The sequence below is a fragment of the Onychomys torridus genome, chromosome 2 (genome assembly GCF_903995425.1).
Source record: "Onychomys torridus chromosome 2, mOncTor1.1, whole genome shotgun sequence".
NCBI classification, from domain to species: Eukaryota; Metazoa; Chordata; class Mammalia; order Rodentia; family Cricetidae; genus Onychomys; species Onychomys torridus.
Window position 1 is genome coordinate 64,632,501 of NC_050444.1, and position 121,896 is coordinate 64,754,396.

At 46.0% G+C, this 121,896-nt stretch overlaps 4 protein-coding genes across 8 annotated transcripts in view; 3 read left to right on the forward strand and 1 right to left on the reverse strand.

Annotated features, from left to right (window-relative positions):
- The window catches only part of Glipr2 (GLI pathogenesis related 2), a 19,921-nt gene extending 7,509 nt beyond the window's left edge, over positions 1–12,412 (forward strand). The window contains exons 2-5 of the mRNA XM_036178843.1: positions 2,994–3,102; positions 3,446–3,549; positions 5,285–5,362; positions 11,812–12,412. Coding sequence (XP_036034736.1) covers positions 2,994–3,102; positions 3,446–3,549; positions 5,285–5,362; positions 11,812–11,972 — 452 coding nt within the window. The 3' untranslated portion in view covers positions 11,973–12,412. The remainder of the gene's footprint in view (positions 1–2,993; positions 3,103–3,445; positions 3,550–5,284; positions 5,363–11,811) is intronic.
- Positions 12,413–17,371: 4,959 nt separating this feature from the next.
- Positions 17,372–19,355, forward strand: Ccin (calicin). The gene has a single exon (XM_036177196.1). It carries the CDS (start codon positions 17,481–17,483, stop codon positions 19,245–19,247), a length of 1,767 nt encoding a protein of 588 aa, XP_036033089.1. The 5' UTR covers positions 17,372–17,480; the 3' UTR covers positions 19,248–19,355.
- A 33,273-nt stretch (positions 19,356–52,628) lies between these two features.
- Positions 52,629–72,963, forward strand: Clta (clathrin light chain A). 4 transcript variants are annotated; one of them, XM_036178706.1, is made up of 7 exons: positions 52,629–52,992; positions 58,355–58,392; positions 59,746–59,863; positions 66,102–66,213; positions 70,394–70,447; positions 71,615–71,650; positions 72,584–72,963. In XM_036178706.1, exons 1-7 carry the CDS (start codon positions 52,776–52,778, stop codon positions 72,753–72,755), a joined length of 747 nt encoding a protein of 248 aa, XP_036034599.1. In that variant the 5' UTR covers positions 52,629–52,775; the 3' UTR covers positions 72,756–72,963. The 4 variants fall into 4 exon arrangements, with proteins under 4 accessions (XP_036034599.1, XP_036034600.1, XP_036034602.1 ...); XM_036178707.1 differs by lacking the exon at positions 71,615–71,650; XM_036178709.1 differs by lacking the exon at positions 70,394–70,447.
- Positions 72,964–76,676: 3,713 nt separating this feature from the next.
- Gne (glucosamine (UDP-N-acetyl)-2-epimerase/N-acetylmannosamine kinase) lies at positions 76,677–108,715 on the reverse strand. Of its 2 annotated transcripts, none has more exons than XM_036178745.1 (12): positions 108,385–108,715; positions 102,652–102,857; positions 98,817–99,268; positions 94,357–94,509; positions 91,392–91,604; positions 87,639–87,726; positions 86,385–86,595; positions 83,820–83,949; positions 83,182–83,403; positions 81,386–81,568; positions 78,303–78,419; positions 76,677–77,213 (listed from the first exon to the last, which is right to left on the reverse strand). In XM_036178745.1, the coding sequence occupies exons 2-12, from the start codon at positions 102,813–102,815 to the stop codon at positions 76,978–76,980; spliced, it is 2,169 nt and encodes a 722-aa protein (XP_036034638.1). In that variant the 5' UTR covers positions 102,816–102,857; positions 108,385–108,715; the 3' UTR covers positions 76,677–76,977. The 2 variants fall into 2 exon arrangements, with proteins under 2 accessions (XP_036034638.1, XP_036034639.1); XM_036178746.1 differs by having other exon boundaries at positions 108,411–108,549.
- Positions 108,716–121,896: the final 13,181 nt, after the last annotated feature.

Below are 121,896 nucleotides of genomic sequence, written 5' to 3' on the forward strand. Positions count from 1 at the left end.
TCAAGTGTCTCCCACAGTGTCCCACCAGACCTTCCTTGGCCTGAGACATGGGAACTGGGAGTTTAGGTTGGCCCTGGCTGTGCCTATCATGCAGATGGGGATCATTCTCAATGTGACCATGCAGTTCATACAAACCCCTGTTTTATTACCCTGTCCATTTACCAAAGGGCGGGAAATCCCTGGAAGTCATAGGCCATGGTGTTCCTCACCTCCCCTACCCATGCCTGAAGGGATCTTACAAGGAATGGAGACTAACTTGCTTGCATGCCCCAGTGGTAGATAGCTTGCTGCCTTCTTGTGGGGGAGGGAGCTCTGCCCAATCTCCAGAAAGCTTTTGTAACAGTCCCGGCAGAAGTACATAGTTCTAAAAGAGGTGCAGACTTCAGATACCAAACTACTGGGACAACGGACCCAAGGAATGTCCCCAGGAGTCTCGAGCCCGCCGGGGGAAGGAAAAGGCTGCACCCCCAGTGGCAGCCAGGGCGAGGGACTTGCCATGGGCTGGCAGCTGGAAAAAGGGCTTGCCGCATGGGGCCAACTGTCAGCACAATGGCTTCCTGATTCACAGCTTGGCCGCCTTTTAAAGCCAGACCTTGGGTCAGGACTCCCAAGATGGACGTGGCGGTCCCCGGATCTTTTGTTCTCATTGTGACCACATTGCCGCCTTTCACTGCTTTCCACTGCCATTTGTCTTGGAGTAGACAGGACAAGGATGACTACTGAGGTGGACCCTCACTTGTGAGGGCTGCCAGAGTTCAGGCGTGTTCCCTTAAAGCGCCAGGAACATTTTGACTGGGAGAAAGGACCTTCTTGTTCCAGGCTGAAATCTGTCTGTCACCCTGCTCTTTCTCTCTGCCAGCTCCAGCTTTGTCCTGTAGGACCCAGAATTCCCCAGAACACTCCCACCCTCACCGCAGTCTTCCAGTCTGATCTCCAGCATAAAGAGCCCATGTGAGCAAGGCAGGGTGGAGCACTCATGGCCTAGGAGCCTATGGTCCTGATCACCACATTATCCTGCTGGCTCCTTAGCTCACTAAACAGACTTGTGACTTGTGTCCAGGAGTTGTTCTTGTTCCTGGTACCTCCTGTCCCCCATGGTTTTTGAAAGACTGTGATTTGATGTGCCCAGTTGCACATTAGCACGCCAAACCGGAAATCTACCCCGAGATGCTCCGTTGGTAATGTGCCTCCTACTGTCAAGTGTGGTCTCACAGCTGCGGGGCAGCTCCGGGGTTTTTCACCTTGCAAACTCTACACTTGAACACCACCTGTTTCCCTCCCACCTCAGGAGACCTGAAATCTGCCTTTCGTATCACAAGGGTGTGGACCTTCTCTGGCAGGCCACCAGGACATGAGGATTTCTGGTTGTAGCTCCCCGCTCTGCCTCAGGCTGAGTCATTATTACCATGTTTACCTCAGTTCACATCTCTGTTACCCCAAACATCACAAATGGGTTCAGAGCCCTTCCAACCCTGTCTCACCGTATGGTCCTGAGACTGGATCTCCTACTCAGCCTCGTTGGACCCTACAGCCCCCAAGGGCAGTTTACTTCCTCTATAATTTGTCAGAAAGTTCTAGGACATGATGGTCACCAAGCATGAGCTGTATGTGTTTTTTCCTCCCTCCTGCCTGTAGTTAGCCCTGAGCACTTCCTCCATGGCTGTGGTTACACACTTCCGACCACCACCAAGAGACCTGGCAGATGGACCGGTCTGATGTTCACTCATAGCCCTCCCAGGACCCCACATCTACAGAGAGGGGCGGCTTCCTAGATTCCTAAGGCGTGTGGTTTTATCCTGCCCCTTGCTCCAGGCCCCTCTGGCACCACTACTATCCTCTGCTTGAGAGACCATCACCCTTCCTTGTGTAAGCTATTTTTTTATAGGATTTGTCATCATGTAAGACAGTGCTCAGGGAGCAGATACATAGATTAGAATTGCACTGACTTGATGGTCAGTGCTTGGGTGGGTGGATGTGGTTGCACAACAAATGATGAATTGGTGGATGGGTAAGTGCTGGAAATGGAGAAATGGGTAGATGCATGACGCTGGATGTGGATGAAAAGCACATGGACGTTTGGTGAATGGTGGTTGGTTGGAGGGGACTGATGGATGGTTTGGGATAAGCGTTGGATGGATGAAAGATGCCAGAAGGATGGGGTTGTTAAGCTCTGAAGCAGGGTGGGTTTTGTCTTGATCTTCCTGCTCTTCATCCCCTATTTCCCTAACCCCAGCCCTCGCCACAGCCTTGCCCAGCTGATCACATCCTCCTTTGCTGTTACCACGGAGTCCTTTTCTATACTCTCCTCCCACCCCAGCCCTCAAAAATGCTGCTTTATTTGGTCCTCTCTCTTTATCTGGCTGCATTGCTCTCTCTCTCTCTCTCTCTCTCTCTCTCTCTCTCTCTCTCTCTCTCTCTCTCTCTCTCGGTGTGTGTGTGTGTGTGTGTGTGTGTGTGTGTGTGTGTGTGTGTGTGTTTCTCTCTCCTCCCTCTCCCCCACTTTGTTTTCACTGATTTGATATGGTGCCATCCACCCTAGCTAAGCTATTCTTCCCTGAGCTCCCAACTCCAGCCCTTCCTAGATTCCATTGGTCTAGTCTAAGGTATCCAGTCTCCTTCACCTTCAGACATTTTCCTTTAGAAATGTCTGACCAGCTCTATACCTTCCTCAGCACTACTCAGCATCTCTCAGAAACACTCTCTGAATCACTGTATTCCCCCACTTCTGCTCGATAGTCTGCCATTGCCTTAGATAAAGCTTCAAATCCCCACCGTGGCCCAGAAGACCCTACATCATCTGCAGAGCTCTGACCTGCAGAGACATGAAAGGTGATAGTGGTGATGGAGACAGGGTGGCCATTGGTGTGGAACGGGGCCATGGGACCAGGATGGAGAAGAGGTTGGCAGTCTCTGTGTGTCCTGAAGCTTGCCAGTACACCTCTGGTGGGTCTTGCCTTTGCACTGAGCTGTTCTCCATTCCTCTGTCATTCTAGCTTCCAAACAGTTTAATAACGAAGTCCTGAAGGCTCACAATGAGTACCGCGCTCAGCACGGTGTCCCCCCACTGAAGCTTTGCAAGAAGCTCAACCAGGAAGCTCAGCAGTGAGTCTCCAGCACTGACCGGGCTCTTGCCCTTCATGGAGCAGCTTCTGCAGTCTTGGAGGGGTCCTGGGTGGTTAAAGGGGTGTGGTTGGGGTTCAGATACAGTCAGACCTACCAACTACTCTGCTGCCGGCCCAGGCAGGTTCCCTTTGCTTCCGAGCTTCAGTGTGCTCATCTGAAAATGGGATTGTCGGGAGGCCCAGGCACGGGAATGATGTTTCCGCCATCCCTCTGGTGAACCCAGACAAAGAAGGCGGCTCAGCCATCTAGATCAAAGCTCAGATGCAGGGTTGGGGTGGAGGGTCCCTAAGTTGAGCCTGCTCTGAGGAGACATGTTATGCAGGTATTCAGAGGCCCTGGCCAGCACAAGAATCCTCAAGCACAGCCCAGAGTCCAGTCGTGGCCAGTGTGGGGAGAACCTTGCATGGGCATCCTACGACCAGACAGGTAGGACACGCCCGGCTCCTCTCCTCTCTGCCCAGCTGGACCTAGGATGAGGTCTGCAGACTGCTTTTGACACTACGCCCTTTGCAGCTCAGTGATGGTGTGGCCACAGGCCCAGAAAGGGAGAGGAACCCCCTGAATTCTCAGCATCTGCTCCTGGGCTGACCTCAGTGGCTGGCCCAGAGCCAGGAAGCTGGGAGCCTGGAACAGATGAGTCAGATATAGACAGCTCCGGGTGCAGAAGTCCAACTCAGAGGCGTGGGCGCCAGAGACTGCAGGCAGCATCAGTTGAATTTCAGCCTGGTTCTGTGGGCACTGGAGCATCCCCGCTTTTTCTAAATTATTATTATTATTATTATTATTATTATTATTATTATTATTACTATTACTATTATTATTATTATTATTTTACACTGTAGGTGTATTGCTTTTACCATTGGATAGAAGAAAAGAATTGAGCATCTTCAAAAAAAAAAGAGAGAGAGAGAAAGAAAGAAGAAGAAAAAGATGATTTTTCTGCCCAGGGCCCAGGAGGAAATGACCCCACCCCACTGGCTCCTTTAGCTCTGAAGTGGCTTTTTAGGGAAATAGTGGGAGTTGTCACAATCCCTAGAGCTTTCCCCAAACCCCAGGAGAGAATGACTCTTTCCTCCCCAGTCTCACATTCCCCAGAGCTCCCAAGGGGCTCCCCCAGGCTGCCCGCTTTCCCTAGTACACCCACACACACCATCCAACCCCTCCCCAAGAGCTATGTACCTGGAAAGCAGCTGATGGTGGGGTCTCTGAGCCCCTACCTCAGCCTGCAGATGCTGGGCCCAGGCTCTGGCCTCTCCTGGCTGGGAGAGGGAGTCTTGATCGGGTACTAAGGCTGCTGGCCTGGCCTGGTCTTGTGTTGGCTACCTGGGCACCATGATCAAATCCCTACTCTCTCTGGCCCTAGTTTTCCCATATTCCTACACAAAGAGGTTTGGGTTGATGTCTCCTGGTTACACACCAGAGTCTTTGGAGAGCTTTTACATTTTTCCAACCCCTGGGTCTCCAGAGAAACCGATACAGCTGAAGAAGGACCTGGGCCTCAGCTTCCTTTAAATGGTCCCCAGGCATGGCTGATATGTACTCCAGGACCCAGCAGGAATAGTGGGGACTTGGTGGAAAGGAAGAGTCGCAGCTCCTCTTAGGACTTACTTCTAAATTGTAACAAGGTCCTAAGGTGACTCATCTTGACTCTGAGATCAACAGACCTCGGGGAAATGCTTCCTCACACCACTGCTGACTGGATGCTCAAGATGAGGGCCTTTCTGGTGGCAGTGACCTTTGGCCTACTGGACTAACCACCTTTATTCAGGCCTGTGTTAGAAACAGACCCCGGGTGGGATGAGGACAGCCTCCCAGAAATTCAGGCCATTGCTGGAAGGCCCTCGGGATGCACTGTGTTCAACCTTTTTATTGTAGATGCCCAGAGCAGAAAAGGCCTGTCCCAGAACGCCACAGCGGTTCAGTGGTAGGATGTAGGCTACCTCATCTGGGGACCGTTGCTTGGCCCCAGGCCAGTGCTCATCCCAGTGAAGGGTCTGTCTTCATCCTGAGTCCCCAGGAGCCTGCAGGGAGTAACTCAATGTTTTACTTCATCAGTGTCTAATGAGACATAGGGTGTGGAATGTGGTTTGGGGTCTGTGGGTAAAGATGTAGGGAGTGTGTAGACTTCATGGCTGAGTTTACACGTGCCTTTTCTGTGCAGGAAAGGAAGTGGCTGATCGGTGGTACAGTGAAATCAAGAACTATAACTTCCAGCAGCCTGGCTTCACCTCGGGGACCGGTGAGTGGCAGTTGGGGCCTTGGCTGAACGCTGCCCGCCATCTTCAGAAGGTTGACTCTTTCTCTCCTGCATTGGCTCAGCCATACCACTCTGGTTTAAGTGCCCAGAAACCAAGGCTTCCTTTCCCCAGCACCTGCCCACCTCATGCCAGACCTGTACTCTTTCTTCATCTGAGGGTACCCGGGATGCTGATCCTGCCCTCCCCCACCACACCCACAGACAGGTCAAAGTTCAGTGTGTTCCTGCAGTGTGTTCACCTTACTGCAGTGTGTTCTCACTGCAGTGTGCTCTCCTCACTGCAGTGTGTTCTCCTTGCTGTATTGTTCTCCTCACTACAGTGTGTTCTCCTCACTGCAGTGTGTTCTCACTACAGTGTGCTCTCCTCACTGCAGTGTGCTCTCCTCACTGCAGTGTTCTCCTTGCTGTATTGTTCTCCTCACTACAGTGTGTTCTCACTGCAGTGTGTTCTCACTACAGTGTGCTCTCCTCACTGCAATGTGCTCTCCTCACTGCAGTGTGCTCTCCTCACTGCAATGTGCTCTCCTCACTGCAGTGTGCTCTCCTCACTGCAGTGTGTTCTCCTTACTGTATTGTTCTCCTCACTACAGTGTGTTCTCTGGAGCCTGGATTTTAGCTGGGTGCTTCTTTCTTGAACTGGCATCTGAGCATGTCTGACAGACCAGTCATCCTGCCTCTGGAGTTTCTTCTGCCTCAGCTGCTCTCTCCACACTGCTGTGGCTCCCTAGAGGCAGTCAGGAAAGGGCCAGGCCTGTCTTCCCTTCCCCCTCCTTCACACCTCCCTCCTCTTCCTGCCCATTCTCCACACCTCAGGGTACTGGGGGATTCCCCTCCCTCTTGCATTCTAGGCTGTGGCACAGGTGAGTCTAAGAGTCAGAAAAGCTCAGGCTCTTCCTAGCTCTGCCATTTGTTGTGTGAATTGGAGTCACTTCCTTTTTCCCTGCCCAAGGACATGTGTTGCCTCCCAGGCACTGCTGGGAGTTGGTGACACAGAAGTGGAGGAGACCCCTCTCCTTATAGACCTTCTGTAGGGTGAACAGTAAACTTAAGTGTGTATGTATAAGTGTGTGTGTGAAGATGTGTTTGTGTGTGTGTGTGCATGTGCGCGCAAGATGCATGTTTCTGTGAAAAGGGTAATGTCTTAATGTCTTCCTCTGTTGCTCTGCCTTGTTTTTTGTTTGTTTGTTTGTTTGTTTGTTTGTTTTTAGAGCTGAGGATGGAACCCAGGGCCTTGTGCTTGCTAGGCAAGCCTCTACCACTGAGCTAAATACCCACCCCACCCCACCCCACCCCGCCTTGTTTTTTGAGATAGGGTTTTTCACCCAGTCTGGAGCTCAGCAACTTAACTGGACTGGCCAGCCAGTGAGATCCCTCCCCACCCTGGCGCTGGGGTTACTGTGCTTCCAGGCAAGCTTTCTGCACCAGTGCTGAGGATGAGCTGTTTCTCCATCTCATTAAAGTGTGGGCCGCTTGTCTGGGCTCTGAGGTTCTTCTGCCCCATTTGCTGGCCTCACCATCCCCCCCTTGTCTTCCCTAAGAAGTGACTCAGACCCCTCCTGAGCCCGGGACAGGGTAGGAAGGAATATGTCTGACTCAAAGCACCAGAGAAAGGGAAGGGGTTCCCTCCCGACCCCAACCTCTACCCTACCATCCTGTCTATGTTAAGGTAGAGCCACTTGGGGCCCTCCATCCCCTGGCGAGTTCCTTCAGAAGCAGGAAGTGACGACATGTTTTCACTGTTTCCTGTGGCTTACTGCTCACCCTGTCCAGGAAGGATTCTTGTAACTCTTAAGTGCAGACTTGGGACATTTCTTGTTCCGTTAGCCCCATCCCCACCCCATCCCACCCCACCCTACCCCGCTAGTGTTGCCAGGCTGAGGAGCAGAAAGCAGCTGCCAGAGATTCAGATGACAATGACCTGGCCACTGAATGAGGAGGAGGGCTCAGTGATTAAGGATGTGTGGGCAGAACCTTGTCGCCTTTTATTACAGATGGTGTCCAGAGACTTTCATTTCATAGCTCTTTCCCCAAGGATGAGGCGCTTGAGCAAGCAGACGCGTGCCGGATCTTGGAGCTGCGCGTGGCACTGCTTGATGTTTATCAAGTGATTGTACCCACAGCCACACTGGCCTCCAAGGCAGCTGAGAGCAGGACCTTGTTCTGCCCATTTAGCAAAGGGGAAGACTGAGACCTACAAAGAGGAAGGCTTTTCTCAGGTCTTCTGTTCTTACCGGGCGCCTGTCCCACGGCCTCTACACCAAGAGAGGGTGCCTGTACAAGGCTGGGGACAAATGACGGATGGACGCTGGGGCCTTAGGCAGGAACTTGTTGTGGAACTGAGGCTTCCAGAACCTTGAGGACTCTCAGGCCCATCCTGCTCGAATCTCTCAGTTCCTAGCTTTTTGCTGCATTGTGTCTTGGGGTTCCCTGACCTGAGTTCCTATAGGTGAAAGGTCTGTGAAATACCTGCTATCTGCTTGGACTGACAGTCCCTCCCCCAGCCAGCTTTTCACAATAAAGCCTACCCTCTGGTCCCTGCTTTGTGCTGCATGAGAAAAACATTCCTTAGTGATTTTGTTCTGTCCTGTTTGAGTGAGTAGATTTATTTATTCTAAATGAGGACTAGCCTGACATGGCGAGGTTATGAAAGTGATGTAAGCTTCTGGTTTCTTGTGTATTAGCCTAAAGTGATCCTGAGTGTGTGTGTGTGTGTGTGTGTGTGTGTGTGTGTGTGTGTGGTGTGTGTGTGGTGTGTGTGGTGTGTGTGTGTGTGTGTGTGTGTGTGTGGTGTGTGTGTGTGTGTGTGTGTGTGTGTGTGTGTGTGGTGTGTGTGTGTGTGGTGTGTGGTGTGTGTGTGTGTGTGTGTCCTCTTTTGTACTGCCAGAGGTGGTTTTATACCAGTAAAGAAATTGTCTTGTCCTTTCTTATTTTCATATGTTATTTCTTTGCAAGGATATACTGTAATGGATTCAGTATGGTTTTCAAAGGCATATTCTGGGAAGTTTCAGTCCTCAGCCAGAAAGAGGATGTGATCCCTTTAAGGGGTGGAGACAAAGAAGAAAAGAAAAAGGAACTGTTGGAAGTTAGTGTTAGAAACCCCAGTGCATCTGATGTTGCTAAGGAAGTTGTGTCCTTACCTCATCTCTAAGTACCATAACAGGATTATCTGTGCAAACGGAAACCTCCACAGAGAAGATTGCTCAGTTTCCTCCCTTAAGAAGAAACTGCCTTGGGCATCTCGCCACTGATGCACACTTTCTGTCCAGCCAGTTGCTTGGCAACCAGTGGATGATGGAAGTTTCCTTCTTCTCTGGGAAAAACAGAGAGAAAGATAGTCAATGGCCAAAGCCTGTGGTCACTTTAGAGAAGGCTGTGGGAGAAAGGGCTTGAGCCCTGGCCAAGAGGCAGCCAGAGAAGCAGGACTGCCTGGCAAGGTTGCCCAGTGCCTGGAGCTGTGATCCACAACAGAACAACCAAGGGGACCAGGCTGTTCAGAGCTGAAAACCAGAGTTATAGAGCTGAGGTCAATACAAGGTTAAAGATAAGTAAAGATTTAGATTCATAACTGGGCAGTTTTTCTTTTGTTTAAAAAAACCAAATCTTTGAGATAGGATTTCTTTGTTTGGCTGAAGGAAGCTTGAATCTGTCACCTATTCCAAGTTGATTCAGAGTTCATGATCTTCCTGCCTCTGTCTCGTAAGTGCTGGAGTTTCAAATTTTTTAAATGATGGGCCTGTAGGTGGCTTAGGGTCATTTGCCACCAAGATGACCACCTGAGTTTTGGTGGGAGAGAACTGCCTCCTGAAGATGTTCTCTCCGAGGCATGCTTGTGACCCCCCACACACACATATACACACTCACACTCACTCACAGACAGATGGAATTTTTGTTTTGCTTGGTTTTTGCTTTTGTTTCTCAAGAGTTTCTCTGTCTGACCCTGGCTGTCCTAGAACTCTCTCTGTAGACCAGGCTGGCCTCTAGCTCAGAGTCACCTGCCTCTGCCTGCTGAGTGCTGGGATTAAAGGTGTGTGCCATCAGGCCTGGTGACAAATGTAATTTTAAATTAAAAAAAAAATTAAGTATGAATCAGGCACAGTGACAGGAAGAGAGCCCCAGTCTTTGACTTCAAAGCCAGTGAGGGCCAAAGAGTAAGTAAGAATGGAAATCAGTGGGTAGGAACATAGCTCAGATGGTAGAGGGCTTGTCTTGAGTACTTGAGGCCCTGGGCTCAATCCCCAGCACCACAGAAGCTGGGTGTGGTGTTAGGAGGGCCTGTGTAACACATAGGAGGGCCTGGGTTTGATCCCCAGCACTGCATAAAAACTGGCCTGCTGGCATTGCCGTAAAAGGAGAGGTGAGGCTGGACAATCAGAAGTTCAAGGTCATTCTTGCTTACTTATTGAATATGAGGCTTCCTAAGATACAGAGACCCTGTCTTAAAAAAAAAAAAAAAAAATCATTGAAGTTGCTAGCAGTATCCCCTCTAAGCCTGCCTGCTTTCCTAACTCTAAGAGCATAATGTTTCCTTCCTCTCCATCTCTTTCTTAAATACCAGCCATATTCAATGAATTGTGACTCCCATGGAGAGCCGTGCCCATACTCGGGTATGTGCGTCTTCCTTTCTGTGACTTTCTCTTTGAGAAACCCATGCTCCTGAGGGTGCCTTGATTTCTTCTAGGCACCTCCTTTTTCCACTTAACCTTCGTGTTTAAGCCTAACTTAAAACATCTTCAATAAACTCCCACTCTGTAAAAACAATAACAACAACAACAACAACAACAACAATTTGTTCTTGGCCAAGTGAGGGCCAGAGGTGAAGGAGCCAGTAGGAACGAGAAGGGAAAAGACAGGGTGTGGTCAGGGTGGGAAGAGAGATGTTTGGTAAACAAGGGTGATTATGTAAGTCTTATTTAAACAAGTGACAGTTAGTCAGAGACCTAAGGGACAAGCAACTGTCAGTCAGTAGAAGAGCTTCCAAGGGCTGGGAGTCTATAGTGGTAGAGTGCTTACTGGCATGTACAGTCTTGGGTTCAATTCCCAGTATTGGAAAAAAGAAAATCCACATGTAGGCTGGTTGGAGCAAGGGTTCATTCCCTCGTGGGTTCTCATTGGGAAGCAGCTTGCTGAGCTCGGGAATAGAAGGAAGCCACCAAGCCAAGTATGAGCTTTCATTCCAGGTGCAACTGGGAGCAGAAGGTTTTGACTCGAGGAAGTTAGATAAGATTTATGTCTCAGAATGATCTAATTCATTATCTTTCCCATTCATTCACAGTGCATTTCCCATTCTCACAGCGACAAATGAATTAGAGAGGGCGGAAGTGGAGCCAAGAACAGTCAGGAGATCATTCCAAGAGAGAAACTATTAATGAAACCAAGGTTTGGGAAGAATATAGTTGAGCTAGATTTTAGAGTTGACTTCCTTGGGAATTAGTGGTAGGTTGTTGTGAGGAAGAGGATGTGAAGAGAGGAGAGGATACAGGTTCATCCCTCGGGTACCTGCACAAAGATGTTGTGGAAACAGATGGGAGGTCGGCAGAGGAATAAGTCCACGGGCCCAAGAGTGAGATTTGGATAGATTGCATCTGTGAGTCATCCAAGTGGAAGTGTGTGGTGATCGTGTCTGGAACAGAGAGCGGAGAAGCGAACTGAAGAAATCCATCTGGGAGCCAGGGAAAGACAAAGCTGCCTGAAGGACAGAGTGGAGAAAGGAAAGAGCTCCTGGGTTGAGGATGAAGAGCTACAAGACCAAGATGGAGATGGGAGGGATGCTAAGAGGCTAGGGTCATGGAACTCAGTGAGGGAGAAGGCGTTGAAAAGAAGGAACATTGACTGTAGGAATGTTCCTGAGAAGTCACGTAAGGCCCAGATCAAAACAAAACAAGAATCAGAAAATAACAGAGAGAGATGTTTAAGGAGTTCAGTTTGGGGACTGGAGAGATGGCTCAGTGGATAAAAGCATTTGTTGCTATTGCAGAGGACCTGAGTTCAGTTCCTAACACTCACATGGTGGTTCACAACCACTCATAACCCCAATTCCAGGGGGCCTGACAGCCTCTTCCGACCTCCTAGGGAACCATACATATGCAGGCAAAATATTCATACACATAAAATAAAATTTAAAAATCTGAAAATACAGAGCTCATTTTGGGGGCACGGTTGAGGGTTGGTGCCAGTAAGCTGATGTCACAGGTGCTGGACCACTGTGCTTTACCGTGATCTCAGAAAGAACGTGAGAGTGTTGAGGTGGCCGAGGTCTGTGTGACCGATGGGCAGGACCTGCCGCCATGTGCTTTGTTTCTTCTTCATGATTGACATCTGCAAATATCTTATTGCCTGAGCCTGACCAGAGCATGCAGGACTCTGAGGGTCCCTTAAAGCATCCTTTTCAGCGTTGGGCTGGCTCATCACTGCTCCTCCCTTGTCTCCCACAGGACACTTCACGGCCATGGTATGGAAGAATACAAAGAAGATAGGCGTGGGGAAGGCATCAGCAAGTGATGGGTCCTCCTTTGTGGTGGCCAGATACTTCCCAGCAGGGAATGTCGTCAACCAGGGCTTCTTCGAAGAAAATGTCCCACCTCCAAAGAAGTAACTCTCCAAATGTATCGAGAAGGCGGAGACACACATATGAAGTGCCTAGAGAACAACCAAGAGCCAGCCGAGTGTCTGTCCCTGTGGGCGTGGGTATTCTTGAGCATCTCTTGTGTACACACTCTAGGCAGCTGCGTGAGCTCATTCCGGTTAAAGGATGGGCATCTGAAGCATTTATCCAGGGGGTTACCCAGACCACAATTACTTCGATTTGAGTATGATCAATTATGACATCTTTTGGCTGTTATTTTTTAAGCAGACTTATTTTGTATCTTTCTTACTTCTAATATCCATCCTCGGACTTTGTGTATTCTGAATATTTGCCATGCTGAGAAGTGAGGTCATTTTACATGAACTTCCTGCGTTTGTAATCTCCTTTTGGTGGATATTGAAGAGTATTAAACCTTCCTTTAAATGTGACATAAAGCAACTTGTGTTAGAGACACGTGACCAGCTCCATTTCATAGTCAGTGAGATTTTTTGTTCTCAGTTGGAAGACATATCATCCCACATCCTCTAGGATTCCCTAATGGAATTGCCAAAGAGCAAATGGAGAAGGAAAGAGGAAAAAAAAAAAAAACAACTAACTTCCTTGCAGTTCTTATCCTTTAAAGAGCAAATACCACACCACTAACTAGCACCTTTCACACCTCACACATTTTTCTTTAAGTTTCAGTGCTCACAGCTCTACATCTGGCTTGGGGGGGGGGGGGGGGGGTGGGGCTAGGGCTGGAATGTAGCCCTGCCCCCCACTCTCATCGCACTGGACCCTCACACTGCCTGTGCTTTTGGCCAAGGCCTTGCACTATGAAGTCAGTGATGTAGGGGTGAGGATGAGCTCACTTGGGGGCCCTGGAGGAAACCCCACAGCCTCTGCCCTTCCCCAACCCAGCAGGCAGTGACCACCCAGGCTTGTCCCTGGCAGCTGGAGCCACTGCTGAGCCCGTCAGTACTCCTCCTGGAATGTGTGTCTATCCCAGACGCTCCGGAGGAATCCCAAACAGGGAGCTTAAGAACGCTAATTTGATTCTGTGTTTTGCCTCAGACTATACAGAGTTCCCTCTGAACAGCTGTTTAACCAGGTCCACTCAGGAGGGACCGAGCCAGAGGTCCAGTTGAGTGTCCTTGGAATGATGGTATCTCCTTCGGCCAACATAAGGGCTCAAGGAAGGGTTGTTGACCTAAGGACAGAGCGAGGCTGGCAGGTCTTCGTTTCACTGTGAACAGTATCACACTGTGCCACTTGGTTCATTCAGGGAGATCGCCTAACGAGACAATAAAATCCTGTCCTTTTGTGTAGTCTCTGCCTCTAAAGCCTTTAGTCTACCGCTGAGATAATCCAGGACTCTGAACCATCTTGAACCACTCCACCTCCCCAGCCCCTCCCCAGCCCCTCCCCAGCCCCTCCCCAGGGGACTGCGCTGCTGAAATAGCCTTTTTGGAAGCATGTGACCTACTAGCTCACAGATGAATGGACTACCTGATCTGAAGGCAGACAGAACCTAGGCAGGCCAGGGACAAGGAATTTGAGCCTAGACACATGGAGAGAATTTACTAGTGGAACTGAAACACACAAGGGTGGTGTAAGTTTAAAATAGAACCCCAGAAAACCTAAGCTATTTGTAGTCCAGTTATTAATGGCAAAGACAGGTGAGCCTAGTCTGGAGGCACAAGCCTGGAATCCTAGCTACTCAGAAAGCAGAAGCAGTGAGGTCAGAAGTTCAAGGCCAGCCTGGACAATTTAGTGAGACTCCGTCTTAAAAAGAAAAAGGAGGGCTTGCACGCCTGAGGCTCTAGCGCCAAGCCACGTGGCTTCAGAGACACATGTGAGAAGGGTAGATGCTGAGGCGCTGACCTTCCTACTTGTAATTCTGTATATCTTTGAAAATGCCTTGATTAAGGATTTGCAGTATGATGATATCAACCTATAAAGATTAGAATATTAGGGCCTCCTCCCCAGGAAATCCCCAAATACGGAAAATTCTGAGCAGGGTGGAAGAGAGGGTGAGTGGAATGCAGAGATTTGAAAGGAGCCCTTTTCTGGCCACACTAAGCAAATAGCCATTGATTTCCTGGTGACTCCTAGGAACACCAACATACATATGACCAGGTGGCGGAAGGTGGCCCAAAGCCAGTCTCTAAGCTGGAGTCTGTTTCCACAGTTGGTTGGGACTAAGGAAAAGGCTGCTTTCCAGGACTGGAGAAGAGCCAAGCTGAGCAGATGGACACAGGCACACCCATTTTCTATTTGGACAGTCTCACGGAGTAGCCCTGACTCAGGCTTAGCTATGTAGACTAGGCTGGCCTCAAACTGATAATTCTACCCCCGCTCAGTCGTGGGAGTGTACACTGTTATGCCCAGATCAAGGGGACCCCCCAGAAGACCACCACAGAGACTGAATCCCATATGTAAAGGCAAAGAGCCTTTATTACCTTCAAACAATTGTCTGTGAGTTCCAAGACAGCCTGGTCTACCAGGACAAGTACCAGGACAGCCCAGGCTTCATAAAGAGACCCTGTATCTTAGGGTTTTTATTACTGTGATAAAACACCATGATCAAAAGCAGCTTATGGAGGGAAGGGTTTATTGCATCTTACACTTTCAGGTAACAGTCCATCACTGAGGGAAGTCAGGGCAGAAACCTGGAGGCAGAAACTGAAGCTGAGTCCATGGAGGAATGCTGCTTACTGCTTTGCTCAGCCTGTTTTTTTATACCATCCAAGACCCCCTGCCCAAGGATGGCACCAACCACAGTGAGCTAGGCCCTCCCACATCAATCATTAATCAAGGCAATACCCCCCAGACTTGCATACAGGCCAATCTAATGGAGATATTTTCTCAATTAAGATCCCCTCTTCACAGATGCATCCAGGTCAACTAAAACACCCTGTCTCAAAGCAAAACTCTGTGTGTGTGTGTGTGTGTGTGTGTGTGTGTGTGTGTGTGTGTGTGAAAGAACAACTTGTGGAGTCGCTTGTGTCCTTCCACCTTTAAGTGGGTTCCAGGAATTGAATCTGGGTGGTCAGGCTTGTTGGGCAAGCATTTTACCTGCAAAGCCACCTCAATATTACCCCCTTACACATACTTCTATTCTTTTTTTTTTTTTTTATCTCAAATACTCCAGGCTGGCCTAGAACTCAAGACTATAAAGCTAAGGGTGACCTTGAACTCCCAATCCTTCTGTTTTCATCTCTGAAGTGCTTGGGTTTCATAGGCATGTGCCACCAGACCTAGTTTATGTGGTTCTGGGGATCAAATCCAGGGTTTTGTGCATGGTAGGCAAGCACTCTACCCACTGAGCTATAGCCCCGGTCCAGTTAAATGAACTTCTTTTTCCTTTTTTAATTTTTAACTTTGATACAGCCTATTGTGTTGCCCAGACTTGCCCGAACTTACTATCCTTTCTCAGTCTCCTGAGGGCTGAGATACATGTGGACCCCACAGCCCACTTTTTGTTTTGTTTTACGGTCTCTGTGTTATCTAGGCTGACCTAAACTCCTGAGCTCAAAGATTCTCCTGCCTCTCCCTCCCGACTAACTTGAGTTGAGCAAGGCTATACTCTCCAGGCCTCAGACATCGGATCCGTCAGGTCCCCCTGGACGGCCTTGATCTCTGGCTGGAGGCACGCCGTGAGTGTACTCCTTCCTGTCCTGGAGCTGGGGGTCTGATGACCTTCTGCGTCTGGTAAATGTCCCAGCAAGTGGGGTCTGGCAGCCAGGATGCCGCTGGGAGTCGAGCATCCTTATCAGCATCATGACGCTTCCTCTGAGCAAGTGGCCACTACTTCTCAGGTGCTGAGAGCTGGAGAGGCATGCAGAGCTGAAAAACTCTCCCAGAGACAGACTGGACTGTGGGGAACTGAGCTGAGCCACACAGGGAGTGCTCTGGAATGGGGCTGGAACCTAAGTATTCCTCCAAATGGGGAGACAGAAGTCCTCAGCCTTTCTCTGGTAGCACATCTAAAGAGACTAACTGTCCCGGAAATTAGGCATCAAGATGTGTAACTTCAATATTAAAGAGTAATTGTTTTAAAAACAAATTTCAAATTACCGAGCCACCAAATAGAAAAGGCCCGGTTTTGAATATGAGAGAAGGGCTGGAGAGTGGTCGGTGAAGCTGACAGTCTCCCTGGGAAGGGCACTCAGGAGGACCTGACCGAGCTAGACCCTCCTGGCCAGTACAAGGGCCCAAATGCTCTTCTTTAGCAGTCATGCACCCCGCTCTGGGCTCTGTCCACATCTGGAAAGTGAGAACAGATGTGGGTCTGCCAGACTGTGCGCCCTGGGTCCAGACGTGTGCGTTTCCGGGTCGCTCCCACACTAAGGAGTCCCAGGCGCGACAGAGCCGGCGGAAAGGGGCCCCCAGCGGCGGGTTTCCTCTCGCTAAACGGTTGGGGCGGTTGAGCGGGACGAGCGCTCCCAGCCGGGGGTGACCTGCACCCCCACCGTGCGGCCGCAGCAGGCTCCTGCAAGCTGCCCAGGGCTTCGGGGGTGCCCACAGCCTCCCACCAGCGCCCCTTAGTGGCGGTAATATTGACTAAGAAACAACAGCTGGCATTTACTTGAACTTTTGCCGCAAGCTAAGCATTGTGCCTACTGCTGCCCAGTTATTTATTCCCATCCCATAGGAAAGAATTCTGAGACCCGAGCGAACTTGTCCAAGTAACACTGGATGGAGAAAAGCGGCCAGGCACTGTCCCAGCATTTTACTAGATACTCGGAAATCTGGAGCAGGCCGTTCGCAAGCCCTCCCATCTTGCTGGAGCTGGCCGTCCTCTCCGTTTCTGCTCTAGTGTCTCCCACCTCTCCATTTTGAATGAAAATGGTGTCCTGACTACAAAGGTCAGGAGCCAAGGGTTTGTCTTCTCAGATGCCCAGGGACCTTGGCAGAGAAAGGGCCTTTGGGTCTAAGAATCAGAACATGGAAACTGGGTGGTTCTGGCGTCCTGGAAGGGAGAAGGGGGAGGGGGTAATGCCCTACACACCACTGGAGTTCTAGGCCTGCTCTGCTTCCAACTGCCTCTCTGACACCGGGAAGGCCTTTCTTATCGGAACTTCAACCTCCCTGGTAAAATGAAAGGCTTCTAGATTATCTCCTCTCCCATTACCGCCACTACACACAGCTCCCTCCTGCCCCACCCAAACCAGCGCTGGCATTCCTAATGAAGCCTTGAACTGAGACTTGAAAGCCCCAGGTGGACACCGTGGTCCCTTCCCCAGCTTCCTCTGGAGCTCGGGCCTGAAGGAGGTCCTTATGACCTCAGCAGGTGGGAGTCAGCTGAGCAGAGAAAGGCTCCAAGTCTCCAACAAAGGCCCGGGGGTGGGGAGGGGGCTGCATTATGATGACCTCATCCATTCTATGACATCAGCCTCTCTCCCACCCCCCAACCCCCACTCCTCTCTGGTCAGCTGCTCTGCAAACAACCATCAGTCCGAATCCCAAAGGCCTGAAAAAGTCTGTCCTCCAGGCCCTGCTACTGATCTCTGTCTCAGCCAACGAGGAAGCACCATGAAACTGGAATTCACAGAGAAAAACTACAACAGCTTTGTGCTGCAAAACTTGAACAAACAGAGGAAGCGCAAAGAGTACTGGGACATGGCCCTGACTGTGGACCACCACGTCTTCTTCGCACATCGCAACGTGCTGGCTGCCGTCTCTCCACTGGTAAAAAGTCTCATCTCCAGCAACGACATGAAGACCACCGATGAGCTCTTCATCACCATTGACCCCAACTACCTGAGCGCCTGCACGGTGGACCAGCTCCTGGACTACTTCTACAGCGGCAAAGTGGTGATCTCAGAGCAGAATGTGGAGGAGTTGCTGCGGGGCGCTCAGTATTTCAACACCCCACGCCTCCGGATTCACTGCAATGACTTCCTTATTAAGTCCATTCGACGTGCCAACTGCTTGCGCTACCTCTTCTTGGCTGAGCTGTTCGAGCTCAAAGAAGTATCAGACTTGGCCTACTCCGGCATTCGTGACAACTTCCACTTCTGGGCCAGTCCCGAGGGCTCTATGCACTTCATGCGCTGTCCCCCTGTCATCTTTGGCCGCCTGCTCCGTGATGAAAACCTTCATGTGCTCAACGAGGACCAGGCTCTCAGTGCCCTCATCAATTGGGTGTACTTCCGGCAGGAGGAACGGGAAAAATACTTCAAGAAGTTCTTCAATTACATCAATCTCAATGCCGTCTCCAACAAGACGCTGATGTTTGCCAGCAACAAGCTGACGAGTTTGGAGAACAACTCCGCCCACGTGACCTTGATCGAGAGTGTCCTAATGGACCGCAAGCAGGAGCGTCCCTGCAGCCTGCTGAGCTACCAGCGGAAGGGGGCCCTGCTTGATTCAGTGGTCATCCTTGGTGGCCAGAAGGCCCATGGCAAGTTCAACGATGGAGTGTTTGCTTATATCATCCAGGAGAACCTGTGGCTGAAGCTCTCAGAGATGCCCTACCGCGCAGCCGCCCTGAGTGCAACAGCTGCTGGCCGTTACATCTATATCTCCGGTGGCACCACTGAACAGATTTCAGGACTAAAGACGGCATGGCGGTATGACATGGATGACAACTCCTGGACCAAGCTACCCGACCTACCCATTGGGCTTGTCTTCCACACCATGGTGACCTGCGGGGGAACAGTGTACTCAGTGGGTGGGAGTATTGCCCCACGCCGGTATGTCTCCAACATCTACCGCTATGATGAACGAAAGGAGGCCTGGTGCCTGGCAGGGAAGATGAGCATCCCTATGGATGGCACAGCGGTTATCACCAAGGGTGACCGGAACCTGTACATTGTCACTGGGCGATGCCTGGTGAAGGGCTACATCTCCCGGGTCGGTGTAGTGGACTGCTTTGACACCACCACAGGGGAAGTGGTCCAGTGTATCACTTTCCCCATTGAATTCAACCACCGGCCCCTGCTCTCGTTCCATCAGGACAACATCCTCCGTGTGCACAGCCACCGGCAGAGCGTGGAAATCAACTTACAGAAGATCAAGGCCAACAAGTCAACATCCTCAGTGCCTCTGTTGCCTAACAGTTGTCCCTTGGACGTGTCTCATGCTATCTGCTCCATTGGAGACAACAAGGTATTTGTATGTGGGGGTGTCACCACAGCCAGCGATGTCCAGACAAAGGACTACACCATCAATCCTAACGCTTACTTGCTGGACCAAAAGATAGGTGAATGGAAGATCCTCGCCCCCCCACCTGAGGCCCTGGACTGTCCTGCCTGCTGTTTAGCCAAACTACCTTGCAAGATTCTTCAAAGAATTTAAACAACTTTTTAAGTGGGAGAATAAGTAAATGCATTATTATTCACAATTTAATGACACAGAGCAAGAGAGGAAATGTGGCCTTTGAGTTCCATTTAGTGTTAGTCAATGCTTGGGTCTGAAAGCAGAGCTTCTGGGCTGGGGATGCTCCCAGTGAGTAGACGTTCCGGGTTAGCTGGCGTGGAGTCTCTGGTGGGTGGGGTGGCAACATCTCTCAGGTACTGGTCCCTTAGCGGGTAGAATTTTTGAGTTACTCCAAACTGAGACAGAAAAAAGAGCCCTCAGGGTATGTTGGGAGGGGGGAAATTGAGGTTCCTTCAAGACCCTGGGCTAGGGGATGTCCAACCCGCCCCGGTCTCTACCCCTGTAGTTACCTCTAGTGGTCTACTAGCCTGACAAGAAAGTGTCTGCTCAGAGTTGTGAGGCAGGGGCTCTTCCAGAATATTTTTGCTTCAGGTCTTCCAGGGAGGCAGGAAAGGGCCTGTCCCAGGTCTGGGGAGGAAGGTGGTGTGTGGGCAAAGCTCGGGGACAAGGGACAAGCAGGGTAGACAGTTTGTGTACTGGGGGTGGTTGGGTGTCTAATTTGTGGGGAAGTTGAGGATTGTTTACAGCCTCTTCTAATAGGAAAGTTTCACTGAGGACCCTCCCCAGGATTGTGGGGTTTGAATCGGGAGGTGGAGGAACCAGCAGTAAAGGGAGAAGAGAGAAATCCTTACCTAGAGCGTGATGAAGCCTGTGGGTGCTGTGAGGGAGGTGGTGCGGTTGGAGTACCAGTCCAAGCACCCACTAGGTCATTCTGGGTCAGTTAATTTATCTCTCTGTCTTAATTTCCTTTTCTGTAACAGAGAGATAGTGAGCCAGCCTACCTGTGTAAGGTGGAATTTTAGTGAATTTGCTCGTGTGGAATGCTCAGCAGTTAAGAGCCAGGCTGCGCTTGAAGACCACCAATCTAAAATATCTCCATTTAACCTTGAAAACATACCTAACATGACTACAAGTTCGGTTGTTATAGGTGACTAACTACTAACCTGTGTTTCTTACTTATCCTAAGCAGTGTCTAATAGTAGCTCTCGGGGACTGGAACATCATTACTTTTTTTAATGAGTTGCATGGGTATACTATCTTAACCAAGAGTAGAAGCATATATACAAAAATATGTTGTTAACATATTATGTTACAAAAATAATCTTAAATTTGTACCAATATACAAAAATCCATACCAATGTAAAATATTTGAAACTAGTAGTTTCTTTTTAGTTTAAAAGCAGATTCAATAATCTACTCCTTTATCTTATCATTCCTATATACCCCCTTTTTTCCTTTTCATCCCTTGTCCCTCCTTACCCCCGATACAATACAGGAGATACAGGATAGGAAAAATAAAAAGAAAGAAAGAGATCCCTTAATCTAACCATCTTTGCTTAGTTTCCTCCTTGACCATGATCAATAACAACTTGCCACCAACCCCTCTAAATTACTACAAATGCCAATAATCCACTGAATGACCAAAACCACGCATCTTGCCTCTCAGGAATGTGGGCATCGTGTTCTTAAAATTGTTTCCTGTTGTCTGGGGGGCGGGGGTGATGGCATCTTTAGAGGACCCTGAGAAAATTGGAATTACAGGCAAGTCCTGGGAGAGCTGGTATATCACTTGTTGTCTCTGTGTGACAGGAAAAGGCAGGGCTTAACTGAAGTCTTGGCTGGAGAAGTGCATGAGGCTGATCATCTCAGCTAGCAGCTTTGAAGTTGTTCTGGATGCAGATTTCTGAGGAAATGGCAACAGAGACATTCTGTGAGGCTGGATCCCCTGGGATACTAGTCTCCATCGGTGTCTGGTCTCTCTCTCTTTCTCTCTCTCTCTCTTTTTCTGAACACACACTAACTTTAAAGGTAACATGTATATCTGCATTAACACAGGTACTCAATGTGTGGTGTGCACAAGTCAGTTAAAGATGGTTTTTTGTTTTATGTTTGAGCAGGTAAAAAGGCATCTGTTAATATTATAGGTCCATTTGGATTATATAACCAAACTGTAGTATAAATCTCCATCCATGCCATGTAAAAGGGTGACATGCAATCATAAGCCATGAGGACTCTGTAGCCAACAAAATTTATGTCTCATCCAGTCTCAGAGTTATTCCTATGTAGAGAGATCAGCATATATGTCACCTCTCTTGTAGTTTTTTTTGGTTTCTTCCTTTCCGTCTGCAGCTAAGATTTTCAGGAGGTCTCCCCAGGTCAAATCTGATCTTTATTAATTTTGAAGGAATTTATAGCTTTTCGTTTCCTGTAGAGACAAAGCTCTCCCCCAATGTAACACATTTCTTGACTTCTATTCTGAAGTTAAGACATCCTTAAAATACATAGGCTAGTTTGATTATTCAGCTGTTTTCCCACAATCTGATATCTCTCAGCAGCGGTTATTTTTTTGCTCATTAGCATTTAAAAAATTTAAAGTTAATAAAACATTATGTAATCTATCTCTGGGGGTCTCTGTTACCCCTTTCTGTTTATTAAACATTTCTTTTTTAAAAAAATGCTCATTGGTGTTTTGCCTGCCAGAACCCCTGGAACTGGAGTTACAGACAGGTGTGAGCTGTCATGTGGGTGCTGGGAATTGAACCCTGCTCCTCTGGAAGAGCAGACAGTGCTGTCAAACATTGAGCCATCTCTCCAGCTCCTAAGCATTTCTTTTAAAGTAGAATTGGATCTTTCTACACCTGCTTGTCCTGTAGGATTATGTGGTATTCCTGTAATATGCTTTATGTTGTAATATGCAAAAAACAGTTTCATTTTACTAGAGACATATGCTGGAACATTGTCATCTTAATTTGTACAGGTATCCCCATAGTAGCCATAACTTCTAATAAATGTATAATCACAGAATCAGTCTTTTCAGAGCTTAAAGCAGTTGCCCATTGAAATCCTGAATATGTTTTTACAGTATGGTGCACATACATTAATTTTCCAAACTCTGCAAAATAAAACACATCCATTTGCCAAATTGCCTTTTTTAAGATACCTTTTGAGTTACTTCCTGCAGGTAATGGAGTTTGGTTATACAAAGAACAAGTAGGGTATTTCCTTATAACTATCTTGGCTTGTTGCCAAGTGATCTTTCTTTAAACCTTTGCTGTTAACATGGTGTTTTTTGTCAAATTCTGAGACTTTTAGCACATTTCCTTTTAATAGCTGATCAAGTTCATTCATATAATGGCAAATTATATTTTAAGAAAACTTTATTAATTACTTCTAATGGCTGTTGTACAAAGTATTGACAGAGGTAGTACTGTTTAACAATCCTTGTGGCAAGACCCTCCAATGGTACCTTTCAACAGGTTGAGAATTATTATATGTAGGCATCGTGAAAGCAAATTTTTCTCTATCTTGTTCATGCAAAGGAATTGTGAAAAAGCAATCTTTTAAATCAATTACTATAATAGGCCATGCCTTAGGAAATAAAGAAGTTAAGGGGATTCCAGGTTGTAAGGAACCCATAGGCTTAATGACTGTATTGATTGCTCTCAGATCTGTTACCATCTTCCATTTCTCATATTTCTTCTTAATGACAAACATATGGGAATTCTAAGGACTGGTGGACTCCTATATGTTGAGCCTCCAGCTGCTCTTGGACTAGCTGTTCCAGAGCCTGTAACTTTTCTTTTGTAATAGGCCATTGTCCTACCCAAACAGGCTTGTCAGTTAACCACTTTAGTGGTAGGGCAGCTGATGTTCTATCAGCAGTGGAAGAGCCAACCTCTGCTGTGTCCTGCTTATGGACAAACCGGACAGTCTGTGACTGTCATCAATAACATCTTATAATTTCCTTATTGGGAACATCTCTTCTTTACAGCCTGTCTCTGGAGTTGGAAGAATGCTAATCTGTCTTTCCCACTCTTGTATGATCTTTCTTATAGATCTATGGCTATATTAGCCACATGTAGTTTTAATTCTCCTATTTGACCTTCTGGTCCTATACATTTAATCTATTTTATACTTTGTTTTACCTGAGACAATGAACCGATTCCTAGGAACTAAATATTTGCCTCCTGAAGACGCCAATCTAGAGGTCAGGATTTTGGTGAAATTATTGTTACATCTGCTCCTGTGTCTATCAAAGCTTCGACTTCAATATCATTTAAAAATACTTTTGGAGTATGTGCGCTCTGGTTCTCTACTAATCTTTCTTCCGACAGAGAAGGAGAGAGAGAGACAGAGAGAGAGAGGAGAGACAGAGAGAGAGAGAGAGGAGAGAGAGAGAGAGACAGAGAGAGAGAGGAGAGACAGAGAGAGAGGAGAGGAGAGAGAGACAGAGAGAGAGAGGAGACAGAGAGAGAGAGACACAGAGAGAGAGAGAGGAGAGAGAGAGAGAGAGAGAGAGAGAGAGAGAGAGGAGAGAGAATTGAGAATGCTGGGGAAATGTGCTATCATACCTGTCCTCCAGCATCCTGACCTTTAGCTGTGAGAACAAGCTCCCATCCTTTCATGTCTAACTGCATATTACATATCTTCTAAAAGACATCTAGGCTGGTGATGCAAGACTGTCAACCCCGCACTCGGGAGGCTGAGCAGGGAGGATTGCTGGAGGTCAGAGGTGTACTAGGGTGTACTTGTAGGGTGTATTAGGCCAGCCAGTGCTGCATAGCAAGACCTTGTCTCAATACCTAACAACAACAAGAAGTTTATATTTATTTTGCAAAAATTCTTTGAACAAGGCATCTTTGAGGGCCTGCAAGATGGCTCAGAGGGTAAAGGTACTTGCTGCCAAGCCTGACACCTTGGGTTTGATCCCCAAAACCCAGTAGAAGGAGGGAATTGACTCCCACAAGTTGTCCTTTGACCTCCACATATGCATGGTGAAGTATAATTTAAAAAATTCTGGGCTGGAGAGATGGCATAGAGGTTAAGAACACTGACAGCCCTTCCAGAGGTCCTGAGTTCAATCCCAGCAACCACATGGTGGCTCACAACCATCTGTAATGAGATCTGGTGCCCTCTTGTGACCTGTAGTCATACATGCTGTAAACAAAATAAATAAATCTTAAAAAAAAAAAATCTTTGAAAAAAGTGGCAGTATATTGACTGAGTTAGGATACCTATGCAGACTCTGAAGACACATTTTAAACTTTCTTTTGTAGTAGTGCTGGAGACCCTATGCACAGCCTGACACATGCTAATAACTGTGCTGCCACTGACTGATACCACCAGTCCTCAGCAACATAGTTGGAGCTGGATGTGGTAGCACACACCTTTAATCCCAGCACTTGAGAGGCAGAAGCTGGCAGATCTCTGGGTTCAAGGCCAACTTGGTCCATAAAGTGAGTTCCAAGACAGCCAGGGCTACACAGAGAAACCCTGTCTCAAAAACACAAAGATTCTGTACTTAGGAAATCATTGCTCTATATTCCTTTCTTCTCCACCTTGAGATAACATCTATTCTTCTGTCTCTATGAATTTGTAAATTCTATATATTTCATGTAATACAATTCTATAGTATTTGTCCCTTTGTAAGTGTAAAAATATTTTATGAGCCGGGCAGTGGTGGCGCACGCCTTTAATCCCAGCACTTGGGAGGCAGAGCCAGTTGGATCTCTGTGAGTTTGAGGCCAGCCTGGGCTACCAAGTGAGTTCCAGGAAAGACTCAAAGCTACACAGAGAAACCCTGTCTCAAAAAACTAAAAAAAAAAAAATTATGTACAACTGCAGGAGAAATAATACACAGATATCTTGAACATAAAAACAGGTTATAATTCAAAAGTTCAGGGTTATTTGAAACTGGAAAATATCTTCTTTGTAGAAAATAGTATAAATGATAAAATTTCCCAATAAGCCCTTTTAAGCCAAATGATAGCTGGATTACACATATAAATATTGATTAGATTCTGGGATGCAGAAGAGACCTATCTTCATCTGTTCAGAGAGCTATGTTTTTAAGTTGTGTAAGTGAGATTCCTATTCATCTTCCCCTTCACTGTTTGATTTATGGCAGATATTTTTCTATAGGCTAATCCATAATCTAAAGAGATTTTAGCCTCCCCTCCTGAATGTACAGCCAACATTTTCTTTCATCAGCTTGATACAGTACAAATTCTTAGTACTGTATAGTACTAATAGTAAAACATTTCTCTAAAGCTTGCCCAGTGAGTGGACAAAACCAAAACTTGTTATAAGCCACAGTCATCCTAGGGTCCCCCCTGCTATGTAGCCTCCCTGGTTCTGTGGGTTGCATTCTAATTGTTCTTTGCTTTATATCTAGAATCCACTTATGAGTGAGTACATACCATGTTTGTCCTTCTGGGTCTGGGTTACCTCACTCAGGATGATATTTTCTAGTTCCATCATTTGCCTGCAAATTTCATGCTGTCATTATTTTTCTCTGCTGAGTAGTACTCCATTGTGTATATGTATCACTTTTTTTTTTTTTTTTTTTTGAGAAAGCATCTCTTTGTATCCCTGATTAGCCCAGACATCACTTGAGGTGACCGTTCTGTCAACTGTTCCCAAGGGCTGGGAGTGCAAGTGTCTGCCACCATGCCCATCTTGTTTGATTCCTCTTTGTTGCTTGAAGAAGTCATCCTATACCTTAAAGTCCCGTAGTGTTCCTTTCTAGTCTCTCTGGAAAACCTGGTTGGTAGCCCTTCATACTGAGGTCTGAAACCTGCAAGAGATTGATTTTGTGTGTGTGTGGTATAAAGTGGGTTTGTTGTTGTTGTTGTTTTTACCAAATAGACACTTGCCCTGGCACTCTTCTGCAGGGATGTGTTTCTATTTACATGCTCTCTCATCCCACCTCTTGTGCTATTAGTTAGCATAGTTCACCCTAAACACAGCATTGTCAGATCCAGCACAGTTTAGAATCAGGCTGTCTGTATCTACAAAGACATATTGAGATTTTGTTAGTACTTTGTTGATATTATAGATCCAGTTAGGGAAAACTGATTATATTTACAATATCAAGATGGATTCTCCTTTTGAGAGATGGAGAATGTGTTGCTATTTAGTCTAGGCTGGATTAGAAACTCAGGATGCTCCTGCCTCAGGCTCCTGGGTTATCAGATGGACATTGCATGTTATCACATACTTCCCATCTTCTGAAGTGAGCACATATTTTCTCTCTTACCTATTAATAGGACACGTTATTGTTACTAATTTGTTGATGTAAAATTTTCCTTTCATTCCTTGGATAAATCTTGGTTGGGACAAATTATATATCATTCCAAATTACATGGATGATTTTAATAATTATTGAGTTATTTCATTTAATTATAGGGATTATTTTTCTGTGTGTGTACTTGTATTCACTCTCTTCAAATACTTGTTTTTAATTATGTGTATGTGGGTTTGTCTTTCTCTGTGTGAAGCTGTATGCCTTAAAGTACAGGTGCCAGCGGGGCGGCTCAGCCTTCAACCCAGCACTCGAGAGGCAGAGGCAGGTGGGTCTCTGAGTTCAAGGCCAAGGCCAGCCTGGTCCACAGAGGGAGTTCTAGGACAGCCAGGGCCACACAGAGAAACCTTGTCTCAAAAAATCATACACACACACACACACACACACACACACACACACACACACACGTGTGCAGGTGCCTACAGGCAGCTTACAGTTTCAGAGGTTTAGTCCATTATCATCATGGTGAGACATGGCAGCATGCAGACAGACATGGTGCTGGAGAAGGAGCTGAGAGTTCTACATCGCAATCAGAAGTCAGCAGGAGGAGTCTGTGTCCACACTGGGTGTAGCTTGAGCATAAGAGTCCTCAAAGCCCACTCCCACACTGGCTCCAACAAGGCCATGCCTCCTAATAATGCCACTCCCTATGAGCTTATGGGGGCCAGTTACATTCAAACCACCACAGGTGATCTTCATGAGGCCCTTGCAAATGGAGATCTATTACTATTTATATTTCTTAAATAGCTATAGGCCTGCTCCGATAGCCTATCTTATCTCTGTGAGTCTGGGTAGTTTTCGATAATCAAAGAATTTTTCCACTTGACTCAGTCTGTCAAATCCATGCATGTGGAGTTGTTCATGTGTTCTCTTTTTTCAGGGAATTTTATTTCTGTACTGATAATTTATATTGTCTTTATCTTTTCTGTTTCTTCCCTTCTTTCTGGGTTAGTCTGGCTAGAGAGTTTTTGGTTTTGTTTTGTTTTGTTTTGTTTTTAAAGAGCCAGCTTTTGATTCACTGATGTCTCTAGTTTTGCTGTTGCTGGGTGTTTTGGAGCCAGGACGACCCTGAACTCCTGGCCTTGCTGCTCCCACCTCTCAAGTGCTGGTATCACAGGCATGCGTCTCCACACCTCGCTTCTCCAGCTTTATCTGTTTTGATTGATTTGTGCTCCTCTTCATTTTCCTTTGGCTTTGTGCTCACATTGCTCCCCCTTTCCAGTTTAAACTGGAATCTTATTCAAGTTATTTCCCCTTAATATTACCATTTACATACTGCAAGTTTCCCTCTAAGAACTTCACCTTCATCTCACAAATGTTTTATGCTGTGTTTTCATTCACCCAGATCAAAATGTGCTGTTTTTCAGGTGTTTTGAATTTCCCAAATATCTTTGCCCCCTGGCTCATTTATAGTCCAGTGTGGCCTTGAACTCACAGAGATCTACCTACCTCTGCTTCCTGGGTTCTGGGACAAAGGTGTGCACCACCATACCTGGCCTTTGTTCGTTTGTGTGTGTGTGTGTGTGTGTGTGTGTGTGTGTGTGTGTGTTGTTGTTGTTGTTGTTGTTGTTGTTTTGTATATTTTTCAGATAAAAAACATTTTATTTATATGTGTGTATGAATGTATGAAGGTGCCCACAGAGGCCCTGGATCCCCTGAAGCTGGAATTACAAGTAGTTATGAGCCAGACTCTCCTCTGAAGAGCAGCAAGGACTTAAGGACTAGGCCATCTCTCCAGGCCCCAAGATTGATTCTTTGCAGTTAGATCTTCATACTTTACAGACTCCAAGTTTGTCTTCTCCATGAACTCTGTGTTGGTTTTGTAGCTTCATTTCAGAGAAGAGACCAGGAGTGTACTATGTCATATAGCTCTGCCCAGGCCTTTTCCAGTAATACAGTATGTTTGTAGCTTTGTTTCTTATCAAGATTACATATAATTATGGCCTTTTAAAGAAAAATTCAAAGTATTTGTGAAGTCTGACGTTTTCACTTATTTTTGCACATGTGAGGTTTTAAAGTCATTGTATTGCATTTACTGCTCAGAAAATGTCAATTATATGTCGCCATATTGTTTCCTTGTTTTTAGAGACAGGGTCTCATAATGTACTCCAGATTGTCCTTGGATGAGTAGAAACTCTCCTGCCTCAGCCTTCCAATGTTGGGATTATGGGTGTGAGCCACTACATCTAGCCCAAATTTTAAATGTTATTATCATGAAAGTTTCTGTACCTTATTATCATTACAATGCCTTTAAATTTTCATTACAGTTTTTAATTCTGTGGTGTGTGTTGTGTGCTTGTATGAGTGCATGCATTCGTGTGTGTGTGTGTGTGTGTGTGTGTGTGTGTGTGTGTGTGTGTGCGCGCGCACATGCTGTGAGAGTCAGAGTGTTAGGATTCTGCCCCCACTCCAGCTGCATGATCGCACATGCACAGTTCAGGAGCTAAGCAAGGGGTCTTGTGTCTTACATCAATTCGCGCTGGTGATTACATGCGTGTGGCATGGTCATGAAATCTGCACATGCGTGGCGCAGCTCTGTAAGCCCACCTGTGCCTTAAAAAGCCAGACACAGACTCCTCCTCTTCCTCTGCTCTGTTCTCCCTGCCCCCACTATCTCTATCTCTCTTTCCCTCTCTCTGCTCCCTGCATGTGCTTCTTTCCCAGGCCCGGGTCTTTTGTACCCCCCACCTCCCATAAAGCTCTGATACTGTGTTTTGCTGCGGCCTCATGACCTCTCTGCAATGGTAACCAGCACTGCTTGTCATTTTTAACACTGGTGCTGTGTCAAGACAGGCTCTTCCAGAGCTCTGTGTCTGGGGCTGTGCGACCGGAATCCTGAACTGCAGGGTATTGGACCTGCGACTGCCCGCCCCACTCTTTCATTTACCCAACCACAGGACCACTCTGCACAACACACCCGCTGACCAGATTGGTGAGTTTCCCCTTTCTAATCACCCGTCAAGCCTGAGATGTATTCCTCATGCTGGACCCCAGGGGGATCCTTGGCTGCATACCATGACACTCTTTCTTGATGAAGTATTGAATGATGTCTGGACTCCCAGGGAGTCCTCTGGTATGTACGCCTAGCCCTTACCCCTTCTGTGATGGGTAATTTGTGCTGTTAATGCTGGTGCACAGACTGCGGATCCTCAAGGACACTTGAGATAGGAGCCTGGGACCTTGTTTGTTATTTTTATTTTTATTGTTTTATTTTTCTTGGCTGCATTCATGGGACATGGAGGCTTCCTCCTCATGATTCCATTCCTCCTCTGACAAATGCCTTAAATATCCCCAGATACCAGTAAATTTGGCCGTGTAGTGACTGCTTGAAACCCAATATTTCATGGGAATTATCTAACTTCTGCCAGCGAATGGATAAATGAAGAGTTACCTTATCCCCCACGCTTTTATCTAAGCTCTAAACCTCCCTTTATGATTCTCTCTCTCCTGCCCACTTGCATTCCTGAACCCAAGGAGTCTCTGACTCCAGAGAACCTTATCTGTTCTCTGGTTCCAGATGGGCCACTAAGCACAGACAGGTCTGGAAGCAGGCTAGGATGGTGCAAATAAGTTATGATCAGGACCCACATGGGGATCACAATAATCTGGATGGCTCTTTAGCCAGAGACCAGTTTACAGCCAGCCTTCTGTCAGGTCCTCCTGTCCTCAAGCCAGCAAATTATATTTAAAAAAAAAAAAAAATCAAGACACGGAATAAAATCCATCTCTTGTCTCCCAAAGCTCCCTGACCTTAGGGCTAAAACTGAAGCATCTGGAAAGCAAGGCTCCTGACCCCACAGGTGGAAGTTTTAGCAGTGGCATTTAAAGTGTACCGTGGGAGAGATGAAAAAAACCAAAAAAAGAAACTGTCAAATGTTGGCACATGCTATCCAACTAGCTCCTGGAAAGCTGCCAGGTCCCTGTTTTAAGTGCAGGAAAGAAGTCCATTGAGCTCAGGCTTGCAACACCACCCCACAGGGAGAGGTGGGGTGCAGGGACACGACCCACAGGGCCTTGCCTGAAATACTGCCAGAAGGGCCACTGGTCAGCTGACTGCCTCAGTGCACCTAGTGTCATGGGGACATCAGATCAGGACCACCCTCTGGCTGACTTCCTAGGCTTGGCCTTCAGCGATGACAGAAGTTTCCCAGCCCAGCCTCTCCCATCTCATACAGGGAACCCAAGGTAGTAATAATAATATCTGGGCACCAGAGCCACTTACTCAAAGGAAAAAGATAATAATAATCCTTTTTTTTCTAAGCTTTTCTCTGTCTCACCAGCATCCTGTCAGACACAAAAGCAGCCAGAGTGCCAAACCAAGAAAGATGAACAGCTCCAAGGCAGCAGACAGCCTACCATCACAGGATGCCTGTCTACCTCAGAAGCCCTCTTCCCTACCAACCCCCAAGAGTCAACTGACACCCACCAAGTCAGCTGGAAGAGTTTTTCTGGGAGGAATGATGCCCCTATTCCTGCTCACCTGCTTTTTTATAATAAGCAAAAAGTCTGCAATGTTAGGATTCTACACCCCCCCCCTCCTCCAATTGCATGATCACATATGTGCAGTTCAGGAGCTAAGCAAGGGGTCTTGCATCTTACGTTATCAGTGTGAGCTGGTGATTATGTGCGTGTCGCATGGTCATGAAATCTGCACATGCATGGCATAGCTCTGTAAGCCCACCTGTGCCTTTAAAAGCTGGACACAGACTCCTCTTCCTCTGCTCTGTTCTCTCCTACCCTCTTTTCCTCTCTCTGCTCCCTGCATGTGCTTCTCCCCCAGGCCTAGGTCTTTTGCGCCCCCCTCCTCCTAATAAAAGCTCTGATACTGGTTTTTGTTGTGGCTTGTGCCTCAGGACCTTTCTGCATGGTAACTAGCACTGCTTACATTTTTAACACAGAGAGGATCACTTTCAGGACTCAGCTTTCTCCTTCTACCATATGGGACCCAGGAATCAAAGTTAAGTTGTCAGGCTTGGCAAGCGCCTTAACCTGCTGAGTTTAAGGTTAAAACCTTCAGTGATGGCCAGACCTGGTGGCACACACAGGCCTGTACTCCCAGCATGTGGGAGGTGCAGGCAGGAGCAGGGAGTAAAAGGTCATTCCTGGCTCTATATTGAGTTCCAGGCAGGCCTAGCCTACAGAGTGAGATCCTGTAGACTATAGTTCCCCAGGCCTAGAAGGGTTTGAAGAAGCCACTGTCAAAGGCTGTGATCTTCTGGAGGTGTTGGGAATATCTTAGCATGATTATAATTGCCCATCATTGATGGATACAGAACTCTGAATATATGAATGAATATGGTGGGGTATGTAAAGTCTATCTCAATCAAGCTGTTTAAAAACTGATCATGGCTTCTGTCCTGGCCATTCTCACTTGCATCGCTCACTCTGAGGATGCCGAGTTCTGGGCTGTGAGCAGCCTTTTGGAGCGGACCCTATCACTCAGAACAGAAGGCTTACACTGACAACCCAATTAGTGACCTTGATGTGAATTTTCATGCCTCAGAAGCTTTTCAAGGGCAGCAGCCCTGGTTAACAGCTTGACTACAGCCTCGGGAGCATTCCCAAGCCAGAGCTGCCCAGCTGTGCTTGTCCAGATGCTGGCCTGAAAGACCACGTGAGATGATGTTTGTTATGAAGGTGCTGGATTTTGAGATAGTCACTACACAGCAACAGACAATACAAGTTACCCATCCCTCTAAGACAGAAATTTCTATGTAATATTTAATAGTTTAATAATTTCTATATAACATTTAATAGTTCCTTGTTATTACTTTTCTGGTATATTATGCACCTCTGGTGAAATGTACACTGAAAGTGTAATGAAAGTCAATACAGGGCAAAAAAAAAAAAATGTTTGTTTTGTGGTGCTGGGATCAAATCTGGGACCTTACAATGCTAGCTACTTCCGGTCCCCAACATGGAATTTTTAACAATTAGAGCCTTATAATCATAAATGTTTCTAGAGAGATATCAGTAGAACATGGTAGTCAACACTGGCAATCCCAGCACTCAGAAAGTAGAGGCAGGAAAATGGCCTTGACTTCAAGGCGAGCATGTGAGTCTGCCTCTCAAAACACCAAAAAAAAAAAAGAGTGGGACATTCGAAGAGGATGGACCAATAAAAGTCAGGCAAAGCCCACCAAAAAATTCTCCTGAAGACAGAATTCAGGGGAAAGTACAATGACAGAACATGGGAGGGCCTGCAATGTCTTCCTCTCAAGGGCTTTCCTTCCTGATCTGCTGGAGACGGTACTTAGGGCCTTCTACATTCTAGGCGAGTGCTTTACTAGTGAGCCACATCCCCATTCGTTGGTACTTTTAGTGGATCTCAAGTTTAGATCCCATTATGTTTAGTTTAGTTTGGACAGTCTCATTGAGTGCCCGCACTGGCCAGGAATTCATAGAGATTCACTTCCCTCTATCAGATCGATGTTTTTGTTTGTTTATATATTTTTGTTTGTTTCCATGTTTGTTTTGTTTTTCAAGACAGGGTATTGTGGGATAACTTTTGTACACTGTGGAGATGTGTTTCTGCCACATCTGATTGGTTTAATAAAGAGCTGAATGGCCAATAGCGAGGCAGGAGATGATAGGCAGGACTTCCGGGAAGAGATAGGAATTCTGGGAAGAAGAAAAGCTAAGATTTGCCAGCCAGACATGGAGGATATGGGACACGTGGTACTGAGCAGAGGTAACGAGCCACGTGGCAGAACATAGATTAATGTCAACGGGTTCATTGGAGTTAAAAGAGCTAGATGGGAACAAGCTTTCATAAGTCTCCATGTCATTATTTGGGAGCTGGTTGGCAGTCCTAAGAAAGATGCGCTACAACAGGCTTTCTCTGTGTAGCCCTGGCTATCCTGGAACTCACTCTGTAGCCCAGGCTGGCCTCAAACTCATAAAGATCCGCCTGCCTCTGCTTTCTGAGTGCTGGGATTAAAAAAGTGCGCCACCACTGCCCCAGCCCATTATTTTAAAGTGTTAAAATTTTTTGCTGGGCGGCCAGTCTGTCTACAGAGCAAGATCCAGGACAGGCACCAAAACAACACAGAGAAACCCTGTCTCGAAAAAAAATTATTTGTGGTGTGTGTGTGTGGTGTATGTGTGTGTGTGTGTGTGTGTGTGTGTGTGTGTGTGTGTGTGTGTGTGTGTGTTTCACATGTGCAGGTGCCCACAGAGGCCAGAACAAGGTGTTGGATCTCCTGAAGCTGGAGTTACAGGTAGTTGTGTACCACTTGTCTTTGGTGCTGGGACCAAACTCTGGTCTTCTATAAGAGGCAAAAGTGCTGTCAAGAGCTGAGCCATCTCTCCAGACCCTGGAATTCCACTAGAAAGCAACACAGGTGTGGGCACATGCATCAGTCAACCACTGAATAAATCCAAGGACCTGAATTCTCATCCTCAGGACCTACATAAAAGCTGGTTGTGCTGGTGTGTGCATCTGTAACTTTAGTACTGGGCAAGGCAAAGACAGGTGGATCCTGAGCTTGATGGTCAGACAGTCTAGCTGAAACAGCAAGTTCACTGAAAAACAGTCTCAAAAAATGGAGTGGATTAGATTGGAGAGATGGCTCAGAGGTTAAGAGCACTGGCTGCTCTTCCAGAGATCCTGAGTTCAATTTCCAGCAACCACATGGTAGCTCACAGCCATCTAAAATGAGATCTGATGCCCTCTACTAGCATGCAGACAAAATACTATATAAATAAATTTAAAAAAATTTTAAAAGTCCTCAAACTAAAACAAATTGTTAAAAAAAATGGAGGGGTTGGGGATTTAGCTCAGTGGTAGAGTGCTTGCCTAGCAAACACAAGGCCCTGGGTTCGATCCTCAGCTTAAAAAAAAAAAATGGAGCGGATCGGATCTGGGCATGGTTTTAATCCCAGCACTTAGGAGGTATAAGCAGGTATATTTCTATGAGTTCAAGGCCAGCCTGATCTACATAGTAAGTTCCAGGATAGCCAGAACTACCTAGAGAGACCCTGTCTCAAAACACCAAAAAATACATAAAATCTTTTTTGCAGGGGGAGAGTGTTGTGTGATATTTTGATTGTGATCTAATAAAGCTTGCTTGGAGATCAGAGGGCAGAGCTAGCCACTAGTTAACCATAGAGGCCAGGTGGCAGTGGCTCCACCTTTAATCCCAGCATTTGGGAAGCTCATGCCTTTGATTCCAGCATTTGGGAGGCTCATGCCTTTAAACCCAGCCCAAGGGAGACAGGACCTCTGCTCATTCGGTCTGAGGATTCACAGAGGTAAGAAGTCTCTAGTGGCTGCTGCTCTGCTTCTCTGGTCTTTCAGGTTATTTCCCCGATATCTGGCTCCTGGCTTTAATTGATAAGACTAATTAGTATCATGCTTCAGGGAAGTGCTTGCTCTCAAGTGTGATGACCTGAGTTCAAATCCCTAGAATCCTAGGAAAGCTGGCGTGGACACAGCAAGTCTGTAACCCTGCAACTCTACAGCGAGACGGGAGAAGCACAGGGGAGTCCCTTCCCGAAGCACGCAAGCCGGTGAGCCTGCTGTAGGCAGTGGCAAAACGTGCCAAGCAGGAGGTGAAAGCTAGTTCCTGGGACTTGCCTCTGACCTCTACACACGTGCCACGGTGCATTCCCACACTCATGCGTGAATACATATACACGGACTCATACACTAAAAAATAAAATCCTTTGCCAAATACTTCTAATTTTTCTTGATGGAATGCATATTACTAGCCAAGCACCTGTAATCCCACCATTCGGGACGTGGAACTACTAGTTCAAGGTCATCTTCCACCATGCTGCAAGGTCAAAGCCAGCCTGGGCTCTGAGAAACCCTTTGTAAAAGAGAGAAGAAAGGGAGGGAGGGAGAGAAAGGTGGGAAGAAGACGAACACAAAAACAACCAGACAAACAAAACGTTTGCCTCCCATTCCTGAAAGTTGAACCTTGTGTCTCCTGAACCGGATTTTGATTTTTCAGTCCCCTTTGGAATGGCTTCTAAATGTCCCAGCAGTTCCTCACGCTCAGTGCGTCCACACTGAGCTCTTTATCTGCCTCATCTCCTGTCCTAAACAACCCAACCTGTTTTCCTTGTATGTCATGGTTTTCTAAGCTAGAAGCCTTACCTGTGAATCTTTCTGTCTCCCTCCCAACACTTACCACACACCACACCTGAGCATTCCCTACATTGCCTCCATGCCTCTCCTCCCACGTGAGCACACTGCTGTCTCCTGGAACTCACCTCCGTCCTGAGCCCCCGAGGGCAGCCTTCCACTTCTGCTTTCAGAACTCTTCCCTGGCTCACACTGGGAAGCTGTAGCTAACTCTTCCAAACCAGGGGCTCCGGCCTTGTCATCGCCTGCTTACAGCCTCCTCAAGTGAGAAATACTCCTCACTGGGCACTCAGGCCCTCCATCATTTGGTTCCAATATATTTTCACCTGTGTTACCTGGCCTCTTGGTTTCTCCCCACAGTCTAACCAAGTCGCCTTCCTGAGTACTACCCAGTGTCCTCCATTAGTCCATTAATAAAGCTTTTATCACAGCTATTGTTTTGTGCGCACGGAGGGAAGGCCCATGCCAGGGTGCGTGTGTAGAGGTCAAAGGACAAGTTGAGGAGTAGGTCCTCTCCTCCTGCCCTGTGTGTCCTTAGGATGGAGCTCAGATCACCAGGTCTGATGGCAGGTACCTTCACCCAAGAATCATCTCACTGATACCCTTAGCTCATTTTCTGTGGCTGTAACAGAACATCAGAGAGTGGATAATATGTAATCTATGTGATATATAAAGAGAAGATTTTGTGTGGGGGGGTGGGGGGGTCTCAGGATTCTGGTGACAGTCCTAACAGCATGGCATTGGTGTCAGGCAAGGGCCCCCTGGCTGTGTCACAACATAAAAGACGACATCAAAGAATGAGTGGGGTGGAGGTCATGTGTTAAGAGAGGAACACCACACAGGAGCCAAGATTGTTCTTCTTTTAACTTTTCTTTTATAACCTGCCCTTAGGGGAGTTTATCACTCCTGCAATACCTAACCACTTTCTGGGGGCACCATCAGTCCCCGAGCTTCCCCTAATCCCAGCACCTCACATCAGGTTCTACCGTCTAAACTTCCAGCCCTTTCAATGCCATTCCCCCAGAGCCAGTGTGGTGTTTGAGCAGGCATGGCTCCCATAGGCTCATGTGTTTGAATGCTTGGTCATTAGGGAGTGGGGCTGCTTGAGAGGCGATTGGGTGTGGCCTAATGTGGGAGTGGGTGTGGCCTTGTTGGAGGAAGTGTGTCACTGGGGGTGGGCTTTGGGGGTTTAGAAGCACAAGCCAGGTCCAGAGTGTCTCTCTCTTCCTGCTGCCTGAAGATCCAGAACTCTCAGCTACTTCTCCAGCACCATGTCTGCCTGTGTGCCACCGTGCTCCCTGCCAGGATGACAGTGGACTAAACCTCTGAACTGTAAGCCTTCCCCAGTTAAACGCTTCCCTTTCTAAGAGTCGCCGTGGTCACGGTGTCTCTTCACGGCAACAGAACACTGACTAAGACACCATGCTTCCAGAACGAAGTCTCTGGGTTACAAACACAGCACCCTCTGTCCTTATCTTTTATGGTTCTCTGTTGAGATTCATCTCAAATACTATTTTAGTCCTTTAATCAAGTTTTGTGTGTGCGCAACTTTGAGTGTGTGTGTGTGTGTGTGTGTGTGTGTGTGTGTGTGTGTACAGGTAGATGTCTGTGAAGACTGGAGACTGATGTGGGTGTATTCTACTGCTTTCCACTCTAATTTGTGAGACATGGTCTCTTACTGAACCTGGAATTCATAGTTTGAGGTACACTGGCAGGATTGTAACCAAAGGGCCAACCTGGCTCTTGTGTCCCAGGGCTGAGGGTCTATACAGAGATCTGTTCCTGTCCCCACTCACCCCTCATTCACCCACAAATCTATTCTATCCCCCTCTGGGAGACCCATGTGTCCCCCACTAGACCTCTCCTCTTTATCAACCTCTCCGGGGCTGTGGACTGTAGTGTGATTACCCTTTACTAACAGCTAATGTCCATTTATGAGTACATGCCATGTTTGTCTGAGTTGCCTCGCTCAGGATGATCTTTCCTAATTTCATCTACTTGCCTGCAAATTTCATAACATCATTTTTGTAACAGCTGAGTAGTACTCCATTGTGTAAATATACAACATTTTCTTTATCCCATTCTTCTGTTGAGGGACATCTAGGTTGTTTCCAGGTTCTGGCTATGATGAATTTAGCTGTTATAAACATAGTTGAGCAAGTACCCTTGTGGTAGGATGAGGCATCTTTTAGGGACATGCCCATGAGTGGTATAGCTGGATCTTGAGGCAGATCCATTTCCAGTTTTCTGAGGAGCCATCATATTAATTTTCTTAGTGGTTGTACAAGTTTGCACTCCCACGAGCAATGGAGGAGTGTTTCCCTTGCTCCACATTCTGGCCAGCATAAGCTTCATTTGTGCTATTGATCTTAGCCGTTATGACAGAATAACTTGAGGCTCAAGCTGTGAATGGGAGCACATGACTGACACTTCCTGGATGGCCAGGATCTGGAAGCTTAATGGCTCAGAGACCTAGGGTAGAATCAAACACGACTGTCCAAAAAAATGTCACAATGATACTCTGCTATACTTATAGATCTGCCCCTAGCCCAGTGGTCATTAGAGAGGCTTCCTCCAGCAACTGATGTGAGCAGATACTGAGACCCACAGCCAAACATTAGGGAGCACTCAGGAATACCTGCAGAAGAGGTGGAGGAAGGATTGTGGAGCCAAAGGGGTCAAAACACCAAGAGAATGCTGCCCACAGAATCAGTTAAACATGGCTCACAAGGGCTCAAAGAGCCTCCATGGCTCTGCATTAGGCCCTCTGTGTATACATTATGGTTGTGTAGCTTGGGGTTTGTGGGACTCCTATCAGAGGGAGTGGGCATGTCTCTGACTTTTCTGCCTGCTCTTGGGACCCTTTTCCTCCTCCTGTGTTGCCTCAGTCAGTCTTGTTATTAGGCCTTGTATCTAGTCTTACTGTATCTTGTTATGCCTTATTGGGTTGATATCATTGAGAGGCCTGTTCTTTTCTGAATCTTAGGGAGAGGGGAGGCAGGGCTAGGAGGAGGGGAGGCTGAGGTCAGGATGTATTGTATGAGTGAAGAATAGAGAAAAAATAGGCAATTTGTCTGCTCCTGCCACCCCCTCTCCTGCTCTCACTATTATGAACTGAATATTCTGTCCTCCTTCCCAACCCATATGTTAATTCCTAGAGTGGCCGTATTTGGAGAGAAGGCCTCTAAAGAAATGAAGTTAAATTGGGTTTAAGAATGAGACCCTTAGACCTAATCCAATGAGCATTCCCATTACCCCATTAGCAATGCTAGCACTTTCCACCTATGAACATCTAAACAATGGCACTAGGCTCCCAATATTGGATGTTCTCTCTGAGCTCCAAGCTCTGTGAAGTTGTGACTGAACACACCAGTTTGGTTTGTTTGATGGTTTAAGTGTTGATTTTGCATGTGGTGGGAGTTCTCTTCCAACAAGGACAGAAACTCAAGCCAGGAGCCTGGAGGTCAGGCCATGGAAGAGTGCTCCTTACTAGCTTGCTGCTCCTGGCTGGCTCAGCTCACCTGATTACAGCACCGAGCATCACCAGCCCAGGAGTGGCACCACCCTAGTGAGCTGGGCCCACCCACATCAACTGTCAATCAAGAAAATGCACTGTAGGTTTACAGGGCCCTCTCCTCCTCCATAGCTTCATTCCTTGGGCACTCTGCCAAAACTTGTGGGGGGCACAGCTTCCCCCCACCCCACCCTGCCTTCTTTGGAGTCGGCTGGCTATACCTAGAAACACTCTCTACAGGATCCCCGGTGGCCATATGTGGTAGGGGACTCAGGTAGGTAAATCACGCTGGTTTTCCTGTCCCTGTTTATGACCTTTCCATTCTCACATTCGGTCCAATAACAACCTTCTTACAGGCCCCTCCCCTTCTTATAGGCCCCTCCTCCCACCTCCTCTGCATTCACTGGAGACTCCCACTCTTTATTCTCCCTAATCTTTGCGCCCTGTCTCTCCAGACAATTCACTGCCTTACTGTACCCTACTTTCAGGATTCCCTCTTCTTACCCCTCAACTCCCTGTGGACCTGACTCTAGGTGTGAATGGGAACCGCCTATCTCTGTCCTCAGTCTTTTCACCTAGCCGACCTCTATTCCTCTCTGCCACTTACCAACCTGCAGAGGCACTCTCTAACCTGCCACCCACAGCCATCACACGGTCCTAAACTCCAGAGGGCAATAGAAACCAAAGAACAGAACACCCACCCAACAAAGACCAGATGTCAATGCCTAAAATAACCTCACCATCCCAACCTAGAAGCCTAGACACTAGCATAAAAAAAAAAAATCACCAGCAGCCAGGACAAGACCTCTCCCGTAGTACCCAGTAGCCCTGCTGTAGTAGACCTGAGAAATGTAACTGCAGCAGAGACAAGGACTTCAGAAGAAGGATGTGCTCAAGGACCTTAAAGAGGGTATGAGTGAGCCGGGTGGTGGTGGTGCACACCTGTAATCCCAGCACTCGGGAGGCAGAGGCAGGTGGATCTCTGTGAGTTCCAGGAAAGGCGCAAAGCTACACAGAGAAACCCTGTCTCGAAAAACCAAAACCAAAACCAAAAAAAAAAAAAGGGTATTAGTGAATCCGTTAATGAAGTCCATGAAAACACAAACAGCGGAATGAAATAATGAAAACAGCTCAAGACATGACAGAAGAAAACCCAGACAGATAACACTGGAAATAAAAAATGTTAAGAGGTCAAAAGGCCTCAGAGGCGGCCTTACCAACAGGACACAAGAGATAGGAGAGATCTCAGGCACTGAAGACATGATAGAAGAAACGGTTACCTCCACCAAAGAAAATGTTAAATCTAAAAACGTTCAGGCATAAAACGTTCAGGAAATCTGGAACACTAAGAAGACCAAATTTGTGCATTATAGGAAAAAAGGAAGGAGAAGAAACCGAGGCCAGAGGCACAGAAAATATTTTCAACAAATCATGTCTTGGTCAATGTTCTATAGCTGTGAAGAGACACCACGACCACGGCGACTCTTTCAAAGGAAAGCATTTAACTGGGGCTGGCTTACAGTTCAGAGGTTTGGTCCATTGTCATCATAGCAGGGAGCACAACCTTCCCGGAACTACGGGCTTCGATGGATTGAGTCTTTTTTCGTTTTGGCAGGTGATGCTGTCTACAAGCTGAGTTTTACAGCCTGAATGGCACTTCCATCATGGAATCAGGCATGTCAAAGAGCTCCTGTCCTATCCCCACTGGTCTTAGTGAATGAGACAAATTGTGGACTCATGATGTTTTAAGGAGGTGTAGTTGCTCCTAAGGACCATTGGTTTTAATGAACTGATACAAAATTGGCCTTGTAGTGTAAGATGGTGCCCCACTGTTAATCCAATCAGAATGAGAATTAAAGACCCAGCTGGTGCTGATGGCAGAGCAGTTAGCCAGGGGCCAGAGGACAGAGACGGTACCAGTGATCTGGTTCCTGTCTTTGTTTTTTCTCTTTGGTTGAGATTTTCCCCAACCATGGCAAGATTTTTTTTTTTTTAAATTATTCCTGATTGATTAACAAAGAACAACAGGCTTCTCCCAAAGCCACACACAGTTTCCTTTATCTCATGAGAAGTCAGTCTGAGCTCCAATCCCTGTGTAGCACGAGGCCCGAGTGTCCAAGCATATAACCAGCAATCTTGGCCAGTTTCTAGCTGGGAATGATTAACCCGATCCCCAGGGTCCCTTCCTGTGGCATGGAATCTGATCCCCCAAGTTCTCCCTGTTTCCCAAAGGCCACAATCTTTTTAAAGGAATTTTCCAGAAAGCTTAAGTTTCACAGCCCCAGTTCTTGCGATGGAAATTCTCCTGTTCCTGGGAACTAGGGGGCCCAGCTGTAGAGCATGAATAGAATTGTAAACCCTTTTTCTATCTCACAAGATAGACTCCCATATCCTCCCTTCCTCCAGTGTAGACACTTCAAGTGGGCATCAGTAAGCAAAGGTCAAGATGAAATGAGTTGGTGGTCTGTAACCACACTAGCTAATACCTCCCCTGTATCTACCGTCCTCAGGTATCAGTTCACAGGTCCAGGCCTGTGAGTGGGTACTGGACCATGACTCTGTATTCATACCAAACAGAAGACTCAGGAGGAGGTAGAGGGGAGGGAGTGGAAGGGCCTGGGGCCTGATGGAACTTTAATTTTAATGGGTCCATCGTCTGGAGACATTCCCTTTGGCAGCAGGCCTGTGGCTTCTGCTTTCCTGACCTGGGTGTGGTAGATCCCGTGTAATGTTAGCTGCCTTCACCGCCGTAGAAGTGGAGGGAACCACCTTGTAGGTTAGTTCCAATGTCCCTTAGGCTACCTGCTTGACTTAAACGAGGGAAAACTAGTGATGGACTAGTCTCCATCACTGAGAGATTGGCTGAGTCTCTCAGTCCAGTGAACAGCGTGTATGGACTAGAAGGCCCGTGCTGACTTGAGAAAGGGATCATTAGAAAGCTGCTAACTGCTGGTCTCTGAGCCTGGGAAGCAGTGGGGGAGCTCTTCCAAACATAATCTCATAGCAGGTAAACCCCTGCCTATTCGGGGCTCAGGGTGCCCAAAGCAAAGCAAAGGAAGGAGTTCTATTCACCCTTTGCTGGACTCTGGGACACATGGTCATTAGACAGCCTGTGTTCTGGTGTTCCTTGGAGAAGGGCCTCAGTGACATGGGGTGCTGTGAGTATATGATCTTGACCCAGAGCAAACTTCAATGTTTTATTTGTTTGTTTGTTTTTCATTAGACTAGCAGTAGCTGCCACACCTCTTCCAGGGCTCAAAGTTTGGGTTAAAACCCCCTTTGTAATGCCGTCTGTTTCCTGGGCAAACAGATGAAAAGGTTTTGCAGCATCTGGAAGTGCTAGGGCTGGAGCTGAAGTCAGAACTGGTTTTAAAGCCTCATATGCCTTTTGTTTAGTCTCAGTCCAGATTAGGGGCTTGGTGCCCACCTCTTTGTGCTGGTGTATAGAGGCCTTGCTATTTCCACAAATTAGTATCCAGAGGCAGCAATACCCAGCTGCACCCAGGAACTCTTGAACCTGTGTCTTAGTCTTTGGAGTTGGGATCTGAAGGATGATGTCAGCAATCCTACTATGAAATGGGCTCCTTTGGCCTCCCTTCAGCTTACAGCCAAGAGAGGCAGCCTTAGGTACAAAGTTGGGCTTTCTTAGCCAATAGTCTGAAGCCCAGGTCTCTAACTCCTGCAGAAGTTCCCTCAGTGGCCTTTTCATAATCTGTTTTCCCAGAAAACCTCTGACTGAAGGGCAAGAGGTCAGCATTTATTGTCTCATCAAACTGAGTTGGAGAAATTTTAAATCTTTAGGGCAACCTGGTCCATGTAAGTTGCCCACTGTAACCTTCCTCTGGGTCTGTTCATTCAAGAGCAAAGATGAGTAGATTCACCTCTGCCAATGTGAGGCTGAAGAATCATCTTTCTGGTCCACAACAGCGCACACCTGTTTCTCTGGAAGAATCATACTCATGAGAATCAGAGGTCCCATGTTTCTCCAGAGGCAGGAGAGAAGTATTCCACAGACTGGCAGGGCATCAGGATGCCTGTCTCTCTAAGCCAGGCAATATGAACTGCATTTTTCCCTGTTGTTTCCAGGCTTATTAGGTATTTTTTAATCTAGACAGGGGTAGTTGTCTCATATTACTTTGTTTAGGCCACTGTCTTCTCCTTCTAAAAGCAGCCCAGCGAACATGTTTAAAGTCTCCTTGGACAGTGCTGGACAGAAGGGAAAATCCATTCTGTCCAGGCTGCACTGTCTAGCAATGATCCTCCTGCCTGGCCCTGGGGAGGCTTTTCTACTGTTTTCAGAGAATGGCAGGTTTTGAGCTTTCCAATTCCATGGTTCATTGGGTGAAAAGGTGACATCAATCATAAAGGAGGAGTGACGTTTCCTCTCTTCCCCTCCCTGGGGTTGCTTAGGGCAGGCGGAGGTAGCAGAAGTGGAATGTGTGTACATTCCACTTAGATGGCAGGGGGCCTGGATGAGAGGCCCGGCCCCTCCCCACCTCCACACCCTGGCTGAGCAGGAGTCCAGCAACCATACAAGCAAGTGCTCCTGCTCCCCGAGTGGGAGAGATAGAGGGATTTTTGTTTTTTGGGTTTTGTTTGTTTGTTTGTTTGTTTGCTTGCTTGATTTCTCTGGGTAACTGCCCCGGCCAGCGGGGTGTCAACGGGGGCGACCCACCTGTGGGAGCGAATGAAAGGGAAGGGCAACACAAGAGACGACAGCAAGACAGAATTCTGATCAAGCCGCCAATCTTTATTTTCCTCCGCATGGCTTATATAGCATAAGAGGGGAAGGGGCAGGAAGGAGGAAGGGGAAAAGGGGCGTGTAGAACATGGAAGGGGTGCAAGACGCGTGAGGCAGATAGTGCAACTGCGAGATGTCGGCTAAGGTGACTGGTCAGTGGCAGTTTATTCTGTTGCTAGGCTACCTGACCCTGGAATGCTCTTTACATTCGGTTGTCATGGTACCTGACTGTGGGATGTTCTCTTATCTTTGGGGGCCTCTGGTTACTGCTCTGGGAAGGGGCTTATGACTTGTTCTCTGGTCTAGCTAGTACTTTCCATGGTTCATGTTTGGTTCCTGACATCTTGGTCCTTAACAGGTAACCTGGTAGGCCAAAAGGATTTGGGTGCCCAGCAGGAGGGAGCACTTGTCTTAAGCCAATCTTACCAGAGAAAGTCACTGGTCAATACCGGGAAACAGAACTGACAGAAATACATAGAAAGAAACACAGAGACATGCAGTAAGGAAAACCAGGGGTGTTCACCACACATTCATACAACTGAACAGATGGGGGATTGCAGTGGCATCTCACATGGGTTCTGGACACTGGATCAGTGGCCAACCTCTCCTGTGTGTCCAAACAGAAGGCACCTTAACCAGACCTACCTCAGAGGTGACAGATTTTCTAATTTGTTTCCTTTTGGGGTAGAAGTGTCAGACTCCTCGGAAGTGTTAGGTAGCAATTGATCAAAGGGAGTACTGGGGACCTAGAACATTCCAGGTTGTGCACCTCAGAGGAATCCCTTGACCACCATATTCTTCCCCACTCCAAGAAGCTCTGAGACCCCCAGTGTCTTGAGGTCTGGTCTCTGGGAATCCATAAATGTTATGAGATGTCCATCAGAGAACACTAATTGGATATGTATTTAGCCAATAGAAACAAGATGGTGTAGCCATTTTAATATCTGACAGAATTAGTTCAAACCAAAACTAATCAGAAGAGATAGGGAAGGACACTACATACTCATCAAAGGAAAAATCCACCACGAGAATATTGCAATTCTAAACATCTACATACCATACACAAGGGCACCCAAGTTCATAAAAGAAGCACTACTACAGATAAAATCACATATTGACCCTCACACAATGATAGTGGGAGACTTCAATACCAATACCCCACTCTCTCCAATATACAGGTTATCCAGACAAAAACTAAACAGAAATGCTGGAGTTAAATAATGCCATAAATCAAATGGACTTAGCAGACATTTACAGAGCATTTCACCCAAATACAAAGGAATATAACTTCTTCTCAGTAGATCATGGAACTTTCTCCAAAATTTGTTGTGTGGTATTCACCAGAGAAGAAATCTCAAACATGGGTTTAAGCCAATAGGAAGTCTTTATTAGCCAGTCAGTGACTATACTGGGTGTTCAGGATCCCAGGGTAGCACTGAGCCTTTTTCAGGGTGAGCTTTTGAGCACAAAAAACACGTTCTTGGTTTACATACTTCAGTTAATAAGAAAAGTTATCTTAAAAAAAAAAAAAAAGAACAGAAGCTAAAAAGCAAGGTTAGTACATAGGGAGACTTTGCCAGAGCTATATGGATTTTGATGGATGAGGCCTTTGTTGGGTTTAGAAGGTGGTGCTGGCTACGTGATGAGTTTTACAGCCTAAATGGCACCTCTGTCATGGAGTCAGTTGTGGTAAGGTCTGGGGCCCTGTCACAAATTGACCACTTACTTGGACACAAATAAATCTCAACAGATTCAAGAAAATTGAAATAACATCCTGCCTCCTATCTGACCACCACAGATAAAAGCTGAATATCAACAACAACAGAAAATTTAAAAGCTCATGGGAACTGAACAACTCACTGCTGAATGAAAAATGGATTAAGACATAAATGAAGGAAACTAAAACCTTTTTATAACCGAATGAAAATGAAAGTACAATGTATGCAAGTGAAGGTGGGGTCTAAGAGGCAAGACCACAGCACAAGTGCTACATAAAACATGAGGAGGCCTTTACATTGGCAACTTAATGGCGCACCTGACAGAGCCAAACAAAATGAAGAAATAACGACCAAAGAGAATAGATGACAAAAAAAAAAAGTCAAATTCTGGGCTGAAATCAATAAAATAGAAACAAGAAATTTACAAAGAATCAATGAAATGAAGAATTGGTTCTTTGAGAAAATCAGTAAGACTGGTAAACTTTAGTCAAATTAACTAAAAGATGGAGAGGAAAGATTCAAATTAATAAAATTAGAGACAAAGAGAGGCACATCACAACAGACACTGAGGAAATGTAGAAGATCATACGAACATACTTTAAAAATCTGTACACCACCAAACTAAAAATCCTAAAATAAATGGATAATTTCCTTGATATACACAACCTACCAAAGGTAAATCAAGATCAGATAAGCTACTTAAACAGACATATAACCCCAGTAAAATATAAACAGTAATTAAAAGTGTCCCCTGTACCCCTCCCCCACCAAAGCCCAGGTCCAGATGGACTCAGTGCAGAATTATACCAGAACTTCAAGGAAGAACTAATGTCAACACTCCTCAAACTATGTCACAAAAGAGAAACAGAAGGCACACTGCCTAAATTTTTATAGTAAGGCCATAATTACCTGATACCTAAACCACACAAAGATCCAACAAAAAAAGAAAATTACAAACCAATTTCCCTGATGAACATAGATGCAAAAATTCTCAATACAATACTTGCAAACAAAATCCAAGAAGACATAAAAAAAAAAAAATCACCAACCATGAGCAAATAGGTTTCAACCCAGAGACATGGGGATATTTCAACATTTGTACATTAATAAATGTAATCCATCATATAAACATACTAAAGACAAAAACCACACGATCACCTCATTAGATGCAGAAAAGGCCTTTGTCCAACACCTCTTCATGATAAAAAATCCTGGGGAGACTAGGGATACAAGGGCCATCCCTCGACATAATGAAGGTGATTTGCAGCAAGCCCATAGCCAATATCAGCTTAAATGAAGAAAGACTCAAAGCATTTCCCCTAAAATAAAAAACATGGCCGGGCGGTAGTGGTGCACACCTTTAATCCCAGCACTCAGGAGGCAGAGCCAGGTGGATCTCTGTGAGTTTGAGTAGCCAGCATGGGCTACCAAGTGAGTTCCAGGAAAGGCACAAAGCTACACAGAGAAACCCTGTCTCGAAAAACCAAACAAAACATGACAAGGTGTCCACTCTTTCCATACCTATTCAATATACTTGAAGTCTTAGAGCAATAAGACAACTGAAAGAGACCAATAGGATACAAATAGGAAAAGAAGTTAAAGTATCTTTATTTGCAGATCATATGATTATATACCTAAGTGAGCTTGAATAGTCCACCAGGAAACTTCTACAGCTGATGAACATTTTCAGCAAAGTAGCAGAAAACAAAATTAACATGCAGAAACCAATAGGCTTCCTATTTACAAAAGTCAAATGGACTGAAAAAGAAATCAGGGAAACAAAACCCTTCACAATAACTTACAAAAATATCTTGGGCCGGGCGGTGGTGGGGGCACACACCTGTAATCCCAGCACTCAGGAGGCAGAGACAGGTGGATCTCTGTGAGTTTGAGGCCAGCCTGGTCTACAGAGCTAGTCCAGGAAAGGCGCAAAGCTACAGAGAACCCCTGTCTCGAAACACCAATATATATATATATACATATATATGTATATACATATATACATATATATGTAACTCTAACCAAGCAAGTGAAAGACTTGTATAGTAAAATATTTAAGACATCGAAGAAAGAGTCTGAAGAGGATGTCAGAAGATGGAAGGATCTCCCATGCTCTTGGACAGGTAGGATTAACATAGTAAAAATGGCCATTCTACCAAAAGCAATCTGCAGTTTCAAAGCAATCCCCATCAAAATCCTAACACAAGTCTTCACAGATCTTGAAAGGACAGTTTTCAGCTTCATATGGAAACACACAAACCCATGGTGGCTAGAACAATCCAGAATGACAGAAAGAACGGCTGGAGTGTTACTATCCTCATCTCAAGTGTTACTCCAGAGCTATGGCACTGACTAAAAACAGACAGGGTTATCAGTGGAAGTGGAGACCCAGACATAATTTCACACCTACGAACATCTGATTTTTGATTTAAAAAAAGCCAAAAATACACACTGGAAAAAAGACTGCATCTTCCACAAATGGTATTGGTCAAACCATGTCTGCATGTAGAAGAACGCAAATAGATCCATGTTTATCTCTCTGCACAAAACTTAAGTCCAAATGGATCAAAGACCTCAACATAACCTGATACTCTGAACCTGAGAAGGAATTCACTAGCACAGGAAAAGACTTTCTGAACATCAGCACAGGCAATAAGATCAATAATTGATAAATGGGACCTTAGGAAACTGAAAAGCTTCTGTACAGCAAAGGATGCCATCATTTGGACAGAGAGATAGCCTAGGGAATAGGAAAAGATCTTTGCCAGCTACACATCCAATAGAAGGCTAATATCTGAAATACATAAAGAACTCAAATAAAAGAAAACAAAACCCCTGGGCATCAAGAAAACAAACAACCCAATTAAAAATGGAGTACAGAACTAAACAGAGTTCTCAAGAGATGAAACACAATCGGCATCTTTAATTTCTCTAAAATTAAATATTTGACATCCTTAGTCATCAGTGAAATGCAAATCAAAATTAGTTTAAGATTCCATCTAATGCCAGTAAGAATGGCAAAGGTCAACAAAACAAAAACCCATGCTGGTGAGGGTGTGGGGTAAAGGAACACTCATCCATTGATGGTGCACGTGCAAACTTGTCCAGTCACTGTGGAAATCAGTGTGGTGGCGCCTGAGGAAACTGGAACTATAGATCTACCTCAAGACCCAGCTATAGCACTCTTGGGTGTATACACAAAGGATTCTGTATCCTACCACTACAGAGAAACTTGCTCATCCATGTTCATTACTGCTCTATTCATATCGGACAGAAATTGGAAACAGCCTTGATGCCCATCAACAGATTAATGAATCAGAAAAATGTGGTACATTTACACAATAGTATTCAGTTGTTAAAAAAAAATGAGAACTGAAACTTTCATGCAAATGGATAGAACTAGAAAAAAAAAATCATCCTGAGTGAGGTAGCACAGATTCCAAAAGCCAAATATGGTATTGTGATAGTTTGAATAAGAGTGACCCCATAGGCTCATATATTTATATGTTTAGTTTGCAGTTGATGAACTGTTTGGGAATGATCACAAAGTGCGGCCTTGTTGGAGGAAGTGTATAACTAACTGGGGGTTGGCTTTGAGGTTTCAAAAGCCCATGCCAGGCCCAGTCTCTCTCTCTCTCTCTCTCTCTCTCTCTCTCTCTCTCTCTCTCTCTCTCTCTCACTCTCTCACTGTCTGATGTCTGTGGATCAGGGTATAAAGCTCTCAGCTCATGCTCCAGTACCAGGCCCTATCTGTTCCCTGCCATGATAATAATGGACTAACCTTCTGAAGCAGCCCCCACTTAAAGCCGTGGTCATGGTTCTCTTCACAGCATTAGAACAATAACTAAGACAGGTATGTATTCTTTTACATGTGATGTTAGCTTTTAAGCCTTTGATAGGCATGTTACTATATGAATAACCACAGAGGTTAAGTGTATAGTAAGGAACTAGTGGGGAGGGAAGAATCCCCCAAGGAGGGGAAGATAGAATATGTAGAGAGACAGGAGGGAGAAGAGTGGGACAGAATTCAAGAAGGGGAGTAATGGAGGAAATACAGGGAAGGACAGCTAACACTAAGGCCATTTGAGGGGGGTGTATGGAAACCTACTTCAGTAGAAGCTTCTTAAAATAGTACTCATTGTGCTAGAAGGTACTCCACACCCTACCAGAGAAGAAAGGTAAACACCCACCCAGCTACAACCCCTTCTATCTACAATGGTGACCTGTCTGCCCCAAACATTGGTACAATAGTGGTACAAATGGGTTTGGAGTAACCAACCACTAACTGATTAGATTTAAGGCCCACTCCATGAGGTGGAACCCATGCCTGACACTGTTTAGATGACCAAGAACCTGAGACTGGATAGGCCCTGGATCTGACTAGATAGGTCATGGACCTAGGGGAAAACCAAATACTGTTGCTCTGCTAAAGTAACAGCAATAAAATGTGTCCTAAGACTATTCTGCTGTACCCATACATCAGTGTCTCCCTCAGCTACCATCAGAGAGGCTTTTGCCTGCAATGGATGCTAACTAATACAGAGACCCCTAGCTGGACAGTGTGCAGAGAATGAGAGACCTTACAATACTCAGGCCTAATTGGAATGTCTCCACCAAATCCCTCCTCTCAGGGATCAGGGAACTCTGAGGAAGAGGAGGTACAAAGATTCTAAGAGCCGGAGGAGATGGATGATACCAAGGCGAGTGTCTTCCAGACACAACAGGATTGATGCAGTGCAAACTCACAAAGTATGCATAGGGTCTGCATAGATCCAACCAGATGGAGGCCCAGCACTGAGATGGGGAAGTAGGTGTGAGCTTTCCTCCCCAACAAAGCAACTGTCTCCAACTCACCTTGCTTGCAAAGGAAAAATTCGTTTCTCCAAGGGAGTCTCGCTGGGGATACATCCACACTTAAGGCCCCATGCCCAGCAGTATTGGTCAACACAAAACACACTCAAAGGTATCTGGAGATTTTTTTTTTTTTTTTTTTTTTTTTTTTTTTTTTTTTTTTTTTTTTGTCTCATATTACTTTGTTTTGGGCTTTTCTTTAAAAAAAAAAAGAAAGAAAAAAAGAAAAAGAAAAACCCTTACTGGTCTCTTTTGTTTGTAAGGTTTCCAATTTTGTTGTTGTTAGTTTGTTCCATCTTGTTTTATCTTTGTTTGTTTTTATTTTCCTCTTCGTTTTCTTTTTTCTTTCTTTCTTTCTTTTTTTTTTTTTTTTTTTTTTTTTTTTTGAGCAGAGGATCGAACCCAGGGCCTTGTGCTTGCTCTACCACTGAGCTAAACCTCCAACCCCTCCTCTTTGTTTTCTTAAGAGAGTAAGAAAGGAGTGGAATTTGAAAGGTGGGGAGGACCTAGGAGATAAGGGAGGGGAACCATTATGGGAATATTCTATATGAAAATCACTTTATTTTTTATTAAAAACTAAACTAACATATAAAGATGTAAAAAAAAAAAGTGTGCTACAGACTTACCTACAGGGAAATCTCAGGGGGGCATTTTCGGGACACCCAAACAACTCTAGCTCATGTCAGCTGCTATAAAACTAGCCAGCACAACAACCAAAGGTGTTATCCTGGGACCCTTTCAAGGTGATCCCTGCTGGTTTCACAGCAGGTTCCAAAGGTGAATGAGGAAAGTTCTTCATATGTCATTACCTTTTTTTGGTTTGTTTGTTGTGTTGTGTTTTGTTTTTAGACATCATCTGCCCTGGCATTTGTCTTTGCTATGTAGGCCAAGCTGGCCTCAAACTCAGGGGTTCCTCCTCGTCTTAGTTAGGGTTTCTATTGCTGAGATCATGACCAAAAAGCAAGTTGGGAAGGAAGTCAGGACAGGAATTCAAACAGGGCAGGATCTGGTGCAGAGGCCATGGAAGGGTGCTGCTTACCCGCTTACTCAGCCTGATTTCTTTTAGAACCCAGGACCACCAGCCCAGGGATGGCACCACCCACAGTGGGCTGGGCCCTCCTCTGCCAACCACTAGTTACGAAGATGCCTTACAAGCTGGATCTCCTGGGGCTCTCTCCTTTAGATACCTGCAGTTTGTGTCAGGATGACATGAAAGTAGCCGGCACACTTTAATGTTTTGGGGGGGGGGGGGGGGGTGGAGTTTGAGACAGGGCTTCTCTGTGTAGCTTTGGCACCTTTCCTGGAACTCACTCTGTAGCCCAGGCTGGCCTCAAACTCACAGAGATCCACCTGCCTCTGCCTCCCGAGTGCTGGGATTAAAGGCTGGAGAGATGGCTCAGTGGTTAAGAGTACTGGCTGCTCTTCCAAGGTACCTAGCTAGGTTCAATTCCCGCACCCGCATGGCCGCTCACAACTGTATGTAACTCCAGTTCCAGGAGTTCCCACACCCTCACACAGACATACATGCAGGCAAAATACCAATACACATAAAATAAAAATTAATAAATTAAAAAAAGAAACAACAAAACCTCCCGCAAATGTATGTTTTGCTTTGTTTTTTTAATTATACTTACTTAAAATGTGTGTAGATCAAAGGCCAACTTGTTGGGAGGCAGTTCTACCATGTGGGTTCCTTGGATGGAGCTCAAGGTTGTAGTGGCCCACAGAGGTTTTGAGTGAGAATCTGAGCTTGCTTTACCCAGCAGGGCTGCATTAGAGGATGGATTGACCACGTGTGTAGTTACTAAGTGTTTGAGATGGTCTGCACTTGACTGTGCTGGGGGAGGTCTTTTGCTCCACCCCTTGGCATTCCTTTAAAAAGCCCCCTTTAGAAGAGACAGAGCCATCTCTCCAGCCCTTGTTTCTTTTTTAGGGTGGTGACAATGAAAGAGAAGCATACTTCTCTTGACCTATGTACCCATAAAAATTTCAATGATCGAGGAGGGAGGCACTACAGAATTCTTTCCCCTGCTTTGCGAGCCAGGACACTGAGGTCCAGGAAGACCGAGTGGTTGCGCACATCACCGCGGCCCCACACACCCACAGAAGACCGTCCCGGTCACTCCCGCTCAAGTTCTTTCTGCAAGTCCCAGCGTTTGATCAGGTGGCACTTCCGCTCGCTCCTCCCTCCGCTCCAAGTCACGAGTTGTCTTCAGGGCTCCGCCCCTCGCCAGCTGATTGGGCAGCTCTCGCCCTCTGATTGGCTGTTCCTTTTGTGGTTCGCCAACCCAACCGGATATAGAAACAGGGCTTCCGCTGCCACCTTCTCCCTCCTCTCGCTCGTCCTCCAGTAGCAGCCGCTAGCACAGTGTCCGCTGCCGGGTGCGGTGTCGGCGGGTCGGTCGGTTGGCGTCGGCTTCGGTGTCGCTGCGGTTGAGTTGGGCCGTCATGGCTGAGCTGGATCCATTCGGCGCTCCCGCCGGTGCTCCCGGTGGCCCCGCGCTGGGGAACGGGGTGGCGGGCGCCGGCGAGGAAGACCCGGCCGCGGCCTTCTTGGCGCAGCAGGAGAGTGAGATTGCGGGCATCGAGAACGACGAGGCCTTCGCCATCCTGGACGGCGGCGCCCCCGGGCCGCAGCCGCACGGCGAGCCGCCGGGGGGTCCGGGTGAGAGGGTGGCGGCGTTCGGGCGGGACGACTTGCGGGCACACTCGGGCCGGGGCGGGTCTGTGCGCTTCCGCGGGACCCGGGTTCCCGGCCGAAGCTGGAGATTATAGAGGAACGCAAAGAGGAAGCGAGACCCCGTCTGGGTCGTGCACAGACCTCCGCTGCTGCAAGGCTGCGGGCGTCGGAGTGCCTGAGTGCAGCTGGGCCCGGGCGGAGGGAGCGCAAATGCAGTGACTGTCAGGATCCGGGCCCGTTCAGTCTAACTTCACTAAGCACTGAGTGCGCTTGAAGCCTGGTTCGGAAGCCACCGCATTGGCGCAGTTTGGCCGGACTTACAGACGTGTCTGAGTCCACTCAGAAAGAACGGCTTATTGGGGAAAAGTAAGATTAATACAGTTTTTGAGACACACATGCAAACAAAAATGGCAACGTAGTTTGGCAGTTAAGACATACAAAATGTTGGGTTGTGGGGAGGAAGAGAGGAAAATAAGGAGCTCAGAAAAGACGGTCTGGCCGTACATAAAGAAACTGGGCTAGAAGTGTACGTGTTACATTGCTGAGTGTGTGGAGGCTAGGACTCCTGGCGCGTTTCTTTGGAACAGCTCTGGAAGGAAGTATAGATTCAGGAAAAGCCTGGGTTGGTCCAGACCAACCAAAGAGGAAAAAAAGATGAATGTAAAGTGGAATGTGGGCCTTTCCGCCGCAGAACTCGAGCAAAAGAGGCTCGGGTGGGTAGATGGGCGGTTTGGCCTTTGAATGTCTTAACTTGTGTGATGCTTAGGATTGTGGTGTGGGAGCAAAGATGGAGTGGGAAAGACCCATTTGTTAGTATGAGGAAGTAGGAAACACGTTAGAAAAATGACACAATGGCTTTTCATTTATCAAAAAAAAAAAAGCAGCTTGGCCTTGGGAGGTTGCACTCAGGTGTTTGGGAGGGGGGTGCCAGAGGTTCATCACCAGCTTAAGTAACTGATCGAACCCTCACTCAAAAAGTGCAATTTAAAAAGGAAATGGCCCTCTCTGAGCAGGTAGGAATATCTGCACAGGCGCGAACAAACAGCACTGAACCAGTGAGTGTGGCAGGCTTAGACGTTGGTGCACCAAATGGTGCTTTTTGTGCAATTGAGGCACAGAAATCTCAAATTACCATCCTAAGCAAGCAGAATATTTTGGGACAGAGGTGCTCCTAGTTTGCAGCCTCTGTTTTGTTTGTGTGCGAGTGTCTGTTTTTTCCTTAAAAACAAAAACAAAACAGGACACTGTAATCTCCTAGACAAGTATAGATGGGAAATGTGCTGTGCCCGGGTCTGCTGATTTTAAGTGGCAGGGGCTGTTTTCTTTGGGTGGTCTTTTGCATTTGCCTGAGAACATTTAAAATTTGCTTTTTGTCCCTATAACTTCCTTTCCTCATTTAATAGGAAACTGAATTGTAGAGAGAGATGTGACTTGGTTAAAAGGCTGAGCCTCAAGTTTACCCTGTCTTAGACTGTACTTCACTCTGTTGTAGATGTTTTAGCGTGGTGTGCTTGGGAGGAAGAAAAGCTTTGTGGGTGTTTTGGGCAGGCAAGAATTGGGAGAAGTTGGACCCCTAGTTAGAAGACAAGAGTGAGTCTACAGACAGCTGTGTTCAGTGTCAACACGTTTGGATTACTTAGCAGTGTCTGACCTATAGTAGGCCTTTAACAAATAAATGGGCAGAAAGAACCCTGTAGAGACACACAGCTTTTGGGGGTAGGCAATTTGGGAAAATAAAAGAGGAGACTGGAGCCACACCATCGGGCCTTTTGTGCAGCAAAGGGAAGGAAAGGGGTGATTGCTGACTTAGTTCCTGGGAAAGACATTTTTATGAACTAAGCATTTAATGACTTACCGCCAGATCCTGACAGTGTATTGAGGTTGGTAATAATGCAGTTTCAGCACTTCCTCCTGGGATTGGAGAACTTTCAGACCCAGTTGTGGTTGGGGTTTGGGGCTATACTATGCTGCTGGAGTGTGAACTTAGGTAGGTTCTGTAATTACTATCACTGCCCAGCCTGCCTTCTTTTCTAGCAAAGGTGCATGATGTATATTGCATAATGTTTCAGGATTCTGTTAATATGTAAGTGCTTACTGGTGTGTAGAAAGTGATCAATGAAGTCTCATGGGCGTAAGAAGAGGAGTTACTAGGCTCATAGGCTTTGGATATCCTGAATAAATTGAGAGTAGGCAGGAGCTCTGTGAGACCTCAACGTGCTCCCTCTGTGGGGCAAAGTCCTGCAGGAGATGAGCACAGGTGAGACTGAAGGCTGGGCCAAGATGTAAGTTTAGAAGTGGAGGTAGCTGGGTGAGGTGGCAGATGGTCAGGACGGAGGCGGCCCAAGGCCAGCTGCTGGAAAGTTGGTGGTGGGGCCTGGCAGGAGAGGGATGAGGAAGGGATGAGGAACTAGAGTACTGCCTTCCTGACAAGTCCATTCTCGAGGAGAGAGATGAATTTTATTGGTAGAAGTGGAAGAGCAGAGAGAATGCTGCGTTCAATATTTAACTATACTGTACATTTACTGCATATGTGCATATTTACTGCGTATTTACTTATGCCTCTGGACCATGGAGTAGCTGCCAGCTAAGCCGAAGTGTGGACCTGTTTCAGATGAGAACTGATTACTGTGCAAGTTAAGCAGTGTCTGCCCTAAGGTAGCAGGCTGTTCACTGGCTCAGCTAGGAGTCACCCCTAGGTCTGCCTGACGTTCATACACTGATGAATGCAAGTTCAAGGCGTTTTGCTCTATGAAAACGTCACTCTGGCCCTTGGTGTTTTCTTTCTTTTTGCAGGAGTGGTTGTTTGAGACAGGGTCTCTCTCTCTAGCCTGGGCTGTCCTGGAACTTGCTGTGTAAACCAGGCTGGCTGAACTCAAATCCACCTGCCTCTGTCTCTCAAGTCCTGAAATAAAAGGCATGTGCTGTTTGTTGTTCCTGGCTTGGCCCTTGTTTCTTTTGGGACTTCTTAAGATACCTGAGAAAGTTTTCTTCTGGATCATTGGAGTTAGTGTAGCTGTCCTAATTCAAGGGCCCTGCCTATAATTTCTATTGTTTTGTAGCAATAGATTGTCCTTTGACTTGGGTCATTTGATTCATGTAAGAATATTAGATCAGAACTGGAGAGATGGCTCAGTGGTTAAGATCACTGGCTGCTCTTCCAAAGGCTCTGGATTTAGTTCCTAGCATCTACATGGTGGCTGTAACTCCAGTTCATGGGGATTAGATTCCCTCTTCTGGTCCACAGACACCCATAAGCATAAAATAAGTCTTTAAAAAAGAATGTCAAAAGAATAATGTATCTAATAAAGAGCTCAAAGCATGTGCCAGAGGGTTGGGGTGAATCCTCAGACTTAAAGTACAGGATGCAAGTAGTTTATGAGGTATGGGGTGTGCATTGCTCTGGTTTTATATATGGAGTAATGGCTCTGGGCTGGAGTCTATTAACTGGACACTGTGTTAGCTGTAATATATAACCATACTGAAGGACTGGCCAGGCTAGCCACTGGAAGCTCATTCTTCTACCTTACACAAAAATAAATTCCAGGTGAACTAGAGAGACATTTTTAAAGTACCAGAAGAGGGCCAGAAGGATGGCTTAGTGGGTAAAAGTCCTCTGCTGTCAAACCTGATGGCCCAAATAAAGTATAATCTTTTTTTTTTTAGTACCAGAAGAAAGATACTATTGTGGGATAGCCTGCAGCATAAGCCCATGCAGAAATCACAAAGGAAGAGCTGGAAACATTTACATACAAATTAAGCTGTAGTTCTAAGTATTAAATGTCATAAGCCAAATTGAAAAACAAAGTGGGGTGTTGAGATTCTACTCAGTTGGTAGAGTGCTTGTCTAGTGTGCATGAAGCCCTGGGTTCAATTCCCACTAGCATATAAACTGAGTGTGGTGGCTCCTATCTGTATTCCCAACACTTGGGAGGTGGAAGCAGAGTATTAGAAGTTTAAGGTCATTCTCAACAACATAATGTTTGAGGCTAGCCTGAGCTACATTGAAAGCCTGTGTTAATTTTTTTTTTTTTAAACTTAAAAAAGCCCCACAGAAACAAAATGGGGGCTTGAGCTCAGCTGGTAAAGTGCTTCTTGCAGAGAAGCATGAGAACCTATGTTGAGATCCTAAGTCCTCATGTAAGACCTGGCTGCTGTGCTGCTGCATGCCTGTAATCCCAGAGCCGAGAGGAGCCAGGTAGACCAGCCAGCAGACCCTGTTTCCAAAAATAAGGCTGGAGAGCAATTGGAGAAGATAGCCCACAAGAACCTCTGACCTGGTACGCATAGGAGCCTGGGGAGGGAGGTGGACAAAATGGGGAAAATATTTGCAATATAATAGGATCATTAATAAAGAAAATACAGAGACCAAAAGACAGTAAAAATAGACAAATCTCAGTAAAAGAAAAAAAGTCAAGTGTAAGATATGTTATTACATCACAGGGAATAAGGACCTTCCCAATAAGCCATACCCTGTGTCCCAGCATTTCTGCAACAAAGAATTTATCAGAGGGGTGACTGACTATACCAGCCAAATACTTTTATTCACTGTTTAGTAAACATCGTTAAAACTGAGGATTTATACTACCTACCTTTTAGTTTCTTGTACAGGTTCAAGCTCACTTGGGATTTGCCCAGGCTAGCCTCATAACCCTTGATCCTCCTACCTCAGCCTCTGAGTACTGGTACTAAGGCTACAGGCATGTATCACCATGCACAGTTCAACACACACACAACACACACACACACACACACACACATACACACCACACACACACACACACACACACACACACACACACACACACACACGCATGTGTGCAGGTCAGAGGAAAGCTTGCAGGAATCTTGTTTTCTCCTACAATTTGGATCACTGGGATTGGACTCAGGGTGTCAGGCAGTTTTTAAAAAATACATGTGTATGAGTGTTTTGTCTGAGTATATGTTCCTGCACCACTAGGGTGCCTGGTACCATGGACGCCAGAAGGAGGGTGTTGGACCCTTTGGAACTGGAGTTCCAGATGGTTGGAAGCTGCCATGTGGGTGCTGGGAATCAAACCTGGGTCCTTCAATGGAGCAGCCAGTGCTCTGCCTCGCAGCCATACCCTCCCCCTTCATACCCTTCCCAACCAAAACGGTTTTCCAATTGATCCCAAGGCCTCACTGAGGCATGCGTGCTAGGCAAGCTGTCTGCCACTGAGCTATCCTGTATCCCTAGGATCAATTCTTAAAAGTTGTTAGTAACTCAGTCTCTACAGCACACAATACTGTATTCTACTGTATAATCCTTAATTCTTTGGCCCTGCATTTAAATGCCCTGATTGACAGGCTGAAATCTTATGTCTTGCAGATGCTGTTGATGGAGTGATGAATGGTGAATATTACCAGGTACAGAGTACTCTAACTATATTAAACAATAGTAGAGTGTAATTCATGTGATTTGAATTGACTGACCTAAAAAGATACCCCACTGCTGGTACATTATCTACCAAAGTGGAAAGTGGCATTGATAGGAAAAGCTTAAAAAGGAAAAGAAAAGAAATATTCTCACTATGTTGTCCTGGCTAGCCTGTTACTTGCTGTGTAGACCAGACTGGCCTTGACCAGGCTGCTTCTGCTCCTGAGTACTGGGATTAAAAGTCTGAGCTGCCACACTTGGCTTTCATTTTGCTTTTCTAGGACAAGGTCATATTGTATAGCCCATGTTGGCCTTGAACTCATGGCATTCCTCCTGCCTCAGTTTCCCAGGTATTTGGATTACAGGCATAAGCCACTGTGTTCAACTGAGAGCACTGTTTTAAAGTTTATCGAGTTTCAATGTCTTTTTTTTCTTCAAGAACTGATCCTTCGTGATGATGATGATGATGATGATGATGGCGATGGCGGCCAGTTTACATAGTGTGCCATGTACCATGTCAGACACTATAAAAGTCACTAGTGCTTTATTGTTTTGGTCTTTGTCTGAGACAAACAGAACCAGCGTGTAGCCCCGGCTGTCCTGTTATTCACTGGGTAGACCAGGCTAGGTCACCTCCCAGAACTGAGTGCTGGGATTCAGCACCAAGCCTGGCAGACACTAGAACTCTAATTCTCTTGTTGTCTTAGAGTCTGATAAGGTTAAGCTGGCTGCATAGTGTAATTCTCAGATCAGTTGGCAGCTATGAGGTTTAGTCAGCTTGTTAGTTAGTGGCTCTCAGTCTTACCCACACAGAGACGTGTTCTTGTGCCCTCTGACTCACGGTTACCACCTTCTCTATTCCTTCCCTGGTTTGACTGTGGTTGTGCATTTTCTTTTGGGTTCTTTCTTAGGATTTCCTGTTGGATTAGATGGTATTAAATGACTTTCCTTCATGATAAAATAGCATTCGAAGTCTTGGGCTCTAGACTTGGCTTTGCTGTGTTCTTTTTTGGAGATAACACATAATCTCTCTGTCAAGTGAAGAAATGAGCAGATAAGTTTCCTAATATGTCCCTTACCCACACAACCTCAGCTTTCCTGTCACCTACTTGCATCCCACTTACTAACAGACACAACTACACTCCTCCCTCAGTAGAGTGCAAGGATTCATCAAGTAAAGCTTGAAGCTCTGATGGCTTGTAAGGGTCTGCTGTTGCTTTGAGCTAGCAACCCTTAACGTCTTAGGACAGCTGGCCATGCTGTGTGCTTGAGGTTCTAATTTTTATGAAGAACATTCAGGAAGGCATTTGGGCACTGATGAGTATATTATTGTTTTGTGTTAGGAGAGTAATGGTCCAACAGACAGTTATGCAGCTATTTCAGAAGTGGATCGATTGCAATCAGAGCCTGAAAGTATCCGTAAATGGAGAGAAGAGCAGACGGAGCGCTTGGAAGCCCTTGGTAAGGAATCCTGTTTTCCTTTGGGTGTCTGTTTTCAGTGGAGTGCTTGAGCTGGGCTCTACTTTTATCCCTTTTAAGATTATATTAGCCATAGTATCCTTGTCTAGTCTTGGGGAAGTTGTATTTGTCAGTCTGAAGGGCACAAGGCCACTGACATGGATGTGCTTCATCATAGGCTGTTACATGAGAACACAGTAGTAGGAAGTCAGCTTACCCAGGAAAAGCCCTGTATTTGAAGTAAAAGGCTAAGTTAGAATTTGCTCTTACTGTGTGGACACTTGGTTCAGCTCTTTCTCATTCTGTTAGCATCTGAAGGGAAACAGTGTTACCTCAAGCTGAGTGCTATTTACAGGCTTTATGGAGACCTGAGGTATTGTCCTGTGAGTGACATTCACAGTTCATTCATCATTTGAAAGATAATCAAATGTTAGGAAATGTGTTAGTAACTTGCCGTTGCTGTGATGACACAGTATAAAATCGGTGTAAAAGAGGAAGGTTTAATTTGGCTCTCAGTTCAGAAATAGACCACTGGCTTTACTACTGCCAAGTCTGGTGAACAGAGGAAATCTTTACCTCAGGGCAGCTAGGAAACAGCCTGGGAGGCCAAGGACAACATAGACCTCTAAAGACTGCACAGCCATCACTTCAGGCCTTAGCGATATCTGTTACCACCACCTCCCAGTGGTCCATTCAGTTGTGAATCAATCATGGATTGATCCAATCATTAGGTTAGATCTCTTGTGGTCCAGTCACTTTCCACCAAATAGCACATGAGCCTTTTTTTTTAAGGTTCACAAATGAATTTATGTGTTTAAATGTTTTGGCTACATGTGTGTCTGGTGCTCGATGGGTAGACCAGGCTAGCCTGGATCTCAGAGATCTTGCTTGCCTCTGCCTACTGAATGCTGAGATTAAAGGCCTGCACCATCATGCTCAGCTCTTAGATGATTTTCATTGTGTATATGTGTGTGTGTGTACTTCATTTATTTTTAGATTTGTTTTTTATATTTTGTGTGCATAGTGGTTTGCTTACGTGTGTGTATATGTATCATATGTGCGTCTGATGCCTTCAGAGGTCCGAAGAGGGTGTGAGATCCCTTGGAATTGGGATGGGTGGGTATTAGCCACCATGTGGGTGCCATGAACCTAACATGGGTCTGCTGTAAGAGCAAGTGCTCTTAACTACTGAGACATCTCTCCAGTCCTGTGTGTATGCTTTTTTTTTTGTGTGTGTGGGTGGTTCAAGACAGGGTTTCTCTGTGTAGCCCTGGCTGTCCTGGAACTCACTCTGTAGACCAGGCTGGCCTTGAACTCACAGAGGTCTGCCCGCCTCTGCCTCCTGAGCACTGGAATTAAAGGCGTGCGCACCACCTCCACCTCTGTGTGTATGCTTTATAGAGCTATTTGCACATACTCCTTTTGTTTTGACTGATCTATCATACAGACTAACTTTCTTTTTTCCGAGACAGGGATTCTCTGTGTAGCTTTGCGCCTTTCCTGGATTTCGCTCTGTAGACCAGGCTGGCCTTGAACTCACAGAGATCCGCCTGCCTCTGCCTCCCGAGTGCTGGGATTAAAGGCGTGCGCTACCACTGCCCAGCCAGACTTTTTAATTCTGTAACTCTAGAAATAATTGCATTCTTCATGTACCCACACTAGCAGTAGGTTTCTCCCAGAACACTGACCTAGTGAAAACATGACTTCTTATTTTTCAGATGGGGTAATTGACACCTGGAAATAGGAAAGAACGTGACCCAAATAACCTAACCAGTTAATGCCAGATCTATTATCCCTAGCACAGTTTCAAAGCTTTTAAAACAAAGAGTGACCCTGAATAGCAGTACCTGACTGTCCTTTATTCAGTGGAAATACTTGCTATTTATATTTTTGGCCAGTTTGGTCCTTGTTTTTAATAAAGTTTGTGCTGTGTATATAGCAATACACAATATAGTAGTCTCGGACCACATGTGGGTATTCAGGTGCTTGTGACTGGAATTCAGAAGCACAGTTTTAGTAAGCTTACACTCCAGTGGCAGTGTGTGGCTGGAAGCTACTGTATGAAAGTGCAGCTGTAGATGAAAACAGGCTGCCAGGTGTCTTAGCAGTTACAGTCTTTGCTGCTTGTTTGTGTGTGTCTTTACTGAAGGCTTAGAAGCAGAGTCTGTCTTCACAGACAGAATAAGTTTTGGTGCTAGGAAATTCCTCTTTTAAAACATCATCAAGTTTGTACGTTGACCTATTTGAAGAATTTTCTTAATTCAACTTGAGAGGTCTCCCCCACCTCCACCACAGAGCCTCACAGTTAGCCATGCTTGGCCTGACATTTGTTGTAGAACCAGCCTGGCTCTCAATCATGATCCTCCTGAGTGCAGAGGTCACAGGTGTGCATTACCACTCCCAGCTCAGGGTGGCTTCCTGCGGGCAGTCAAACATTCGGCCTTGTATTCCAGTCAGATTGTCCTCAGATCGGGGCTTCTCCAGTTTCACCGCTTTCTCTGCAAGAGCTGTTAAAATAGAGGACCCAGGATGGCCGCGGAGCTCGTGGCTGTGTTCTCAGATGTCTTCCTGAAAGGCGCAGCGAGGGTGGCTGGGCACGAAGGTGGCTGTTAGTGTGCCTTGCTCTCCGAGGGGACTCTTCCTTTCTGTCCAACTCATGCTTTGCATCTCTGTCCCACCAGGCTAAACACTAAGGATTCTGAGTTACTTCCAGTAGTAGTACATCCTAATCTGTAAATTTGTCCTCTTACAGATGGCCACTGTTTTTACTTCAGTTAGACTAATCCTTCTTAGAAAAATGTCCGTATATTCTAATCCCAATATTTAATAAAAAATCTATATGCTGGCTGTGTGATACGAACCTATAATATAGCACTGGAGAGACACAAGTTTAAGGCCAGTCTGAGCTATAGAGAAAGTTACTGTCCATTTTGGGTTACCTAATGAGACTCTAAAAAGAGAAAGACAGCCTTTTTTTTTTTTTTTTTTTTTAGGGTTTGTTTTTTTTTTTAGGGTTTTTTTTTTGTTGTTGTTGTTGTTGTTTTTGTTTTTTTTTCTTTCAGAGCTGAGGGCCTTGGCACTTGCTAGGCAAGCGCTCTACCACTGAGCTAAATCCCCAACCTGACAGCCTTTTTTTTTTTTTTTTTTTTTTTTTAAAGACAGAGTCTCTCTTTTATGTATCTCTTGTATCCCTGACTGTCCTGGAACTTGCTTTGTAGACCAGGCTGGCCTCAAACAGAGATCTGCCTGCCTCTGCCTCCCTAATGCTAGGATTAAAGGTGTGTGCCATTATACCCAATCCTAACAAAAATAATTTTTTTAATTCATTTTACAAACCATACCAACCACAGATCCCTTTCATCCTTCTTCCCGCTCCCCCTCTCCCCTACCTAGCCCCACACCACCACTCATCCCTTCCCTCCAAAAGTGTAAGTCCTCCCATGGAGGGGACAGCAAAAGCCTGCTACATTCAGTTGAGACAGGACCCAGCCCCTCCCCCTTACCTCAAGGGTGAGCAACCATAGGTGATGGGATCCAGAAAGCCAGCTCATGCACCAGGGATAGAGGTTCTGATCACATGGCCAGGGGCCCTCAAATAGACCCAGCTATACAACTGTCTCTGTATGCAGAGGATCTAATCCAGTCCCATGCAGGTTCTACCACTGTCTAAAGTTGGTGAGTTCCTGTGAGCTTGGTTCAGCTGTCTCCGTAGATTCCCCATCATGATCTTGATGCCCCGTGCTCATAGAATCTCTCTTCCCTCTCTTTGACTGGAATCCCGGAGCTCGGCCTGGTGCTTGGCTATAGATCTCTGCATCTGCCTCCATCAGTTACTGGATGAAGGCTCTATGATGACAGTTAGGGTATTTACCAGTCTGATAACCAGGGTAGGCCAGCTCAGGCACCCTTACCACTATTGCTAGTAGTCTAAGCTGGGGTCATCCTTGTGGATTCCTGGGAATTTGCCTATCACCAGGTTTCTCCCTATCCCCATGATGTCTTCCTCTATCAAGGTATCTCTTTCATTGCTCTCCCACATGAAAATAATTTTAATGATCATTAGAATACATAGAAAGGATATATTCCAATCCAAGAACACTTAAAATTTTTTTTAATATTTTCCTTGTGTGTGTGTGTGGTGAGTGCACACACTTGCTATGACATGTGTGTGGAGGTCACAAGATAGCTTAAAGGAGTTGGCTCTTCCCCTGTGAGGATCCAGAGATTGAACTCGGGTCAACAGGCTTGCACAGTGAGTGCTTTTACCCACTGAGCCACCTTGCCAGCCCAAAAAGGACTTTTTGGGGGTAATTCTACTTTGCATCTAGGTTTGGTAGTAGTTTTTCAGTTCCTTGAAGCTCACATGGCTTCACTAACTTCTAGAATCTGATAGCAGTATAGTTCATCCTCTGTTCTCAGTGTGCTGTGGACTGACCTTCAGAAGGTTTCTGGCTATATATTAGTCTTTAGTGGAATCTCCAACTAAATGAGTCTCCTGCAAATGCTAGGCCTGATCATTGAAACTTGGTGATGACTCCTGTCACCAGGCCATTACAGCCAGATGCAGCCTTGTGCTGATTGTTACTGCATTTCTTGCAAGGGTCATAAAATGCCAGGGAATGCTTTCTTTCTCTTCAGATCATTACTTGGTGCCTCCCTGCTTTCTACTCTCCTTCTCCAAGATAACTGACTACAGCTTGGACTCTTGCTCTGGACTTTGAGAGCTCGCTGGATTACAGTAGCCTTGATGGTCACATCATGTGATTATTTCCAGGCTTGCATAATGAAGTAAGTCAAGTGCGAGCTTGAGAGCAGACTAGGTCTTTGCCCACCCCCTAGCTGTAGCAAGTGCACTCAGCTTTCTGAGGCGATTTTTTTGTTGTTGTTTTTATTTTGTTTTTTTTCCCCCTCACTGCTGAAAATGGACCTAGAATTTATGTTCTTGGAAGTATTGTACAGATTGAGATGCATGTACATCTGCTGGAGAGGATATCCTTAAAAACGTGTGTGACTGTTAGAGTGAGTTCAAGTGCCAGTGCACCACTGGCTGTGAGAATACTCTCTCACCTGTGACAGATGATCGTCAACTAAACATTTTCGGAAAACCACATTTAATCTTAGGAAAGTTCACATTGGAACTGGAAGGATGGCTCAGTGGTTAAAAGCACTTGTTTTCAGTTCCCAGCACCTACATGGTAGCTCATAATTGCCTGTAACTCCATCTCTACAAGTTCTCATGCCTTCTGGCCTCTGGGTACCTGCATTCTCGCACGCACATACAAATAAAATTTAAAAACTTAGAGAAAAGCTGGGCAGTGGTGGTGCACGCCTTTAATCCCAGCACTCGGGAGGCAGAGGCAGGCGGATCTCTGTGAGTTCGAGGCCAGCCTGGTCTACCAAGTGAGTTCCAGGAAAAAGGTGCAAAGCTACACAGAGAAACCCTGTCTCGAAAAACCAAAAAAAAAAAAAAAAACCTTAGAGAAAAGAAACTTCCTGTTTGAGAGTCCAGCTAGGAAACCTGCATGTGTGGCTCTTCTCACTGCCCTGAAGCTTTTGGGTAATTGTTAATAGTGACCCTGTGTCCTTGCCAGTGCAGCACCTCCATTCCTGCTTGCTATCACAGCTGACTTGCAAACTAACCGCGCCCTGAGCTGGAGGAGGTATTTTGTGGTTCTGTATCCTGGCATTAAATCTTTAAAAAAAAATGACGGATTACTGTGGCTGTGGACCATATACAGTTTGTGAGAAGAGCAGAAGATACTGTTCAGTTGGGAGAGTGTTTGCCTAGCATGCAGAGTCCTGAGGCTAGTCCCCAGCACAGCACAAAATTGGGCACAGGTGTACATGTCTATAGTCTAGCACTTGGGAGGTGGAATCAGGAGAACCAGAAGTTTAGGGTCCCCCTGGGCTATATGAAATCCTGGCTCAAAAAAAGAAAAACATTGTATGTATGTCTGTGCTGGTGCATGTGTGAAGTACTTGTAGAGGCCAGAAGAGGGTGTGGGATCTCCTGGAACTGGAATTACAGGTGGTTGTAAGCCACATGTGATATGGGTGCTGGAATTGGAACCTGGGCCCCTGGAAGAGCAGAGCTGAGCAGAGCCAAGCAGAGATTTCCCCAGCCTAGACGTACACATATATTCCCATACTTAGGTAAATTCAGTAAGACCAAAATATTACATGTTGAAATGAACTTAAGTGTTCCTTTCCCTCAGTTGTATTCTTTTCTCTCCCTTAAAAGATGCCAATTCTCGAAAGCAAGAAGCAGAGTGGAAAGAGAAAGCAATAAAGGAGCTGGAAGAATGGTATGCGAGACAGGATGAGCAGCTACAGAAAACAAAAGCAAACAACAGGTCAGTCCACTGGGCTCCTCAGACTGAATCCAGTCCATTTGCCAGCACACAGTCTAGGTTCTTGGTGTGCCTGCCTTCATAGGAAAGAAAGGCTTTGGCCGATTTGGAAGAAACTGCTAGAAACAGATGCTGCAAGTCTCCTGGGTCTTATGAGCATAATTCAGCCTGGATTGAGTTTGGCCCTTAAACTGGGCTTAGTTTCATCAGCTATAACGGTGTGATCTGGGGAGGTTAGTGCTGGAGAACTCTGAGATGAAAGGTCAGTTGCAGAGTCTCATTACTTTGGAGACAATTACAGACTAACTTCTGCCACATTCCTTAAATGTAGCACTGCCCTCCTAAAGAGGCTTCGAGAGGGTCCTTAGCATGGGCATGCTCTCTAATTAGGTACTTCAGGATGTTCCAGCATGGACTACAGAATTAAGGGTTCCCTGGCTACTATCTGTGCTTAAGGACTTGAGTTGGTTTCCTAAAAATGGTGTTTTCAGAATACATTTTTCACTTCCTGAAAGTTAATAGTGTAGGGAGAAAACACTCATTTTCCTTTATTACCAAGCAGTAGTTGTTGTATGCACTCACTTCTTAGGAGCCCTTCCTTGGAATATCTTCCTTCTTGGAGGTAGCCTAGGGAGATAGTTGTAGTATATAGCTCCTGCAGGCAAGGCAGGTTAGCTTACTTTCTGTTACCCATGTCACCCATTTTAATGTTTAAAAAACAAAAACAAAACCCTAGGCCGACTAGGCAGGGCCTAAGTTGGTTTCTATGGGTTGGGTCTGGTGCTGCTTTTGGGCAGCTCTTAGATGGAAATCTGTCAGAAAGATGTACCTAACCCCTTCACCAGCCATCTGATGCTGTTGTGAGGCAGCCGGACAGACAGAATAGATGGGCTCTTCGATGACAGTCCTCTAAAACCCCTTTGATGCCAGGCCCAGGCCTCCGAACCTGGTCATTTCTCTGAGGGACACACTCTAGAACAGCGCCTCCAGGTTCCAGTTGAAGTTCTCTGTCAAGTAGGGCAGAAACTACCGTCTGGTCAGGCTTAGTCGCCAGGGGAGGGCTGCCATCCAGCTGCTCTGCGCTTCTGCTGTGCTGGTGGGAAATGCCCACAGTGCCAGGCTTCGCTCTTCTTTTTTGCCTCCTCAAGATGATTCCCCTCTAGGTTCAAGTCTGGATCTGTAGTAAAGAAGGCTGCTGTGCTGTGGTGACATCCCCTAGGAGAAGCTGCCTCAGCCCCTCATGTGCTCTGAAGTACTTGGGCCAAATGCACTAACTCTTCCTGCACCAGGTCCTCACGCTTCAGCCACTTGACAGATTTTCAGACTTAATAATGAATATATTGGGAACAGAAGTCTTTGCTTACTCCCTTTATCTAAAGGAATACTCCATGTCTGTTGTTGGTACTTAACCTGGGGTTCTGAGCTTGTAGCCAGACTGTAGTACTTTACTTGTCTTGCAATTGTAGACAATTGAATTGCCTGATCCTCCCAAGCTCCAGAGAAAAGATTTTCATGAAGTGTTAACATAACGCTGTTGTTACAAACCAGCTCACATGCCTTGTAAAAGCTGCTCACAGGCTTGCATAAAGCTGGAGGTATGCTCGCCAGCCATCTCCACAGTCCTAGGACAGGATTTGGTTTTCCTCCTTTAGTCCAATAGTTTTGTTTTGATTTGATTTTTTTTTTTAATTGAGATGGTCTCTATGTAGTCTGGGCTGTCCTGTAGCTCACTATGGTGAGCTCCATCTGGTGGCTGGCCTCCAACTCACAGAGACCCAGCTGCTTCTGCCTCTGGATTGCGGGGGATTGCTGCCACCGGGCTTCCAGTGATTCTTCAGAGTCAGAGGATGGCAGTTAGGCATCGCAGATCATTTGAAGGGCATGGAATGGAGCTCAGTGGTAGAGAGCACTTGCTAACATACACAAGACCCCATGTTCAGACCGCAGCACCAGAGTGAAGGAGGAGGGAGATCAAGCCGTTTGTGCTACCACAATCCCACATTCGGAAGGCTGAGACAGAAATGAATGTTTGAGGCTAGCCTGGGAGCAAGTCCAGGCCTGGTCCTGTAGAGTGGGGTACAGAAGAGTCAGCAGACAGGAGGGGTCTTTGTTCCCATGTCGATGGTACTGTGTTGTCAACGCCAAACTGCCTGTCCCTTTATCCTGAGTCATTCAGTAGAGTCAGAACAGCGGTTGTCTCCTGCAGTTCATTCATGGAGGACAAGCCTACAACAACTCCCTTCCTAGGAAGAAGGGAAGCATCCTCCATGTTGGAGGTCTCTTACTGTGGGCCTTCTAGCTCTACTACAGCCTGAAAACATTGGAGGAACTTCATTATTTTTAGCAGTGGTAGACTTCTTTCCCATGTCCACTGTGGAGCTATTTATAGAATGGAGTTCTGAATTGTTATTTTAGGCCCATGGAGCTTGTCCTGTGGTCAGGCATTCCTCTCCCCTTTCCCAGGCTTCCCTGAGCTCTCTTACAGTGCTGATTCCAGGTCCGCCTTAGGCTGGGAGAAAAACAAACCGGTGGGGTGCCTGGGTTTGCTCTGGATAGTTGTTTGTCCTTCAGAGGCCCTGCCTGTCACTGACCAGCCCTTTAGTTTTGGGGCTAGTTGCAAAAAGGCAGAGCCTGACAGAGAAGCCTGTGTTGTCAAGTGATCCCTTGGAGCATTAAAGCTTTATTCTCCTCCAGTTGGAGTGAGGCAGAGTTGTGATGGATTAGGCTAAGCCCTTCTGTAAACTAAAAGGATTAGTGTACAGGCTGCCTGCCCTGTGCCTCTCACTCACTCACAGCAGCCGTACCCCGCTGAGTCACTGAGTCACAGCCAGGCTGCTCCTTTTGCTTTCTTTAAATTCCCACAAATACCTTCTGTGTAGAGAAGTAGGAAAGAGTAAAAGGGTCTGTGTGCACTTTAAAAGTAAACTGAAACTCCATTGAAGGTGTAGGTTAGTCAGTAGTGATCCATAGGATCGGTGAGGCTCTGAGCTGGATCCACAGTGGATGTGATAGAGCATACTCATAATCCCAGCATTCCTAGGATTGGGGATGTGGAGGCAGGAGGATCAGAATTTCAAGGTCATCTGCATCTACTTAACAAGTTTAAGTCCAGCCTGGGCTACCTGAAACCCTGTATCAAAATGAACTAAACTAAAAATGTAAGTTACTAGAATTTACCTTCAGATAAATGTGTGCTTCAGTTAATGAGTGAATATGATTGCCCTTGAAAAATGACCCAGCTCATTGCTGCTGCCTCACTCTTGGGAAGCCAAGGCAGGGGGGTTGCAAGTGAGTTCTTGGCTAGCCAGGGCTACAGTGTGAGACCCTGTCTCAAAAAAACAGGCATTTCCAGTTTTTCATCCTAAAACAAGCTGGTAAGGCTGGGGTTATTTGCAGTATGCCTCTGGACACCTGTATCCCTGGTTAGTCCAATTCTGTCATTTGATGCACTTCCACTTGGGCACACATGTTACGACTTGGCTACACTTTGTCAAAGCCAGCCAAGACTGACATAGGGTTTAGAAACTGTCCTGGTTTCCTGAGCATAACAGAGGCCTGGGGCAAGAGTCCACACTAGCTTCCACTTCACTAGACCAGCTGCTTTTATCTTAAGACTGACAGTTTGTAACAGCCACCAGCAGTTTATTCCACCAAGCTAGTGTTGGGAAGCAATGACCGGGACCAAGATTGGGTATTAAATCTTTGGGCTGTGCTCATCTGTTGTTTGGCAGTATTCATACCCAGTGGTACTTACTGAGGCTGGCAGAAAGGCCGCTTGCCATCCTGAGCTTGGAAACGACTGTAATTTATTGTAAGTAAAGTGCATGTACTACGTCTCTGAGCCGCAGTCACCTTACCCTGGAGTAGGGTGAGGACACTGGCAGCATACATAGCTGGTGATGGCTGAGGTGTGTGGAGTCACATGGAACCCATAGTTTGCTGGTAAGGCCCAAAGCTGAAGCTGGAGTGCTGTCTTGTGGAGAGCCCGTGAAGGCCAGCTTCCAAGATGCCTCTGCACTGGAGTGTCCACTGCTGGAAGCCCCCTGGGGTTAGAATGGAGCCTTGGGAGCAGCAACCCAGGGCGCCGTCACACCTCTATTGTGGATTTTAGATGTTTCTGCTTCTCAATGTTTTCTCTTTTTTCCTGCCTGCTTGCCTGCCTTTTGGACTTCTTGCTGTCTAGGGTGGCAGATGAAGCTTTCTACAAACAACCCTTCGCTGACGTGATTGGTTATGTGTATGTTGCAAAACTAATTCATTTTCTTGTTTTGGTTCTTTTTGTTTAGAGTTAATGCTCCTTTTTGTCACAAGTTGCTTTGCTTTTTAAAATATTTCACATTGGCTCTGTGGGGCTGCTTGACAGTTGATAAGCTAGATATGACCATTGCTAATCTTGTAGAATTATCACTCCACACGTTCCCTGGTGACCATTTGCTTACTTGGGATCCTGGAGGGAAGCAAGCTTTCAAAACATGGTCCTTCATGATCTGTCTGGGAAGGGTCTGGGGCTTGGATGGCTCTGACCTCCTGTGGTTGCTGCCACTGGTACTGCTCCAGGCCCTGTCGCCTGCCTGTCTGCCTAAGATGGGAAGGTGGGTCTCCCACATGGAGAGGTGATGACCCAAGATGGTAGGAACCCATGGACTGCAGCTCCATATTGTGGAGTTTGGGACAGGGAGGGGGTGCTCTGCCTTGTCAATTCTTGATCCTTCAGGAATGTGAGGTGAGTGTTGCTCACTCAGGCAAAGTGGGTACCTGTCACTGTTTTGCTCTGGCCTTAGATAGTAGAAATTGCTCATTTAGTGGTTAGCTTCTGGTACCCTGTCTCCTAACCTAGCACAGACACCCCTGCTGTGAGGTCAAGATAGTCAAAAAGTGTCCAATAAGAACGTCTTCATCCACCCCCCCCCCCCCAGTCTTTCCTGGAAAAGCTTTTTTTGTTTTTAATAGGGATCCTTGTTAATGAAAACAGTATTGCTGAGGACTTGGAAATAGTCCTGATAGTCCTGATTTCCTTTTTACAGCAGAATTAAGGATAAAAACAGCAACCACTTGTGAAGATGGGTGCTAGCTGGAGAGCCTCGTAGGGTAGGGCCCATCAGCCTGAGATCAGGGCCACCTCATTAGAAAGACCGGGAGAGCTTGCAGAGAGACTTATGAAATGCTGGACTTACAGGTGGTGTTTGATTTGACTTTTACACTCTTTGGAGTAGAAATGGAGACTGGAAAGGTTGAGTCTGGGTTTGCTGGACAGCAGGGTGGCCCAGCAAAGCCAGCTGCACGTTCCCAGGCATAGGTAGAGCGGCAAGGGCATGTCTAGCTTACTGCCCATCTGCATTGAGCTCATTCTCATTTTCTATATCTGACCTAAAGTTTCTCCTTGTTTCTTTTCTCCACCTTTAAGCACAAACATAAACCATCCTTGCTACAGCCTAGAACAGTTAAGTAAACCTTTCCACTGCCCCTAACTGTGTGTGCCATGAAGTCATAGTGTTGTAGTGGCTCTGGGCTTCAGCAGTGTTGCCACGGTCATCCCTGTGATGGTCCACCCTGTCCCCACAGACCAGTCATCTCCATTGCTTTTGCTTTGCCCGTGATGCTTGTTGGAGTAGATGACATACATGTGTCTTCCCGCTTCTACCACTGTCCTTTGGGCTTGTGCTCTGCCAGGCAGGCCCCACTGTGGGTGGGCCAATAGTGATGTGAAAGAATGTTGGAGTGGCATCCTGCCAAAAGCAGCTCATGTTGGCTCTCCTGCCAGGGTACTTTACTCCCTGAGTGGCACCAGGCACTTGGCTGGAGAGCAAAATGGCAGACTTTTGGCTGAACTGGTGAACGTCCTAGCAAACCCCTTCCAGAATGGCTTTAGTCTCTAGTGCCTGCTAGCATGGGGCTTGGTCTTGAATGCCTTTTGCTCTGCCCTGTTTCTCTCCAGCCTTAGGAGTAAGTTTCGGGCTCTTGGGCAATGATCCAGGGGCTTTTTAGAAGTCTCACTTTCCTTGAACCTCAGTGTAGCGCAGCACAAGCTACTCTGCAAGCCCCGGTCAGCCTGCTGCTTTGTTCTTGTGCTGCATAGGTGGCCAAGGACGTGCTTTCTCATGCGCTGAGACAAAGACAGCCATAGGGACGGACTGAGCCCTGAACCAAACACCTGTATTCCACCATTTCATATAGCAGCCTGGCTACCTGTACCGAGGAGAGTTGGCCACGTGTCTGTCTGCCCCTGCTTCTGACCTGAGCCAGGGGCTGATACACTCATGCCCCTGAGTCAAAAGAGACAATCACTTACTTTGTAGCAAGTTGTAGCAAGGCAGCCACCAGATTGCTCAAAGGTTTTTTAAGTTAAACCAACATACTTTGTTATTGTTTCCAGGGCAGCAGAAGAAGCCTTTGTAAATGACATCGATGAGTCATCCCCAGGCACTGAATGGGAGCGGGTGGCCCGCCTGTGTGACTTTAACCCCAAGTCCAGCAAACAGGCCAAAGATGTCTCTCGCATGCGCTCAGTCCTCATCTCCCTGAAGCAGGCCCCCCTGGTGCATTGAAGAGCTACCCTGTGGAAACACTACGTCTGCAATATCTTAATCCTACTCAGTGAAGCTGTTCACGTAATTGGATTAATTATGTTGAGTTCTTTTGGACCAAACCTTTGTCTTTAGAGTTGATCATTGTTTGTGATTGCATGTTTCCTTCAACTGTGTTCTCCCTGGCATTCAGAGAAGAGAGGGGAGGAGGAGGAGGAGGAGGAGGAGGGGGAGGAGGAGGAGGAGGGGGAGGAGGAGGAGGAGGAGGAGGAGGGATGGATGCTCCTGACAGCAGCCTCACCCCATGCTTTTGTGCATTATTCTGAGAATAAATTTCTGTTTCAAACATTATACATGAAGCATCTTTATTGATCTCGAAATGGTGCTGCAGCGTGGGGGCAGGCTTAAAGGGGTAAGAGTGATTCTCAAGTACTTCTGGGGCTGAGAAGGCACAGCCATTGGTCATCTACCCTCAAACCATAGTAACTCCAAATTTCTGGTGTGTGGGGGTGGAATGGGAGTACTGGAGAGTGGACCTAGGGACCTAGGGTCTTAGGTGTACTGGTAAGTGTGCTACCACAGCCCCATCAACACCCATTTTTTACTTTTTGAGATGGAGATGGGGTCCAATTTAAGAACATTTAAAGGCCCCTCCATAATGCCTTACTCCTCTCCCCGACCCTAGAACAGCTTGGTTTGGGTACTGTCGACATGCCATTGTCTGGGTTTCTTTCTTTTTTAAAGAGTTATTTATTATGTATGCAGTGCTCTGTCTGCATGTACACCCACTGACCAGAAGAGGGCACCAGATCTCATTACAGATGGTTGTGAGCCACCATGTGGTTGCTGGGAATTGAACTCAGGACCTCTGGAGGAGCAGCCAGTGCTCTTAACCTCTGAGCCGTCTCTCCAGCCCCTTGTCTGGGTTTCTTGCAGGCAGTGTGACAGCTCGCATCTGAAATGTCCAGATGAGAGACTAGAGCAGAAGTGATGGCATGTGAGTCCCAAGGCTAGATTGTAAAGGCACATAGGGCTGACGTATTCAAATTTTCTGTCTGGTAACCCTGGGCCACTACATGAAAAGCTCTACTGCCATGGAGCCACCATGCAGCAAGGAAACCCAAGTTCACCTGGACACCACCCAGGAGATGCGTAAGGAAGAGTAGCGCTTTGTTTCAGCTCTAGCTACTAGCTACAAGTGCAGGACTTTGGGGCCAGACCTGCTGAGCAAAGCCCTTCCCAACTGCTGATCCACAGACACCATAGATGGGGTTACTGCTGCTTGGAATCCTTTGCATCTTTCTTTGGTTACACAGCATTAACAATTCTTATTTAACCACATGTAGCTTCATAAGAGGAGGAAATGAGGGAATAGGCTGGCCACGAGGCACAGGCCTTTCATCCCAGGACTTGGGGAAGCAGAGGAAGGTTGATCTCCTGAATTTGAGGCCAACCTGGTCTACACAGTGAGTTACAGGCCCACCAAGGCTGCACAATGAGACCCTGCCTTAAAAAAAAAAAAAAATAGTAGTAATTGGTCCAGGGTGATTCAGTGTGTGTTCAACATTTAGTTTTGAACTTCCTTTTGGGGACTACCTTTTCTCTGTGTCAAATACTGAACACTAGTTTAATAATGCTTTCTATTAATGGTGTCCGTCCCGCCCCCCCTTGGTTAAGAAAGCAGTGGTACCTGATACCATAAACTATCATGTAATATTAAAAGGTAAGCAAAGCAACAAATATAACAAATATACTCTCCTGGGAAAGTTACTCAGCTTTTAGCTGAAGTAAGGGGAAAAAGCATGTTATAATGGTGTCACGACTTGGACAAGGAGATTTATTTTTTCTTTTAAAGTTGGTTCAGAATCAAAATATTTAAGATGTAATTTAACCATATGTAGTAAATTACGTCAGGATATATTACTCTTTCCACAAATTTGATTAATACTAAAGTTTGGCTTTCAGTGTGGTACCATCCTTTCAAGTATCTGGCCCAGAACTTGGTAGTGGTGCAGGTGTTTGGTATGCAGAATTCCAGCTTTAGACAGGAGTGAGTGGTGATGCCTCTGTGCGTCCTCTGCCTGGACAGGAAGCAGGCCCAGCTGATGATGAAAGGCAGCAGTGCTCAACCTGTGGGTCCAAGGACCCTTTCACAGGGGTCCCATGTCAGATGTGGTGGTGCTGTCCGTGGTGCAGCCTTGCTGGAAGAGGTGTGTCCCTGGGGGTGAGTTCTGAGTTTGGAGCCTTCCCTCACTTCCCTCCCGATCACTCACCCTGCTTTTTGCTTGTAGTTGATGCGATCTCTGCCCTGGCCTGGCCTCCTGCTGCTGAGTCTACCCCGTGGTTAAGGTTTCTCTCTAGAACTGTAAGTCAAAGAAACCCTTCCTTCTGTTAGTTGTCCCTGGTCACCGTGTTAGTACAGCAGAAACTGATACAGTGGCGTTTGTTAGCACTTATTTCAGGGGACAGTTAACAGGCAGAACTTTTGACTTTGTATTTTTGTCATCACTGGAAGAACAGATTTTAAGCTGGGTGTGCTGACTCTTCATTGTCTCTAATCCCAGCACTCTGGAAGCTGCGGCAGGATTGTTCGGAGTTCAAGATAAACCAAGGTTCAGAGTGAGACAAGTGAGATTCTGTCTCAAAAACAAACACGTACAACAAAAAGCACAAATTCTAATTTAGTATTCAGATCCAAGGCTCTGAGTTCTAGGTGTTTAACACACACACACACACACACACACACGACTTGAACACTGACTCACTGACATTCTGGGTCACAGGAAACAGTGAAAAGCAGAAGGGGGAAAGTATCTGCACTTAGAAGCAAAGACCCTATGTGGACAGCAGCTCCCCTCCAGAAACTAACTCTAGCCCTTCTTGCTTTCTCTGGAAAGATGAGACAGTCACCAAGGCCACCATGATTTGGACCCAGGTCTAAAAGTGTCTCATCAGCACTTATGAGTAGCTGGGCAGTGGTGGCGCACGCCTTTAATCCCAGCACTTGTGGGAGGTAAAGGCAGGTGGATCTCTGAGTTCGAGGCCAGCCAGGTCTACAAACTGAGATCCAGGACAGCCAGGGCTCCACAGAGAAGCCCTGTCTCAGCAGACACTGGGGTGTGAGAGCTGCCCAGTCCCTTGACTCTGGAGGCTGTCTCACAGGAGCCTGCCTGTGAGACAGATTGTGAAATGTGTAAGTTATGTTGTTAAAAAACAGCAAGCATGCATGTCCTGGTGAGCTTTTCTTCACTGTGTGACAGGCTCTTTCTGTGATCTGAGGAAAGACTTAACCCAAACCTTCCCATGTTGCTAGCATTCCGAGGTCTACGAGGAGTCCTAAGGCTTCCAGGTCAACTGCTGTTGCTCCTATGGTACAGGGGAGTGTCGCTGGGACCCAGAGCTTGCAGTCAGGTGACCCCATCAGCACAGCCTCTGCACAGGCTCACGGGAAAGGCACATTTGGAAGGTGTAAAGCTATTCTTGGTTGTCAACTTGCTTACATCTGGAATTAATTAAAACCCAAGAGGCTAGGTACACCTGGGAGGAATTTTTAATTAAATCATTTGAAGTAGGAAGATCCACCTTTAATCTAGGCCACACTTTCTGGTGACAGCCTATATAAGGAACATGGAGAAGGAGGTGGTTGCTCTTTGCCTGGCTACCCTAGCTCTCCATTCACTGGTACTGGAGCCCGCTTCACGATTCTGATGCACACTGTAGACCAGCTGAGACGTCCAGCTGAACGTCTACTGGATTTCCCTTGGGAGACAGCCACTGTTGGGCGAGCTGGACCTCAGCCTGCAAGCTATCCCAGTAATCCGTTTATACAGACAGAAAGATTCCTTCTATCAGTTTTGTTCTAGAGAACACTGACTTGATACAGAAGGGAAGACAAAAAGCAAAGCTACTTTTGCAGGTGTTGCTGGAGATTAATATATCAAATTTGCCTTTTAAAAAATAAGATTTATTTTTAATTATGTTGCAGGAGGGGTATGTACATTTGAGTGGAAATGCCCTCAGCAGCTGAGGCCTTGGATACCCTGGAGCTTGGCTGTCAGGCAGTTGAGCTGCCTGCCATGAGCGCTGGGAACTGAACTGGGGTCCTCTGCAAGAGCAGTAAAGGCTCTTAACCACTGAGCCATCTCAGCAGCCCCGCACATTTGCCTTTGAAGAAGCACTGACCTAAAAGAACCTGGTTCCAATTATTCGCTTGGGTCTCAGTCCACGTCCACTCCCAGGAGACCTAGTGGACCCTGCGGGTTGTATAGTCCAAAACCATGCTGGCAGCGCCAAGCAGGGCCGGGTCAACCAAATCTGAAACCACCACATCCACATCCTGTACGGAGGACAAGGCTTGCTGGCGGATGACATCCTTGACGACGTGGATATAGTGACTGGCCAGGACTCCAGACAAGATCACTAGGGAAGGGTTCATAGTATGGAGGATGTTCACAATCCCAAGTCCCAAAGCAGTTCCAGCTGTAGGAGAGAACAGAAAAGTTTCCAGGAAATGCTAAATCAGACCCCGGGAAGTGCTATGTTTAAAAGCTGCCCGGGAAGGCCGGCTCTGGTGGTGCACAGCTTTAGTCTGACCACTCAGAAGACAGATGCAGGTGGATCTCTGTAAGTAGGCCAGCCTGGTCTATGCATTGAATTCCAGAACAGCCAGTACTACATAGACAGACTCTGTCTCAAAAAAAACAAAAACCAAAACAAACCATGATTTCCTCTCCCTTGCATCTTGTTGTTTTTACTTTGAGACAGACTCTTACTGTGTAATCCAGGCTGACCTCCAACTCTCAGCCATCTTCCCGCCTCAGCTCCCAAGTCCTTGAGTATAAGCTTTGAGCTGCCGTTTTGTTTTGGGACAAAAGTCTCAATTACATGGCTCAGAACTCCTGGGATCAAGCAATTTTCCTGCCTCAGCCTCCTGAAAAGAGAGGCCTATAGGAGAATGCCATGATTCATTCTCCTTTTGAGACAGGATCTCATTCTGCAGCCTAGGCTGGTCTTGAACTCACTTGTCATGTAAGCTGCTACCTAGCCATCTAGAGCTGACATTCTCCTATCCTCCCCGGGCCTCTCAGCTACCATCTTTCTTTCCTGGTGTCAGCACAGACAACAAAGTGAGATGCCATTTGAGAAAAAAAGAGGAATGGGGTCTAGCTTAGTGGCAGAGTACTTGCCAGAACGTATAAGCATTGCAAAATTAGGTAAACAAAATTTTATGTGTACTGTAAGATATAATCTTAATTATGTAAATATTATAAGAACAAATAGGAAGACTGGAAAGACATTCTAATAGTTGGTGATTCTGAGTGGTAAAACACAGGATAGTTCTGCTTACTATTATCCTACACTCTGAATACCTATAAAGTAAACCAGTAATATTTTCAGTATAAATAAGAATTAAAACCCATTTAAAGGCAGTGCTTCTAAACACCTTCAACACTTTTCCTTTTTCAGTAAGTAGAAAGAGTGCCTCTGAGTGCACAATGCAGAGCACTGCATCTAAGGGAAACTGAGGCTCTCTGTGAGAGCCCTGGGTGTCTGGGACCATAGGTTCACCTGTTCGTAAGATGCTCTGGGCCTTCACGTTGCCAAGCTTGGCAGCTTGGATGAGATGGAGGGCACCCACAGGTTCGTCTTTTGGCACGGACATCCCCTCCACCAAGAGCAGATCCTCTGAAGGAAAAGGAGGAAGGTTTGTTAATGAGCAGTGAGCAGCCCTGAGGGAGGCCTCCATTATACCTGTGCCCACCAGCAGCAAGCTCTAAGGAGGCATTTCTTTTCACAGCTCAGAGCTATTTGTCACTGCAAACACCTACACATTGCCACCCAACGCCTTTGCTACCCTCTTGCTACCAGTGTGAACTTACCTGCTGGACGACGCTCAGATCTGAAGACAGCCTCCCTGCCTGCCGTTGCCCTCACTTCTCACTGCAGTATTAGACTCTGGTTAACCTCCCTTCTCCCTCTCCACCCTCATTCACACACAGACACAATGCTGTACTCCTTCCGGAGCTCTGAGGGTCTACAAGGCACCGGCAAGGCTGAAGCCAGAGGGACCGGCCTGGCCAGTACCAGCTCAGACCTGTTCCTACTGTCACTACTGGCTGCACAGGCCAGCCTACCCCATTTCATTTCTACAAGTTTCTCTTTTCTAGAAGACTGGGATAATAATACCTATAATTATTTTAGGAATTAAATATAGACAGTGGACATGGGTTGTGTACAAAGCTGGCTAGATTAAGTGCTAAATAAACAGTAGACATCTTTTTGTGTGAGTGCTGTGCTTGTGTAGGTGTGTACACGTGTACATCAGGTGTATGTATATTGGGTGTCTTCCTCAATCCCTTTCCACTTTATTTTCTGAGTCAAGGTCTCCCATGGAACCTGGAATTCACCACCTTGTCTAGACTATCTGGCCTGCAAGCCCCAGGGGCCCCCCTAAATCCAGCTGTTGGGATTGCAGATGTGCACTGCCATGCTTGGTTGGATACAGGTGCTGAGGATCCTAATGAAGTCCTCATTCTGTAAGGCAGAATGTACTGACTGAGCCATCCTCCAGCCCCAGCACTGGGCATTCTGCTGTTCTCTACAGCCCTGACTTTCTGTCAGCCAGGACCTGCTATGTTTGGGTAAGTTAAGTCAGTAGGGATACACTCAGATACTGGGTCCCCAGCCCCACCTCTGCTTCTGTCCATGATGCACCGGGCTGCCAAGGCCCACAGTAGAGGGCCTGACTAGTCAGACTGAAGCCTGAACTATGAGATCAAATGTAGCCTCCCACCTTTTAAGTTTTTTAAAGAAATGATTTATTTAATTTTATGTGCATTGGTGTGAGGGTGTCAGATCCCCTGGAACTGGAGTTAAAGACAGTTGTGAGCAGCCATGTGGGTGCGGGAATTGAACTGGGTCTTTTGGAAGAGCAGACAGTGCTCTTAACCACTGAGACACCCCCCCAGTCCCAACCCTAACCCCAAAGTTTTTTGAGACATGATCTCACTTCCTACCACTCCTGCTTAGGTGTCCTCCATGCTCCACTGCCTAGGCCTCTCCCCAGCAGCTGTCTCCTGCTTACCAGCTCCCACGCACACCCCAAAGGCAGCATTTGTGTGCGCTTTCCCATACTGCAGTCTTCACATTTCGGCCCTCTCCTGTAGCTCCCTCACCCCACCCCATCCCCGTACCTAAAGCAGGAACTGCGCCCTGCTCTTTCCTGCATTCTCAAAGACTTGACTCCCATCCTGCTCTGTCTCACATGACAGACCGATTCAGAAAATTCAGTCTTACTCTCCTGTACAAAACAGTCCGTAAACAGACCTTGTGTCTGGTGTTAAATGTTACGGGAGGACTGCTTAGGGGAAAGGTATACTATAGTAGGGGTTGATAACAAAAGCCCGGGTCAAAAGGAACAGTTTCGGAGCACCAGGATGATGTCTGTGCTCAAAGCCGACAGACTCTGACTTCATACTTCTCCAGCAGCCTGACCCATCCTCTCTGAACAGACCTCCCCTTGGGCCTTTCTCTCTCTCTCTCTGAACCATCCACCCTTAGCCCCCCCCCTCTCTCTGAACCATCCACCCTTGCCCCCCCCCTCTGAACAGTCCTTCCCTTGGGCCCCTCTCTGCACTCACAGGTTGGTCTCTCAGGATCCCACCCTTCAGTCTGTCTAGTGCCTCAGTCTCAGCTTTAACAACCCCTCAGTACCTGTGACCCTCCCTGAATCCCCCACCTCCTAAGCATTTGCACGTGGATATCCCACAGCACCCCACTGCCATCTGCCACCTATACCTGTTTTTAATATTCCCAACTCCAATCAGAAAATTAAACATCACTCTAAAACTACCCTACTTAATCTACCCTCTAGTCAGCTACCATTTTCCTCTTAGAAATCAAGAGGTTGCCCGGTGGTGGTGGTGGTGGCGTCGGCGTCGGCGGCAGTGCACCCCTTTAATCCCAGCACTTGGGAGGCAGAGGCAGGTAGATCTCTGAGTTTAAAGCCAGCCTGATCTTCAGAGTGAGTTCCAGGACAGCCAAGGCTACACAGAAAGACCCTGTCTTGAAAAACAACAGCAAATCAAAAGGTTATGGTTCATTGAGGAATCTGAAATTCAGATCAGACTTCCCTGAAGGTTTTCAATGGTTCCTCTGACCTGCTGGTCCTCCTTATACCTTGTACCATTTACACACCGACTGACACTACTGTCTCCACCTTGGAAGACTCCTTTTGGCATCAGACTTGCCTTCCTGATTCATGTATTCTCAAAGCTCAGCTCCCAGGATGGTGCCTGACACTCCCTCCAACTCCGGTGTCCTCTGTACAGGTAGCTGCCTCCTTGGCCACTGTTCTCAGTGCATTTGGTACATTGTAAGTTGTCCATCATTTATTTCCCCACTATAATGTATATGGAGTTTGAGTCCTGTGCCGACTAACAGCTGAGAAGCAAAACTGAAAGAACTCTTCCCTGATGTCATGGAGCTGTATGCAAGGACAAGTGTAAGTCTGGTCAGGACCAAGGATGCCCCGGACAGCAATGAAGACTTAGCTCAGAATCACAGCGTCCAGGCTCAGCTCTCTGTAATTTCTACTCCCAAGTACTATGTCTGCATTTGGCTAGTTACTTCCGAAGGAGAGGGGTACAAACCATCATGGAGCTTCTTTGCTTCCCTCTGCAAGGCCATCCCAGAGGCATACGCTTCAATACAGCCATGGCTTCCACAGGAGCAGTCAGGCCCATCCAGAGACACCACAAGGTGGCCCAGCTCTGCCGCACAGAAAGAGCTGCCGTGGATCAGCTCGTGCTGGTGGATGATCCCGCCACCAATTCCTGCAGTGAGAGACAAGTCACTGTGTGCCATTACCTGTCCGAAAGCTAGGCTGTGCCAATGCCCCATCTGTTCAGCCAGGCTTCTGGGGGTTTATAAAATGCCCACCTCTCGATGCCTGAGGCTCACTAAGCACCAAGCCTTTATGTGGTGCCTCTTTGGAGCTGCTGCAGAGCTAACGTCTTGTTGCCCATCCTGGCTTACTATGACTTCATCTGACCACCCTGTGTTGGGGGTGGCCCTCAAGCTCACACTGCCTATTCTGCACCAGAGTGAAAGGCCATCAGCTGACAGTCTGGTCCCCAGGTGAGACAGGAGCCAGCAGGAAGCAGACAATTCCCAACAGTGCCCTGGGAGAGCTTGGCTCTTACTGTCTTGATGGACCTGGATAGTACACCCCTAAGTGGCTTCGCTCCATTTTACCTTTCCTACACTTCCTGCCAGCTCCCCGGGTCACCTCCACAGGAAAAGGTCCACCCCCAAGTCCTGTGCAAGCTCTGCTTAAGGAAAGCAAGACAGGAGAGTCTAATTGTGTTACAGGGCTTGCTTCCAGAAGCACAGAACATGGAACAGGATTCTGAGGCCATGTCTGGAATTCTACCATTCTAAAATCACAAAGACGAGTGACTGTCTTATTATGGAGTACTAAGGCATTAACTAGGAGTTAAAGGACATTTCACCTTTGAAGCCTCCATTGTTTTGTTTTGTTTTTCAAGACAGGGTTTCTCTGCGCCACCCCTGCACAGCCAAAGCCTTCATTTTTAAGAGCTGTCCTGCCATCTATTATTTTTAACTTTTATATGTATGGGCATTTTGCCTGTGTGTATCTAAGGGCAATACATGTATGCCTGGTAGTGCCAGAGAGTGTATTGGATCCCCTGGAACTGGAGTTACAGATGGTTATGAGCCACTGTGTGGTTATGGGGATCCAACCTGGGTCCTCTGGAAGAGCAGTCAATCTCCTAACCACTGAGCCACATCTCAGCCTCCATTTAATACTTATTTTTGGCAGTGTTCCTCATTCTTCTCCCCCTCGCTGTAGCTCACTGACTGCTCTGAGCTAGAAAACGGTATCCAGCTTTGTTAAAACTGTTCAACACAAAAAGGACTTGCAGGACAAGACACAAGCTTAGTCGGGAGTGATGGCAGGCCATTTGTACCCCGAGTTTGGAAGGCTGAGGCAGGAGACTCAAGTATTCTAGGCCAGCCTGGGCTACATGAGATCTTTTTCAGCCCAAACAACAAAGAAACAAACAACAGGAGCCTAAAAGGAAAGTGGAACACAAAATTTAAGAGGTGTGCAGCCATGGTTAACCTGGAAATTTGCAGCAATCCTCCTGCCTCTGCCTCTCAAGTGCTAGGATTTCAGGTGTAAGCCATCATGCCTGGCTAAAATTCTTTATTCTTTTTTTTCTCGGTGATACTGGGGTCAGAAGATAGGGCTTCACATGTGGTAGGCACATGCTTCTACTGTGGAACTGCACCCTGAGAAAAGGGCTGGGGAGGCCCTGACCTCTGGTGTAAGCATCACCTTGGTGGTCTACTCCAGTGACAGGTGGAGACTAAGGTGTAGTTCATGGAGGGTTGAAGCCAGTCCCGAAGACCTCCCCCTCACCTGTCCCTGTGATGAGCGTCACGAAGTTCTCCTGTCCTTTCCCTTGGCCAAACTTCCTTTCTGCCATGGCGGCACAGTTGCCATCATTGTCCACCCACACCGGGAGATGCAAGGCGTCAGAGAGGGGCGTTCTGAGGTCCACAGAGTCCCATTCCTGTATCAGTTTGGTTGAGTGCAGCACAAGTCCTTCCTGGGGGTTCACACGGCCACCTGTGGAGATGCCTGAGCTCCACCCCAAACAAACAGGGAAGACAATTGTGATTACCCTGGGGGTTCACACAGCCACCTGTGGAGATGCCTGAGCTCCACCCCAAACAGGGAAGACAATTGTGACTACCCATTTTAAGAAAGCCTGCCAACCTTCTTGGCTCCAAACAAATTAATTCACCCAGCATCTCCTTGCAGATGACCAAGGACTGCAAGGAGTCAGACATTTCTGAGCCAAATCTTCAGCGCCCACAGACCAATAGAACCAGGCACGCTTTTCCCTAATGCTTGCTGTTATGAGGCATGCATGGGGCCCCGACAGAGCCCGGAACCTAGTCACAGGCAGACACTGGCCCAAGGTTAAGTGTATGAACTTGGTGAGCTGTGAACATAGAAAGGAACGTTCTTGGATCTGTAATCGCAAGTCTCACCTACTCCTAGAATTCTGCAGTTCAGTTTCACGGCCTCTGCTGCGGCTTCCACACACATCTGCAGGATTAAACTAATCCTCTCTTCGTAGGTTTTAGGATTGAACTGAGTGTACTTTTTAACTATTTCACCCTAGAAGGAGAGAGAACAAAACAAAACACAGGTCTGTCTTAGTGGCTCATCCTGTGAATGTTAGTCAGCTATTTCCAGGGACAATCAGCCCTCATGGAGACGTTTCTGCCTTGAGATGAGCCTAAGTAATCTCCTGGACTCCATCCCGACACAGGCTGCTGAAAGAGCAACTCCACTGCCATAGAGGAAGACTCTCTCAGACTTGTGGTCGGTCAACGGTGGGCAATCTAAATCCAGTTCATTGAAAGGTCAGAATCCCCTTTCCAGGTTGGTACAGTTATCTTCGTACAATACAGAGGTAACTAAATGGTTACCCGAATGTTTGCATTTTAGTTGTCTACTGGATCTGAAGTCAGCAATGGTGTGACCATGTAACCCATGACAACTTTCTGTGTGGACTGGCATTCGCCATATTGTACTGTGGGCTGCGACTGAATTCAAGACAGAGATAGTCCCTCCCAATTATTCTTAGTGTTCCAGGGCTTTTTTGTCTTGGGTTTTTTGTTTTGTTTTTTTTTTTTACTCACCTCAACTCTGTATTATTTTGTTTCAGAACGTTATTAAAAAATCCAAAGCCAGGCAGTGATGGCACATGCCTTTATCCCAGCACTCAGGAGACAGATCTCTGAGTTCGAGGCCAGCCTGGTCTAAGATCAAGTTCCAGGACAGCCAGGGCTATACAGAGAGACCCTGTCTCAAAAAATAAAAACCCAATCCCAATAGCTTATGATCACTTTATGAAACTAAGATCCCATTGAAATGTTGACTATAATTATGTTAAATTTATAATCCAATTTGTGAGGTGCTGACATTTAAAAATACTCAACACTTTCACCAAGGATATCTTTTCAGGCTTTTGTATGGCACTATGTCATAACTGTATTTATGTAAATCAATGTTTTATGGTTTCGATTATTCTTGGGCATCTGGGTTGGTCTGAATTGGCTCTCCTTTTCCTTTGTATACTTTCATATTAATGGATTTTAACACATCAAGTACAAGGGTTAAAGCTGTTTATCATTAAAAAGAAATTGACAGGAGCGCTTCCCAGCCTTCACTCTGAGAGTCGGCAGAGCTGAGCTATGCTGTCCCCAGAGGTTCCACTGTAATTAGTCGGGGCAGGAGCCAGGCACCGGGAGTATTACAGCGGCTGAGGAATGCTAATATGCAGGTATGTCTAACACATGATCACATAAAGGGACCCAAAGTCTTTGTCACAAATTCACATAGCCAGAAATGTACTGATACATATTAATCATAATATCCAGTCATTTACTGGATCATCCTAACTTTATAATCCAGTTAATTTATTCACATGGCCTATCAATAATATTTTTTGTTATGTATAGTCTCCATTTTTTGCTGTCCCATGCTTTATTCCTTATAGTACAGAAAACTTTTTTTCTCAATTTCAATGGAAATGTCTCTATAATTTCACCTCCAAAGAGGTGTTGGTCACTGATAAAAACCGTATGTTAGGAGAATAGTCTATTAACTTTTTAAAAGTATAGCGAGGCCTTTTGGCTTATCTTGAGAAAACTATGTTTTATTTTGCTTTTCCTTAATTGACCTAATAGCAAATTTCTAATAATCTGTGTTTAAAATCTTTGCTATTCTTCAAGGCCATTATCTGTGATACCGAAAGCAGATTGTTCTGGGAGGCTTGTTTTCCACTGAGTCAGTAGAGATTATCTGAGCAGTTTGCTGTTTGCATGAAGCTTTTCCTGCCCGCCCTGCCGAACAGAGCTCCGGCAGTGTGTTGGTTAGCAGAGTGAAGGCATGTGTGGTCCTCTGTGAAGATCAGGCTTCTGAAAACACAAACTGGAGAAGCACACAGCTCACCCTGCTCTAGAAGAGGCACATTTCTTCACCTGTGGGACGCTCATCTAGGTGGGGGGGTGATCACTGGACGCCACACTATAGAATTTCTGTCTTCCTGAGTGCAAAGCCCTCTCTCATGTCTAAAAGGGTCTCCCCATTGCCAACTCAAGAGCTACCCCATTGCTTCCCTAATGGTTTACTTCTTTAAATGTCTATTTTGTTGGATTTTCATTTTCTGAGACAAGGTCTCATACTGTGGCCCAGGTTGGCTTCAAACTTGCAGGAATACTCCTGACTCAGCCTCCCAAGTACTGGGATTATAAGCATTAGCTACCACACCAGCTTGAAATGTTAACAAAGTAGATATGAGATAAACATTGTAATGGATCCAAAAGTCAGCGCTACAGGCAAATGATGACAAATTCCCTGTGTGTTTTCCACTTACACATTTAAAAAATCAATTACTCAGCCAGGCATGTTGGTACATGCCTTTAATCCCTGAGTTCGAAACCAGCCTGGACTATAAAGAGAGTTCCAGGACAGCCAGGGCTGTTAAAAAAAAAAATCAACCACTCATGTGAAATGTAAAGTTAAGTGCTTTGCAATGACTTTACCTTCATGCTAACTATTGCCACTCTGAGATTTGTCCCTCCAAGATCAACAGCCAAGGCACTCAGAGTTTCAAGAATATGGTCAATATCTTGAGAGATGTTCTCCTTCACAGGAGGGAAGCAGAATTTCTTCTGTAGTGGCTCTTGAAGGTCAATAGATTTGAGAAACTTTAAAATCCTTGGAACAGCATTTCCATCCCCATATATCTTTGAGCTGCAATATCCAAAACAGTCAGTTCAGTGAAATGGTTCTGCCCCACAAGGCAGGCGACACCAAGGGCGCTGAAACCAGGAGTCTTCAGGTAGAAACAATGTGTACTCTTTAGAACAACCTCTCTGGGCTGGGGGACTGCAGATGTGGTAGAGCACTGGCTTGACATGCGCGAAGCCCTGGCTTCAGCCTCTTGTACCACAAAAATAAAATAAAGCAACATCCCCACAGTGTGTGTGTGTGTGTGTGTGTGTGCACGTGTGTGTGTGTGTGTGTGTGCGCACACGCGCGCTTTAGGATGTGATACACATGATAAATCACACCACAAATTCATTTTCTGTCATTAAAAAACAAAACAAAAAACCCAAAACGACAGTCAGGCCTGGCGACATAGCTTTAACCCCAGCAATTGGCTGGCAGAGGCGGAGGGATCTCTCTGAGTTTAACCCCAGCAATTGGCTGGCAGAGGCGGAGGGATCTCTCTGAGTTTAACCCCAGCAATTGGCTGGCAGAGGCGGAGGATCTCTCTGAGTTTGAGGCTAGCTGGCTTACACAGTGAGTTCTAGGACAGCCAGGGCTTCACAATAGACCTTGTCTCAAAACACGGAAACAAAAATGCAACAACAACCCCACAAGTCATAACTGTGTAGAACTAAAAACAGTAACATCTGGATCTTCTGACGACATTGTAACTTAGAACCTGAGTTTGGGGTTTTCTGTCTTGATTTGGTTTTTTGCTATTTTAGAAGTTTTTTTCTTTACATTTTTGAGAAATTACCATATTGAAATCGAAGAAAGAACAGCCAAAATTAGGTCTTAAAGAAAATCTAATACACTGTTTTCTAACATGTAGTCAAATTATACTAGAGAAATATACTAGGGATAGTACCATTGTAATTAACAGAGGCAACTTTTAAATCTTCTCCACTGGAACCTGGACGTCTTGCCTTCCCAGCCGCTAGGGTGCGCTAATGTAAGAAGGAAAGTTCTGTGGAGATGGTAGCTCCCCTTTTAACCCCTCTAACAATGAGAGGCTATGTACTCACCAAGGGTACTGTTTACCGAACTGGAGGTGGAGAGCTTGTAATATTTTATCTTGAGTGTCAGCATCCCGGACATGAAGAACATTCTCCCCTGAATAAATCCACAGACATGTTAAAAGGACTTGAAGTATGACTATCCACAGAAAACCAAATAGCAGTGTGCCAGATTAACAACAGAGTCCTGATCCCCAGCAGATTGAAAGTATTCCCGATAAGACTTCCTTACATCAGACAAGGTCACTTAGTGAATGCTTGCTTGGCTTTGGTTTTAGAGATAAGGTCTCACTCTGTAGACCTGGCTGGCACCTAACCTGTGGCACTCCCGGAGTCTCCCCAAGTGACAAGATCACAGGTGTATGCCATCACACAGAGGCTTATTTTGGCAGAGTCTTGCTCGACAGCCTAGGTTGGCTTCAAAATCATGACCATCCTGAATGGGAAGGGGGAATTAATCTAACACTGACAAAACTGTTTGCCTACCTATCCGAGTCCATCCTCAACTAGGCAGTCATTCAGTCAGCAGCCAGGCATGGCTCGCCAGCCAGCCTTTGGGCAGGCATTTTCTCCCTGTTCATCCCTTGGCCAATGTGAGAGAGTAAACATCACAAATAGCTAGGTTTCACCAGCCTTGGCTAAAAGGAGTGGAAGAGAGGTGTCCGGAGAGAAGGGAGGGCCAAAGGAGGGCTTACTTCTGGTTCCTAAAATCAGAGAGCCTAAGCATGTTTGATGGAGAAGTCAAGCACACATGGAAGAGAGTTGACTGGTGAGCAGTAGGTCCAGAAGAGGCAGGAGGGGTGGGGATTCTGAGCATAAGTAGGAAGATGAGCAGTAGATATGCAGAAACACATTCATCTCCCTGAGCCCTGGCTCCACTGAAAGAAGGTTAGGAGGAAGGGGATCCTGATGGGAACATATGTTTGTAAGTGCAGTGATAGAAGTACGGAGACCATACTGCCAAATCCACCTCCAGAGTTCTGGGGCCACAGGCGCGTGTCACCAGGCCTGAACCATCATGCCTAGCTCCTGTGGCCTCTTATTTGGGCTCATAGCAGCTTTCAACATCATCTCCTGGAAACTATCCTTCTGGACTCTAACAATAGCAGTCTTCTGGGTTTCCTATGACATCACTGAAAGTTCCTTTTCTGTTTTCTTTTCTGGTCTTCTATTTCACTGTTGAACAGTTTCAAGGTTGGGCCTGGCTGCATTTTCTGCCCTAGTTAGACATTCTCCCTGAGTTCCTTGGTTTTAAATACTATCTATAGCAGAGGGCCATTAGCCTCAATATCTTTTTTGTAGTACTAGATGGAAATTTTAGCTGGGAATCTGACTGTCTACCCAAAAACTATTCTTCAGCTTTCCTTGTATGTAGCTGGATGTAGTAGCCTGTGATGACTAGGTTCTGATGGATGTGAAAGGAAATATTTACAGCTTTCAAGGAAATTGACCCTGCCTTCTTTTTCTGAAAATAAAATAAATTTTTAAAAAGCTAGAATACCCACCAAGAACATAGGCTGATTCTGATGGCTGTGGAGCTGCCACACCAGGAAGGAAAAAAAAATCTAACTTCCTGCTGCTTAGGGGTCTCTGTTACAGCAAGTAAACTGATGTCCTACCACACAATCTATAGCCACCAATTGGCAAATTCATCTCCATCTTTAAATCTCCCTGACACAGTCCAGTTCCTTGTCGTCTCTGCTTTGATGATCTAATTGGCAGCACCTGAACATGGCAACAAGCAAACTCTTAATTCCATTCTCCCTACTGTTTCTTCTTCAGCGCCCCCATGGCATGAAAGTACACCCGCTGCTCAGTACAAAATCCAAGCATTACCATCGGTTCTCTATCTGCAGCTCACAAGCACTAGGAAGCTGCTTGGTGACCACATCCGAATGTAGTTCTTCTCTATCTTTAATACACCACTGTCTTTCTTTGGGTTACTACTGCTGTGAGTAAACACCATGACCTAGGAACTTGAAGAGGAAAGGGTTCATTTGGCTTACACTTCCACATCATAGTTCATCATCAAAGAGGTCAGGACAGGAACCCAAGCAGGTAGGAACCTGGAGACAGGTGCTGCTTACCGGCTTGCTCCAGGCGGCTTGCTCAGCCTGCTTTCTTAAAGAATCCAGGACCACCAGCCAAGGCATGGCACCACCCACAATGGGCTAGGCCCTCCCCCATTGATCACCAGTTAAAAAAATGCTCTGCAATCTTACTATAGCCTGACCTTACAGAGACATTTTCTTAATTGAGGCCCCCCCTTGGGCTGGAGGAACTAGGATGTATCTATAAGAAAGCAGGCTGAACAAGCCATAAGGGGCAAGAAGCAGTTCCCTCCATGGCCTCCGCTTCAGTTCCTGCCCCAGCTTCCCTTCATGATAAATTATAAGCTGTAAGAGGAAAGAAACCCTTTCCTCCCCAAGTGTTTGCCACAGCAAAAGAAAGCCAACTAGGAAACCAATATTTTAGCTTGTAATCGTCTGTCTCAGGTGGGGTGGTAGTGCACACCTTTAATCCCAGCACTTAGGAGACTGAAGCAGGTGGATTATTGAGTTTGAGGCCAGCCTGGTCTACATTGCAAATTCCTGGGCAGCCAGTGCTACACAGAGACCCTATCTAGAGGTGAAAAAGTTTGCCTCTCATTTTTTGGGCAGAGGGAGAAAGAGGGTCTCTCTATGTAGTCCTGGCTATCCTGCAGCTTGCTCTGTAGACTAGGCTGGTCTCAGTTCACAGAGATCCTCCTGCCACTGCCTCCTGAGTGCTGGCATTAAAGGCGTGTGCCACCATACAGGCTCTCGTCTGCTTCTTAGCTAATAGTTTACAATCAGGCTGACTCAGTATCAAGATTATATCCTTGGCATGGGCTGTTCATCTACTTCTGCCTGATCTCAGCTTAAAGTGTTTTCTTTCAAAGAGGCCTTCCTTCAGCATTTAATGTAGCCATCCCATTACCTTGCATTACAGTCTACAGGACACCTAGAAACCCTAGTATCTTCCTTTTGGGCTGCTTATTATCTTCCCTACACCACTAAAATGTCAATTATACAACAGCACAGCACTTGGCAGTCCCTACAAACTACCAAGAAGTTCTGTTGGGTCTGCCCATCTTTCTGAGTTCTGATTCAGCCAAGCATAACTTTCCCCTCCCTTGCTTTTCTGTTTCTTTCTTTTGGATGCTAGTAGAGCCAAAGCACACCTTTCTTTCCTGGTACTGTGGGCTTCCTCACTCCTTCTTTTCTAAAGCTTTCCTCCCACCATGAGGCACGAGCACTCTTTCAATTTCTTCCTCAAAGGAAGGGTCTCACATAGCATAGGTGGCTTTGAACTTGCTATGTAGCCAAGGACACCTTGAACTTCTGATCCCTCTGCCTCTACCTTCCAAGTTTTCCCCAGGCACAGGCTCCTTCATAGGCTATCTAATCCCAAGTGGTCAGCCCTAAACACATACAAATAAGCAACAGTAAATGGGCTCAATAGGGGTGTGTGTGTGTGTGTGTGTGTGTGTGTGTGTGTGTGAGAGAGAGAGAGAGAGAGAGAGAGAGAGAGAGAGAGAGAGAATCAGAAGAAGTCATGGATTTGAGAGGGAGTGGAGGGAAAACAGGAGGAGTTGGAAGGGGAAGAGGGGTAGAAATGATGTAAACACAGTACTCATCTGTGAAGTTCTCAAAAACTGAAAAATGTGGCCAGCCCCAGTCTATCACATGGCTACAGAGATGAGAGATACCAGTCAGCTAAGACATAGGCGAAGGGAAACACCTGTTTCTCTTCCGATCTGCCGTGTTCCCAGGTTGATCACAGGTGTTCCAAAAGCGCCAACCTCTCGCACACCGCAGCTACTATTCCCAATCATACAGCCAGCGTGGGCGACCAGCTGTATAAACTGGTCGAATGGGACGTGCTTGACTGCCCGGAAATTGGGGTGATGCTCGATGCCCTTCTTCCGCATTACTCGGACCATCTCCTTGCTCCCTGTGAAGACAAGAAGGTCGAAGGATCAAATACATCCATTTAATGAACGAGACAAAGAAATCATTTTCAGTGGCCAGTATAGCCCTACTCCTCGCTCCAGTCATTAGGAAAACAGTCACTTGAACCACCTATCTTTCCACTTTTGGGTGCTGGGATCTTCATGAGCAGCACATAACGTGTGGTCAGCTTTCTGCGTCTCATCTAGCTCACTCAGTAGCAGCTGGGGATTTCACACAGAACTTAGCAAAGTAATGCCTCAGTATAAACTTTCACCTTAAAAAGAGGCTACAAACAAGCCAGCAGTTTCTAAGCAGGAAGGTCATAGACGCCATACGTGGGCCTATTGGAGTGGCTTTGCCTAACTCTGCTCACATTTCCACGAATACAAACTCCCACCTTTGTGAACTAAACTTGGAGGCAATGTGGATAGGGTCTGATACCACAGCTGATATTTCATTTTAAAACACAGCACTTTAAAACAATTTACAGCTTCCTTCCCTTCCTTATTTTTCTTTTTCTCTGTGTGTGTGTGTGTGTGTGTGTGGTGTGGTGTGTTCTCACATCTCTGCCTTCTAAGGCTGGAGTTACAGGGAGGTCACTATGCTCTGCAGGCATCTACTTGTGCACAGTGGATCTAAATTCATGGCCACTTTTTCATGGCAAGTTCTTAACTACCAAGCCATATCCCAACCTCTTCCTTAGCTTTGGGGGATAAGAATTTCCAAAAAAAGAAACAGAAAAAAAATGTGTGTCTGTTTGCCTGTGCAAGTTTATGGGCACCACCTGCATGCAGGAGCCCATGGAGGCCAAAAGAACATCAAATCCCCTTGGAATTGGAGTACAGACCACTGTGAGCTGCCATATGGAAACTGAACCCAGGTGCGCTGCATAAGAAGTCCACTTTTAACAACCCTAATCATCTCTCTAGTCCTGATTCCTTATTTTTTGAAACAAGGTCTCACTATATAGACCAGGTTGGCCTGAAACGCTTTTCCTAGAACTAAAAATATATACCTTTAATTTTATTCCTTTTTACTCATGTGTATGTAGGGTGTCTCTGTGAGGTAAGTTCGTGTACATGAAGGTGCTTAGGTTGACTCCACCTTGGAACTGTAGTTACAGGCAGTTGTGAGCTGCCTACCATGGGTGCTGGGAAACAAACCCAGGGCCTCTAAAAGAACAGCACAAGCTTTTAACCCGAGTCACCTCTCCAGCCCTGGCCGGGAACTTCCGAGCCTCCTGCCTCTGCCTCCTGGATGCTAGGATTCCAGGAGAGGCAGCCACACCGGGCCTCTGCTCTTCCAGTCACTCTCTTCTAGCCATGTGAGGACAGGCGGTTCACCTGACTTAGGTCAGACAACGCCCACACGATGCTCACCAATAGACACAAGTCACCGGGCCACCAGAAGCTGTTTTTAAGACTTTCTCTAGGTGGCAAGACAGGTAGATGGGCTGGGGATTCCAGCTCCCTGGAAGATGACTGGCCACTTCCCTCCCTAAATGTCAGCCCTCATCTACAATGATGGGAGAATATGGCGCTCCAGAAGGTCCTCCTAATCCAAGGCTCCACTTTGGTTTGAAGCCTAAGCCACATGCACTAATCTAGTCTTCCCAGGAGCCCACCTCCCTGGAACCGCAGGCATGCTGGGGCACTGAGCCACCGACAGACAGAGTCCCCGTTGCTTCAGGGACATGACGCAGTAATTTTCCTTTAAATCAGAATGCTTTTGTCTTTGAGTCAGTGTCCCAGGGGATCCTTCCCCTCAGCTCTGAGTAGCTGTGACTGCAAATACATACCACACTACACATCAGGGTCCGTTTTTGTTTTTTTTTTTTATAGAAGAAAACTATCTCTAATTCTAACATGTACACATTCCAGAAAGTTATTACAAACAAAGCACATAATTCAGAGGTAAGCAGATATAATTACTTATACAGAACTTAAAGGAACCAAAAGAATTATAAAGGATTTTGAAATATTGCTGTATTACCTGATCAAAATCTGGGTTGAGAGTCCTGTTCTTTCTAACAGAAAAGGCTCTTCAGAAGTAAGATGGCAATAACTTAACATTCAAAGAAATGTCCCACTTCTGTCACCAAAAGAGCCCTAACAGCTCTGCAGTGGGTGACGTCAGCTACAACTGAGGTCTGAGATCCCTCAGGGCCAGGCCCTGGGCGAACACCTGTCTGCTGTACCTCAGCTCCCCATCACTTGCCCAAGGTCTCACGTAGCACTAAAATTCACTGCTATCAGGCAGGTGATCAACCACAGCAGGCCTGAGGGGGCTGGGGCCTCGAGATCCAAACTACTTAAGCTCAAGAGCATACTTTGAAGCATAGCTAACATAAGCAGCAAAGAAAACAAAAATTAATAATGAAGGCTATCTCACTGCAGCCAGTGGCATCGTTACTTGCCTAGAGACACTCGTGACCTTGACCTCTGAGGCTTGTATCTCACGCCCGCCATTCGAGTTTCTTCTCAGTGGAAATGGGAGGGGCAGGCTAAGCATGAGAGCAAACTGCAGCGCAGTGGGGTTCTTACAAACATTTGCTTCCTGTTGTTTCTACCAGAGTTGACTAAGACATCACCACATTTTCATCTACAGCCAGCTAGGTCACCTTGGACTGGGATGCATTTCCAAAGGGCCTTTAATGATAAATTGGGCAAGAAAGGGCAATAGTCGAGAGGCAAGTGACAGAAATTAAGGTTTGAAAAGGCAGATGGCATAACTTCATTTTCCAGTTCCATTACCTGCATCAATATTGGGAAACAGAACTAGGGTCCTCTTGTTAAATGAGATAAGTGCGTCCAGTGTTAATTCAAACATCTTTATGGAATGCTTAATGTCAGTGGTCACAGGGTGCTGCAGAGCAACAATGTAATCTTTACATTTTACATCATCACCTGTTTAAAGAGAGGCGAACCACAGTGCTTCATTAGTTAGGGCTCTTCTTGTTGTTGTTTGTTTTTTGAGGCAGGGTCTCACTGTGTAGTCCTGGATGGCCTGGAACACATTTTCAAAAGTGAAAAGGGAGAGCACCCTTCCTATCACGGTTAGCAGAAGGCTAAAGGATGAGCTAATTAATATAGGTGCAGATGATCTGAGTGCCTGTACCATGGCTGATAAGGCAACACAATGTACAGTTATTAGACCACAGCTGGAACACATGGAGCTGTACCGTGAATCAGCTCACTCCTGACTGGTAAACAGAGGAGTGCTGTCAGCTTTAACATGGCAGTTGAGGAACTTGTAATTACCCCTACAGTAGTAGCCGGAACACAAATGTCTACTCAGACAGTAGTGCCAAGGACAATCTCCTCTCGGAGTCTCTCGACCCATCCTTCATCTTTATTCTGTGTCTACCTATTATCTTGAAGGCATACAGAAGGCAAGTCTCTCATCTCTGGGCCTTCCAGAGGATTTTCTTTGAAAGTGAGTGGATTCCCCCTCACACCCCCAGGAGTCTGGGAATTAAACCCAGAGTTCACTAGTCAGTAGCCAGCTACAGCCCCGAGGTTAAAGAGCTTCTCTAGTCGCATGTGAAGGAAGGACCATTCTATACAATTTATTGGTAAGGAGTACGCACAAGCCTCAGGGGAAGAATTCTAACAGTTTACTCCAAGAATGATTTTCTACTTCTCATTTACCTTCTACTTTGAGTGCATTTTTAAAAAAACTTTGTTTTATTTATTATCATTAGTAGTGAGGGTTCATATGCATGCTATGACTTGTAGAGCATACCTTACAGTAGTCTCCTTCCTTCATGTGGGTCCCAGGGATCAAACTCGGGCTTGGGGTCAAGTGCCCTTACCTGCCAGCTGAGCCATCTCACCAGCTTTGACTTTTTTTTTTTTTTTTTTTTGAGACAGGGTCTCATGTATTACTGCAGGTTGGCCTTGAATATAGCTAAAGACTACCTGGAACTCTTGATCTCCTCCCCGAGCTAGGATTACAGGAATATGCCACCATACCTGGCTAGGTGTTTTCTGTTGTTGTTTTCCATTCTGAGAAGGAAAGCTCAAGCCATTCTGTTGTAATATGACCATATTTAAAATGTAGCTAACTTGGGCTTGTCAAATCATCTACTCCTGGCAGTAAGGACTGATGTGGCTGTTGGGATGCCTCTCCTTATTAAGAGCTGAACATATCTTTTCGACCTTGCTAGTATTTTCATTGGGGTAATATTAATGTTCAGGTGATAAAGCTGCATGATGTAAGTGAAACCAAAAGAAGCTGCTAGAAGAGAAGCAAATTGTATTGTCTGTACAAAATGTGTTGTTGCCAGAGAGTTTGGTTCACTGTCTTGTGTTTTCCTTTTCACTGGTTTAAAATTAAAACAAGAAGCTGGGCGTTATGTGCACACATGTCAGCCCAGTACACGGGAGAAAGAGGCAGAAATGCGGCCACTTTGAGACTAGCCTGGCATGTACAATGTGTGCCAGCATAGCCACAGCTATATAGCAAGGTCCTGTCTAAAAACAAAGGAATAAATATAAAAACTAAAAATCCAGGGTTTGCTCTTTCCATAATCAAGTATAAACGGTCAAATAGGGCTTTAAGCTTGTATAAATAATCTCACTGCATTGTTTTCTTGATTTTTAAAAAAAATTAGGGTTCTTTTGCGGGCCTGACGTGGGGGAGTGTACATGCTACTGCACACATGTGGGGGTCAGAGGGCAATTCTGTGGAGCCAGGTCTCTTCCACCTCGTACCTGCTGGGCCATCCCGCTGGGCCATCATCCCGCTGGCCCTGCACTCTGGCTTTCTCATGGTTCCTTTTTATTCATTAGTTTCTCAGTGACATATTTTCCATGAGAAAGGGAAAGCTAATGGTATGATGAGAGCAGAATGCAGGAGTATTTACTCAAATGAAGAGACAAAGAAGAGAGGAGAGTCCAGTTCACTCCACCAGCATTACCTAGATGGGATCCTTGATGGCTGCATATCTATCCAAGGTTAAGACTTAGAGAAAATGGATCAATTCCTTTCCTGTTGTAATGTGTCTAAACTAAAAACATAGCTAATTTGGGCTCGTCAAGAAGCCCAGTGGGGAAGGGTGCTTGCGACTGGGCCTGACACCTGAGTCTGAGCCCAGGGGCCCACAAGGTGAAAGAAGCAACTCCCACAAAGTGTCCTGTGGGGTTTGGAGAGATGACTCAGTGGGTAGACTGCTTGGTGTGCAAGCCTGAGGACCAATGTTCGAATCCCTAGAGCCCACATAAAAACCAGGTTTGAGCCAGGCATGGTGGCACGTACCTTTTATTCCAGGACTTGGAAAGAAGGCACAGAGAGGAGGGGAGCTCTGTGAGTTCAAGGCTGTCCTAGTCTGAATAGCAAGTTCCAAGCCAGCTATACCCTGCCTCAAAACCAAAACCCCTCAACATGGCATTGCATGTCATAATCCCAGCACTGAGGTACGAGGGACCAGAGACTCTCTGGGGCTTGTTGCCCACCAGTTTGGCCAAATCAGTCAGCGGCAGTTTCAGCGAGAGACCAGGTTTCAAACACTAAGCAATAGACACCAGATAGCCACCTGGCCTCCACAGAGTGCACATGCACACACACAAAAGTGAAAACAACAATTTTCCATACTAAAAAATAAAACGCAGCCAAGCAGTGGTGGCACACGCCTTTAATCCCAGCATTTGGGAGGCAGAGCCAGGCGGATCTCTGAGATGGAGGCCAGCCTTCCAGGACAGCCAGGGCTGTTACACAGAGAACCCCTATCTCGAAAAACGAAGTAAAAAAATAGAAAAAGTAAAAGTACCCTAAGCTCACACTGGAACATAATAAAATGAGATTTACCTACTTTCTAGCCTTTTCACCATTACAGCTTTTACAGAAATGGATCATATTATACACACAGTTACAGCATACTCCCCCCCAACACTGTGTGCCTGTGTATATATGTGCATACATGTGCTCATGTGGAGGCCAGAGGGCAACATTGGCTGTCTTCCTCAGGTGCTCTCCACCTTACCTCTTTTGGGTTTTTTTTTTTTTTTTTGGGTTTTTTTTTCCGAGACAGGGTTTCTCTGTGTAGTTTTGGTGCCTGTCCTGGATCTCGCTCTGTAGACCAGGCTGGCCTCGAACTCACAGAGATCCGCCTGGCTCTGCCTCCCCAGTGCTAGGATTAAAAGTCCACCTTACTTCTTGAAATGTCTCTCTCACCAAATCTGGAGTTTACCAATTCAGCTGGACTGGCTGTCCCCACTGTCTCCTGCACCCCATCCCACCCTACCCCTCCATGCTAGGCAAGGACACACCACCACAGCTGGCTTTTTCTTTCTTTTTTTCTTTTGGTTTTTCGAGACAGGGTTTCCCTGTAGCTTTGGAGCCTATCCTGGACTAGCTTTGCAGACCAGGCTGGCCTCGAACTCACAGAGATCCACCTGCCTCTGCCTCCCAAGTACTGGGATTACAGGCGTACGCCACCACCGCCTGGCACAGCTGGCCTTTTGATGTGGATTCTCAGGCATCAAACTCAGGTCTTCATGCTTGTATGCCAAACATTTGACCCAGTGAGCCATCTCCTTCTCCTTTCCCCCATTTTTTGATAAAGTTAGAATTGTGCTCATGGACAAGTATGGTACCATATGCCTGTGATCTTAGCACTTAGGAGGTAGATGCAGGGGGATCAAGAGTTCATGTTTATCCTGAGCTGTATAATAAGTTCAAATCCAGACTACACTAGATCCTGTCTCAAAAAAGAAAAAAAGAAAAAAGAAAACAAAAAAGAAAATAGAAGGCCAGCAGGTTAAGTCTGTTGACCTGAGTTCCCCAGATCACTCCACGGAAGGAAAGGACGACTCCAGAGGCTTGCGTGCTGACCTCCACATATATGCACATCATGTTTTGGACATATACATATGCATGTTTGCACATAAAACTAAAATTAATTTTTTAAAAACTTCATCAATCCATATATTAAAACTGTTAAAGAACTATCCTTGTGAACACTACTCACAATATTTAGTGGAGTAAAAGCATTCCATATGTACAAACACAGCATAGATTTTTAAAATCAATCCAGTATTTCTATTTTATAGAGAACCCTGGAGGTAAAGATAGACCACAAAGCAAGAACTGTGAAGTAAAGTCTTAGCTCTCTGGTCTCTAATGGAATATTATGTCCATGAGTTTCCAAAAAGACTGAAATATACCCAACACTTTCTGACAAAAACCACCATTAGCATGGATAAATACTTACCAAGCCACATCCGAATGATACTCATATAGTCTTTATTCTTGGCTGAGAGCAGTTTGTCATAGGAAGGACAGCCTGCCAAAAGGATGCGGTCATGGTCCTCGCACATGGATATCAGGTGCTGCTCCGCACTTCTGGTGCAGCACACGTGGTAATGAGCCAGTTTGGTTATAGCATGTCTGATAGAGTCATCAATAGTCCCGCTGACCTCTCCCCCTTCGATGTGAAGGATTCGGATGTTCATCAAGGCAGCGGAGGTAGCCAGAGCCAGGGCGTCAAATCGGTCTCCATGAACAATCATGATGTCAGGCTTCAGGCGATTAAGGACATCGGGCAGCTTCACTAGAGCCAGGCCTACCGACTCTACCATGGCTGCCTCGTCCTCCCCTCGGACGATCGTGTGCAGCCTGGTGTTGATGTCAAAGTCATCTTGCTCAATCATGCGATAAGTGTTTCTAAAGCAGAAGCAAAACAAGGGTGTGACCCCACAACCTGACAAAAGGAAGCAATACTAACTCGGAAGGAGATTCCTGTTCACATTTTTGCTTGCTAAAACAAGTCATAAACTACAAATAAGGAGTAAAGACCATAAATGTCCCTATACCTGATTCACGCTGTTACAGTCAGGAGCTCCCACCCAGATCAAGATAAAGCCTCCCCTTGGACGCTCCGCTGTGCCCCGCCCAGGCAGAACTAGGAGGAGGAACAGTGAGGGAGAGGTTTTCCTTTGGTCAGGCCTTTTACTTTTTACTATTTTTTTTTAAAGAAGAAATTGATACTTTAATGGGGGGGTGGTAATCAAAACAAGCTCCTTTTTTAAACCAAAAATTAATTAATTAATTGATTAAAAGGCAGGGAACCAGGATGCCTAGCATGGCACTATACTATACATTTCTTTTAATTTTTTAAATTGATTTTTCAGTTAGTATGCAAAAAAGTAACAGGCTCACGGTGACATTCCACACACACGCCCCACTGTGTTTCCTTTTCCCCTCTTCCTCCTGCCCACTCCTTGGCAACCCCTTCTGCTCTCAGATCAGAGTCCATGGCCCTCTCTGGTCCCTTCTCCCCTCAGACGTCACCCTCCCTCCAATCCACTTTCTGTTTCATGTCTATGTATACACAGCAATTCAAATCTATGTTCTACATGAGAAAGTGAACAGGCAGTTCTGAGTCATAATTTCCTTTTTTTATGGCTGGATAAAATTCCACTGTCTACACACACCACATTTCCTTTACCTACTCATCTACTGGTCAGCATCCAGGCCGGTTCCATCACTTGTCTATTGTGAATGGTGCCATATAAGCATGGGTATGCAGGGATCTGCTGAGAACTGACTCGGATTCCTAAGAAGCACAGTGCTTAATTTCAAATGGTTTCAAACATTCCTAGTTGTGTTTTTGTGACTGAATGAGTGATTGCTTCTCATCTTCTGCGCGTGCGTGTGTGTGTGTGTGTGTGTGTGTGTGTGTGTGTGTGTGTGTGTGTCTAGGGACTGAGCTTAGTAAGTACTGCACTATATCACCACACTACATCCCAAGTGCTGGTTTTATTTTTATTTTTATTTTTTATTTTGAGACAGGTCTCACTAAGATATCTAAGCAGCCCTGAACTTAAAATTCTCCTACCCAAATCTTGAGAGCAGGTGGGATTATACATCCACTATTTTTCCAGAGCCTGTAAGGGGTAGCTATGGGAGAATTATACCACACAAGCTGTTCTGACACTCGTAGAAACTGTAACTGTTTTTCTCAAAGAGTATTTTGTAATTTGAATTGAAGATTTACTCCTGTTGTTCCCCAGTAATGACAGCACTACAGGGCACACATTTATTTCTTAAGATGTAAGAAAATGATAGATGAAATGATCTGTTTTAATGTCTTATAAAAGTAAATTATACAAGCCAGGAATAGGAATGTCCCTAAGTCCCACCTATCTGGGACCTGAGGCAGAAGGATTAGTTAAGCCCAAGACTTGGGAACCAGCCTCAGCAACAAAGCCTAAAGGAAATAAAAGGCGGCATGCTGATGTATCCCACTACATGGGAGGCAGAGACAGAAGGATCACCACCAGTTCAAGTATAGCCTGGACTTCCTAGTGATTTCCATGTTAGCCTTGGCTGCATAGAGAGACTCTGTCTCAAAATAAATAGATAGATAGGTAGGTAGGTAGGTAGGTAGGGAGAGAGAGAGAGAGAGAGAGAGAGAGAGAGAGAGAGAGAGAGAGATCCAGTGATTAAATAAATAAGTAAATAAGTAAATGCAGCAAAAATAAGCCAGGCATAGAGGCACGTGTCTGTATTCAGAACAAGGTCATCCTTGGCTACATAGAGTCTAAGGTCTGCCTGGGCTACCAGAAACCATCTCACAAACCAAAACAAAAATCTCCCTAAAACAAAAACTAAAAAAATAAATAAAATTTGTAAAATGTATTCACACAGTTTAAAACTGAAAAGGTACAAGGTTATGCGAAGTCGCTTACATTCTTGTCTTTTGTTACCAAGTTCCTCCAGTTGGAAGGTGACTTACACATACACTTTCCTAAGTACTAGTTGATTTCCCTATTCAATAGTCTTATCTTCAAATACCGCCTTTCTACCTCAGTTGCTGTAGCAACTGCCACTTCCCAGAGAGCTCCCTCCTTCCTACCAGCCTTCAGACACAAGCTCTGTCACAGAAGAGAGCCTACTGAGACGTCCACCTCTGGCTCAAACCACAACATCCTATCACTCAAGTAAACTGCCTTTGATGGCCAGATTCATTTCAATGAAAACAAGAATCTGTGGGAGCTACCCATAAGCCTCCGCCCCACTCCTTACCTGTCTTCTTACAATAAGTGGCCACATGGAGTTTAGGAGAGGCAGGCATTCTGCTCACTGCTCCCGCCTTGCATTGCTGTCGTGCTTTTAAACCAGTCTGAAAATGAGTTTGTGTGAGCGCTAGCTTCTTCCATACACGGAGAGCTTCCAGCGCTCTCTGGAGGCTGCATGAACATTTTCCCACCACAAGGGTGCACTGAATGCATGCAGAGAGCTCCTTCCTGGTGTATTTATTCACTACACTGTTCTCTCTCAGATTACCCTTTAATTTTCAAATATGCCCTGCTTACAGTACAGACCTTAATGTCACACACATAAATTAACAACCTTGATAATATAACATTTTAATTTACCTTACCATAAATTAGACTTTTGTAAATCTTGTTCTATATACTACTTGACATGTGAGTAACCTGTAAACCAGGGTGGGTTTTTGTTGTCATTTTGTTTATCTGTTTGGAGACAGGGTCTTACTATGTAGCCCTCACTATGTAATCCGGGCAGGCCTCAAACTCAAAGCAATCCTCCTGCCTCTGCTTCCCAAGTAGTAGGATTATAGGCACACACTCAGTTCAATAGGCCATTTTGAAGAACTGCCATCAGAACTCACAAGACACCGTGGGGTGAAATCAGGGTGCCCTGTGGGAAAGCACAGGCTTAGCTTGCTTGGGGCTTTGGGCTCAAACCCCAACCCCCAAATATTATGCCATGAAGCCATGTTATTATAGTCCAATTTTATATATACAATTACACACACAAGCAAGGTGTTTCTTCTGTGTGTTCTAACAAAGTGCAGTATTTCCAGCTGTCAATTATCAAGTATCTACTAAAGAGCATCACTGTGACAGGCTTCATCAGCCTGTTTTATAACTGAAGTAACAGACTCTGAGATGCTTCCCAAGTCCCCCACGTACATAGGGACTAAAAAGAACTGGGGTCTGACAGCAGGTCCCTAGCCTACAAAACCCGAGCTCTCCCAGACACACTGCTGGACGAAGAGCAGGAAAACCTGGTCTCACCCGTAGTCGTCAATCAGGTGAGAGCCCAGCACCACCACATCCAGCTCGAAGAACGAAGGCTCTGTCTTAATGCCGAACATGATCGGGGCGAGTTTGGAGTAATCTGCGCGGTTGCAGGTAGCGACACAAACCCGAAGCTTCCGGTTATTCCCGTTCTTCTCCATGACTTGCTTTTTTTTAGTTGAGAGTTTCTTAAAATAGAGTTCCTAACGACACAAAAAGGAAAAGTTACTGTTTGTAACTGTAGAAAACCACAACTTTTCATCTGAAGCACTGGTGGTCAGTGTCTTGTGATCTTTGCTCTGCCCCTGACCGCCTGCATGGCACTCACTGGTGGGTCAAGTGAGGACACTCCAGCAGGCTGACCAGACTCCACCCTTTCTCTCACTGGCACACTGGAATACAATTTCCATTCAAAAGATAAATAAATATCAGCATTAGCTTAAAGGTACTTACTAAAAACTTAAAAAAAAAACAAAAAACAAAAAAAAAAAAACTTGGTATACTCAACCAGTGAGCCCAACAAAGTAGACTGTAGAAATTTGGGTAGAAAAGCTCTATCTGGGTAACTCCCTCATTTTACAAAAAGGGAGACACTGGTCTAGAGAGAGAAAATTACTTCCCCAAGATTCAAGATCACATCTTCGAAGAGCATGTCTTTGCCCTCACACGACACGCTCCCTTGGGAAGACAAAGGTGCTCAGAGGGAAGCTCTGCCTCTAAGACCTGGTCTGCACCTACGTGCTGAGCCTCAAAGTCGGCTCCAAATGCTCACCGACAGACAGCTCTGCTATGCGTCCCCAAGGCCCCTGAAAGCCAGTGTCCCAAGCTGAACTCTGTTTCTCCGTGTTGTCCCCTGACTCAGCACTAGGACTCATCCAAAGGCTGCTCTCTTCCTGCTTCCGCTCCTCCCTAGTACTTCCTAAGGCCGCCAATTCACCCTGGAGCTTGCCTCCTCTCGACCCCACCAGCACTTCGCTTAGATGAGTCTCCTCCGCCTTGGGTCTGAGGTAGTGGTCAAAGTGGTGTGCCTGTCTCTGTCCTGCCCTTCTCCCAGAGACTTTCAGAGTGACGCTTACAAGTTCATAGGTCTGACTGTCACGCCAACCAGCATACCTCATATGGGATAAAATGCAAATTGCTAATCTGGACCTCATCCCATTTTTTTAAACCACGTCTCTCCGACGGTTCCTCGTGTCAAAGATTCAGCACATCAAAATGCCTCTGGTCCCGAGCGGCTCTGCGCCAGCCTCAGAACTAAGCACCTGCACCACAACGTCCTTCCTCTCTTGTCCAGACTCCCCCGCTCAGGCTTCAAACCAGCCAAGTGTCGCCTTCTGGAAAGGCTTCACCTAAGCCCCAGGGCCTTCTCACCCCATCCCTCGTAGACGCCACCTCCCTTTCAGCACTGTGGCCCTGCCACATACATGAAAACACTTTAACTCCTCGATATTTGGAACTTGAACTATGAACCCAACATGTGATGGGAGCAGTGCTGTCCCCCACCCCCACTCCCACCCCTGAGGCTTAGTCTTCTGATGTGGGTACACTTCAGAGTGGGTTCTCATGACGAGGCCCACTCTGAAAGCATAATACCCAGAAGAGGCTAATCCTACCCAATGAGAAGCTCTGGACCTGTCAGATGAGCAGTCTGCCAAGAGTCTAGAGCGCTACCTAATTGTGAGAGACAGAACTGTTCTTCCAAAATGGCTGTCCTCAGGGTTCCTGACATAGCCCTCCCTCCACTGACCAGATGGGAGCTGACTAAATTGTTGTGACATTTAATTTGCTGGGTGAGGCAAAGCAAACAGCTGGAGTTGGTCCATTTATTTTACGTGGAATGAACGGTAAACGTTCCACCTGGTGGTGCTTTGTGTTTGCCAGGTTCCTGAGCGACTGTCCTAACTAACCCGTTAGCCAGCTGTATAAATTATGAAAGCACAAGGTTCTTTTTCTCTTTTTAAGTCAAAGCTTTTTAGGAAAATAAAGTAGCTCTTAAAACCTTTTCAAGAGGAGTAGTTCTTGAATTTTAAAAATTAATTATTTCATACTGGACACCTTTAATCCCAGCACTTGGAGGCAGAGGCAGCTGGATCTCTGTGAGTTCCAGGCCAGTCAGACTTCCATGGTAAGACTCTGTCCCAATAAATAAGCAGGTAAATAAGTAAACACACAAATTCACGCTTGGGTGGTATATCCACATGGCTTCAAATGAAAAAGCCACAGCACACCTCAGAATAAGAAGTCTGCCAGGCTCTTCTCTCAGCCATACAGCAGTTCTCCACAGCTCACAGGACAGCTCTGCTTTCCTTTCCTTTCTTTGCCATCTCCTCGCCTCCCCTGGTCCCCTTCATTTGTTATTTGGGCTTATTTGTGTTTTCTTGTTTGTTCTTTTTGTTTCTTTTTTCTTTTGAGATAGCCCTGGCTGGCCTGCCCTGGCACTCATTACCTAAGCCTCCAACCCATGGCATCCCACCTGTCTAAGCATCCAAAGTGCTGGAATTACAGGCATGCACCATCCCCCTATATAAATACATATAATCGACAGGACGCAATTGGTAACATTTTACAAGCTGTTGCTGCATTTTTTTACTTTTAAAATATTTATTGTTATGTTTCTGAATTAAATAGGAACACGAAAAAATTTAAAGGCAATGAAAATATCAAACCAACTGCAAGGTATCAGCTTTTCAAATAAATGAAGGGTTATAAGAGCCTTGAAAATAAAACACTGACTGAATAAGAACTTACTGAGTCGTTAGTCTTTGTAGCCACTGCACAGAAAACTGAGGTCAGTACCGAGCTGAGAAATGCCTCATTTCTGATTTTAGGAACCAACATTATGGAAGGTGACCCCAGAACATAACAAACCCCAACCATTTTGCTTTCAGAAATAGGAGCAACAGAAATCAGAAACTTTAACAAACTATCTGTTATTTGTTCTGGATAAAATATTCCCAGAAGCACTTTTTTTTTTGGTTTTTGGGTTTTTGTTTTTGTTTTGTTTTTTCTTCGAGACAGGGTTTCTCTGTAAAGCCTTGTGCCTTTTTGGAACTCACTCTGTAGACCAGGCTGGCCTGGAACTCACAGAGATCTGCCTGGCTCTGCCTCCCGAGTGCTGGGATTACAGGCGTGCGCCACCACAGCCCGGCTCAGAGGTACTTTTTTAAAACCCATTTTTTGTATTTTTACTTATTATGTATACAGTGTTCTGCCTGCATGCATGCCAGAAGAGGGCATTATATCTCAACATAGATGGTTGTGAGCCACCATGTGGTTGTTGGGAATTGAACTCAGGAACTCTGGAAGAGTAGCCAGTACTTTTAACCTCTGAGTCATCTCTCCAGCCTTGTTTTGTGTATTTTTGAGACAGAGTCTCTATACATCTCTAACTGTCCTGGGATTTTCTCTGCAGACCAGGCTGGCCTTGAACTCACTGAGATCGGCTTGCCTTTGCTTCCTGAGTGCTGGGTTTAAAGACTGGCTAAAGACTGGCACCACTAAAGACACATTTTTATACTGAAGATAGTGACCAGCATCTTCATCATTAATATAGGATGAGTAATGTGACAAAATGGACTTAAACTACTTAGAGGGAATTTGTTTCATAAGCACAATGTAAAACAAGATAAAATTTGCTTCTTTACCTAGTGGAATATTAGGCAAAAATTAAAATTAATCAAAAGTTGTCAGTGCACCGGGCGGTGATGGCGCACGCCTGTAATCCCAGCACTCGGGAGGCAGAGGCAGGTGGACCTCTGTGTGTTCGAGGCCAGCCTGGGCTACAGAGCTAGTCCAGGACAGGCTCCAAAAAGCTAAAGAGAAACCTTGTCTCGAAAAACAAAACAAAAAAAAGTTGTCAGTGCATACTATGTATCTCCATGCAAAAGTCTGAGGCCCCAAACATTGCAAAATGCAAACGGTTTTGAGCAATGGAGCCAGTGGAAGGGCTGGCTGCGGTAGAAGTGGAGTCAAAGGACTCACTCCAGCATCAGTCCTCCAAGCTGAAGGAGAGTTAGAACACACAGACTAGGAGCGAAGGAGCATGCTTCTGTAAGACTGCTGGGAGATGGGGGGCACCACAGGAACACCGCGGCAAACATCCAAACACACACAGCAGGAAGGAAAGGCTGCCAGGGCTGAACACTGGATCAGCGGAGCAGACCATAAGAGAAACGGGAGGCCGGGGTGGGGGGTGGGGGAACACTGGACTAGGCCCTCTGGAAACGGAAGAAGATTGTTTGGCTTAAACACTTTGGGGGACACCCAGGCAGGGGGATCGGGATCTGTCCCTGGTCTATGGGCAGGCTTCTGGAGACTGGTGCCTGTGTTGTGACGCCTTGCACAGCCTTGGACCTGCCTGGGCTCAGTGTGCCGGGCTCTGATGACTACTCCCCATGGGAGACCTCGATTTGGGGGATGTGGGGATGCCGGGCGGCTTGGGAAAGAAGGCTGGGGCTTGGGAGGAGGGGGGAATCTGTGGATAGTATGTGGAGTGAGTAGAAAATTTCTTATAAAGAAAAATGAAAAATTAAATAAAATAAAATGCCCAACCCAGAGCCCACCTGCAAGGACTTCCAAATCTGGGGCCCATCTCATCCCACCGGGAGCTGTCACCTTGCTTCAACAGAGCTTTTTACTTGGCTTTCTCTGCCAATTCTTTGCCTGCCTCACCAAACAATCTCACTAACTCCCTGTTACACTTTCACCTTGTTAGAGACAGGCTCTCTGTTGTCTTCCCGCCCTCTCCCAGGATCCCAACGTATCGGATTGCTGGGATTATAGCCGCTGGAATTATACAACTGATTTTACCCGGTTCTGAGGACCCAAACTCAGGTCAAGTTTTCAGCTTTTACACCCTCCACCAACCACCACCAGCCATCTCCCCGGCTCCAAGAAATGGTAATGCCCCATACCACATTCAACTCAACCGTGCTTTACACATGCGGCAAAAGGTAGTAAATGTCCCAAACACGAGAAAGTGCTTTCTGTAAGAACGCTTGTGCAAGTATTAACCAGCAGAGGAAACCATAGTAAAGTAAACATTGCTAAGCGCTTTCAGCCAGGACTGTGCTAACAGAGCGTTATAAGTATCATTATTCCATCCTCTCTCATTCATTCCACTGCGACACTGAGGTAAAGAAGAAAAAAAAAAATCCTCTTGCTCTAAATCACAGTTAAATATAGTTAATGACTGACAGAACCACTAAGGTCACTGCCCCACACACCCTCTGCCTGTTGTGTACACTCCACAAACATCTACGAATGCCAGCCTTTCTGGAGAACTTGACGCACATCCTCCTTTCACGCAGAGCAGATGGAACTCGCCGCAATAAAATGGGCTGCAGAGTTCTCAGAACCCCGCTGCCCCGCTATAATTCGGTGTGGCATTCCTTCCAGAGCCCCTACAGTTGGGCTAAACCATTATCTTTACGGTTAAACTGTACCCCCGCCACTCCCCTCCTATCTGAGGAGCAAAGCCTAACCCTGTGCTCTAACGATTTTACAAGCTTGTTCAGGGATGGATACAAACGTCTATTAAATTCCCAAGGAGGCCAAGAGTCCAGATGGTCAGTGTTGGGTGGGTCTCCGAGATCGTTTCCCAGAGCAAACCCTCTCCACCCGGGGCAGCGGCGGCCCAGCAGCTCTCTCTCGCCTCCGCCCCGGGACCCAGGGCTGCGCTGCCCGCTGCCCGCTGCCCGCGGGGATGGGCTGGAGCCTGGCCAGGCCTACCTCTGCACGCCCCGGTCCCCATTCACCCGCACGCTGAGCTTGACAGCTCCGGGGTCCCCCGTCGGAGTCCTGCACCCGGCGGGAGAGGCGCCCTGCCGCGCAGACCCGGGGCGCACAGTGCAAGGCCCACAGCCGCAGCGGGAGATGTCGGAGAGCAGCACGATGCTCGTGAGTCACCGACTGACTCGTGGCCCTCACGGGGTTGGTTCCCTCCGGCGCCACCTCAGCACTGAGCGTTCCTCTAGCCGGCCTGTGCAGGCCCGGACAAGCGCACCCCGTGGCTTCCGCGACTCCCGCCGCTCGATGACTCGGCGCTCCACCTGGCCGCGGCGCCGGCAGACGTCCCCCTGCGCCCCCATTCCCGCCGAGCGCCGAACGGTCGATCGCCCCGCCCACAGCCCCGCCCCCTCCTCGGCGTGTTTCTTTTAGCCCGGGGCGGCTGCAGGGAGCGCCTTCCGCTGTCTTGTTGGCTCCGGCAGTAGCTGGCGTCCACTAGGTTTGCTAATCGCAGTTCTCGCCTGGGGGTGTTCTCTCCGCTGGCGAAGCCCACAGCGAAGCCCGAGTTTTCCCACGAGATGGTTGTTTCAGCCTCGCACTCAGGCTGAGAGTCATCCCATGGACCGGGCACCAAGGCAATGCTGTATACCTATTTCCAAAGTGGTCTCTGGAATTAAGACTTGCCAAGCCTGCCAGCAGGCTCTGGTGGGGTGCCGAGGGAGAAGACGCATACTAGCCGAGCGTAACAGTCTACTATGAGTCTCCGACCACTCCAGGGAACTAAGCAATTCTGTTACCGAATTTGGGCGTCATTGCTTGGGCCCTGAGAAGCCAGGTTCAGCCACCTATCCTCCATAAGTCGAGAACAGCCGAATCAATAGCACAAAAATTAATTCAATGAGGCCATATTGGGAAGAGAAACAAACAGATCCAAAGATACGCTCCTCCCGTTTTGGAAGCCCTAAACTGAGGTTAAAATACACAGAGCTGGAGATGTGCACATCTAAGTGGTCCAGGCCATGCTCTAGTCCTGTCTATCGTTGTCTGGATTTCAACCTCCCCAGTAAAGTGTCCCGTGTGAAGTCTGCTTCCAGCACCAGGATTCAGCCTTGTCCTTCTCCCAGCATGAAATTTCTTGGGGAAATTCCAGTTTGGGCTCCATTATTTCAATAGTATGATAGAATGAGGGACAGAGATGTCTCTAGAATATCTTCATCTCTGCCAGACTGTTGGCAGCTCCAAGACCCAGGAAGGGGAAGAGGGGCCTGTGCAGCTAGCTCCTGACGAAATGCTGGCTTTCTTTTTAAAGATTTTATTTTATTTTTAGTGTGTGTTTGGGGTATGTGCACATCAGAGTGCAGGTGATCATGGAGTCCAGAAGAGGGGATCTGATACCCCGGGGCTGGAGTTACAGGCAACCGTACCCCTTGACATGGTGACATTGGCCACAACCTGTTCAGGAGAATGAGGAGCTAGACAGTAGTCTGAGCAATATAGCTGCTACGTCCATGTCTCAAACAAGAAACCAGTCATCACCAGTGAAACATTTAAAGCTATTTTTTAGTTTTTCGACACTGTACGCCAGCTAGCTGAAGCTGGCATGGGATTTCACTGTGTAGTCCAGAATGGTCTTAAATTCACGACAGTCCTCCTGCCTCAGCTTCTAGATGCTGTGACTAGAGACTTTATCCACCAGCCTGACTAAGTGATGCCATTTAAACAATCTAGCAGTCCTTGGGGGTTTCTTGCTATAAAGCTAATGGCAAACCGCATCAAGCTTTTGCAGCTTGTAGTCTATTCAGTGAAGGATGAAGCTCTGGTTTGCACGGTATTTATGCAGACTTGTTGGATCCAGCACGGGTCACATCATCCTGAAAGTACAGTGAGTGGTTTTGTACACAGAGGTGCCATCAAGTACCTTCCTTCCTGAGATCAGAGTAATCCTGTGTTTGTAGGTTAACCAAGTCGCCATCCATGTTTCTAACACATTTCAGATCACGTCTTTTCCACATACCACTTGGGCTTCTTGGTGGAGAATGGATTAGCTGAAAATCAAGAATTGGCGCCAGTGAAACTGGACTGAAGTAGACAAATAAATAATTTATTTGGATATAAGACTGATGAAACTTATGATTGATTAGTTAAAAGAAATGAATAAAGAATGACTTCCAGGTTTCTAATTTTAGTAATTGGCTGGATGGTGGCACTCAATGGGATGACTAAGGCTAGGATGATGAGCAGGTTTGGGAAGGAAATACAAAAGCTTTCATTTGGAGTATGATATATTCGAGAGTCACAGGCAGCTACCAAGTAGCAAATAAGAGGTATTAATCTGGACATAAACTCAGAATCCTCCAGACAAGAAATGGCTTACTAGTTCCTACCATTGCTGAAACAAAGTGCTACAAGTTATTGGCTGACAACAATATACATTCCTTATCCTATACTTCTGGAGGTCAAGAGTTAGCACAGACTTCCAGGGACTAAAATCCAGGTGGTAACAGGGAAAGAATTCATTCCTTGTCTTTTCCATGTGGAGACGGACAACATTCCTTGGCTTGTAAGCACTCACAGAAAGTCTTTTCCTGTCTGGGACTCTCCTGCTTTCCTTCCACTTAAAGAGACTCTTAGAACAGTAAGGTTGAGCCTCCCCAGTGGTCCAAGGTTAGCTTCCTGGCACAAAATACTTGATCACATCTGCAAAATCTGTCTCCAAAGAAGAGATAAGACATTTCAAAGGAGCCATTATGCTGCCTGCCATGGAAGATGTTCAAGAGAGGCATCTGGCTTCTAAAGTTACACGCCACATCACTACGTAGCCAGTGTAGAAAGTGAAAACAAACTAACTTCAAAAACAATGTTTAGCTGGGCATGGTGGCCCAGGCTGTAATCTTAGCATTTGAGGGCTGAGGCAGGATGGTTGCCATGAATTTGATGTCAATCTGGGATATAGGAGAGACCCTGCCTTATGAAACAAAATAGTGCTTGACAGGCAAGATGGTTCAGCAGGTAAATAAAGGCACTTGCCACCAAGCCTGAGGGCCTAAGTCTGATTCTCAAGACCCACATGGTGGTGGAAAGATAAAATCCACTCCCAAGGATTGTTCTCCAAACTCCATGTGTACACTGTGACATGTGCACATACATAAAATAGATGTAATAAAAAAAATTTAAAAATAAAATGTTTAATGCTTATTTTATCATGAAATCTAGAAATGAAAATCAGAAACAAAAAGAGGGCATAACAGATACTGAGGAAATTCAAACAATCATCAGGTACACATTAAAAACCTGTATTCCACAAAATTAGAAAATCTAAAAGAAATAGATAATTTTCTCAATAGATACCACTTACCAACATTAAATCAAGATCAGATAAACAGTTTAAACAGACCTATAACCCTTAAGGGAAAAGACTTTATTAAAAGTCTCCCAATTTAAAAAAAAAAAAAAAAAAAACTGCCCAGGGCCAGATGGTTTTAGCTCAGAATTCTACCAGACTTTCAAAGAAGAGCTAATGCCAATACTCTTCAAATCATTTCACAAATTAGAAACAGAAAGAACATTGGCAAATTCATTTTATAAGACCACAATCACCCTGATACACAAACCACACAAACTTTCAACAAAGAAAAAGAATTGCAAATCAGTTTCCCTTATAAACAGATGCAAAAATACTCAATAAAATGCTTACAAACCAAATCCAAGAACACATCAAAAAGATCATCCATCCCCATCAAGTAGGCTTCATGCTAGAGATGCAGGAATGGTTCCACATATGAAAATCAGTCAATGTGATCCACCATACAAACTGAAAGAAAAAAAAAAAAAACCCACATGATCATCTCATTTGATGATGAAAAGGCCTTTTCATTATCAAGGCCTTTGACAAAATCCAATGCCCCTTCATGAGAAAAGTCTTAGAGATTAGGCATAAAAGGGACATACCTAAACATAATGAAGTCAATTTACAGCAAGCTGATAGCCGACATTAAATTAAATGGAGAGGAAACTCAAAGCAATTCCACTAAAATCAAGAACAAGACAAGGCTGTCTACTCTCTCCATATCTATTCAATATAGTACTTGAAGTCTTAGCTAGAGCAATAAGACAACTGAAGGAGATCAAGGGGATACATACTGGGAAGGAAGAAAAGTATCATTTTTTTGCAGATGACATGATAGTATACATAAGTGACCCCAAAAATTCTACCAGGGAACTCCTACAGCTGATACACACCTTTAGTGAAGTGGCTGGATACAAGATTAACTAAAATATATATATATCAATAGCCCTCCTGTAAACAAATGACAAATAGCTACAAATAATATAAAATATCTTGGAATAACTCTAACTAAGTAAGTGAAAGACCTGTATGACAAAAACTTCAAGTCTTTGAAAAAAGAAATTGAAGAGGGTATGAGAAGACAAAAAGATCTCCCATGTTCATGGATTGGTGTGATTAACATAGTAAAAATGGCCATTCTACCAAAAGCAATCTACAGATTCAATGCAATCCTTATCAAAATTCCAACACAATTCTTTACAGACATTGAAAGGACAATACTCAACTTCATATGGAAAAACAAAAAACCCAAGATAGCTAAAACAATCCTGTACAATAAAAGAACTTCCCAAGTAATTACCATCCCATATTTCAGACCATACTACAAAGCTATAGTAATAAAAACAGCATGGTATGCTGTGGGATGTTCTGTATGTCAAATGTGTTGCTCTGATTGGGTAAAATAAATAAAGTGCTGATTGGCCAGTAGCCAGGCAGGAAGTATAGGGTTGGGGAGACAAGGGAGAAGAGAATTCGGGGAACAGGAAGGCAGAGGGAGAGACATGGTGAGCTGCCACCATGAAAAAAAAGATGTAAGGTACTGGTAAGCCACGAGCCATGTGGCAAGTTATAGATGAATAGAAATGGGTTAATTTAAGATAGAAGAAATAGATAACAAGAATCCTGCCACGGCCATACAGTTTATAAATAATATAAGCATCTAAGTGATTATTTTATACATGGGGTATGGGACCACGGGGGCTTGGTTACACCTGGAGAGAAGATCTCCAACTACAATGGTATTAGCATAAAAACAGACAGGTTGATCAATGAAGGCCCAGACATAAATCCACACATACCCATGGACACCTGGTTTTGATAAAGAAGCCAGAAATACACAATAGAAAAAAGAAAGCATCTTCAACAAATGGTGTTGGTCTAACTGGATGTCTACATGTCGAAGACTGCAAATAGATCCATATCACCTTGCACAAAACTCAAGTCCAAGTAGATCAAAGACCTCAACATAAAACCAGAGACACTGAAACTAATAGAAGAGAAAGTGGGAAATAGACATTGGCAAGAGGACCACTTCCTGAACAGAACACTGATAGTAAAGGCACTAATCAATAATCAATAATAGCCGGGCAGTGGTGGCACGCGCCTGTAATTCCAGCCCTCAGAAGGCAGAGGCAGGTGGATCTCTGTGAGTTTGAGGCCAGTTTGAGGTCTACAGAGCTAGTCCAGGACAGGCTCCCAAGCTACAGAGAAACCTTGTCTTGAAAAAAACAAAAACAACAACAACAACAAAAAAAAACAATAATAAATGAGACCTCATGAAACTGAAAAGCTCCTATAAGGCAAAGGACACTATCAATGGGATAAAAATACAGCTTACAGATGGGAAAAGATTTTCTTCAACTCCACATCTGACAGAGGGCTAATATACAAAACATATAAAGAACTCAAGAAACTAGACATCAACAAATCAAATAATCCAAACAAAATGTGTACAAATCTAAACAGAGAATTATCAGCAGAAGAATCTCAAATGGCTGAGAAACACTTAAAGAAATGTTCAACATCCTTAGCCATCAGGGAAATGCAAGTCAAAACAACTATGAGATTCCTTCTTACACCTGTCATAATGGCTAAGATCAAAACCACAAGTGACAGATCATTCTGGTGAGGATGTGGAGCAAGGGAAACACTCCTCCATTGCTGCTAGGAGTGCAAATTTGTATGGCCACTTTGTAAATCAATATGGCAGTTTCTCAGAAAATTGGGAATCAATCTACCTCAAGATCCAGCTACCACTCCTGGGCATATACCCAAAGGACATTCCATCCTACCACAAGGACACTTGCTCAATTATGTTCATAGCATCTTGATTCATAATAATCAGAAACTAGAAACAACTAGATGTCTCCAACCAAAGAATGGATAAAGAAAATGTGGTACATTTACACAATGGAGTATTATTACTCAGTTGTTAAAAACAATGACATCATGAAATTTGCAGGCAAATGGATGGAACTAGAAAAAAAATTCTGAATGAGGTGACCAAGACCCAGAAAGACACACATGGTATGTACTTACTTATAAGTGGGTATTAGCTGTAAAGTAAAGGATAATCATGTACAATCCACAGACCCAGACAGGCTAAGTAACAAGAAGGGTTCAAGGTGGGACATATGGATCTCCCTGGGAAGGGGAAATAGAATAGATTTTTCAGGTGGAGCAGGAGTGGGTGGGAATGGGAACAGGAAGGATGTAGAGGGATGGAGGGAGCGAGTACTGGGATAGATGACTGAAATTGGGGAGCACTTAGTGGGATGTAGAACCCTAGTACAGTATAAAGTCCCTGGAATCTATGTGAGTGTCTCTAGCAAAGATTCCTAGTAATAGGGGTGGGGTACAGAGCCCGAACCAGCCATCTTCTATAACCAGGCAAGGCTTCCAGCAGCGGGCCTGGGACATCAACCCAGCCACAAAACCTTTGACCTACAATCTGTCCTGCCTGGAAGATGTGTTGGGGTACTGGGGGTGGAGAACTTGTTGGGGTGGCTGACCAATGACTGGTCCAATTTCAGGTCCATGCCATGAGAGAGAGTCCATGCCAAATACTGCCTGGATAGCCAGGAATCAGAGGCTGGACAGCCCAGAGACCCAGGATAAAAATCAAATATAACTGCCAAAATAAAAGAAAAGGTCAATGAAATGATTCCTAATGATATTCTGCTATACTCAGAGATCTGTGTCATCAGAGAGGTGTCATCCAGCAACTGATGGGAGCAGATGCAGAGACCCATAGCCAAGCACTGGGCAGAGACAGAGGAAGCCTCCAGAAGAGGGGAGAAAGAGTTGTAGGAACCAGAGGAGTGGAGGACACCATGAGAACGTGGCCCACAGAATCAACTAAGCAGAGCTCATAGGAGTTCACAGAGACTGAATTGACAATCATGGACCCTGTCAGAGCTAGGTCCTCTGCATAGGCATTATGGTTGTGTAGCTTGGTGTTCTTGTGGGTCTCCTAACAGTGGGAGTGGCATGTGTCTCTGACTCTTTTGCCTGCTCTGGGGACCCTTTTTCTCCTACTGGGTTGCCTTGCCCAGCCTTTATATGAGGGGTTGTGCCTAGTTTTCGTGTAACTTGTTATGATGTGGTCAGTTGATATCCCTGGAGGCTTGCTCTTTTTTTTTTTTAAGGGAAATGGAGGAGGAGTGGATCTGGAGGAGAGGGGGGTGGGAGTGCTGGGAGGGGTGGGGGGGGAGGGAAAACTCCAGTCAGGATATAATGTATGAGAAAAGAATAAAACAACATTTAATGTTTATTTTATTTATCATGAAATCCAGATGCTACTGGCATAATGTACAACTTCAAATTGCACACTTAATATGCATGTACTTAATATTCATGTTTTTAATATGAATGCACTTTTTGTATGTATGTTACATAGACATATGCTTCCATGATATTAATATTAGTATTGTATTTAGAGCAAGGTTAATTTACACCTGTAAAACTAGCACATTCAGTTCAAGGTTATCCTTAGGTACATAATGAATTTGAGGCCAACGGGGTTACATGAGACCCTGTCTTTAAAAAAAGAAAGAGAAAGGAAAAAGAAGAAGAAAGGCCGTATGCAGGGGGATAATGTAAATGTAAACACACTTTTAACATCACAGACTGTGGATGTAGCTCAGTGGTGGAGAGCTTGCCTAGCATGTGTGAGGAGCTAGGTTCAATCCCAACTCTGAAAAAAAAAATACATTTTTAGACTCTGTACATACTTAAGTACAAAAAAATTGTAAGGTTTTGTTTTTGTTTTTGTTTTTGTTTTTGTTTTTTTTGGTTGGTTTGTTTTCACTTAATCAATGTTAAAAATCTTATGTTTCTATAGGTAGGCAGTTAGTGAGGTGTTTGTGGAGTAACATTATGTTCACATAACATTATGTGAAATGACCTCATCTTTTGAATAGTTGGGGTTCAGAGCCGCACAAGGCCCTTCCAGGGTGTTGTCTCTTGGTGTTTGCAGATCCTTTTCCTCTGTGCAGACGAAAGTGCCCTCAGGACTTCAGCTGCTTCTCTAGTCAAGAGTGTGAACTGGCATACCCAAAGTCTTCCCAAATCTACCATTTGTTTGCTTTCACCCGACTCTAATCTAAGAACGTGCGGTTTATGATGTCATAAGATCTTTCTACAGCTGACCCACCAGCTGCAGCATAAGTGAAAACACAAACAGTGAAGAATATCGAGCCTCCCCCCAGAAGGCCAGCCATTCCTATGGGTCCCTGACAGGTACTTAGCTGGCCATTTTGGCAAGGCTTCTGACCATGGACTTCTTTTGTTCTCTTATTTGGTGAGTTAATTATTATGAAGTACTCCCCTGCTCTGTATTCTACCCATTGTAGGAGTAACTGCTTGTTATCTATATCCAGGGCTCATAACAACCTCCATGCGTTCGTCTTAGTGCGCCTATTTAATTTATTTATTGTTTTGGTTTTTGAGACAGGGTTTCTCTACTTTTCTGACTGTCCTGGAACTCACTCTGTAGGCCAGGCTGGCCTCAAACTCACAGGGATCCACTTGCCTCTGGCTCCCGAGTGCTGGGCTTAAAGGCACATGTCACAAAGCCCTGCAGACGTCTTCTGTACATAAACAGACTAGAAGCCCAGAAACTTGGTAACATAGCAAGTTGGAGGTCACCTTGGACTGTGTGAGACACTGCTGGGCATGTGCTTATCTAGCATGCATGACATCCTAGGTTCAACGTTTGATATCATATAAAACTTGACAGTGCCTGCCTGTAATTCCAGTATTCAACAGGTCAAGGCAGGAGGTTCAGAAGTTCAAGGTCATCCTCAGATATGAAATACATGATACTCAGTCCTTATTAAAAAAATAATAATAAAAGGAACATAAGGAAAAAAAAAGGAACAACAACAACAAAGCAGTTGGAGGTTTATCTTAGCTCACAGTAGTTGCCTGGGCTCAATGCCTAGCATTATGCAAGAGGTGTCAGGGGGGTGAGATCAGCTTGGCAAAGCTCTTACATGTGTGTGTAAGCATTTGCAGGCCAGAGGTCAACCCTGGGTATTGTTCCTAGGAAAGTTCATCCTTTGATTGTTTGTTTTGGAGACAGGGTCTCTCCTTGGTCCACAGCTCACTGATTAAGTCAGGTTGGCTAGTCAGCAGTCCCCAGAGATTCACCCATCTCTACCTCCCCAGCACTGCAATGATAGGCTTGTGCCACAGAACTCAACACTGAGGGTGATGGTATTGAATTTTCATTTACTTATTTACCTAACATAATTTTTATTGATTCATTGGGAATTTTACATCATACACCCCAATCCCACACATCTCCCAATCCTTCCATTTCCCCCCTCCACCCATGTAACCTTCCCCCAAAAGAAAATCAAGAAAAAATTAAAAACTTGAAAAACAAGTCTTGCTAGCCTCTCTGGGCATGTGGTCTATCAACCACAGTGCTGTGGACATCGCTCCTGTATCCTGTGAATGTGTGTTGCTCTGATTTGGTTGATAAATAAAATGCTGATTGGCCAGTAGCAAGGCAGGAAGTATAGTATAGGCGGGATAAGCAGAGAGGAGAATTCTGGGAACAGGAAAGCTGAGTCAGGAGTCACCAGCCAGACACAGAGGAAGCAAGATGTGAAGGCAGAACTGAGAAAAGGTACCAAGTCACGTGGCTAAACATAGATAAGAATTATAGGTTAGTTTAAATATAAGAGCTAGTCAGTGGTAGGCCTGAGCTAATGACTGAGCAGTTTTAATTAATATAAATCTCAGTGTGTTTACTTGGGTCCAAGTGACTACAGAACTGGCAGGTGAGAGAGATTTGTCCTCACCATTGGCCAGGTGGGACACTGGGAAACTCCAGCTACACCGAAGCCTTCTCTCACACCCATCACAGCTGTTGAGTCTCCAGTTCCAATGTGCATTTACCATTCTGTTCCTCTCCCTTGCCCGTCTCTCCATCATATAGCCGTTTGTCAGAGTGGTATTGGAATCTGCGTTGTGGCACTCGGTACACCCTTTTGCCCAAACAGCTTTACTTACAAATGTTCGTGACAATGAGTCATTAGTCTGGTTCACGGCTTCTGCAACACCATTAATACCCTCACAGAAATTTCTCTCAGCTATCCCACTGTTGCTCTGAATCATGGAGATCCTGTGGCTATGGTTCAGCAGGACCAGTCCCTTCAATGTGCTCTAGCAGCTCATAGATGGGGTAGATGCTGGATGGGCCAACTCAAGGCCCTGGATATGGACCTGGGTACTAGCTGAGTTGATTAGCCCACCAGCTCCCCTGTGTCCATGCCACTGGGGTCAGCTCTTCTGTGCTGCCTAGGCAAGGGACAGGGCCAGCTCTCCTTTACCCACACCTCTGCCTCTGCACTTCAGAGGGGCAGGACTTTAGGCAGCAGAACAGACTGTAGACATATGCATGGCTTTTGGTGGTAACACTAGCCATCAACATCAACACAGACCCCAACTGCAGTAGGGCCACAGATCCAGACATGACCCTCAGCAGCAGCTTGGGCCCAGACATTAACATGGCCTCAGATGGCAGCGTAGGTCACCACATCAATATGGCCACCTGTAACAGCACAGCCTACAGACATCCACATGGCTTCAGGGAGCAGCACAGACCATGGACATCTGAATGGTCTTTAGTAGTAACTCCAGCCATCAACATCAACGCAGACCCTGGCTGTGGTAGGGTCACAGACAGCCCTCGTCAGCAGTCTGGGCCTGGGTATAACTATGTCCTCAGATGGCAGCACAGGCCTCTCACATCAGGCTGTCCCTCACTAGCAGTGCCTATCCAGTTCTGCCTCTCTTCACAGCACACAAACCATCCACTTCTCTTGCTCTCTCTCCCCTCTCTCCACCACAGACTCCAGACTTAGCTTTTTTAATGTAAGCATTAGGTAGCTAACTCATGTCCTCATGCTTGTCAGAAAAGCACTTACTAGCTGAGCTATCTCCTTAGCCTATAAAGCTAGAGCCCTCTCTCCCTTTCTCTTTCCCTCCATATATATAGTATTCACACATATGTGTACATACATGTGTGTGTGTGTGTGTGTGTGTGTGTGTCTGTGTGTGTGTGTGTGCATTGTGTATATTACTGAAATGTTGACAAATAGCTAAATCAAGTGCTGATTTTGCATTTTCCTGAAATGGAAACTGCCATTAAGCTAAAGAAAGAACACATCCTCAGTCCCTACTCAGAAGGTGCCTGTCCACAACTCCTGAGAAGACCTAGCACCAGGGCTGTGCTTAGCAAACACCTCAGTAACGGCTGGGTGGGCTACACTAGCTCTCTGAAGCGTTTAGACAGAAGGAGACAGTGACTGCTAGTTGACGTGAGTGGGAAAGGGGGCATATTAAAATCACTGACACAGATGCTTCATAGGAGGCGGGTAGGTGGAGCATGAGGGGGCATCCCATGCCTGGCTTGTGTAGGATCCCGAACAGCTTCTTGCTTTCAATAGGAAGCTAGGTTTATTTTTCTTCCCTGTTTTCTTGTTTGTTTGTTTGTTTGTTTTGTTTGGATGCAAGTGCTCTACCACCGTGCTACCTTCTGGATCCTGATGCCAGTGTTTTTATCATTACAATAAACCTTTTTCCTCAAAGGCCTGTTTCTTGAAGTCATGCAATCAGAAGATACAACAAAGCTGGGAGTCAGGGAGAAGACCCAGATTCGTTATTTTGGTCCCCAACTCCAACTCACTGATGATGGCTGCCTGGAGAACTCTGTCAAAATAACTGTGGGTCTGAATAAGATGTGACTGGGAACAGTCCTTGTGTGTCGGCTGTGCTGTCTGGACAGGGCCAGGAGAGAGGTGGAGGTGGTGGTATGTTTCCCACCTCTGCTTTGAGTCATGAAGAAGATAGTCAAGGAGTGGGAAAAAATGAGTAATCAGCTGCACATGGTGAATTAGGCCTGTCCGGCATCCCAGCCCTCCAGAGGCCAACCTAGGCTACAGTGAGCTGAAGAGTATCTTGTACTACAGAGCGAGTCCTTGTTTCAAAAGCAAAACAAACAAACAAACAAACAAAGCCCCTGAGTAACCAGTTACCATATTCATCTGAATATTCATATGTAGTTAACAACCTTCACTTTGTTGATCTCACTCATGATACTTTGGATTCACAGGGTGTCTGGAGTGTCTAGGGTAAAGCCTGCTGTACACTCTGGTTTATAATCTCCTCCTGAAGTAGAATAAGGTAGAAAGGATCAATTATTAGACACTGACTTGTTGGTATATTTAGTGAACCCCTTAAAACACTGCTTGTAGAGCCTCTTGCCAAGCATGACTTGGATTGCTAGCTGGAACAGAATGACACGGAGGAGTAGCTGAAACAATGCGTCATTCTCAGAACAACCTGACTGATCTTGCTGTCTCACCTCCCTGCCGTCAGGGTATAAAAGGAGAACACATACTGGACCCAGCACTGGGGCCTTCAGGAGCTGTCCTGGCTTCGGCCCACCTGTGACACCGCCTCTCTTCCACTCTCATGGTGTTGGAGTGCTTACTCTTGAAAGGTTCCTGCAGCATTCAGAGTGGAGAATGGCTCCTTTTGCACTAAGTGGCCTTATACAGCTGCATTACACAGGGAGCATTTTCCCCCAGGAAAAACCATAAGAATTAAGATCACATTGTCTAACCACCATTTAGCCTACTCCCAGGAATTCCAAGTCAGTGAGAGACTGCCTCAAAACAAAACAGAACAATGTGAACAGAACTTGAGGAACCTGAGAGTGACCTCTGACCTCTACACAGCTGCACACAATGTGCAAGTGGGCCTGCATATACGTAATATACATATGCACTCACACATATAAATACACACACACACACACACACACACACACACACATGATTACATTGGCTAAAAGAATACAGAAACACACTAAAATATCAACTTTAGTGTGAGATTAAAAGACAGGCTGGCGGGGCTGGCTCAGAGGTTATGAACACTGGCTGCTCTTCCAGAGGTCCTGAGTTGAATTCCCAGCAACCACATGGTGGCTCACAACCATCTGTGATGAGATCTGGCGCCCTCTTCTGGCCTGTAGACATACATGCAGACAGAACACGGTATATGTAATAAATAAATCTTTAAAAAAAAAAAAGACGGGGGCAAAAAGACTGGTTAAGGTATTCATAACTGCAAGAGGAGCCTTGCTAAACTCA

Excerpts from the sequence above, each read along its gene's own strand:
- Ccin (XM_036177196.1), top strand. The coding sequence starts at position 17,481 with ATGAAACTGGAATTCACAGAGAAAAACTACAACAGCTTTGTGCTGCAA.
- Clta (XM_036178706.1), top strand. The coding sequence starts at position 52,776 with ATGGCTGAGCTGGATCCATTCGGCGCTCCCGCCGGTGCTCCCGGTGGC. Across the intron at positions 59,864-66,101 it reads GGAGCGCTTGGAAGCCCTTG|ATGCCAATTCTCGAAAGCAA; the intron begins GTAAGGAATCCT and ends CTCCCTTAAAAG. Across the intron at positions 66,214-70,393 it reads AAAACAAAAGCAAACAACAG|GGTGGCAGATGAAGCTTTCT; the intron begins GTCAGTCCACTG and ends CTTGCTGTCTAG.
- Gne (XM_036178745.1), bottom strand. The coding sequence starts at position 102,815 with ATGGAGAAGAACGGGAATAACCGGAAGCTTCGGGTTTGTGTCGCTACC. Across the intron at positions 91,605-94,356 it reads GTTTCCCAATATTGATGCAG|GGAGCAAGGAGATGGTCCGA; the intron begins GTAATGGAACTG and ends TTGTCTTCACAG. Across the intron at positions 87,727-91,391 it reads GCAGATCGGAAGAGAAACAG|GGGAGAATGTTCTTCATGTC; the intron begins GTGTTTCCCTTC and ends GGATTTATTCAG.